The following is a 144,179-nucleotide window of genomic DNA, read 5'->3' as shown; positions in this document are numbered from 1 at the left end:
TTCATACCATGGGAGACAACCCAGCATGTATTTATCTCATAGCTGAAATACAATCATTTAGAAGAAAAAACTCTGATTAGAGAAGTAGTGGAGGCAGACACCATTCTATAAAATCTCTTTTATTTTGATGAAGACTTCAATGATTTAATTCATTTCATTCATCCTCCTGTTCAGGCTGTTGACTGAAATGCTGATTGTTTGAGCTAAAAACTCCCAGCAAGGCCAAAGATTTCAGACGAATAAGAAATATACAGACAAATTCCAAGTTGGATTGGCCTCTTCCAAGTCACATAATGTGTTTTTAAAAATTATTCTGTTTTATTTTCATTCCTTGAAAGCTAGAGGGCAACATTGTTTCAAAAGACACAGCAAAAGCACATCACTAACTGCAAGAAGTTTTGAGCTAATAAAAGTCTTTGTTCTGACACGTTCTTTAATTAAGTTGAGATACTTGCCTAAGACATCATTCTATGAGGTCCACTAAATAGGGCATTTTAAAACTGGTCTTCTCATGTCCAGCAACTCGTAGGGATTTATGATGCTTGTGGATTGGACAATGCATAGGAATATTCATGATGGAAGACATGTTCTCTGCCCAGTGATGAGGAGAAAGTTAATTTAGCAGACAGTGATAGTGCAGGTGTGGGACAACCAACCAACCAACCAAGACTGGAGACATCGAGGGATTAGAAGTGACCATAATTAGGTGAGAGCTGCTTTTCCTTTTATACAAATCATGTTTAACTGAAAATGCAGCAGCTTCAGAGTTCACTTAAGCCGGTATCATGCTGTTTACTGCCTGACCTGAATGTGTTTACTACAGTTCTGAATCTGTTCAATGTTCTTTGGACAAAATGATCTGATGCATAATAATGAATTAATCTGTCCTTTTGATGGATTAAGTAATGCTCTTCTTGTTTTACTCTAAAGAATAATATTTTTGATAGATGGTCATAAAAGACATTTTATGGAGCTATATGAAGTTTTTTGAGCTTCATGAAGTTGGCAAAATGTCCCATCTCCAAGTAACCAAGACATTCAAAAAGATTGAATAAAACTTTCAAGTAAAAACCAATCTCAGCATCTAGCAATAAATTCTACTGTTGTGCATTTGGCATCCAAACATACAGTAGCAGTTCAGTTGAATCACCACTCCATGGAAAGTGAGCTCATAAGCTGTATGGGTGGATCATCATGATCCACTTGGAAAGGAAATAAACACTTAAAAAAATCAATCCTCAGTTCTAACAGGAATAAAACCTGAGGTTGCAGAAATGATCGTTATGAAAGTGCTTTTCAAGTAAAGTGTTTGGAAATACTGACTTGAGGTCCAATTTTTGGATATCTGGTTCTAAATATTCAAATACAGAAAATACTCTGTTTTCAGCATAACAATTTATTGTAATGAAGTAAGTTCTTAGCAAAAAATATTATGACTGTGGTAACTTGTTTATAGTTGCTTATGGTGAATACATTTTAATTTTCGGTTAAAAATGGTTTTTGAGATGTTAGTGCAAATTGCTCCTGAAATATGCAAAACTGCAAATTACAATAACGTCTCTCTTACAGAGACAATTTAACTGAATAAATAAAAATGACAAGTTGTAATTTAATTTCAGATTGGTTTTATCTCAGTGTTTTTATTCTAGTTAGATATTTTATACACATTTTAGTGGATTTTGAAAGCATTAAAAGGCTTAATATATTTTTATTATTTGTTAATCAAGACCTGATAAAATATACAGTAATATTAACATTATTCAAGGCTTTAAATATATATTTATAAAGCAGTTCACTCAACCCATTTCTTTTATATAATCTCCCACATGCTTTAATTGTCCCTGTCGATTTTATTCTACAGGAATCTTGCAAGGACTATTCCCTTGTGATCACTCAGAGTTCTATTTGTCCATCATTGAATTAAGTTTAATGAGTATATTAATTTTCCTTCATACTTCTCATGCTGAAAAACAGATTGGTGTTTAATATTTTTACATGAATTACATTTTAAAGTAGGAGGGAGAAAAACCCCAAAACACAATAGCCATGGTTCCCATTGATAAGCACTCCAAGAGTGGCAATATAAGAACAAAACAGGAATGGAATTCGGCCCATATATAGGGGAGGGGAGGGGAAGGGAGAGGAGGGGAAGGGAAGGGAAGGGAAGGGAAGGGAAGGGAAGGGAAGGGAAGGGAAGGGAAGGGAAGGGAAGGGAAGGGAAGGGAAGGGAAGGGAAGGGAAGGGAAGGGAAGGGAAGGGAAGGGAAGGGAAGGGAAGGGAAGGGAAGGGAAGGGAAGGGAAGGGAAGGGAAGGGAAGGGAAGGGAAGGGAAGGGAAGGGAAGGGAAGGGAGGAGAGAATAAGAAAAAGGTGTGGTTTTTAGATCTTATGTCTGCACTTTGGTAAGGATTAGCTAATGTGTATTCAGTCCTCTGATTTCATCATAAAGGGGTCTAATTAAGAGTGTTTTAATTATACGATTTCCAGTTCAATTTCTGATTATGTTCAACGGGGATGACTTCAAGGAAAATCCTTTCACAGGTTTGTTCTAGTAAGTGAAGTTGAGATTTTTAAATTTAAGAAACAGAAGAGCACTATATAAAAGAATATTTCCTTGCTATCCCCAACCTGTTCCTGCTTTAAAAAGGTCACTTTCTTTCTGTAACATTGTATTTCTGAATTTAAATACTCAAAAATACTACACTTTTTGGAAAACATAAATCAAGGTACTCTTGTAGGCAACAGATAATTGCAAACTTGCTGTACTTCATTAAGCCAGTACTCTCATACTGTCACACAATTTAATAACTTTTTTCTATTCAGTTAGACTATTTTCAGGTTTGCTTTTTTTCCTCACTCCATTTCCAGCTTTTTCATCACCCTTAGTATAAAGACTTATCCTTTTACACCAAGCAATAATTATATAATTGCAACAATTTTAACTAGCTCTGTCACAACTTCTTAATATTTTTTTGTAAATTAGTGTGACTGTAACATGTGTCATCAAAACACGCAATACAGTCTCATAACCTAGAAATTACTGTGTAAGAATAATTGAAGAATTAGCTATTCTCCGTTCTTCTTCCAGGCCAGAAGTGTAATGATCCTACCTATTTCCTTCTTACATACAAGCATTGCATCCTGGAAAGATACCCTTATTGCATACCAATTTTGTGCTTTTTCAGCATGGCATACAACTAGGAAAAATATTTCCTTGTAAATGATTCATGTGATATGCAATTCAATATCCACAGAATAATTATATAGTAGCACTAAATTAATATAAGTATTAGGTATCATTGAGCCATTACTGAGTTTCAGATACTTGGTACCTGAAAATCCTTCCCTGAAAGATTGACAACATGTAGTGTGTTTCTGCAGTTCCTTAAACCTGGTAATTTCTTTCATTATGCAATTATTAACAACTGATGAAAGCAGTCCTGGAAAACAAAAATAATACAACTCACCAACCAAACAAAAAAACCGAAAAAAACACCCCAAACAAAAAAAAAAAAAAGAGAGGAGAAGGGATATTTTTTGGGGAATATTATTTTGAATGTTATTTGTTGCAGTGAATTACTACAGGTGTGATTTCCATTTCCAGATGAAAATACATGAAACCTGGGAAGTTTCCCCAGAGAGATCTGTGGCCAGACACAGTGTTAATGTAAACTGTAGAATCATTGATTCAGCAATATTCTTAGAGTGAAGCTGACAATTGATTTTTAACTATCTGTATGTGACTTACCATAAGCAACTGGCTCATTGTGATGAAGAGAAAAGGTAACATGGCATCTCAACTGTGCCATGAGCAGACAAGGCAGCTTGTGCAGCACCTGAGCCAGAACTGGGGAATCCATTTGTCTAAATACAGCTCTCAGCCCTCCTCACCTTCCCATGCCAGGAAAACCCTGGCAGCAAGATGCCTCCTTGCTTTGTTCTCTATGGTGTCAGTGAGGCAGCTGTGCCATGTGGCTCTCGAGACGGTGATTGCAGTCTCCATGTGGGCTCTGACTGCTGCTCTATGAAAGATTAACAGCTCCAAGATCTGTGTCTGATATATAAATTATTCACGGAGCGATGTCACATAGAGGTATGAGTAAGCTCATCTTACAGTGTTGACTTCAGTTCCTTCTTCTTTTACAAGGGGACTGCTGATGGTTACACAGTGAGAAACGGGGAAGGATTAGCACGTGATCATCTTTCCTCTCCATTAAGTTGATGCACTTTGGCTTCACTTTACAAAGCACGGCATGGTGGAACAGAGTGTCCTATGGAAAGAGTACAGCCTATGGTGCTGCTATGGTTAGATACACTCACATAAATTTCTGGAATTTGCTTACTGCCTTGGAATTTGCTAAAAAGGTGTTATAGATACAGCAGTGATAATTAAACAAAAAATTCTGCTTAACTCATTAAAAGACCCAAGTGAAAACTTTTAAACGGGTAAATTCAGAATTAAGCTAATATTTTATCTAGGGTGTATCATGAAAAAAGAACACAAAAGAACTCAAATTCATTAAAGAGAGAAAGCATCAATTTCTGTGTTTCTAATTTATTTAATTTTGTCATGAGTTAATGGTTTTTACATTTCTGTGTTTAATTCTTCCGTTTCCATTTTAAACACATGAATCATATGCTATGGAAGATTATAAACTTCAGCCTACATATGTCAGGACTATAAAGACTCAAAGCAATTTCTGGTGTTTCTTCTTTGTTTTTTTACATGGTTCTTATTTTGCCCAATTGTAGCAATACTTAAAAAAAAATTACTCTTCCAAGAATTTACTGCTTTTAAGCATGGTTTGTTCATAATGGGTGTGTGAAGTTTTTTCAGAATAGAAAAAAAATTGATGCATGTAGTGCAAATTCAGAATGTCTCAAAGCAAGTTTTGAAAGACAGCTCTTCATTTGTTGTGTCTCTTGAATCTTTACACACCTGTTAATAGAACTTCACAGTAGTTTTCTGCTCCTTTCTTCTCTCTTTTCCTGTTAAAAATCAATCATACAGATTTCCATAAGGAACAGAGCTCTTTCTAAATGCTAAAGAATATACTGATAGTGATTTCTCTTATACCCATAATTAGAGAAAAAAAAAATTGAAAAATTTAATCTTCAGTTATATAAGGGTTACAACTAAAGCATCCTTCCTGAATTCAGATCCATTAGATAAAAAACTATTAAGATTATTTTACTCTTAGGATAGGTCATCTCAGAAAACCTAAGTCTTGGGGATTTAATTAAAAAACCCAAGCTAACAACTTTTGCATCATTCACTTGTTTACAATCTCAACTGAAATGCAGGCATCATTACTTCAAAGCTATTTTTTGTGATCACAGCTAACCAAAAGACTTACCAAAGTGGGGCTTAAGCAGGACTTATGAAGGTAGGATTTTTTTGGTTTTACCTCTGCCTCCTGGAAAAGCAATGGAAGATTTTTTCCTCAGCTGGGAGTACATAGGATGAGCTTTTCTGTTTCAGGCTGAACATGTGCACGGATTGTATTTGATGCCAGTTTCTGTGCAAAGCCCCTCAATATTGGAGGTCGCACAAGTGTTTTCTAAAATGCCACTCCATGACTCAAAGCCCATATCCATAGTTGTATCCATAGTTGATGTTTATAAAAAGAAACAAAACCAAAAGAACCAAAATACCAAACCATGTGATTTTTGTGTATGTTCCCTTGCCAGGAAGCTGTTTCTGCTCTTTCATCTCCAGCACTTACAGTCATTTTGACATGGAAAAGTTAGCTCCGATTAAGCAAGATATTTCCAAACTACAGAATGTTTTCCTGTTAAACATAAAACTGGGTGAAATTCCCTGCTGTTCTGTGAAACCCAATATGATCATCAGTAATCCCTCAAGCTCCCTCTGCTCTTCTGGTGATAAAAACCAAGAGTGTTTTGGCTGCCTGCTGACTATTTTGCTGGTTTTTTTCCTGATTCAAGAAGTTTTATGCTCCCTGTTTTCAAAATTAATTGTTGCTTTCCTAGTTCTTGATGGGGAAAAGCCTCTTCTATGAATAGTCCCTGCAGTCTATCTGAAAAGCTTTCAATATTGTCAAACATTGCAAGAATTTTGTTTAATATAGGAATATTTAAAATCTTCCACAGAGGTCTCATATTCAGGAGATACATAAATACTTCTGAAAATGCATCTACAAATGATGCATCATAGGAGTGATGATTTTTTTTGTGTTGACATTATTTTTTTTATTTAGTACTAACAACTTGCTAAAAAGAACAAGCAGCACATTTGTGTGAATCATGTTCATTATGTGACAAAAAGTGAGAGATTTTTTGTCACAAGGTTCTTTCTGCAAACTAACAATGGTATGGTGGCCTCTGTAAAGGTTGGCAGTTTAATAGTTGTTTCTAACTGAAATAAGGATTTTACTTAGAGTTGTCATGATCATTGGTCATGATCATTTTGGACTAAAAATTGATTACCAATGCTGATGCATTACTCCTCAATACAAGAGGTATTGTATGGTACATTTCCATGGCTTACCACGGTCTTTTAATTAGATAGAAGATCTACTCATACAACAAGCTGCAGGCAAATATTTTCTGCTAGTTTCAGCACAAGAATTTCCATCAAGTGAGAGATCACTGAAGTGAAGCAAGAAAGGATTTGGAGAATCACTTTTTACAGAAAGGTACACAAGAGTCGTCTTAAATCGTCAGGCTCATGTACAAAGGTGCCTGGTTGTTTGTTTCCAACTCAGAGCAAATTTCATTTTCACAGAAAAGTAAATTATATTATTAATCATCTTTTTTAGGCAAATAATATTCATGATGAATAAATGTGTTCAGAGGAAACATGTGGTAACTAGTTTTAAAATTATTAGTCTGCTTTATTAACTGGCAAAAAATGAAAAAGGAATTATGAATGATTTTATAATTTCTAAGTAGCAAGCTATGTTCCAATTGTTTTCTCAAGCTTTTTAATTCTTTTTGGAACCTTGATCCTCATTCAGGCAATTGGAATACTTCCAGACATTGGTTGCAGAAACATAGATACCTAAAAAGATAAAATAATCTAGAGGACAGACAATAAAATTCAATTTTATCATTTGTTTCTTCCTCACATTCCACTTCTGTACTCTTTTAATCACTGCTTAGCTTTCTTAGCATCAGCACCAGTCCTTGTTTTGTCTAAAGAAGTAAAGTATTCTATCAATTTTTATTGTAAACTTTGTGTGGTTTGGTATTTACCCAAAAGCTATTTTTTAAACCACCTTAATGAAATAAAATATGAAGTATAATTTATGAATATAACTTCATGCAAAGTCAATGGTTAATCAAATTGGAATTTTATTTATCAATTTATCCTATAACATGAAAAAACCCCAAAACATACCATTCAGCAGAACAGTCTAAATATTTTCTTTTAATTGTTGTTTGTCTTTTGTATTTTACTGCTTTGTTATTTCTATGAACCTTATTCATAGATATGCTGTGTGTTGTTGGATAGGATCAGCAGTCTGCATTCTCTGATGAGCACCTTGCTGTTAAGTCTTGGCAGCACTATTTATTCCTGCATGAGCAGACATTTAATGGAACATGGAAGAGTTTCAGGAGGATGAGCCAGGTCATCTCAACCCCAGTACCCAGCCTGCTTGTAGAAGGCAAAAGGTTTTAAATCCTCTTAGGAAAAAGAATTGAACTGTGATTTCCAAATGCCTTCTAAATGCTTTGACTGTAAAAAAATTTGATTAAAAAGGAAATGTTTATATGTGTAACTGACAATGATTGGAATAAAAATCACTTGTGCCTCTGCCAAGTGCAGCAAATTCCAGCTCTGAACCATAAGTTTAAGAATACATCTCTGTATAACCATGCTGAAGAGGTACTCAGTTTAAACAACCACCTAGCCTGGTGTATTGGGATCAGCAATTCCGTGTTCTTTTTTGTTAATACTCTTTTGAGGTGACCAACTCTCCTAATACATAAAAAAACCTAAGGCTAATTTATGGATGTGAATATTTTATAGGGGTCAGGCACATATGAGGGATGTTGTTTTGGTAGTTCCACCTCTCCTCTCTCTTTGATTATTAACACTACCCTAATTTTAAGAAAATCTTTTTTCAGACTCCAGTCATCTTATGTTTTCCTCTTCTTGTCTGAGGGCATAACACTGGCCTACTAGATTATTATATGCTTCATATTTTTGTTTTTTTTCAGTGATTTAATGCAACAAGAAATATAATAATTTATCCCTGGCTATCAATAAAGCTCTTTTCATGAAAAAAATATCATTTGCAGTCTGGCATTTATACTCTGTTCAGATCAATAATGAGCACAAGGAGTAGAAGAGAAGGATTAACACATTGGGTTAAAAAGCCCTTTGGGAAAAAATCTAAACACTCTTTATATGGTCTCTAATTTTATATATTTATTGACTTCAAAAATACCATGTACTTACACAGTCGTAACAAGTAAATCCTATCAACACACCTGCAACACTGCTACAGAATAGTCCTATGTTCTTTCTACTAGATGGTCCTTTTTTTTTGCAACAGATACCAGGTTCCATTTTGACACTAGGGACATAACTGTTGCTAATAAAAGTGGAAAGGAGAATAGGGGAATCGCAGTCCATGACTATATAATAACAACGCCATGGTTAAATTAGTCTTGCTTCAATATTTAAAGAACCCTGAACAAGATTTTATCAGAAAAAACCCCAAACAAAAATATATCAGATCATTTTACCATTGGCTTGATTAAGTGATGTAGTTGTAGATATTCAATACTTCTACTTTTTAATTTGGTAATGGAAAATTCAGCAGCCTGTGGCATACATGAGATCAAACTTCATGGTCTCAATGATCATCTCTGAACAGCCTGGGAATCTATATGGATGAACAATTTTCTTGGGGTCTGATTTACTATAACATTTTTTTCTGAAAAACTATTCTTAAAACAGTGTATAAAATATGAACTTGTCTGATGCCAAATTTCTTGAAACCAGTCATTAAGATTTATTATTTCCATTATGAATAATGTCCATTATAAAAGAAGAAAAACATGACTGTAAGGCAAGCATATATTTTCTGTCATAGCACAGCAGTTTGTCTTCAATGACTGATGTTGTTTGCAGTTTGGGAAAGTAATAACACAGAAACAGCAAGCAAGATTTGTATTTTTAGCAGAAACTCATTGTTCATTGTTTACATTATTTTCATTCTTCGATAAAGTGAATGCTTATTATTGTCAATAGTGACAAACAAAAGCCATCTGACCTCTTCTTGTAGCTTAATAAAGCCACAAACATTGGTGAAATAGTCGTAATGTAAAAAGCATTTACAACAGGCCTCACCAAAATGTACACATCATGGTATATCTTATGAAAAAAGACTTCTGTAACAAGATGTAATTGTCTCCTTGAGTCCTGTGGGCAGTTTGGGCACCACAATATAGAAAAGACATTAAGCTGTTAGAGAGTGTCCAAAGTAGGGCCATGAAGATGATGAAGTGAGGAAGCCTTATGAGGAGGTCACTTGGTTCAGCCTGGAAGAGACTGATGAGAGACCTTTGTGAGGTCTTCAGCATCCTCACGAGGGGAAACAGAGAGGCAGGTACCGATCTCTTCACTCTCCTGATCAGTGACAACACTCAAGGAAAAGGTATAAAGATCAGGGGAGATTTAGGTTGGGTATCAGGAAAGCATTCTTCACCCAGAAGGTAGTTTGGTATGGAACAGGCTCCCTAGGAAAGCTGTCACAGCACTGAGCCTGACAAAGTTCAAGAAGTGTTTGGACAGTGCTCTCAGGCACAGAGTGTAACTCTTGGGGATGGTCCTGTGCAGGGTCAGGAGTTGGAATCAATGGTCCTGATGGATCCCTTCCAACTCAGGATATGCTGTGATTTTATAGTTCCTTTCTTAAAGAGTGTCTTGGGGATGGTTCGTATCCCATAAACATTTGGTTTTTGTTTTGTGTCCAGAAGTACCACTGCCCCCAACCCCAGCTCGGGAATATCACGATGGATGAAGGGCGGGCTGGGATCCTGCAGGGGGTGGGGGCCAGGGGCTTCTCTTCCTTCAGGTCAGGGTGATCAACACAGCTGCCACATGGCACGGTGGGTCTGACCTGAGGTCCTGTTGCCCTGTGCTTTTTGTCCTTTTCTTGTTTCCCCTCTTTTTCTTTTCCTCTGGCATTGTGATCAGGGCCTGCCGTCTTGCTTCTCTGCCACTTGGGAGCCCAGAGCCGATGTGTGCTGTGCCGAGACCCAGGAGCCAGGAGCCCTCTCTGCTGGGCTGTTCCCTCTGCGTGGCAGCCCAGCCTCGGGGCCAGCTGTCACTGGTGAGCTGTGCAAAGGAGTAATCCCCTGCCCAGCCCCCCTGTTTTCTGACACCGCTTTGGGGTTAGTGCTACACTTTAGCTCAGCACCGCACATCTGCCAGGACTCCCTGCTGCTTCTGCTTCTGCCACTGCTTTGGGGTTAGTGCTATACCTTGACTCACTGCCCCCGGGGGTCTGCTCGCCTCTGCTGTTCCAGCCTGATGCTCCGAGGCTACCGCTACAGCCCAGCTCACCACCCGGAGTGGCACTGAGACCAGCTGCTCCCCTCGAGTTTTGGAAAGGGAGCCTCCTCCTCTCTTTCCCTGTCGCCTGAGTTGCCATTGTCAGTGGAGAGGCGGCTGAGCCCGCGCCACAGCGCCCCCTGCAGGTGCGGGGGAATCATCGCAGCCGCCCTGCCTGGCCGGGAGCCACCAGCGCCCCTGCCGGCTGTGAGCGGAACTGCACCCAAGGGGAAAGGGCCCGCGGCCAAGAGAGGCTGCCACTTGCTTCTGGTTCTGCTTGCTGCTGCTGCTGCTGCTGCTGCTGTTGTTTGCTTGCCTTGTTTTATATATATATACTAGTAAGGTCTGACAGTTCAATATTAGCATTTATTTACCTTTTTCCCATGCTGTGAGGGCATTTTGTTTGACAATAAACGGTTGGGTTTTTTTCACTTTCATCCACTAGTATTCATTTCCTATTGGTGAAAAGGGATAGTTAGAACCCTTTTTAGAGGAAGCACTCATTCTGGAGTTTTTTCTCTCAAACTTGTCTCTAAACTGAAACAATGAGACACAGCTGGAAGGTGACTGTCAGACTCACCATTTCACCTGCTCCTTAAAGGCTATGAGGACACAATGCTGGTTTGACTCAGGAGTTAACAACCTCATGAGCTGGCAGCAGCTCAGCAGCTCACCTCCTCTGGAAAGTAGGCGTTATTTCTTCCTTCTTATCTGTTCTTGTTCTCCTGTTAATTCTTTGTATTGATAGGAACATCTTCCATTCTCTTCTCTCTCTTCCTCCTGCTCTGTTCAGAGAAGTGCAACTGCAGTCAGCAACTAAACAGACATTTCCCACCTGGTATAAATTTTCAAAACAAGTAATTAAAGTCCAGCCTCATTTTTCACCCCTCACCCTTGCATTGTTTGAGAAACTGAATTGCTAATGATTCTCGGAAACCCGAACTACTGCTGCCTGCAGTTAGCTAATAGCAGGCAATATTCTCAACCTATTTTGTGACCTTGGAGGTTTGTGATCATCTGTTTGAGAAGGGAATGAAATTCAATGTTTCCCCAGCACCAAAAAGTTATTATAAAGTGAGCAATTTTCTGTGAAGTATCCCTTTGGAGGAGTCTGTGGTGTGTTCTCGTGCTTATTTGCTCAGACCATCAAGGGAGCTGGGATCTTGCATTGTAGGTGATGCAGGAAAGTACAAAACTACAGGAAGTTCTCTGAGCAAGTCCCACACCAGGTTCCAGAATTCACAGTTATTTATTTCCAGTGGTCCTCTTCTCTTTGGTCTTGCTTTGTATATTATTGCAAAGCCAGAGAGTGTTGCAATCTCATCTTTTCAATTCCTTGGCAATCAACAGTGTTTGTCAGTGACCTGTACTGGTGCTGTCTGTGAGCAGTGGAAGGTAAGGTAAAAGATGAATGAAAGGACAGACAAGTACAATTCTTTGTGCCCTCTCAGCTTTCCTGCTCAGCCTAAATGCACAGCTACAGACCATGGTCTGTGCTCCCACATGGTTCCTGTGGTGGCCATCAGGAAAGACGTAGGCAAAGGTCTTCAAAATTAACACAAGTATTTCCTTCACAAATACAGCTTAGAAACCAAAGTAACTGAACACAATTTGTTCTATGCAAATCATTCTGCAGCTGAAAACACCATTATAATAAAAAACCCTAACACTAGGACTCTAGGACTGAAAACACGATATCTTGTTTCTACTCTTTCAAAGTAATATTATGTGCTATTACAATATATATGTTTAAGCTGATGAAACTTCTATCAACCCTACTATGATTCTCTACAGTGGTGGGGGTTTTTTTCCCATGGATTTCAACCATTTATCAGTGAAAAACTCTGTGTGAATATCTCTAAGTAAATGCCTAAAATAATTTCATCTAATAGGATCAAAGAATTACAGAAAATCACTTTGCACAGAATACAATAGTGTGTTGTTACAATATATTTCAAAACATAACTTGTATAATCTGTATATCTATAACAAAATGTAGATTTGTTTCTTCACCATAACACAGTTCTAGACAAACTTTCCAAAACAAAAATCAAAGAACACTTGAGAAGAAGAAGAAATAAATTTGTAATAACAGCCTAGTGTTCTGCACAGATAGTGAATGAAACTCTAGGAACATGAGTATTTTTCATCATAATTTTTCATAGTAAAGATGTCATTGTAATAAAAGTATATTTTAAATTAGTGACACTTGCAAATTGGTTTCAGATTTATGAGAAAGCTGTGCTGGTGGGAAATAATCCAAGGAAAAAAGCTCAGAAATGTTAATTAGAAAGTACAATTCTTGTTGTGTCTTGAGCTACCAGAAATATCTGCTAATTGCTACCAGTCATCTCCTTTCACTTCAAGCTGATCTAATTAATTTCAAAACACCCTTGAATCTCAGAGCCTGGATTTCTAGGTTTCATAAAATTTATTTGCTCTTGACGGCTTTAATAAAAACCTCACATATTGTCTGAATCAGGTAGATGTTTTAAAGTAGATCCCATTTTATGTAGATCCATGGCCCATTTTTCTTCCCATACCCTTCTTTCTTAATATAAAATACTTTTGATACACAACATACTTGATATAAACATTTGAGATAACTGTGTTTGCATTTAGGAAATTTTAACTCATGCATAACATATGCAGAGATAATTTTAAAAGATGGCATCTATTTATATACGTTTTTTGCTAATCACTCACCCCCCATGAAGGTGAATTATTACAGAAATTAACTTTATGCATGATATATTTTGCATTCTATGCATTCTGTGGCCCTTCTGAATGAAGTATTTCTAAATGAAGTATTTAAACTTTATTTATATTTTGTGTTTAAGAATTACCCTAGAACAGAATGCAGAACAGTTCCCTCTGCACATTTAACAAATTTAGAACAAGCATTTGGATACAGGGGTTTTGTTTAGAATTATGTCTACCATTAGAAAGTTCTATCTGTCAGTTGTTTGAGAAGCATATTTGGGTGGGGGGATAAGAATTCTTAAACATAACTGTACATTAAACTCAGATGAAAGTGATATTAGGTGAAAGTGTGAATCAGGTGTTTGGTTGGTTTGTTTATTACCTGCAGAAATTACAAGTGTGGTGAATATGTTCAGCTTTTTCCCAGTTTGCTTTCCTGTGCAAAGGCAGACTTTGGATCCCCATTTAAATATGGTTCAGACACTGCTAGCTTTAGACATCTGAATAGTCAAAGTGTGCAGTGAATAATCACAAAGTGTGCTTCCCTTCAAGTATCTGGCCAATGATCTCCCTTTTAGCCTGAAGCAATAATTGTCTGTGCATTTTAACAGTTCATTTGCTTTCACTACACTACTTGTTTCTTAGCACATTGGATTTTACACTGTTTTGATGAAAAACCCTTGTGATGGTTGAAATGAGCATTTGTATTAAATGTGGTGCAGTGGAAGAAATTCTGATACTGGCTGTGCACATTTTTACATGGATAAGCAGTCTCTATGGATGCCATCTCTAAAAGGATTTATTTATATCTCTTACAAAAATGATGGATGAAGGTGCCATAGCTACCATATAATAGTATTTTCCCAGGTATTGTTTTTTTCACATACAAATACAGCCATAAAACAAATACTCTCTGCGGGCTCTCAGCACCAAATTAGAGAGAGAGTTAAGTTTACATAGCACTCTAAGTGGTGACTAACTACAAGAATAATTTCCCAAATGGATAAAGAAAGGAAAAGAATTAAGCACACTAACTTCTAAGCAGTTCTTTGGCCCAAGGAATTACGTGAGGAAAATGTAGCGTTAATAAGAGTCCTACAAAGTTACGCAATCAGCTTCTGCTGCAAAATGTCAGTCTGTACAAGATTAGTATAAGGGATGAACTGAAATGTGTGCTGCAGCCTCAAGAGGCAGCATAGCTGGGGATTATAAACATGCTTCTATTCAGTTTAAATACAGTACAGTGAAATTAACTTTATTCCAAATGCTTTTTGCTATTGTATTTTTTTGGAATGTATTACTTTATTTCTCTCAGTGCAGTGGAGAACTTGTTTTTTATAGCAGAACAATTCTGGTCCAAAGGAAGTTGAACTGCTTTACAACATTGGAGCAGGGAAAAACAGACAAGACAGAATAAAGACTGAATATTGAATTTTCTTACTTTAACATGACATTCCCTTCTCGAGTTAAGTCTTTAAAAAAAAAAAAAAGTTGGGTGAGGTTTTTTTTACCCAGTGTCATTACAATGTTACCAGTAAATGTATCTTTGTAAACTCTTGTATATCTTCTTTCATTGAGTAAAATTGCCCGGCATAATATTTGATTTCCAAGAAGGAAAAAGAGGAGGTGAAAAAAGATGAGGGAAAATAATTGTCCCCTAGAAAATTTGTCTGAATATGCTATTTTCTTATTTGCTCCCTGAGATATTTTTAAGGATGGTAACACTCAATAGTAAAGAAGGACTTGACATAAAAGCTTTTGCTCTCCCTTTTTCAAAGGTGTTAAATTTAATAATATCTTTTATTGATGGCAAACACAAATACTGCACTACACCAAACTTATTTTTCTTCCTCTTTTAATTGAAAATATCTTGTACTCTGTTCTCAGATATCTTACATGTGCACTACAACCACACGCTGTTATGTAATATGTTCAAGTTGACAGCAATCTGAAAATGTACCAAAAACCATCAAGAAGTTATTTTCGTGTAGATGATAACAGGTTGCAATGTTTATAGGATGTGCTTATTGTCTTAAACTTGTGTTTAATGGTGTGAGAAACCACCACAAAGCATCACACATCAACAAAAGTATCAACACAAAGCAACACACAATTTTGAAAAGTGGAGTTTAGGTGAAGGATGCAGAGACTGGCTGGAGCTGAAAAGAGTGCTGTGCCAGATGCCTATCTGCTAAAACTTTAATTTACTATTTTATCCCACAAATTCATTAACTTATACTGCATAAGTTCAAAGTAATTATTAAAGTAAACAGCAGTATTACTGCTCATTAATTTTTCATTTTATTATTTCAGTAATTTTTGAGCTCTTAGAAAGGTATAACATATTCTTTTTCAAAAAAACTCGCATCACCTTCTTCTTGTTTCCAAGGCATTTTTTAGATGACTGCTAGATGACAGATGGTCACCATATGTCCCTTCATATCTACAACATATGTTTAAATGTTACCAGTGCCACCTTTGCCTTTCATGACAATTTGTAAAGAAGAGTTTAAAAACGGTAAGGGATGTATATGGAAAATTTAAAGTCCTTTGGCAGTGGAACCTGACCTTTTGGATTGTAGGGATATTAGCCATTCCAGATCTTTCAGAAATATTTAGGTCTTAGACTTTTTAAAAAACTATTTAAATCACTGTGAGTGTAATATAGTATGATTTGACTTCTGGTTTTCTTCAGCTGATAGCAAAACCCCATCTATATTATTTTTTTCTTACATAGTTAAGCTATTTCTCTGATGCGTCCCATAGTGTTGTTCTGTTCCAGTGTTGCATTAATTTTTCATATCCTTCATTTACATTCCTGGTTGAACTATTAATGTGGACTTAAGGATAGGTCTTTTACTCTCTAACTCCCTTAAGCAATCTTTTCTTATTTTCTGTTTTATTCCCTGATTGTGTCACCAAAACCCTGAGTTGATTTTAGACTGAAATGTATGCTCAGTCATTGAACACAGAGGTTTAAAAAATTAAGAATAATGAAGATCACAAAGGTAACTGGGATCACAAATCAAGAGAGTGATAAAAAGTTGGTCTAATCTCAAGTAAGGTAAGCACATACCTTAAGGTAAGCTTATCATGACTATCTACATTTTAAAAATGATAAAGCAAATAAAATCTTTGTGTTCATGGTAAGCATGATAGCCAAGGGGAAGGGAACTTTAACTGCTGATAATTTAGATCTGAATTGTTAAAGACATTTTTTTAAAAATCTCAATGCTTGGCTTTATACAAACTAAATTATATGCTACAAACTGTTAAGTAGTAAGGTACATGAAGTTATTAAATTATATTTCAGATATAAACTGATTAAATATGTTTCATTGTCATAATCCCTGTTTATTGAAATCTGTATGGAAAATAATTAGGCTCTTTTAATCAATGCTAGAAGACTTTACCTTAAGGCATTTCTTCCCACTCTAGTCTTCTGTCATGTGTGCTTTCTGACATGGCAAGAGTTCTTGCCAAAATAACAAATTTAATATTATCATTTATTCTCCAATAACAGTGCAATAAATGGCAAACATTGTGAACAGATAGCCTACACCCTAACAGAATGAAATTCATTTTACCCAAGGAACCAAGTGTTGTACCACAAATTCTGTGAGCAAAAGCATTCAACTGTGAAGTAGCAGAAAACACTTAAGATAAGTGAAGGGAAAAAAAAAAGCATTTTGTAATCAGTAACATTCCTTACCAAACCACTCCTCCTCCATTACCTTAGTCCTGACTCCTAAGGGAAACCAACAAATTACCTTCAGAAGTTGACTCTGGAGTCATAAATCTAAAAAAGATTAACAAATTACAAATCACAGACTCAGCAGACGAATTAGTTTTCTGACATACAATAAATTTCCTCATGCCTAACATCCAACTAAGCCGTCAATGTTCTAAAATCAATATTTAGCTTTTTCTTTCTATCCAAGAGGGTTAAAGACTTAATCATCTCCTTGTCTCCTAACAGTCTTTTCTATTCTTTTGGTTCGGATTGTTATTTTAGCTCAAATTGGTTAATCGACTTATGTAGTAAATTAATGCCAATGAAAAGTTCTGATATCTCCTGTTTCTGTGCTACATTTGTGTCAGCCTTTTTTGAAAGAAAAGTAAGAAGCAGTAGAAAAGGTAGTCAATAATTTAGATACTTCATTGACTTCAAATGGCAGTTGTACATAATTTTCATTTCAATTGCAATACAAAGGTATTTACTTGCTAGAACTCTGATAATTTAAATTTTATTAATGTCATATATCAGAAATTGCTTTTTTTAGTGCAAAAGATTTGGAACTAGATAACTACAATGAAGACATTGTAAAAGCTACAATTTTGTGCAAAACAGTTATACTGTCTTCTCATTTCTGTGTGAAAATTGATTACAAAATTGCTCCTTACAAACACATTTGAAATTATATTCAGGGTATTCCACTCAAATTAAATTTTCACTGGTCAAATATTCTTATTCATCATCATTTCTTTAGGGACTATTTTTATTCTTGGTTAAAATGCTTGTCATAAATTTCTGTAGGGGAAATTGCCATGTTAGCACCTTATACTATAAAATCTAGTATAATTACTATGGCAATGCTTTTACTAGTTTTGTAGTTTTTACTAGTTAAGTTGGAAAAGCTTAATTAGACATTCTAGCGTGATAGATAGATTAGTGTGAAAATTAATTTATGTTAATCCACCTTACATGGGAGAAGTATGAGTAAAAAAATATAAGTAGGAATTACCTATTTCAAAGTATAACATTGTTAAATACTCATCCTTAGGTGTGGGGTATGCCCAGCCCCTGCCCTGGAGGGATCTCTGCTGAGATAAGAGATTTCGTAATCGCCCAGCAGGACTCCCTGGAAAGGCAACCACTTCTGTGGTCACGGCGAGAAAAGACAGACCCACAATCCTTTAGGAGACTCTATGCAGATCCTTTGAAACCCACTGGCCTTCACCCATCCCCTGTATCCTTATAAAAGCTAAGTCCTCTGCCCCTGTGGGAGAGAGTTCTCCTCCCTGGCTTTCCCCTTCGCCGGAGTACGGACCCATAATAAAGCTGCCTTCCGTGCGGAACCAGCCACACGAGCCTCTCGTCTCTCTCTCTCGTCTGGCTTGGCCTGGAGGCTGCCCTGCAGAGCTGAGCTGGAATCACGAGCTGATAATCACTAAAGAGCTGACAGCTTCTGCATGGGCCCTCCTGCCAGCAGCTGAGGGAAGACACTGGACCTCGGGAAGGCGGTTCCTTTCGGGACCATCTCCCCGGACCGGTCACCTCTTCCTGGGTCACAGCCTCGGACCCCATCACCAACTGTAATACTTAGGGACCTATTTTATGAGTTGTGCAGGTATCTAACCATGTGACTGGTTTATTTGTAATGGATTATACATGTCAAGTCTTCCTTTACATAATTTTTTTTAAAATTTAATTTTGTATTTTTTCAGAAAAATACTTTTAGCTGTTCAACACCGCAGTCTGTCTCATAGCATTTTTTAAGGCTCTGCTTTCAAGAATACAGGAGGATTGTGCAGTTTTTGTTGTGTGCAAATCTAATATATCCTATGGTTTTTCAAATATGGAATCATCAGTTTTGCTAGAATTCCTGAAAACAGCTAAAATAAACTAAATTGTACTAACACCCTCCAAACCTGCAAAGTAAAGGCTTTACTTTAACAGACAATGTCACTAGGATTAAGATAAATTATTAATATAGCCATCTCAATGAAATAAATACACTTAGAAGCACCTGAACAGGTCTGGAGCTTATGTTCCCTTTTCTGAATGAAATATATTTGCAATTAATAAAAGGATGTGAAGCTTTTGAAAATTTCATCAGATTAATTATAGAATTTGCCCACTGATCTTAGATTTAGATCTATTTCAGTAGATTAACTGATACAGACATCCAGAATGTTGTATTAAAAAGGCTGCTATATAGATTTTTTAATTCTTAAAAGAACAAACCAACAAAGTTTTCCCAAGCAAATTAATTTGGATGGCACTTGCAGACTTTGGTATTTTTGAAAGCGATACAAGGTTGCCCAGGAAGTATGTGGAAACTTCAAACATTTTTTCAGCCACAGTAGGAAATCATAGGTTGAACTGGGATTTGAGAGACATGGATTTTTTTAAACTGATGTCATCACTGTATCATTGACTCTCAGTATCTGTGGAATGAGAAGCAAAAACTAGCAAATATAAGAAAAATGAGCAGACGAAAACTAACAAAGTACTAAACTAAATTTGCAAGGATGGTAAGATTTCCCTAATGACTGCATGGAGAAAAATGAAACATTTTACAAACTGTTTGAGAAGACATTATTCTCCTAAGGAAATGCGTATTACTATGTTGATGAATTGCTTGTCAATTCACAGGGACTCAAGAAGAACTAAAAAAAATTTTTTTTGTTAATTTGGCAAAAAAATAAAGCTTTTAATTACTATGGTTGAGAAGTAAACAGGCTTTTTGCCTTTTAAGAACTAAAAGAACAATTACATTAAAAAAAAAACCCTCTTATGAAAGGTGTGTACAGCTGTTGTGAAAGCCAAATGCATGTGTAATGGCAAGGGACTGTTTTAAGTGTTGGAAAACTTAAAGCGGATTAAACTAATTTTGTAAATGGCAGCCCTTTTCCAATTCTGTTTGTGTATGATTGCCTTTGGAAGGAAAGCCTCCAGGTTCACTTAGAAATGTAAAGACAATCTGATAGAAATGTGATAGGAAAAGCTTGCATTATCGTTTCATCTGCTGTTTTGAAGTCTACCCATAGATATATTTTTGGAGGTTTATGACTGCTTTGGTACACAATCTAACATGGGACTGCTGGTTGTAGTCTTCAGGTGGTAGCATGGAGTAAGTGAGCACATGGAGGGAACGACAAAATTTAGGTACAGAAGCAAAAAATTACCTAGCAAACTAAAAAACATAATTTAGTAGCATTTCTCTTCTTTGGTGTCACAATATGTAGCATTCTTCTAAGGGATGTGGATGAATAGAAGTTTTTCAGCTTAGCTTAGTTTCGCATATGAAAGGATTGTAACGATAACATAAATAATGCACTTTAACAACATAATTCTATCTTCAGCAATGAATAAAAAGCCTGGTATGGAGAAGAATGACAATTCTCTCTGTGAGTGTAGAATCCAGCATCACTTTTCTTGCTATGGTAACACAAGACAAATGCTTACACAGATGATTTGTTAAATTGACCGAGTCAGAAAGCAGTAAGCTTTGAAGAAAAATCATCTTGGAAAGTTTATTATGCCTGGTTTGAAATAATAAGCCAAATGAACCTTTGGATGGAGAAAGAGTGAGCACTATTTCTGGCTGCTACTCTGAAAGCACATATTTTTCCAGCAATTTGTCAGAAAAAGACAGGAAAGTGTTTGCAGGCATTAGCAACAGCTATATTATCTTGGCATTGTGGAGCTGGACATCAAATAAAATTGGCAGAGCTATGGAATTATGGTGGATAAAGTGACTCATCTGTACCAGAACTGTCTGAAGATGTGACCCTTGAAGATTTCTATGTCAAGCACATCTAGTTATTTCTAAAAACCTCTGCACTAGCTTATAAAACATACATTTTCAATTGTGTTAATAATAATAGAAAAGATAATAAAAATACACTCTTTGTTAAACACTGCTAAAATCTATGGAATATACCTTGACCAGCATCATTCAATTTAGCAAATCTTAAAGTTGAAAGTAAATGAAGGTAGGTGAACTGAAGAAAAGTTATTTAATCAGATGCATGAAAAGGTAAAGATCAGGAGAGTACTAGCTGGTAGGTTTTCTATTACTGTGAGAAGAGTCCAGACCTACACTACAGTATGAGGAATTTTCCTTAAAAATCAATCAATCAATCAATCAATCAAACAACAACACAACAAAAGAACCACAAAAAAGGACACACATCCCGCCCCCATGTTTTTTTCAGGAAAAGTGACTACAAGAATTCTGTTTGCCACAAGACACTTATTTTTTCCTGAAGACAAAATAAATACCTAGCTTTCCATTCCTTTAAATGAGCATATCTGAGATGCTATGGCATGTCATAGCAGTTTTGTACTACTTTCTTTAAGTTTGATAGCAAAACTTTGCCAGCCTGTACATTGTGGTATTTCTATTATAACTATATATATTTTCCTGTTCGTCCTGTTTTGTACATTTTGACTGATTATAAGTTGGCAGAGGTTTGGTTCTCATGTTACAGAATATATAGATGCTCTATGTGTGATTTACAGTATTTCCTGGTCTTTGTGTAAAGCAGCTATTTCTGCTTGTCTCCAAGGAGTTGCCACAAAATTTCTGGCTATGCAGGAATACCACACTTGTGATAGTGCAGTGACATTTCAGATTCTAATGCATCACACCTAGGTAAATGGCTACATTGATCAGGAGACTAACAGGATATCCCAAGACTAAGGTGCCAGCCTGGCAATTATTGTAACTAGCAGCAAAAATATATCAGTGATGTTAATTTAAAATGGAAATTATTTCCCAAATTACTTTAAGGGGATCTGATATCTTATTTATAAAATGGAAAAAATCCCTTATTTTTTCAATCTACATCTAGATATTCATAAAAGGGAGGAAAAAAGAAAGAAAACAAGGTTTTGTTTCCAAAGAATTTTGCATTATATTTAGAAAACTAGCTTATATATTGTTCAGTATGACATGAACTTTGCTTGATGAGACAATATAAGGGAGATATATCTGTAATATTTGTACTATAAGTTACTGCAAATAAGAGGTAGAAGTGCACTTCCTGCCATATTCCTAGTTCACAGAATTAAACTTAGTATATAGATTTATATTGATTTACACTGTTGTGTTATGTGTTCCTGAAAAAATAATTAATAGAATTTTTTTTTATTGTTTGCATTTTGAAGGAAGATAACTGAAAATAAGCTATGCAATTTTCATCAACTACACAAATCAGAGAAGTGTGTTTTTTGTTTAACTTTCATTTATCCAGATGCAAACATTCGACAGGGAAATTTGAAAAGTTCAAAAATTGTGATTAAAATTAAAATTCAAATTAGACTTTTTAATCAGCACTTAAAAATCTTCCAAATACTTGACTAATAATAAATGCAGTTTTATTCATTACTGTGTCAATTAAATGCTAATTTTTTATTATTATAATGGAAGTTTAAAAAAAATCCACATTGTTTCCAGTTATCAGAAACCCTGTAAAAGTATTTTTACTTCCATACGTTTTACTGTGTTTATACTTTTATCTTGTCATAATACACAAAACCTTCTGTTGTCTTCCATGCTGGGAGAAAATAGCATCCATTCCAAATGCTTGAACCGGGGGGAAGCTGAATTACTAGTGAGTTATTTTGACCAATTGTAAGCATTCAGACCAGCTACCCTGAGTTTCAGAAGTTCCCATGGTCCCTCTTCTGTTTTATGCAGAAGGTGCATGTACTGAACAGCTTTGAGGCTTAGGCTGCATTCCTGAATGCTTCCATTTAGATTGCAGTGTGAATTTAGATGCTTACATTATGGCGCTTGACTTTTCTGCAGTTGTAATCCTTACTCATCCCACCAAAATGTGAAGGATGAGGTGGGAACCTGTACTTTTCCTTTCAAAATGTGCAAGCTCAAGGCAAGATTCAGGTGAGCTCCTGCTTTTCTTTATCGATGTTCATGTTCCTGTTAGCTGTACACATAATTGTGTCAGTAGTGTTATTAAAACAGAAGTGAAAAATCTGAGCTCGTCATTGATGAAACAGACTTTTTCAAGTGGCAAGTATTTTCTGAATAATAATAATTTTGGAGTATTTTCTAAATGAATAAACTCAATTCAGTATTGCTGCAACAGTCTGTTTATTATATTTTCACAGGGGTAGAAGTTAAGAAAAGCTCAAAAAGCCCCAAATTTTGAATGTACTTAGCACATGCTATTTATTCTCTTAAAGTCGTTTTTCTTTTTAAAGCTAACTTTAGAGAGGAAGAATCAGCTTTTTAGTCTCTCACCTTATTTCTGTGAAAGTACTCCTTCCATCAGTCCCCTCAGAACTTAGAGGGAAGTGTAGAGGTGCTGGGAATAGGGAAACCCTGCCTGAAAAGCAGGCTGAATGAAGCATCTCAGGAAATAATTTCCTTTACAAAGAGGCACTTTAGGTTTACAAGTGTGTGTCTTGGTGGCTTTTTTTAGTTAGTTTTACAAGACTATCTTTACAAGCATGTTTTGTTACCTGGAGTGCAGTACATGAAGAGATGACTGCTGGTGTAGGAGATCCTTAATAAGCAAGGTGGTGTTTAACAACAGCAGACTGAAGCAATAGAAGTTTAGGATGGTGATAGAACTCAGACCCTTGAGAATACAAAATTTTCAAGGATGAAAACTAAAACTTTCTGGACCCAGGAACTATGGATGGAAGAACTTACTCTGGTTATTAAAGATAAGAAAAAGAAGGTAACTTTTATTCTATTTAATGTGTGAGTTATTTTTCTAAGCAATCTCATGAGGAGGAAGAAAGTGGAGGATGAGGAAAAATGGAGATAACAGTGCCAGGAATAAGGCCTGACATTAAAAAAGCTGATTATTTTTTAAAATTAGTATTGTCATTGTAGACAGCATGATTATAAAAAGAGCCAAAGTGCCATTTTTTCGGCGTTTGTTATTTGGTTGGTTGGTTTTTTTTAAATTGATCAACTTTTGCAAGCCACTCACAAATATTAAAACTGAGATATTACAAAATTCAAAATTTAAGAAAATTTGATTTTTCAGTTTTAGTTTTGACAAGGGAAAGAGTTTAGATTTCTCAAGAATTGTAACTGCTCTATTTTAATTGTCTGGATTTATATATGCTCATTCCAAGGCACAGACCAAGTGCAGTGAGTAGGGCAATTTCAGAATAATCTCCAAATAGGTTATCCATGAATTTTTAAAGCAAATATTAAATGCTTATTCCCTACTAAATACTTGACTACTATAAAAAAAAAAAAGAATTAATACAGATCTATCTTGCTAATATTTTTAATTCAACTCTGCTAAAATTGTTGTGTCTTGCTAATTTTTTTTGCTTAGATTCAGGTGTGCAGACGAACATATCCATTCATATCTCTGAAGAAATTCAGCAGAGTGTGATTGGCTTAGTAGTATTTTCAAATGTGTGAAATGTTTATAGTTCATATCTATAGTAGGAACTTTATAATTCATCATATCTTCAGAATTGGGTGCTATCAAATCCAAGATTTCCTTTTGGTGATACAACTTTGAGAGATTTGGTTTTCATGATTCTCAAAGTTAGGCTTTGAATGTCTTGATTTTCATCTCTCTACAGTGTTATCTTCAGAAAGCAGAATGCATTGGTCTAGACAGCAAAGATAGAATATCTAGCTAGATAGAAAAGTGGCAATGTGATGAAACAGAAATGTATCCACCCCAAACACTTGCTGAGGTACCAGAGAAGACACATCTTTGAGTGTCAGTGGTGACAACATCTTTATATGTCAAGATGCAGTCCAGCAAATTATGACAACTTCTCCACAAATAATGAGATTTATTGGACCTGTTAAAACCAATCAGGCATCTACCTTTGATCTCTGATTTGGGTTTGGAGCCTGAGAGCCTTCAAGCATATTCCTAGAGCAAGTAATTCAAAACAAAGTCAGCAATGTAAAAAGATGGCCAACTCTCAGTTCTTTTGAAAAACAAGAGTTTGCAGGATTGTTTTGGCCAGAGAGTCTTAAACAAGTAATTAGAAACCATAAACGAGCCTGATTTAAAGAATTTCAGTGCTCCAGAAAGCCAAGGCCATAGCATGAGAGCACAGGAGCAAAACCCAGCATCTTGCAGTGCTTTCCAGTGGAGAACCAGCAGAAGCAGGAGTGGCATATACTCAGAGAGAATGAGCTGCTGACTGTGGGATTTTGGAAGTGAACGTTGATTGGCACATCTTTTGGTACAAACTGATCATTAGAGCCTGTATCCAAGGTATTGATAGTATGAAGCAACTATTGCTAACTGCACCTTCATGATCACAGGGTGCTTTATTTAGATTCCAGCCTGGGATATGAAAACCAAGCTCTGCCTAGGGATGTCACTACCAGTGGCAGCCACACAACACAGGGTACACCTTCCTGAGAGCAGCATAGATGGCACTGTGGAACAAGAGAGAAAGTCCATCCACATGCTACATTACCTTTGCATCTGGGAGGCTCCAGAAAACCCAGCAAGGCACTAAAGAGGATCAGGTGCTGAAGATGGCCAGAACTCAGTGGCACAGGAGGTTACACCTATTGCACCATGAAGACTGCAAAATTAATGTATTAAATTAATTACTTAAATTTATTAATACTAAATAATTTATTTTATATCTACTTTGTTTAAAAATTACTTGAGTAGAAGGACTTAAGAACTGACACCATGAAATAACAATGTGCTTGAAATGTCCTGGCAAGAAGAGTCAACTGAGAGCATTACAAAGCAATGAATATTGTGCAATAAGTGAAAGGTGAGACAAGCAAGCTTTAGAGGCAGATCTGTGCAATCCCACTCTTAATCTGAAAGGCTTGAAACCTAAAGGCCATGCTCCAGAGAGGATGGGAACTTCCTAGTCAGGATGTTACTAGTTTAGTTCCGAGGGTTGGACTTCTGAGGAAGCTTAGTCAAGACTGAGGATCAGTAAACTACAGGTACATTTCGCCAAGTATTGTAGATCTGACATGCTGTGATTAGCAAATAGCTGCAGCAAAAAGCTACGGATTTCAAATGTTCAGAGCCAAGAGGATGTCTGAATTCAGGCTGTTTTTTCAAGTTATATACCACCCAGTAAGGAATAGATTTTTTGACTAAGACAGCCAGAAAATTAATGGTCAAAGCAGGAAATCACTGGACCAACAAACGTACTTTCAGCTGTGATCAATGTAAGTCATAGCGTATCCCAAATTCCTTTCCTGACTGTGCATTTAATTCTCTTGCTACTTTTACCAGAAACAGGGAGAAATGCAGGGGTTTGGCAGATAGCGCAAGTGATTTCTGAACATAATAGATAGTGGTGTGATTAGAAATAGAGCTGGATACAGGTGACTTCCCGAAGGACCTGTCAGTAATGGAGGGAGCAAATTTCTTGAGATAACATACTTGAGCACCAAATTTTAGTGCTCCCTGTTTTTTTGGGGAGTAGTATTAAAGAGTTCTGTGGAGAAAGCCATACTCAGATGTTGGGGTTTTAGTTTAGTCTTAGTTTTTTCCTGTTAAAGGAATTTTCTCCCATATGCATGTTGCTAGGGGACAAATAGCTGTACTTAAGAAAAACAAAAAGGGGAGTGGGGCGGGCCTGGCTACTCCTTTGTCTACACCTGGGTGTGGGGTGAGTTCGCTCTGAGCGTCCGGAGAGAGAAGCTGCAGAGAAAGGAGCTGCTGCTTCTTTCTTTTTGGCCGTTCTTTCTTCCTGCTGGAAACAATGCCGGGACCCCAAAAGCCGCTTTCCCTGCCCTGCTGGAGACCGAGCTGTGGCTGCCCTGCTCTGCTGCTGCTTCGAGCTTTCGCTACGCTGTAGCCCTGCTCGCCCTGCCTGCCTGGGCCTCCGTGGGTTTTTCCCATCGGGATACATCTCGTCTGCCACCCGGGATTTGCGTTCGTCCCTGCCGCTCCAGCCTGTCGTTCTAGCCTGCCGCTCTAGCCTGCCGTTCCAGCCTGCTGTTCCAGCCTGCTGTTCCTGAGAGTCCGGGATAGGCTGCCCAGGGGTTTGTGAAGCCTTTGTCCCATCCTTCCCCGGGATCCCAGGGCACCGGTGCCGCGTGTTTCCCGAGCTCGCTCTGGAGCGCCCCCTGCAGCCGCGGGGGAACCATCGCACCTGCCCTGCTCACCGGGAGCCGCCAGCGCCCCTGCCGGCTGCGAGCGGAACTGCACCCGAGGGGAAAGGACCCGACAGCCGAGAAGGCTGGGACTGGGTTTGTGATTGCTGTTACTGCCATAGTTGTTGTTGTTTTGTTTGACTGGTTATATATATATAGAGAGAGAGAGAGAGTAAAGAACTGCTATTCCTATTTCCCACATCTTTGCCTAAAGGCCCTTGATTTCAAAATATAATAACTTGGAGGGAAAAGGGGTTATATCTGCCACTTCAAGGGGGGCCTCTGCCTTCCTTAGCAGACACCTGTCTTTCAAAACCAAGACATTAGAAGTGAAGCAAGAAGGCCTTCTCTTATTCTTCCCTGTTTCTCCTTTGGCGCTGAGGGAGGGAAGGGATGACAGCAACACAATAACACTGCTGGAAGTTTCAGAATACATCACTTGTCCTGCTATCCAGTGCAGGTAAAAAAAAACTGTGCTAAATTTTCAAGTTATTTTTTTCCCTATTTTTTAGGCAGATAATGGAGAGCTAGATTATTAATAATTATGCCACCATGAGATGTAGATTTGAACCTTTAGGCTCCTTTTGCATTGCAACTGAAAGAAAGAGGGAGAAAAAAGCCCACAAAAACAAACTCTAAAGAACAATTCATAAATATTTAATGAATGAGCAAACATTTGCATCATATAAACATTTTCTTTCTCCTCATCAGTATTCAGGGGCTGTATTGCCATCTGGCAAAGGTTTCAGTTGACTAAGGCTGAAGCAATAAATTAATACAGTAAAAGATGCTACTAACAGTTTTAAACCAATTAAAATGCCAGAAGCAGACTATGTGTGTTAAAATGTCATGTCATGATCCTGCAGCAGAGAACCAAAGAGCTGTAATAATCCAAGTGTGAAAGAACAAAGACTGTAGGATTCAAGAGTATTGCTTGGTGTGAGCCTTATGGCATGCACAAATATTCTTGTAATTCAAAATGGTAAATATTCTGACCCATAGGAGAGTGGACAATAGTTTTGTGATAGAACAGAGTTTGTCTCAAATTTTTACTCTTTGCTTTGGATACAGTGAGAACAAAAGAAAAGAAATAAGGGTAAGTCAAGTGCGTGTCTTAGGTCTTCTATTACCATCCAAAAGCTTAATGGAAAAATGGTTGAGAAAACCCATCAAGTTACAATCTTTCACTGCCTGGAGACAGGGAACAGCAAAAGGGTGCATTGGGGGTCAAGCACCAAGCAGCAGCTGCTTCTGTGGCTCTGTCTTGCCAGGGCTTAGACTGCAGGATAAGAACTAGGCTCCACAGGATCCCCCATCCAGAGTTACCTACTCTAGCACAGGGCAGGTTCATTCTTCAAAGGAACTGAGCAGAGCTTGCTGCGGTCTTTTGAAGGGTCTGGTTTCCTCCAACTTTTTATGGAGACTGTAAAGGTGGATGCTGTGTTTAGGAGTTTGAGACTTTCCTTAGAGAAATGCCTTGTGGCCTGACTTCTTTCTTGGAGAAAAATGTCACTGGATTTGCAAGCTGAGTGAAAAAGCTCTTGTAGGGGTAATGCAAAGCAATGCCATAACCTCCTCTGAAACAAGCTAAAGAATTGCATTGAACTTTTGAGGGTTTTTTGCTTCTTTTTTCTTTAAATCAGGACAGGATACTTTAAAACAGTCTGGCAAAAGGATGTTATCAAAGATCTTTCTGAAGGTTTCCAAGGCAGGGAATACCTATGGGAACATTCAAGACGGGGAAGAAGCCCATTCCCAAACCTGTCAGTTTGGTATGTCACTTTTGTACAACACAGAAAGGAAAGAAAAGAGAATAAATGTTCCATATCCTTCAAAAATGACAGTATAAAAACAGTGGAAATATTTTTCAATAATTTCATCCACTTATTTGCTTTCTACAGATATGAAGGGAGCAATAGTGTGGCTGTGTTACTAGAAAATATACAACACTGTTAATGTCTTCTGCAAATATAGTGAAGGATGTCTTTGTAAATTATTTTCATTATCATATGAGAAACAAGTTGAAACAATGCAGTAAAACCTGCTAACAGCAAAATTATGCTAGGGTTTTTTCTGCTAAAACTTAATCACTAAGAATAGAGCTAGCTGAGTGACACATAAAACTGTACCAGGATGGAGCTGTATCTTTTAGAGATATGAATGCTATTAGATGATTGCTACTAAAATATTTGAAATTTCAAAGTGATATATTGTAATAGTTTTATGTATTTTGGAAGCACAAATGAGGCTTTTAATGTTGCCTGATCTCATTGCTGTGGGAAGGAAGTCTTGTCTTTTTTTCATGAATGGCAATGATTTAAAGATGTTAAAGGTAAACATTGTGCTTTTCCTGAAATATATATTGCTACTGACTTGTGCACTTGTATAAGTCAGACATCCTCAGCTTCCACTTCTGTTAAAAAAATCTTTCCAGTTTTGTGGTTTTTAAAACAATTACTCATAAAGATTTGCCTACATTCTACCAAGTTAATTTTTGTATGTCATATTAAAAATTAAATAAATAAAAAAAATTAAAATCATAAACAGCTCCAAATCTATTTACTGAATGAAAATGCCATCTTCATTTGGACTATAAGATCTGATATAATGTCTATCATAATTAATTCAAAATGCTCAGAGTACAGGAACTTTAGAGGGAATAGGCTATGAAGATTCCTCCAGTGACCCTTGATTATATAGAATTATATAACACAAATATATGTAGAGGAATTTTCTAGATGAAAGTAATGGTTATGATTTATTAATAACCAACTATTTTTCATGAAGATTACAAGGTAAGGTTGATTTCTTTTATATGTGATGCAAGACCTTTGAGAATTAACTTAAAACTCCCTATGAAAACCCTTCCCCATATTTTTGTTTTGCAGGGATCTCTTTAAAATAACATTGTAGACTATTATTTATCAGGGAGAGAAAAGCAAAGGAGTAATCAGGAACTGAGTTTTGTTTTCACCATCCTCATCTTCATAATCACTAAGGAACATCATCTTGCCCCTAGAGCAATCAGCATCAATCATCCATAAGTTCCAACAGCTGAAGATTTTAAGAGCTTTCAACAATATGATTGTAGTGCTGTGGTGACTGACATACCTCCACTCAACTCTCTGTTCTGGTAGTTCTGCAGCTCCTTTGATAGAGTAGGAAAACTGATTTTAAATGGTTTCCTTTTATAAGCACAAAACCCCCCAAATTTTGAATTATTTCTATTAAATTTTGATCAGTGATATGTGAGAAGGTAATTAACTATTAGAAGATATATATAGCCTTATATTTCAATAATTTCCAGAAAGAAGACTGTCTCTCAGATTTTCACTAATATTATGTTAACAACAAGCAATGGTAAATTACCAAAGATAAAAGTAATTTTCTTCTAAAACACCTTTGACATTGTCCACTATTTCCAACTTAGTTCCAAAGCTACCTTGAAAATCATGGAATGGGTTATTGTGTAGCAAATAAATAATTTAAGAAACCTTCAATCAGATGGGAGGTAACACACCTTCAAAAATATATGAAACATATGTTACCAAATATTCTCTTTTTAGACATGGGCAAATCTTGGTAATGAGAACTGCTGAGATCTTCAGACCCAGCCGGTATCTACTTATAGGAAAGGGTTAAATTGCCCCTGCTACCAGAGAGTGCACCACGCTCCAGATGCAGCAGCCTGGGAAAGGCAGATGGACCATCTCATCCCACCTTTCAAGAGAACATACTGTGCAGTCAACAGGGAAACCAGGTACAGCTTTCATCACAATCCATCCTTTTTCTTAGGCTTCATAAACTATCCCTGGCGATCACATCATTGGTCCTGAACCTTGTGAAATGATGATGAGATAGTTACAGGGGAGTGAAGCAGTTTCTGTGCATCCTTCAATGCCAGATGGTAGAAGGGGCCTGACTCCTGTGTTGCATTCCCTCTCCTTCCCAGAGTAGATGGCAGTGGAAACAGCCCTCTGCACTCACCACCTGGGCTCCTCAGACAATAGGCATTCCATAAAATGAACCTTTTGCTCTATTTACCCCTAGAAAATACCTAAAATTTACTGAATTTTATTTTTCATTTTGCTAAATACACTCAGTTTGAACCTTGACCTGGCTTGTGTAGCATCATCCTATCTTGAAGAAGGTGCCAGCATGGCCAGAAGTCAGTAACAGCCTGGACATCCAGGAGTTTTCTGTTTCTACAATACTGGTTTTTTTTAAAAAGGGCAAAGTATGTAACAGAACATGAGCAGTCTTTAAATTCAGACACCAGGGATCTTCTGGGGAATTGAATTAAAACAAACAATTTGAGAGTATATTCAGTGTTCTTGCAGAGCATTTTATAGCTGCAGTGAACCACTTAGCTGGCAGGTTTTAAGCACTTTTCTCTTATTTGAATAATGTAGTGTTGCTATTAATGTTTAAAATACAGGTACTTCTTGTATACCCTCCCAGCTGATGTACCTTAATGAACTAGTGCCAGCTGAATGGGATGAGTCATCGTCCTATTGACCCATGTTCAAAATAACACTCAAAATTTGTCTAATTTTGTCTAAAATTACACAGGGCAGGCAGAACCTCCAGGGAAGCTTCTGTTTAGAATAGAGATGGAGATGCTATTCCCAAACCAGATAGACAGGATGATTGAACAGATAATTTGCAGATATGATTGTTATTGCTACTGCTTGCCTTGAGCTTTAATATGTGCAGAAAAACCTTTTTGCTGGTTTCACAGCCTTTGCAAACTGCTGTGGTGGTAATTTCACTTCAGTGATTCCAAAACCAACTTCAATTACATGAGCAGCTTTAAATAAAAGAAGACCAGGAGGATTAGGAAATGTAAATGGATCTATTAAGTTATAGTCATCTTTATTTTTGCAGTCTGCACATAATTGTTATAACTGATAAAAAATCCCTCTTCTTGTTCTCAAAGTAAAACATTAGCAGTATGCAAATTGGCAGAAATATCAGTGCAGCAGTTCACACAGGTGTAGAGCGTAATTCAAAGCTTGCCTCATAATATTCTGCCCCAAACTTGCTTAGATAGCCAGAGAAATGTGTAGATTGAACTTCTGAGTTATTAGAGCTAAGATGCTGTCTTTATTTTCTCATTTTAGTTGCAAAATTATTATCCCAAATAAACCCTAATGGAGTTGTTATTGTCAGCACATTTTACATCCCAAGCATGATACTTCCAGAAAAAAGAGACAAGGATTTTCATATTTTTTATTTTACAATTGTAAGATAGAGAGTGTGTGAGGTTCATTTAACTGAGAGTTAAAATGGAAATGAAGATTGGGAACTTGAAGGCCTACCCTAAATTATTTAATTTTGTCCCCTTAAAATTTATTAGCTTGAGAATATATTTTTAATTGGTATTTCCTGCATTCTACAGAAACTAGGTATTTAGAACTAGAAAGGGATTGTCCCGGTTTGAGACAAATTAGGAGGAAACGTCCTCTGAGAGAAGGCAGGTTTCAGCAGCCCCTCCCCCACCCGGTTTGGAAAGAAGGTTTTCTTGGAGGAAAGTGAAAAAAACCCTATTTGTTTAACAAGCAGGGTGCACACAGGCACTAAAAAGAATAATGTTAAATAATAAAACCTCTCGCTGTGGAGAAGACCTGGGAAGATTCCAGAGTTCTTTCTGTGGGTGTGGCTCTCCCCTCCGGAGCTGGGGTTCTGCGTGGGCCCCTCCAGGCTACGATGTAGGGCCTCCCGGTGATGTCCTGGTGTTGCTGAACAGTCCAGAAGAGAAGAAGCAGCCAAAGTCCCAGGGAAAAAACTTTTTGCCTCAGCTAGCAAGGCTAGCTAAAAAGCAAAGAATTTTAGCTCTCTGTCTCTCTCCTGAGAAAAGGAACCGAAAACTGGGGAAAGGCAGGAAAATTCTTTCCTCCTCTCTGCCACGGTGAGTTATTTGTGTTTTTGAACACAGGCCACCAAAAGAATTCCACCGGCTTCCCCCCACTCTCTCTTAAAGGTACAGAACTCATGTCTGGCATAGAGCATGTGATAGGAGATACAGCACCATAAAGTCATTCCAAGACAGGGATAAAATTTGACAATATTTCTTTCAGTGAATTATCTTCTTCCTGAACCTCAGTGCCAAAAGCATTTAAAATCTCAGCCCACACCAAGACAAGAATTTTAGTATAAATATTACAAAACTGAAGATTTTCCAAATACTTGAATTTTATCTTAAATTTCCCTCCCTTAGTTGCCTTATGCAAATAGTCTGTTTTCTGTAAAGTGCAAATTAGTAACTCACTAAGCAGAAAAGCTCAAAATATATATGGATATATCAGACAGTTCTGGTGGAATTTACAATCCAGTTGTCTTATTCAACAGTATTATAACTTCTCTTACTACTTTCTATCCCTGTTTGTTTTGCCTATAAAATTTCATGCTGGTTAGAATATTTTGCGAAATATGTTTTACTGTATGAATCAATAATATTATTATAGGTTACAACTGCATTAGAAATGCCAACTGCTGCTTAATCAGTTGATCAAATAACTCTTTTGTACAGTATTACCAGATATGTTGACTTTCATAGCATGGTGTTCACTGTAAAAACACACAGAATTTGCAACAGCATTTAGAAAAATGTGACTCACACACCTGAAAGTGTATCTTACTGAAGTCATGTATCACTGCAATGTACAACTCTGATGGAAATATGCATTTAAAACTTGGTGAGTGTGAAGAGAAATGTTTTGAGATAAGTTGAGAAAGTAGGCTGTAGAACATCACACCACAGCATGGGGACATGAGCAGAATGTGCTATTGGGAGTTATCCTTCCTGTGAAAACGTGTATAGTTGCACAGGACAATGTTATTGCTTGTACTGACCAGGGATCCTCTGTTATAGCCCTTCATTAAAACCAGCTTCATTTCATGCCATGAGTCTTTCTTTCTGTGGTTTCTTCATGGTGTCTTCCTTTGTTCATATTCTCTTCACAAATATTTTGCCAGAAATACAAGTGCTAGCATTTTCCTAGTAATTTTCCAGCAACTTTTCATGTGAGATGAGTCTTAGCCAGCCAATGGCACTGTATGCCATGCTGGCTATGTCACATTGCAAGGCAGATGATCTGACTGCCTCTTGTTCACTGTCAGCTTGAGTCACTTGAGTAAACACATTGTCAGTGGCATGGGAAGCATGGAACAATGCCTCAACTGTATTTTGTTAGACAGACAATTCTTTCCTTAATGTTCTTATCCTCAATGCCAAAAAGTCACATAATCAGATGAAAGAAAACACATATTCTAGATCCTGAATACCTCTTCTTCTATTTTCTGCTTATCTTAGTCTTGGTCATTTGAAGTAAATTGAATGATATATGTTGATACCACAGTTTGACCTAACAGGGAAAGAAAGAGGTTGATGATAAACCTCCTGGCAATGCTCAAGAAAGTGGAACTGTTATTTAACAGTTTTGTTTGTAATTTTTTTGACAAAAACTGTGATTGAGATACACACTCCTGGCAAAATATCAGCCACAGGGACATCTTGGGTCATCATGACAAGTATTTATTATTTTGTTTTATAGCTATATAGGAGAATCTAGATTTTGTTCTCTTTTGTAGTCAAAGGGGAAACTACGCTGTCTTTAGGCCCTCTGCTCCTCCTCTGAGTGTTGCATGGGAAGAGATGTTGCATGTACGATTTTCTTCATGCAAGCTACAAAATGGTTTCTTCTATACAATTTTATGTTTCAAAAGTTTTATCAGGCTTGACATTTTTAGTATTTACTACAATATGAAATACATTTATTTAGAAATTTTCTTAAGGTATTTGAAGAAAGAGCATGTGTGTGCGATGACTTAAAGAGAAAGTCATCATCTTGGTTTTTTCTTGTGGCTTCACCACCCCCCACCACTCCCTACCCCCCACCCCTCTGTTTTGTCACATCTGAGGAGGTTTGTGGAAGGAAAGTGTAAAGCGATTTTCTCGGTTTCCTAGGCTGCAGGCTGATTAGACATGTTGAGGTGCACTTTGGCTCTGTGACAGTGCTTTACAAAACTGCTGGAGCTGGCAATTCCCTTAAGGGACATTTTTAGTACATAACTCTTAAATAAGAAAACATCTGCTGTTTTTTGTACTGCTGTTCTGCATTCTCTTATTCTATCTCTCAAAATTAAAGATGCAGGAGACAATTGAAAATAGTTTTATTTTCCCTCTAGAACAAAAGCGTAAATCTTTTAAAAAAACTGTTAAACTGTTGTTGAGGTTCATTACAGAGACAGATGGGTCAGAAAATCATCACAGAATTGAAAGTAGTACACATAATTGCTAGCTTTTTATTTCATTTTTTTTTTTTTATTTTCTTGCTTTTGTCAGGAATGTTCATAGAGCAAATTAATTAAGCTGTTTATTCTTCTGTGTGATAGAACAGCAATTCTAAGGTCTTGCCTGGACATCCGTTACAAGTAAACAAAACATAATTTCTTGTAAATTATTGTTTTTGATGATTTTCATAGGTCACTCATAAATTGTCATCTTTAGAGGTCCTCTCAAATTACCTCTCAAACTAACATTAATATGTTTAGAATAAAGTCTTGTTAAAATCAAAGAAGCAAATTATCCAAAGTCACTTGGGAGTAATGCATTTACATGCAGATAACAAATACTGATGGATAAACTTGCTAAAATATTCATAATCTAGGAAAATCAAGACTTGCCTTACTGTGTATCCAAAAGGACTGTACTAATGATTCAAAATATCTGCTTTGGTCCTGTGCTGGCTAGCATGATGTCCCAGGCACCGAGCAATCTTCTGCCTGCCCCGAGCAGGGACAGATGGAGTCCGATTGCGGCGCACAGGAGAACGGGCGAATTTCCAGCTAGGGTTTGCCTTGCACCCTGATGGCTAGTGCGTGCGAAGGACATAGGATAAAGCAGAGGGACTCTCGGTGGGAGAAGGAGTTTATTCCAGGGTAAAAAACCACAGAGGGAGACCAAGACACATGCCTGGCGGGACAGTTTTGTATCCCAACAAGCAGGCGTGGAAAACACACAGTAACCAATGATACATCAGCCAGGGGGTGGGGAGAAGAGATTACAACTAATGGGAGGAGGGGTAGGCGGGGAGGATTAGAAAGGACCAATTAACAGCCAAAGGAGAAATATGGGGAAGGGAAAACTGTGGCTAAAGGTAGGGCAGCGAGCATAGCTTTTGGTGTGCTCAAGGCTTTTGGGGCTGGCCCTAGGGTTGGTCATTGTTCACTGCAACAAATATCACATTTACTCCAGTCATTTAATTATTTACAAATGTAGTTCAGACAGAGCTAACTGGAAATTTTACTTGGTTTTGTGACCTCTTCTCTAACACTGCTTAATTTCCCAGGATGGTTTTGGTAAAATGATGGAAACAATAGACCTCTTCTGTAGTACACTTGGATCAACGAGCAATATCACAGGCTGTATCATGACTTACACCTTGACAGCTTCTTTGCTCCATGCTCACAGGGAATATGGAGCTGGCGTCCCTGGCAAGGCTGAGTTTGAGACACAAGGCTTGCTTTTCATTGATGGCAAGGTCCAACAACCCCAATTCCCTGAAAACACAGCACAAGTTGATAGGCAACCACAATAAATAAGAGCTATGGCAAAAGGCAAAACATCTTTGCAATATGCTAACCTTCCGATGTCCAAGTTCCACAGGAACCTGTTACTTTACAAAGGTTTTCAGGAACTTTATAAAATGCTTTTATTTCATGTTTTCACCTGGTGCAGTTAAGGAAATTACTGGCTGCTACAGGAGAGGAGAAGAGATTTGTCAAAAAGAGTATTGTAGAAACCCGAGAGAGAGATTTAAGGGATGAAAAATCTACAAATTTCAAATTGGTAGTAGCTGTGTTTTGTTCCACACAGATAAGAGGAACATTTTGAATATTTGATTGTTTGAAGTTATGAAATTGATAGTTTTGATCAAAAATTTAGTGTTGATTTCCTGTGCTGAGTTCTTTTTTGATACCATCAAGAATTACTAAGGAGAAACTCACTGTGAATTGTTTGACAGGATTTCTAGTACGCGGTTTTCAGAGCGCAAATTGCTTATACCCTTGTGTTTGTGAGGTTTCAGGGCTTCTACACTCTCCTCATAAAGAAGCTGCCGAAACAAAAATTACTTTTTTTCCAGTTAGATGCATTCAAAACCTTGCTATCAGTTTTTATTAAAAATGCGAAATGAATTTTCAGCAGAGCTTTGACACTTACGTTGTTAATGTGCCTTCAGGCATGTAATTAGTAGAAGACTTTAATCTTTTATATTCCATACTTTGATCAGAGAAAATAAGCTCAGAGAAGCTATAAAGTATTGACCAGCATCATAAAAGAAAGTTGTAAGCACCACTTGAAGATACTTTCATGAACTGGAATGCACATCATTAGTTCTGCTTATAATAAAGAAAATGTTCTCTTATTGTTATTATTGGTATATCACTCTATCCCATAGAGTGTTGTGGTTTTCTTCTCCCTTTTCCCATTTTTTTTAAACTTGTGATATTTTTCAATATTCACAGAAAAAAACCTTGGAATCTGCTTTCTGTAGCAGCCTGATAAATAAATAATTTCTTCTATTATTGATTACAAGCTAAAAAATTTAATTGATCATTAACGAAACAAGTCTGGGAGACTAACTAAGAGGATGAAGCTGTTTGCATTCATACTTTTGAACATGTAATGAAGATTAAAATCAGGGTGCCCTTAAAGTAAACTAGGAATTAGCAGAACAAAAACCAGGTTTGAAAAGTCAGCATTTTATAGTAGTTAGATTTAAAACTTTCATAAAATATTATACTGAAAGGTGTGAATTCTTTAATTCTACAATTTTTTATTCCTGCACAGATCAGACCAGTCACTAATAAAATCAGAATGAGAGAGGTGTTGGGTCCAGCCTCAAGAGAGAAGATAAGTTTAATCAGAAAGTCTTATGACCAGATTCTGTTATTTTCTTGTTCCATCTATTTCCATAATGAAAATGAAAATGTCTTTTTGTCCCTGAAAATTAGAAAATTAGTTTGATATATTTTTGACTTATGATTCAGATCATACTCTTGAAAAATCCCCAGAGAAGAAGTCTGTTGTGAAACTACATATGTTCACTGTGTAGTACGTGAAACACAGGGTCACGTAAGAAAAAAACATGACCCTAAAGTTAAACTTCATGCTAATTTTAGGAACATGGAAAACAAGACACTTATTTAATGCAGTCCATATAGCCCTCAGTTGTTTCACAGACTACAGAATGCATTAAGTATCCAAAGGAATATTTGTAAATAATAGAAATAATAGAAATAATCCTATATGATCTTCAAGGAATAATAATTTACATTTTTCAATTATTGCTCAAATATAAAAGCATTTTAAAGAGTTCTGTCATCTCTAAATTATGAAATGCACTACTCCAATCTCTCTTCATCAAAAACCTGAATCCAGAACTTGCATTTTATCTCAAAATGTTATCTCATCCCTTCCCAGAATAAACATCTGTCAGGAAACAAGATGAAATAATTTAGCACCGAGAAAAGAGGACCCTTTCAAATTCTTCCATCCTTACTGTCTATAGGGAAGATCACTGCTTCTACAGTTTGTAATGATATTATTGGCACTTCAGGCTTGGGAGGAAAAGGCAATTTGACAGACATTGCTTTGAGGTTATTTATTTCAAACTCTTTTTCAAAATAAGATAGTAAAATTTTCTCCTGTCAAATATCAAAATCATTTAGACTGACTATTTGTGAAGATGAGATGCACATATAATTCAAAGTACTAAATAAAATAGTACATTTGAGGTGATTTCAATTATTTTACCTCTCTCTAGTCAATTTCTCAATAATTTTCCCCTTTCCAAGGCTTGCTCTTTATTTCGTTAGATTTGTTCATAAACAAGTTATCTGTGAAAACACAAAAATTAATCACTTTTCCATCTTAGTTCTAAATTATTCTTTCATGGGTAACTTCAGTTGATTTATTCACCAAAAGGAAGCTCATTTTATATCAATATATATAGATCTGAATTATCAAAAGAAATGTGCTAGATCAAGAAATAATCTTTTTAAAAACAATTTTTCTAATTTCTTTCAAAAAGAGCCATTTAGTCTGGGGATTGTGATGGAAACATGTTACATTTATTGTTTTATGTTCCTTTTAATGATAAAAATCAGAAAATCCTAGTTTAATATGTGTCTTGGGAACAAGAGTGGGGTCCTCTAGTGACTAAGACAAAGGGAGTTAAAACACATAAAGACTATTCTATATAATATTTAGCTTGTCATTCTTTATTTTTTCTACATGAAAAATTCAAGACTATTCAAAACTGTTTCTACATGACTATTCAAGACTATTTTCATTAAAAATACAATAGTTTGCATACTACGTAGTACCTTCTGCATTTAATCAGTAAATTGAAAGAGATAGGAGCCTGTGAGGAAAAAAAAAAGACCATAAATTGGTATTATTGAAGACTGCACCATAATGAATATTTGCCAAGAGCTCATTTAAAATAGTTTTACCTTAGAATATCTAAAAAGCCTCTGAATAATATTTTGTATTTGAAATTTTTAGATTCCATTTGCACATAAGGTATTGAACCAATAAATTTGAAAATGCATTTATAGTGAAAAAATTACCTACTGTAAGTTGTATTTTGCAAAAAGTCTCTAAAATAACAAAAATAATTGTGTTACTTAAGATAATAAGTGATGCCTGCACTTATGTTATTGAAAAGTTTTAAAGCTTACAGATATTGAATAATATCCTAATGCATTAGATGTACAAGGAATACAAATTCAATTTTTTCCCAAATTCATTACAACAAGAGAAATAATTGTTTAAAAAATAAATAAATAAAGTGAAGGCTGAATCAATGCTATGAAAAAATTCTAGGTAGTTTTACCCTGAAAAAGAATTTCAGCTGCAAAGTAGCACTGCCAGATTCACCCCAACTCTGCAGCTAGAAGTCTATTTGTTGTGCCACAAGCTTCATTTGACCTGAGCAGTGGTAGGGAAAGTGAGACACTGTCTCAGCTCATGACTTGCTGATGGTTTTCTTCGTCTCTTCCCTCCCAGGCTCATGCTGTAGATGCCCAGTGGTGCTGAACATCACAGCTGAAAACACAACTTGCCTACCAGGAACAGAGGGAAGATGGATCATCTTCAGCCGCAGCAGGGAGGGTGTAGGGATGTAGTGATGGGCTGTGACTCCGTGGTTCATTTAGAGAACAGCTGGATGAGGTAACTTTCTAGTGAGAGAAGGCAGCAGCTCCTGGATTTCCCTCTCCCCAGTAAAGAGGAAGTGGCTGCACACCCAGGTGGGACAGGGACAGCACCTATGAGACTGACACTGGTCCTCCATGTGGACTTGCTACTTTGGAGACACTCCACATTAGATTAAACTTTCTACTAAAACAGTGAGAGGCCACATTTCCAAATCACAAGTTATCTTTTATTAAAAAAGTAGTATTCTTTGTGGCCAGTGCTGATGTGCCCATGAGCATCCTCATTAGGCACAGATTGTATTTCCAGCCTGAGACCAGTGGATGTGATGTATACCCTCAGCCTGGAAAGAACTGCATATATAAAATGCGACAGAAGTTTTGCCAGTACCTCATTACACATGGTTATCCTGCTGCTATACACAAACTACTTTAAAAACACCACAAAAGTATACAGACTCTTCTTTTATTTTTTTTTTTTTTTACATTTTCCTGCAGTTTCCTTATGGTTTTGATGAAGTCTTTGTGTTTTGAGAGTAGTATTCATGCAGTGTTTTAGAGTGATTGTGTAAGAAGCTAAGTACAATAAGGCTAACTGTGAGGATCAGAAGAAAGGCTGGAATGAATGTCTTGGGGTACTCAAGTCTCAGTTACGGGATTCACAACATTCTTGCCTGTGTCCAGTGGAGAAGAGATCTCAAGGGCATAGATGCCGTAATATTAAGGAACTGCCAACAGCATAGACTGACTTAGAGATGCGAATATTTGCTTAAACTTTTTCTGAGGGAGGAAACAGTGCTTAAAACTACACACAGCCTATTTCCATGCATTTGTGTCAAGAATGCAATTCTCCTGGGTTTGGAAATTAAATGCAACATCTGCTTATGTAAATTAGTTTATGCAGTTTTTAAAAAAAACCCACATTTTTAGAAAATCATAGTATAGACTTAATAGACAGCTGTTGAAGAAAGCATGAACATGGCAATATTATCTAAATTCAAGCTGCTTGGAAGCTGGAGGCTTTTTCCTAATTTTTTTTCTTTAATTCTCATAAAACTTACTGCTTGAATACGTGATACACAGACTGTTAAAATGTCACTTCAATTCTTTAGATGAAAGTTAACATATCCTCCATGCTGAAGCAATGTGAAACCAAATTTAACAAAAGTCAGGTGGCTGTTATTTGTACCCTAGCACGAGTGCTAGCAACTATGCAGTGATAGAAGATCAAAGCAAAACAAACAAAAACTTACAGTATTTCTATGCTTCCCCAAAACAAAACAACAGTAATTAATGTTGGATAAAACACTTTTGGCTGTAAGCTGAATATACTCACAGAATACATTATCCTCCCAAAGTAGCTGTTATTCATTAAATAAATTATTCAAGAATAGTCTTTTGCAGTATTTGACCATCTCTATCTGGTTGAATGCCAACTCATTGAACAAATTGTTCAAAAGATAACAGCTTGATTCATGTATAATGTACTTGAAAAGCTTCTTTTCTGGTTCTTACCATCTCTGCTGACACTAAGTAATATTCTGTGCTTTTATTAATAATTTGTCATATGGCTGGCAAAAATGAATATAGGCAGCAATAAAGGACAAGGATCTGACTTCTTCGGAGGTTAGTGGGAGTTTTGCCATTGACTTTAAGTGGGGTTCAGGGTTTCACCCAAAATGTTTAAGGGGCGACTTTGAAATGTGATGTGCATTGTTAGTGTATTTATGTTTCCATAATCTAAGGAACTGATTCTATTCTAATATTCTTCCGTGATGACAGTGTGCCATAATATTTGGGTATATACAGATCATTGATACAGCAATGGAATCATTATCCAATATGATCAGAACTGTTTGTGTTAGTTACCTCTCTTAAGAGTCATTCTTTAAGCTTATTTCAATCTGTAAATCACAGAAGGTATGGAAACTGCAGTATGAATACAATGGGGATTTTGACTTTTTTTTGGTTATAAATATATAAATAATAAAAAACCCTTGCAAATTTATACTGTCTGTCTGCTTTATGAGAAGACAGAGTCAGAGGTGATACACAATAAGCAAGTTTCCAGAAGCCTGTTCGCTGAGCAGCTCCTGCATGCTGAAGACAAAGTGACAATGATAAAAGACCCATGCTGTTGATTACATTAGACAAGACAGGACAAAATAGCACAAGATGTATTAATGTTGAAGTTAAATTTAAATCCAGGTATAAACGACTTCAGGCAGTGTGCATAAAGCAAGAAAGCTCAAAAATAAAGCACCATGCATTTTTCCAAGGCTGGAGGTTCATCTTTCCAGGCTGTGAATGTTTTAAGATGAAGTCTGAAACAACAGCATTGTAATTTGAGTTGGAAATCCATGGACTGCCTTACTGCTTGTGAGCACTGCATTGTATGTGGAACTAATTTTCAGTTATTTTTTTTCTTGTAACATTTCAGCCTTTTTCTCAAGTCATTACTTTCCAAAACACTGTCATCTTGTATGTGTGACCTTCAATTTCCATTGCCATGTTTAGGTAAGAGCAGCTTATTAAATATAATGTTGGCCTATTCTTACAATTTGTAGCATTCCAGTAACTGAGGCTTTTTTCATCCATTTTCTAAATGCAGTACAAAAATTATTTGATACCATTAGGCTTTGTAAATTTCCTTACAGAATCCCCACTTAAAATGCTTGGATGGGAAATACATAAGGACTTTTAAAGAAAGAATCTTTTGCTATTGGTTTCTGTGTTACTTTGAATTCATACAGCATGATAGTTTCACTGAGTGTTACAGCTGAAAGGAGATTTAAAGCCAGAGATGCTTTTGTACAAACAAGTCTTCCCAACTCCTGATCACAGCTCCAAGGGCCATCATTTGGCTTATCATGGAAGACGAAAGTAGGAAGAATATTCTCTGGGAGGGATGAAAGCCCCTGGGACCTTTTCCCCATCTTATTCAGTTAAGCCTTTAGACTGACAGCTGCCTTCTGAGTTCTGATTTGATTGTGCCTGCCTAGGGTGGCTGATATCTAGGGTGTGAGTGAGACCTTTCTTGTATCAATACAATGACTGAGTCTTGTGATGGCCTAATGATTTTATGGCAATAGAAAGATCATCCTATTGATTTATAGTGTAGTCTACCTATTCAGGTACCTGAAATATTCACACCTGTCTTTAAAAAAAAAAAAAAAGAGGTTTAAAATTAACTCAATGTTGACTTCATCTAGCAGGATTTTCCAAAGATTGCAAACATTTGCCCACCTGAACTAAGGAGGTGCTTGCTAATGAGATTAGAAATACTTTTTTTTGCAGATTAGAGGAGTGTATTCCCAGAAGAGTAGTGTAATGGAATAAGATGCTTACTCCAGAAGAGCTAAAAGTCTGTGACTATTAGAACATTACAGTACAGATGGTGGGTGAAGCAGGGTGCACCTGCACCAACAGCATGCAGGTGTAATATTCTTTTCCTTCCCTACCTTGTTCCATTTTTGCTGCTATGTCCTGCAATTTAGAGGGGCAAAGAATTCAACTAACAAGTTAAAAAACACAGCTAATGCTTTTCCCTCTAGGTCTTCTGAGTTGAAATAAGAGCTGGAAATATGATTTTTTTCTTTGGGAGGAGTAGGTGTCAGAGACTGAAATATTATAGTTTATGACTTAAACATTTTCTTGAATGACTTTTAAAACTGTATTACAAAAGCTGCAAAAAAGACTACTGAACCCTGAACGGGGCCTTGACTGAGGCCTTACACCGCTTGCTGATGAAGATAAGATAAAGTAACAACTCAGGGCTGGGGATATTCATGGAGCACAAGCTTAACGCCTCCAAGGTGGAGACCACAGCCCCAGGGCTACCAGCTGCCAGACCCTCCACCAAAAGGTGGGGAGAGGAGAGGCTTTGGGTATCTTGGAAAAGCCTCTGGTCAGAAGCTTATCAACAGCAAAAGGCGTGACATGGCCCATCACAGGGGCCCCCCTCAAAGGGGTCCCCAGACCCTGCACCAGAGCAGCAGAGATGATGCAACAGACGCTCAGTGTTGCAAGGGACAGTGTCAAGCTAGCCCCTACAAGAGGAGGCATGTGGGCATTCCCACCTGGCCCAAAGCGTATATTAATCCACGGGATTCTGTACTCTTTGGCATGTGGCGGCGTGGTGTGGCATGCGGTACGGTGGTGTGTGGCACGGTGGCATGTGGCAGCGTGGCCACAGCGGTGACGGGGGACCCTCACCACCAGAAGACCAGATGGAGGGGAGCAACGAGACGTCGTTGGGACCCTCGGATGGGTGATCTGCTTCCACCTAACCCCTGTCACCTCTCCCCCTCCCCCCACTCCCCACACACACTTCTTTTTTCCACTTCTTTCTCTCTTTCTTTTTCTTCCCTTCTCTTTGCCTCTTTCACTATTAAATAAAATACATCAATTTTTTTGGCATCAACATCTAACCTCGTTTGGTTTTAATCTTGTTCCTGGGAATATTTTGAACCTTCTAAGTTCTTTCTGGTTTATGCACAGAAACTTAGCTTGCTTTGCTTTTCTGAGTTTAAACCGGATTGTAACAGTAGGTAAAATATTTGGAGCTGTATTTCAAGTAGTAATTAAAAAATGTGAACTCAGCTCACAGCACTCTAAATGTATACATTTGAAGTCAGTAGGAGTGGAATATTTATATGGTATAGATTTAAGATTAGATTTTTGTACACAGTTTCCTAACTCCAGATCTTGGCATTTTGTTTTTCTTCCCATTGTTCTTCAAGTTCCATTACTGCATACAAATGGCAAGGCACAGCTGTACTTACCAGATTTGGTTTCTTATGCTATCTTGTTTAAGACAAAACTTAAGATAAGTGTTCCTTTGAGAATGTAAAGGCTTGAAAATTTCACATTTTTATCAGCACCTACCTCATACACTTATACTTAATTTGGCAGCTTTCACTAGAAAGAACAGCTACCAAGTGATTTTTGCATTCTGAATAGAGTACTAGCACAGAATAGTTGTATATCCTGCGTCTTGTAACTGAGGACTGTGAAGTCAAAATAAATAAGAGCAGTAAAAAATCTATAACTGGGTATTTGTCTAATAGCAGAAGTATACCTATTCCTTGACATTATGTCTACAAAAGAGAATTTGAATAAGTGTGGGTCATTTCTTCTATATAAGTAAGTAGAGCAAGAGTTCACATGTGGATAAATTGAAATCTAATCAAGATGGAATGCTGTAATATTACTTTTAAAGAGAGTTATCACAACATTCGTTATTGATATATTGGTGAAGATCTGTTTAAGGAAGTCATCAAAATATAATTTCATTTAGGTAGACTTTTTTTTAACAGAGAACTTATCCAATGGATAGTATTTGAGATGTGAGAATATTTAGATATTGGATTTATATTGGAGTATTTATTTCTTACTAGATTCACTTTTCAGTTTCTGATACTTGTGTTTTGGCAACATATCTGTTCTTCCTCCTTTTTCATTTCAAGCAACAGCAAAGGTATCTTATTGCTTACCAGGGTCTCAAAAGATGCTGCTATGCAAAGAAATGTGCTACCTCAGGAACATTAACATGATGTCAGTAGTGGAACCACAAGGAAGGAGAATGGGTTTCATGGTAATTTTCACTTTCTCTGGAATCTCAAAAGATATGTCTTTGTCCAGGTTGCAGTCAGAGACGGATTTTTATTTTGAAGCCTTGTGGGAGTCCCACAAAGAAATTATTTAGGAAATTTCTCTAGTGTGTTTTGGTGATGCGGTGTTTTATTGTGGTTTTGTATGTTCTTTGTACCCTAATGGTTCGTCCCTACCTTCCCCACTTCTACTCCCACTTGGCCTGTCCCAGATTCAAGCCGCTCCCCCAGTGCTCCCAAAAATGGTTATCCCCTCCCCTTGTTCTGGCACCTTCCCTGACAATCGCCCAAAGCCCTCCCGAAGTTCTGGACTGTTCTGTGCCTATCACCAAAGCCCTCCCTAATTACCCTTATATGGTCCCCATCAATCCCCTGAGACCCTGTCCCCTCGGACACCTCCCCTCTTGGAAATCCCCTAAACCTGGATGCCCCATTGGGGCATGTGACCACTCTCCCTCCACCCACCAAGACCATTGGACCAGATGTGAGTCCTTCCCTCCAGCGTCCCTCCCTCCTAATCTGCCTATTGGTCCCTAGTTAGGATACTCCCCCTGTTCAACCCCCCTTTATAAGGTGTAGCAACCCTGCAACTGTGGCTTTTTCACTGTGGATCCCCTTCAATAAACTTGGATTATCTCCCATGGCAAGCCTTCCTGCTACTTTTTATCTTTCCCGTCCTGGAGGGCTGCTGACTGCCATAGTGCCTGGAGCCTTCACTCCCCTGGGTAGAGCAGAGGCTTCGGGGGAGCAGTTTTTAAGCTCTGTGCCTCAAGCTGCTCCCCACTCCTGCCGCACAGCGCTGGAGCTAGCCTGGGCAGTGGACAGCAGCGGCCACTGCGACTGTGTGTGTTTGCTTGGCTTGTTTTTGCAGACAGTGTCATCTGCCTATCACCTGCTGTAATCAAGCCACATGTCAGAAGAATGGGATAGACATGAGAGCTCTGGAAATTTGTCTGTACTGTCTTCCAGAATTTAGATGTCCCAAATCTCAAAGGAAAGCATCAATCTTCATTACTTAAACCCTTCCAAATTCCCTCCCCTTCAGTATTGGTTCCAACACCAAGTACAAGGATACAACTGTTGTACAATGCCATTCCAACACAACATTTTGAAGCAGATTAACATTTAAATGGTAAAAAGAAGCCTAAAGCTCACCTGGAGATTATATTTACATTCATAATTAATGTGTTACCAAAACACAAGACAGAAAAATAATATATAACAACAAAATGCTTATGTGCATTTACATTTCTATCCAGAAATATGAATCAAAAACAGAAATATAAGAAAGGACTCATAATTTCTTCATTATTTTCTTATTATTAATTTTTCAGGAATGAGCATATCCTTCAGCAGATGTCACGTTGTTATCCTTGGAAACTTAACACAGTGAAAGTGATCCTGCCTATGCATTGGGGCAGATACTACAACCTGGGTACTAAAACTGCTGCAGTAACTTGCAGTGATGTGTTTATGCAGCCATGCTTCATGGCTCAGAATTCCTAGATAATATGTCAGAAAAATCATTAAATATATAAAAATATTCTACAAGCTATGAGATGCTGGTAAGTCTCTCTGTGGATTACTTCTTGTATTCTCTGCTCTCCCTACCAAGAGCTCTCAACATGTGACAGTAGATCCTTTATGATATTTGGAAGACTGAGTGACTTAGATGTTTTTAAGTTTAACTAACTTTTAATGTGCTAAGACGTTTTCTAACTCATACAACAGTCAAAGAGTGATAGGCATTTAGGGCATGGAAGCAGTAAGACATGCTCATGTTTGAAAACTGTACAGTCAGAACAATTTACTTAAACAGAAGGTTAAAGTTGCCTTTCTGTTCTTTTGCATTGTTTCCCCCTAAATTTCCTACTTTTTTTTGGTTTTGTATTTGCTGATTTATTATGTGTAGAGGATGATTACATTTAGATTGGAGTTTTAGGGTTTTGCTGTATATACAAAATGTCATGGGCTAGCAAGCATAGTCCTGGAAGGTATTTTCCTGCAAAGAGGTGCTTACAGCTTCCTCTATGACCTGACAGAACCTATCAACTGGCTAGTTTGAAGATTGACAATTTTTTAAGCCACTTAAAATTTTGACCGCCTCTGTGGTCCACATTTAAGAATGGGCAAACCCCGGGAAGCTGTCTCTCTTGCTTCTAGCCAGGGGACAGGTAACTGGGCTCGGCCCATACAGGGCCGAGCCAGGCCCTGGCCAGGACACAGCCATCCTGGAGCCGATGGGCCCTGTTCCACATGCGGCCCCCTCCAGCCCTACTACATGCAGACAGTGCAGCCCGGCTTCCCCCTCTCCAGTGCGGCCAAAGATTCAGCTGAAGCTGCCCTGCTGCCCGGCAAAGATCATGTGACCAACAGTGATAAGCGAAATTCCAGCTGCACGGCCCGGGTGAGATTAACCCTTTTAGTGCTGTAAGTTTCCTCCAGAACAGATGGAGCCTGCAGACATTAAGTAAAGAAAGAAGAGCTGAAAACCTGTGGGAGGAGAAAGAGGAGATGCTTAAAGCTGAAATTCTGTTGTAAAGCTATGGTGGTGATAGACTATGATATATCAGAGTACCTGTTGTAATTTCATGAAAGCATGGGGGGTGAAGCGTTCAACTTGTACTTGTGAGCAAAAGCACCTGTGCTGGAATGAGCAAATGCTGAAGCAGCTGTAATTTGATGAGAAACTTGAACAGGGAGAGATGGAAGTGATGAGGACTCTTGCTCCAATCGGAAGGAGAAGACCTCTGTTCCTAGAGATACTCCCAGAGATAGTCCTAGAGATGAAGATGATGAGGACCCTTTTCTCCCAGGAAAGGAGGAAGGCCTCTATCTTAGAGATTAAAATGCTCCCAGAGATGGGTGAAGAGAACCTTTGTTTCTGAACAGCTCAACCTTAAAATGGTACCCCAGTAGCTCAAGACTGGACCCTCAAAAGCAGTTGTGGGAAAAGCTGTAAATTGGGGGAAGGGACTGTCACATGCGAGCAGAGAACCAACCCGGGCGGCTGTCTTGCTGTGACACTGAAGCCATGAGAGAATCTCTTGTCGAGATGTCTCCATAGCATGAGCAAGAGACACTCCTCTCCCTAAGTGAACTGAACAAGGTTATTATGGAAGTGGTAAACAGACTGAACATCTCAAGGGTTGTCTGGGGGGGAGGAGAAGAGTTCTGAAGGTGTGGTATGATTTAATTTTTTTTCCTTCTTTTAGGTCTGTTAATAAACTTCTTTATATCCTTTCAAGTTTTGTGCCTGCTTTGCTTTCCTCGTAATTCTTATCTCACAGAGGGTAAATAGTAATGAGTATTTTGGACCAAACCACTACACTAAATTGGTGTTTCCACCCAGTTTTCAAACTGAACCCTCTACACAAAATAAGGTAGTAAAGGTAGTTCTAGCACCACCCAAAGATTCTCAAGTTTTTCTCGGTTGATTGAATCCGACATCTATCCTATCCTACTCTCTCCTATTCCAACTTCCATCTGTTATTTCCTGCTAGCACTTTATTGAAACTTTTCTATCTCTTGATTCGTATTGATTAATTCAGCTGGGTTTTTTTGTTGGTTTAGGATTTTTATTCTGAAGCATAAAAAGTTCTCTATCTAAACTTCCACTCCATATTTTCTTTTACATGAAAATTAACCAGCATAGTAATTTTAGAATTTTGTCTTCATTCCCTAAAGATTCAAAATCTTATTTCCTGCAGGTGCATGGTTTGTAAACTTCATAAGGAGAGACAGGTTAGGAGAATATAGGGCGAAAAGAAGAATATAGTACTTAATGAAGGCTTTCAATATATATAAAGCAAAAAAAGGTTATGGTTTTCCTTTAAAAAATCATATGTCCCCTCTGATTATGTTTTTTTAAATTAATTGTTTTAAATAATTATAAAGTTTTTTTAAATTAATATCAGTGATGTGTTTTCAACCTTTAATCATATTTCCAGTGGAAATATAGAAGTTAGAGGAAAGTGTTCAGGCCTTTTTATATATGGAAAACATCATTAAGGAAAATACTCTCAACACAATTAATGTTTGGATTTTTTTTTCTTGGTAGGGATGGGTCCATCTATTATGTTAATTTGTACATAATTGTGTCAATACTGAAGTTTACTAAAGGTGTGTCAGTTTTCACATCAGAGAGAGGTTTTTAGAAACGTGTCCAGGATGTTAATTTTCAAGATGTACTGAAGGATCATCCCATTGACATCATCAGAAGAGAAGAAGAAGCATTAAACTAAGAATTTGGGTAGTTTAGGTAAAATAAACAAAATCATAAATAAAGTAGCTTTTCATTATGGTTGATACGGTAATTTAAAAAGATAACTAAGCACCTTTGCCTGCTGGTCATGATTGTTAACAAACATCAAACTTTGTGCATTTTATATCACCTTATCTTTAAGCAATTAATTTGGCCATGATGAAAATAATCAAGAGTTCCAAGCAACACAACAAGATCATGGCATACTGGCAAAGAATCTAGGAACAATTAGTTTTAAAATTATTAGTGTCTGCATCAGCCTCAGTAGAAACCAGTTCTTCTCCTTACTCACTTAGAAATCTGGGTGTACGTCAGGGACTGAAATGGTTCATGCCTCAAACATTGTTACGAAGGAGTTTTGCGTACTATAGGAAAAACTGTATAAAGAAGCTACAACCACAGAAGCCCACTCCTTCTTGAAGATGCCTGAATTTTGGACTGTGAGTTAAGCCACCTAGATAAGATAACAGGCAACACTATTGTTCAATCATCCCAGGTCTAGAGAGAAACAAACAAGGCTGAGGGAAAGAAATGCATCTACAAGAAAGCCAAATACAGTAGAGAATCATCCCTGGCTGGGTTTGGAGTGCAGGAGACCACAGCCCACAGAGGCCCGGTTTACACAGATACCCCTGTCCCCCCCCCGCAACCGAGGGTGGGAGGAGGAGGTTTCGGGTGTGGGCATAACCTCTGGTCAGAGGCAGTGAACACCCATCCTCCCTTACACAAACCAGCCCAGCTGTGAAACCCCCCACAGGCCACATCCACAGGACATTCCCATGAGGGGCAGCTGAGCAGTTGTCGTAATTCATCAAAGACCCCCCAAAGTGCCCCCCAGACTCATTCCTGAGGCCTTGCACCACAGCACTGCACATGACGCAAAGTGATGCAACAGATCCAGAGTCTGCTGCAAGAGACTGTGTTAAACTGCTTCCACTACACCCCCCCAGGGAGGTACATGGGCCTTCCCACATGGCCTGAATGTATATTAATCCATTCTATGTTTTTCGGGGGACCCTCACCACCCAGAAGACCAGCTGGAGAAGATCATCAGGATGCTGGTGGGATCCACGGAGTGGTGATATTTTCTTCTGTCTCTGTCACTCTCTTTCTGTCCCCCCCATCTGTTTTCTGTTTATTTCTCTTCCTTTTCTCTCTCTCTCTCATATTTACTATCAAATAAAACTCATACTATTGACATTGGCTTATGGTCCTGTTTGAACCTTAATTCAGGCAGAGGCATTTCTAATAACTTTAAAAACTGCAGCGTAACAGTGAGTAGTTAGTAGAGTTGTAGAGGTGAGTGAAGGGAGAAAGAATATAAGGCAATACTGAGTCAATACTATTGGTCACGAATGTGAAGTGATCTTAGATATCTGCTGCAATGGCTGTTAAATGAATCTGAAGTTCTCTGCAAATCTCCTGCTGCTCTGCCTATTTGTGCACACCAGAAATCCCTATTCAAGTGCACATGGTGTCTGAAGAGCGAGATAAGGTCAGGCTGCACAATTGCTCAAATTCTACTGAAACCTGATCTGCTTGGGAGAAGGTGATATCAAAGTGCATAAAGAGTGGAGCTGATAATATCCCTTCTGAAAATGAGGCTGACTAGATTAATTTCTTAATGAGATGGATGCAACTGAAAATTCCAGATTTGCCTCAGAGCTCTATGTAGGAAACTTGAGTTTATGTTCAAGACCATTGTTGGGGGTAATTATAAAAGTATGAAATTTGAAATTATTTTAACATTTTGGCCTATTCTACATCCCTATTTTTTTAATTCCACTAACAGAATTAAAAGTAAAAAGAATTATGAGAAACCAAAGCAAACTTTCAGAACAACTTCCTCTTCTAGTACCTCCCTCTTTCCACCTGCCCGCGCAAGGGAAACAAACATGGGGTTTTGGTCAGTATTTCATTTCTTAAGAGTCTTTTTTTAAGGAAAAGACTTTCTTCCGCTGTGCTGTGGGATTCTTCCCATGGAAGACAGCTCTCTGCGAACTTCTCTAACGTGGTTTCAAACTTCATGAACAACAGTCCACTTGAATCTGCTGCAGTGAAAAATCCCTCCCACGAATTCTGCAGTCTTCCCACACTGCCATCATGGGTCCTAATAGTCATGGGGTTTTAGTCTTTTAAATATGAGCTATTCCAGCCTGAAAGCAAAGGCTCTCTTCTTCAATCTCTAAAAGCCTTTCACAGCATCTTTGGGCTCTGGCATTGAGCACTTTTTTTCCATGGGCTGTGTGTGGATTTCTGCATCCCCCCATGTACCTCATCTTATGAATTATAGGGAAGACAAGTTGCTGTATTACGGTCCTCACCACGGCCTGCAAGGAGAATTTCAGCTCTGGCTCTGGGAGCGCCTCCTCTCTTTCCTTTCCCCCACTAACTGTGGTGCTGCCATGTTGGCCTCCTCACATGACATCACTTTTCTCTTTTCTCTGAGAAGAAAGTTGGTATCTGTAAGTTTTCAGCTGAGAAGTTCATCTTGTTTGGGCTCTGCATTGGGGAAAGCCTCGCCCTGTCTTTCGTTGCCGGCTGCATGGTGTTTTTCTCAGTTCGGTGCAAGCCATGCCAGCTGGCCAGTCATGGGCTGCACTGGCTGCAAAGATTCACGCTGTATGGTTTGGGCTACGCAGCTGCCCAGGGCTGCCTGTGGCTCCAGGGCAGCTTCTCCCGGCCGGCCCGGCCCTGTCACTGTGCCGGGGGGGGGTCCTGGCGGCCCACTCCAGGAGGAGGCTCAGGGGCCCCCCTCCACCACCCCTTGGCGTGGAAGCACGAAAAGGAACTTCTCATGTTTCCTCCTTTAAATATGTACATCACGTAGGCATTACCAGCTTATTTAACTGGTCTAACCACCTTTCTATCAACTATGGGCTCTGTGCCCGTCACAGAAGTTTTCCAAACTGCTAAAACCACCACACCTTCCATGCTGCAAGGGATTCCACTAAAGAATAATTAAAAAAAAAAAAAAAAAAAAAAAAAAAAAAAAATTTCTTTACTTCTAGTTCTAGTTCTGCTGCCTTAAGGAGGCAAACTCATATCACCCTCAAAAACCCTTCAAATAATAAATTCAAACAAAATCTAGAGATCTATCATGTTCCCTAGAATGATCATTAAAGCATCTGAAATCAGCTAAGTGTTCCAATTAGAAATGAGGAATAGATACATTCATAATTTAAATCTGTCCAGACATAAGGTGAATGCCTATTTCATGAAAGTCATTGTAACTTTGTTGGACTTTATTCTTTTAGTTTGGGTTGTTTATCTCATTACCTTCTATATTGCACTTAGAATCTCTCCTGTTTCCTTTGTCAGGTGAGGAGATCTGTGGTAACAACATGAAAAGCAATGGATGTAAGTCTATTATTATTATTTCCTGTGTTATTGGATGCTTTATGTGTACTGTAAAAATAAAAGAAGGTGGCAAATTAAAGCAGAGTTCATAACAGTGCCCATAAGAATTGCATTTTTGTGGCTTGGCGCATCATCATCAGTAAGACTGAGATAAGTTTTCTCAGTATAAATAAAGTAAATATTCTCTAAATAAACTGCTCTCTACATCTCAGCTACCAGTGATGCTCCTGGGTGTGTTCTCTCTATAGTTTGCTCAGTTTTGCCACCATGCAGAGAAAGTATTTTCCCTGAAGCACAATTACAATCTTCTCTACATGATTCTGTGTAAATAGCATCAATGAACGACAGATAAAATTGTCACTTTATTTTTGCATTTTTTACAAATATTTTGTACTTTAGAACAGTCCTCTTTTCAAAATCTCAATTTGCTGCATAAGCTTTTGTTATGAAAACCACATAAAACACTGCAAATTCACAAAAATTGCCTGTTTCTTTGTAAACTATACAAGAGATATCCTAGAAAAACTTTCAGTTCATTTCAGGTAGAAATGGAACTGTTTTCTCTTGAAATGTAGCCAGAATTAATTGAATTTTCACAGGCAGGAAGTTAAGTTTGTACAAAATTCCTTGTGAGATTGTAGTTCATAGATACTGCTGGAGAAATTTGGTACTGTAGACCAATTTTCATACGAATTTTTGACTAAGGGAAAGGTACCTTCTTTGGAAAGACACAGTGAAAAGTGAGAAGTTACAGCACCTTACCTTTTTCACAGCCATAATGACTACATCATTCATTTGCCCTGAAGAGCTTCTGATCTAAAGAGATGAGATGAACAAAAGAATGATAAGTGAACTGCAGAGGTTCATGCAGCAGGTCAGCACCAGAGCTGTAAAGAGAATTCAAAGTGCCCATTAGCCCACCTAGCTTTGGAAAAGCTTGTGTGCAAGGCATAAATGGACAAACGATGATGAGAGATGATTCTTGTGAAGTATATTTTAAGGTGTCACTGTATTTTTTGTATATAATAAATGTAAACCATTAGGCTTCAGCATACTAGAAAAAAAGAAGCTGAAAGATGAACAGAACTTGTCACAACTCATTAAGGAAGCTATAAATTTTTCCTTCCTGAGAATTAAAGCCTATCCAGATCTAGGCAGAGAAAAGAAAATAAAATAAAGTAAATGGCATTTAAATTCTTAAAAAATACTTGTAGCTACTGATGAAGCTGTACCCATACATAACTCACCTTTCAGCAGCAAAAATCATTGCATCTCTGTAGTACTGCTCTGTTATCTGCTCCTTAAGAATCTTAGGAAGTTTCTGCGGGTCAGTGATTATATCCTGTCTGCCATAAGTTTGTTTCAAGTCTGCTCAGGTTTCGTAATCAAATGTTTCTTAAGTTACTTCGTATGAGGACATTCTCTGAAATAATTATCCCCTGAGAACAATTAAGGAATTGGTTTCTACACAAAAAAAAAAAAAAAAAGGTCATACCTTTTTTAAAGTTAGTGAAAGTAAAAGCGATGTCTTCTGATTATTTCTTGAAAAAAATATCCCACAATAACTAAGTTGTCTCTGCACTTATATAGATAATAGGAGTGTAGGTACACTGAATTTATGGTATCTACTCATGCTCTTTCCTGTCTGAGACAATGTAAAACTGTATCTTACTTGAGTCTGAGGATACCATCAAACAAAATGTCTGCTGCATCTGAGCAGACAATGTGGTGATACAAACTTTTAGTGCCCATAGCTGGTGTCTCCATTCTTCAGGGGCAATTAGTGACTCTTAGTTTAGTCATCCCAGCCTCCATCAATGTCAGCCTCTGGAGTCCGGCTATTACTAATTCTTGTTGCTCAGTGGAAAATTGGTGCAAGTCCTTTAGCAGTAAGGAAGAGAGAAATCAAAACAGACATCCGTCTTTGCCTCTGGAAACCTCTGCCCTTCTTACCTTTTTTTTTACCAACAGGAGAACTTCTCAGGAAAACAGGAAAAAATCTCAACATATCGTAGGTTTTGCATCCAGGTTGCAGAAAAGTCCCTTAAGAGTGTCTAAAGATTGTGATTTCTAAAGCTTGCTGTCAAGTTGTCTCTGTCTAAGTTTGGATGTTCAGCTGACTAGGAGTTTCCACAGTTGGATATTAAATTAGAAGAAATTTTAAAACTTATTTCTTAATCTTGTATCTTAATACAATTAAAACTCTGCTGTTTCAAAGATAGTCATTTAAAACTGTGCTGTTTCAAAGATAGTCATGCATATGAGTACTGGTAATTTCAGGTTTTGTACACAACAAACAGTTTTTTTGGTACACAGCTCTAAAACAGTTCACCTTGTGTTTTTGAACTAAAGCAATCTACCAGTCTGGAGTATCTGGCACTGGTCATCATCTGGAGATGCTTTTATGACACTCCCTTAGGATTTTCTGTGAACCAAAATCTTTTATTCATGTGTGCTCATCTTACATGTTGGTGAATACTGTGACTTTCTTGGAAACCGGTTTAATACCCAAACAAGTTCATCTGAATTGAGAAGGGGAACATTGTGTTTTATAGTGGGACAGTGTGACAAAGCTCAGCAGTGCAGTGGCATGGAAAACAGTCTGCCACATGATAAGCTCTCCAAAGGTCCTAGAGGCTGAGTGATACAGCCCAGACCAGCCAAATGCTCGCCATTTCCAATATATTTTAAAAGAGAACCAAAGCAAGTGGCTGTTCCTTCCATCTTCCTGCTCTGCTCTATACATGTGCAAACTGATTTGCTTTGAGTATTACACAAAAACTCAATCAGGCCATATTAATTCCATCCAGTTCTGCATAAATTATTTTCAGATTACAATTTCTTTCAGAATTTCTTCTTTCACTGTATCTTCACATGTATGGACTATATCTGTTCTTCCACTTGTCTAAATTTTGGATACAAGAATATACCTGGACTTTTATGTACTCTGCACATGTATACCAGTCTCACAATGGACTGGGAAAAACGGATTGAAAAGTCAAACACGCAGGCTGGAGATGGTAATACTCTGTCCTGGACCTTTATTTGAATGACTGCAAGAACAGGAACTAAGTGGTTGTTATTATGCAAATATTATTCATTCTTAGCATAACCTTTGCCTCCTCATGAATTAATGAAACCCCATAAAACACATTTTAAAATGAATGCTAATTCAATCTTTGTGTGAATTGGATTATGGGGTATATCATATTTCAAAAATAGTATGTAGTTATCAAAAAAAGATTAATTGAAAACAGAGGCTCTGTAAACCCAATATTGAATACTGAATCAAGCAGAATATCCAAAACATGAGTGGGTTTCGTGGCACGTAACACTACTATCTCTAAAAATGCATACCTAAAGTTATGGAAAATAACTCTCCAAGGTTGCACAATGACAGCTTTTCATGTCCTCTCTCCATTAAAAATTTTTTGAAAAGAACATGAAACTTTTGCAAAAGCAGCTTTCTTGCTCCAGAAGAAGCCTCCTTACCCTAATGATCAGCTGCAAGTAGCAATCTGGTCAGCAAGAGAACAAAACTACCAACAAGGTAAACAGGCCTTTTTTTTCCCCCTTTCCCCTTCCACTCCATCCCTCTCCTCTTTTTCAATACATTTGTTTTTAAATAACAAAGCCAGACTCAGCCTACCAGTGACCTCTTATCAAGATAAATTCCCTAAGTCATGGTGAATGTTTTCAGACTAAACTGTTGACCTTACGATAAAAAATGTCAGTTGTCATCAACAATCAAAATTTCTGTACAAAGAGACAAGAGATGTCTGCATCTTGACACACGTTGTACATAACACATTTCTTCATTGTTTGAAAATGTTGGGCACATCCCCTTCACAGCTCCAGAGTCCTGCATTGAGCCAAACCCAAACAGGTGAATGAATGTTGGGGGTTAGGATTTGTTCTTTTTTTCTCCTTTTTCTTTGGGAATTTTTCTCCCATTTGTTGTCTCGGAGACTGGAACAGTGAATACTTAAGAGAGACAAAGGATGTGGCCAAGATGGGGGGAGGGGGTGCAGCTGGCTGCAGTCTCTTAGCTGAGGGACCTTCTCTTGGGAAGTGCAGAGATACTGCGAGATTTCAGCTGGGGGCTGAGGGGCTGGGCTTGGCCCTCGCTCTCTCTTCAGACTAGAGGTGAGATGGTTTCCTTCTGGTGGTAGGATCAACTCGGCAGGCACATGGCGTGGGCGTCTGACTGGACGTAATGTTGCCTTGTGGTTTTTGCCTGTTTTTTTTTTCCTTTCCTTCCGCACTGTGACTGGGGCATGCCAGCTTGCTTCTCTGCTCCTTTGCTTGCTTGGGAGCCCAGAGCCAGTGCGTGCTGAGCCGGGAGCTGGCAGCACACTGTCCCCCACCCAGCCACTCCCCTCTGCACAGTGGCCTGACCCTGGGACCAGCCATCGCTGGTGAGCTATCCAGAGGAGTGATCCCCCACCCAACCCTGCTGTTTTCTGTGGCAGCTTCAGGGCTTTTTACTACACTTTAACCCAACATGCCATCCCCATCTGGATACCCTGCGGCTCCTGGCACAGCTCCAGAGTTTTTGCTACACTTTGTTTGCCACCTTGGATGTGCTCACCTCTGCTGTTCCGGTCTGCTGCTCTGAGGTGCCTACCTCAGCCCATTTCACCATCCAGAGGGGCACCGAGACAGGCTGCCCCCAATGAGTTCACAAAGGAAAACTCTTTTCCATTTCTTTCTGCCCGCTGTGTCTGCCATTAACACAAGAGAGGCAGCTGAGCTCTCCCCACAGCGCCCCCTGCAGGTGCGGGGGAATCATCGCAGCCGCCCTCCCCAGCTTGGAGCCACCAGCGCCCCTGCCGGCTGTGAGCGGAACTGCACCCAAGGGGAAAGGGCCCGTGGCCGAGAGAGGCTGGCACTGGCTTCTGGTTCTGCTTGCTGCTGCTGCTGCTGTTTGTTTGCCTTGTTATACATGTACAAACTAGTAAAGAGCTGTTATTCCTTTTCCCATATCTTTGCTTGAAAGCCCCTAATTTCATAGTTATTATAATTACGAGGGAAGGGGGGGGGGTGTCATATTTTCCATCCCAAGGGAGGTTCCTGCCTTCCTTGGCAGGCATCTGTCTTTCAAACCAAGAAAATAAGCTACTGTTTTTGCACTTCAGCAGAGATTATCTGGACAAAGGAAAAATTTTTTATATAACATGCATTTCTTATTCTTAATGTATTAAATAAAATACAAATTTCCAGAGAAAATATAATAAACTTATTTTTCCTTATTAAGGAAATAGATTTCATAGAATCATGGAACCATTTCATTTGGATACTTACAGAAATTGACTTTAGAAAGATAATTTTGGCAACAAATAGGGACACCTTAAATCAAAAGTTTGACATAGAAAACACAAGTGTTTCTGAATTGGATCACATTTGATCTACCTGGATACATGCCTCCCTTTCCTGTCAGAACTATATCATTACACTTTGCCGTTTGCTTTCCAATTTTGGTCTGAATACAACAAAGTTACTGGGAGTCAAGCATAGAATAGAAGAAATATCATTAGTGCAGCTTATGTTTTGATATTGTCAGTACTTCTGGACACAGCCTTCTAAACTACTACAAAAATGTTGATTCAGTTAGAAGGCCTAGCTGATACATCTTAAGAATCTTGGGCATGGGTCCACGAAACAGTTTTAAAAATTCACAGTGTTGTCCCTGGGGTCCCACAGCAGAACTGATTTCCTTGTGTTATGCCCAGGGAGTTGGACACATCAGGGTGTGATGCACAACAATTACAGCATTCACATGAAGCAGTTGTTGGCTAAAAAGATATTTTATCATTCTTGGTGTGGAAAGCAAAACACAATGCAGCTCCTAGATAAGTGCCTTAACTGCAAGGCTACCAAGTCCTTAACCACCCTAGGTTATGAACCATCTGCTAAAATAATTTATTCCCTCTTCTCTCACTCAGTCTCTGAATACTCTGATCATTTTCATGAAGGAGAAGTATTATCTTCCATATAGATGTGAGAAACGGAGAAAATAAATATTCTGTTGTCTTAGGTTACAATGTAAGATGTAACCAAAAGTACGCATTCTGTCACCATCTTCATAAGCTGTTAAAAACAGGTGGGGCACTGTTCTTTATCTCTTCCATGACTCATCCTTGGTAACTCCCTCTGGCGACTATATTTTCTGTTAATGAGCTATCAAGCCTCACTGCATGACCCATAAAATTACATCATCCCATTATGAAACGCTCTACCCAGGGGGGGTACCCAGACATTCCTACCTGGATATAATCTGAGGTTTGGAACACCACAGGCAGCCCTTACCTACTGGATTCCCAGAGGAAAAGAGCTACATAACCACCACTGGACCTTCAGAGGAAGACCAGACCCTTCTACAGGATCACCGCTTCAACAGAACCACATCTATCACTTCAGGAGGACTGCAGTCACCATTTAATCGGACTGCTACCACCACCCTGACCAACAGGGTGTCAGGTTGTATCCTGACCCTGTCAGTTTAAGCCAGTGTTTTCTGCTTTTATTTTAATTTTCCTACTAAATTGTAGTTCTGACTTGGAGTGTCCCACTGGTTTGTTTTCATACTAGTATATCTAAGACTCCCTGTAAAATTTTGGTCTGTGAGGGAGCCATGCCTTCGATAACTTTTACTAGTCCAGAGCTTTCATCCTAATGCTGACTTTGTAACATCAGTTGCTCATACATGGAAGAGTAACTTTCTGGCTGCATCTTCAAGTTCCCTTAGTGGAACTGCTGCACATTTGATGCAGTCAACCAATTGACTTTCAGAGTTCATTACCTGTACTCAGCTAAAGAAGACAGTCAAAATCCTCAACTTCATATTTATTATTTTTATTATTTTATTCTGAAAATGTCTTACATGTGCTTGTTGCTTTTACTCGGTTTTTCTGGGGGCGTTAAATTTTCTGATCTTCCCCTTTAGCAGCAAACACTGGTGTCCTGGGTTGCAGTGTATTCTATTACCATCCCCATCAGCTGTTGAAATCAGGTGGGGCAGTGTTTCCTTGCTTCCTCCCCCCAGACTATCTTTCTGTTAATTGCCCATCATTGTCCTGCCTCCTGACTCAGAGATAACTCCCTCCGGACTATCTTCTGTTAATGAGCCTAATCAACACTTGGCCTCATGACTCATCACCCCACTGTGAGATGCTCCACCCAGAGGGAGGAACCAAGCATCCCATCGTGGATATAATCTGAGGCTGAACACCAGAGACACTGGCTTCCCACTGGATTTCCAGAGGACAGGAGCTACACAGCCACCACTGGACTTCCTGAGGAAGAGCAGACTGTTTTACTACAGGATCACTGCTTCAGAGGCCTGCAGCCACCATTCTACCAGACTGCTACCACCACCCTGCCTAACAGGGTGTCAGGTTGTACCTTGACTCTGTCAGTTTGACAGTGTTTTCTTTTACCTTTTTTTTCCCCTTTTCTTTAATTTCCATTAAATTGTTATTCTGACTTGGTGCCTCCCACTGGTTTGTTTTCAAACTAGTACAACTGAGAACTACTTTGTGCCAAGAAGTAGGGTTGAAATTGTATTTTTACCATTTTACCATTAAAAAAATCACAGTTCTGATCTAAAGCTCTGAATTTCTCTAAACAATTATAAATCATCATCTTAGTTCTGGAAAAATATTATTTCTCCAAGAAATTCTGAAATTTAGAGAAATTAGAAATTGATATAATTGATATTAGATATTGATATGTCTTTAAATTCCCTTATAAAAATATTTTCCTCGCTCAATGCTGAGCATAAATGCTATTCAAATAGCATATCTGGAAATAATGAGAAAATGAATACCTTGCAAAATAAAGAGTATCTCAAATAAAAAAAAGTAGTCTGTTAAGGAGTATAAACAGCTTTATGGGAGATAGACAAATGGATGATGTGGTGAAGTACAAAGTACAAAGAAGAAATATCGTACTAGATTGTGTTGCTACTCTTTTTTAATACAGCAACAAGTGATGGGGAGAAATATGAGAAGAACAAGATACACAGAGGAGGAGGTGATACAGGAGATCATTTGAAGCAGAGATCAAAAAGTATCAAACTGGGTAGATCAGAGGAAACGATTTGGGAGTAAATGAGTATGCCACGATTGTCATATATTTGAAAATACTTGAAGTGCTGATTGAAAACTTTATACACCTTCCCATAATGCTGAAGCAAATGGCAATAGCTCTTGCTTCACAATATGAATCTGCAAATCGTATAGAGCTAATTAGAACAAATTGCAGTATATTCTAAAATACCGTAGTTGAACTAGTTAAGGATTCTTGCTTAGAATATTGAATGATGGTGGTGGGAAAAGTTCAACATAGAAACCCTCTTTTTAAAAGCTGTTAATATTTATTTATTTATTTATCCAGATCTTCTGCAAATGGCACTGTTAAGAACAGTCCTGTGACTCCTTTCTCACATCCATCTTTTCCTATTTTGCATCCATTTTCACGAAAAGTTAGTTTATACTCCCAATAAATTGATGTATTATGCAATTAAATGACCTATTTTTTTTTTTTTTCAGTTTTTACATAAATAATGGTGGCTTTTAAAATATCAATACTTCATGGCCTCTTTGTACAATTCTTAGGCAAAATTAAAACTGATATAAATGAGAATTTTGCAAGTAAAAATGCATAATGGTGCCTAAAGATGAATCAAGTTGTCCAGGAGTGGACCAGCCTGTGCTATTGGGGGCGATACTGGCAAAAGGCCTGGTTGTTGATTAGACTCTTCATCTGTAGAAATAAATGAATTATTAAGCAAAGATAAAAGTGGTGCATCATGAAGTTTTTGTACAGCTCAGAAATTTATCCAGTCAGGTCCTCTTCAATGGCGAACAATAGGAAAATATTTTTCTCTCTTAGTTGTGTGCCCCCCAAGCATGTCAGATACATTGTTTTGTGCTTTTCAGTAACTTACCCTTGACTTGGGTAGGGGCTCACAAGAACAAAAAGATTAGCTGGAGGCTGATTTAAATAAGACTATAAATAAGACTCATTTTAAGGGCCAAGTATAAAGAACATGGTTGCCTAATGTATATAAATATGACATATTATTGACTTTTTTAAAGGTTGTTGGGCGTATATCTTCAGCTAGAGAAAAGATTATTTTATCTGCATTTCTCCCTGGGAATTGAGATACATCTCTGTCATCCATGTCTGGTTCTACTAAACTGAGTATCAGAACTGGACAACCTAATCTGAGTACACCCCAAAAAGTCTTTATCCCTTCAAACGGTCACTAATGGGGTTAATGATCCACCTTCTAACTGACTCGACTACAAAGGGAGTAAGCACATGCCTTCATTTGTAGAATGTGAGGAACTTTAAATAAATTTTATTGTTTTCTTTTTTTTTCCTGAATGAATATAAGTTTCCTCTGGATAACAATTAAAACTTTTAATTTAATTGTCAACATTCATTTAAATTAATGCACTTGGGAAAAAATTGCAGAATTGTATTGTCTCTCTTTTTTTAAAAGTTACTTATAAATAGCTTAGAGCTGAATCAAATTTTAAGTTCATTAGTTTCATTTAAGTTATTTATGTCAATAAATTTCCACTCAAAACCAGGTTCTTCACCCATTTCTAAGATTATTCATATTAATGCTAATGAAGATACTTAGGAATGCTGAAGAGTTGATGTAGCCATCCTTCTGCCACCCCTTTCCCCTTTTTCTGAAAATATAAAGCTTTTACTGGACATCTGCTTGAATTATCTGACAGAAAAGATTCTTGTAGTTTTAATGGAATTATTTTTTTCATTACCTCTTGTTTGTATCTTGTGCTCTCATATTGAAATTATCTGTAGCCATACAAGTCATGCTTAGTAGATGGAATGTAGACAGAAAGGCTTTGCTGAACAGTTATTGATCCAACAGTAACAGCTTTGGCTGCATGCTGTCTCAGGCATTCTCCTTTAGGTTGTAATTACCATCTTATTTAAATTATTATTTGATATTTGAGCACGTGTGTTTGTTTATCATAACAATGTAAGAATATAAGCAACTGCAATGAAAGCAAATGCCTTGTGCAAGATAATAGTCCCCCTAGTCTTCCTTATTTTAGGCATTTTGGCAAATTACCTAAATAATATTTTATTGCCATGGATACAAGGAAGCTGAATAGATTTCAGTTGGTGCTATATGAGTCTTCCTGTCTAACATTTCTAATTGCATGGATCTCCAATGTACAAGAATTAAAAACTAATGTCATAATATAATCTGTAAGTATCATTTCTGTTCTCATTTTTATCATATAACCATGACATCTAAGATTCAAATTTGCTTAGTAATAAAAAAGGTAAAAAGCTAAAAAATTTGAGTTAAATTGAGTAAAGCAACATCTCGGACTGCAGAACATCATATGGATAGAGAAAAATGGTGGAAGGTTGTCAGGGGCTGAAAGAGTTCATGCCTTAAACATTGTTACGAAGTTTTGCCCGTTATAGCAAAAATTGTATAAGGAAACTACAATCACACAAGCTTAACTCACAGAACTTTGGACTGTGAATTAAGCTGCCTAAATAAGATAAAGGGGGATACTATTGTTCAGTCATTTTAAGTTTAGGGAGAAACAAACAAGGCTGAAGGAATGGAATGTATCACAAAAGAGCCAAATGCAGCAGAAATTCTTCCCTGGCTGGGTTTGGGGTGGGGTAGACGACAGCCCACAGAGGCCAGGTTTACACAGACTCCCCCTGAAACAAGGAGGGGGGCAGAGGTTTTGAACGTAAGCTCTGGTCAGAGGCAGTGAACACCCATCTTCCCTTACACAAACCTGTCCAGCTATGAAATCCCCAGCCCCACAGGCCACATCCATGGGACATTCATGTGGGAGGTAGCTGAGGGGGTTCCCTAATCCATCGAAGACCCCCACATCACTTCCCAGAGGCCTTGCACCACAGCACTGCACGTGATGCAAAATGAGGCAACAGATCCAGTCTGCTGCAAGAGACTGGGCCCTGCTTGGGGGAGGCGCCAGGGCATTCTCTCTTGGCCTGAGCATATATTAATCCATTCTGTGCATCTCTGGGGACCTTCATTACCAAGAAGACCAGCTAGAGATGACCGTCAGGATGTCGGTGGGATCCACGGAGTGGTAATATTTTCTTTATTCTGTCTCTGTTACTCTCTTTCTGTCCCCCCATCTGTCTTCTGTTTATTTCTCTTTCTTTTCTCTCTCTCTCTCTCTCATATTTACTATCAAATAAAACCCATACTATTGACATTGGCATATGGTCTCGTTTACACCTTAATTTGAGCAGAAGCATTTCTAATAACTTTAAAACTGGATCATGACAAAGGTGAAGATTCTACAGAGAAAAATTATATAGCTAAAAAAAGCCAGTAGCTCTCTGATTAGGACACAAGGTTAGAGGACCAGCTGGGAATCCTGTCACCCTTCTGCCTATGATCTTGGTATAAAAAAAGGCCCAAATAGACAAACTTATTTTGTTGTACTTATGATAAATGAAAACAAATACTGAAAATTATAATCATGTGGAAGACTTGTTCCCTTTCCAGGCCTAGGTAGTTCCATGAAATTGTATAAAATTTTTATAAAGTCCTCTTATACTTATTTCGTTAACTACAAACAAATTGTTCTTTTTAAGAAATTGAGTCTTAAATACTCATTTAACTACCTTAAAATATTCATTATGTCAAAATTGATATAATATCCTATCCCTTATTGCATCCATATAAGTCAAATAAGACTATATATAGTCTTATAGTCTATAGTTGCATGGCATGTGACTGAAGTGACAGAATGAAAATTATATAAACTCATAGTTTGTTAGTGAAACATAACCTTTTTGATTCCACAGCATAAACCTTCCTGGTTTGGGGATGGGACAGTAGGTGGGTATATTGTCAAAGATATCTGCTTCATTTTCATTTGGACTTTTTACAAAATAGTAAACTAACTAAATTTTAGAATTTCTGTATTTTTATAGAACACTACCTTGTTGTTGCCACAGAACTCCAATGGGAGAGGAAAATGCCAAAGGAGGGTTGTAATTCTGAGGAAGTTTTGTGGCATATTTGTGGCAAACCTTTGTGTTCTGCTATGTTTCTCAAGACAGGTAAGGCTGCAGATTTCTGGGCTTTATTCCTACTGGAAGAGGAGGAAAGCTTAAGATGTTTTCAGTTATCATTTTGAAATAGAGTTACCTTGTCTGTACAGCTTCTCTTTCCCAAAGTAAATGGCAAATCCTTTATGACTGTTTAATTCACCAAGTCCAAAGGTATTTCCAGCTTTGTGTATCACAAAGAACACAACGGCACCACTCTACAAACTGTGACAGGTGTGGAATATGTGCAACAGCAAAAGAAAGTGACAGAAAATTCTTCAGTTTGTTATGAAGCAGAAGCGATAACAGATTTTTGTGTGGTTTTTTTGTTTGTTTTTTAATATGTAATTTAAACAGTATCACTATTGTCATTGTCATTTCAACATTATACATGCTACTGTACTCGAAAATAGAAATTTGCCAGATGTTATGACTAATTAGGCAGACATGGGGATTGATAATATCTTGAGGGTTTTTTAAGAGACAGTTGCATTCCTTTCTCTCCCAGTTTCCTCCATTCATTTTCTTAACCTTATTCTTCCACGAGGCAAACAGCGTGAAATGTTGTATTTACAAATCAATCTTACTGATGCCACGATCACTTAGTAGACACATAGATGTGAGAATAACTTTACTTAGTATTTTAATTGAAGTATAATAAAATTCCAAGTGATTATTTTGTATAGAAACAATAAACAAGGTAAAAAAATATATCTATTGTCAGTCTGATGGGTTCAATATAAGGACAGAAGTTCTGTCCAAGCAATCTCAAGAAAGACAAATATAAGACAGATTTTTGCATTTCCTAATAAAAGTACACTCAGGCTCTTGCATTAGAATTACTTGATTATATATTTCTAATCTGTGTTTTCTTCTACTGAGAAAACAGTAAGCTGACAATAAAATTTGAGATAAAATATGTTTTCACGATGTGGACTGATGTCCATTAAGTAATGAATCAAGACATTGAACTGCAACATTTCAACTGTCATTTAATGCCCTAAAGGGAAAGTGGGAGGTATTGGATAAATACTGTATTGTATTCAGCTCTTTCCTCGCTCTGCAAGGTAACCATCTTCACTGATAAAATGGGGATAGACACAGTCATCTCATTTCTGTAGTTCATATATATGGAGGGAGTTACTGTATATAATAATGTTGTTTCACTATGGTTTGGCTAATGTATGGAAAAAAATGGTAAATTTGTTTTCATAATGATTCTTGATTACCTCACTTCAACCTAATGAGAAGGATGTAAAAGGGCCTCATCTAACACGTTGTACAGACTGCTGGCTGCTTCAAAAGCTCTTTTATATTTGAATACCCTCCGGTTGAACACAACCTGGACTCTAAATTTCATTTGAGTGGATTTGTCTGTTCCATTGTTGAGGTGTCCATAAAATGGTGATCTCATCAACAGCTTTATAAAATAAGCTATATCTCTGCTTAGCGTGCTCTGAAACACAAGCCATTAGTCATTTGTTCCACAGTCCTAAGCCAGGGGCAGCTTTGTTACATGTTAGATGCTTTTATCCTTTCTACCTTCTGCTTTTCTCACCTTCGTCCTAACCATAAATATTTATATTTGCTCTTCCCAGTGGGATCTGATGTGGTGGGTTAATATGAATGACTCTGAGCTGACATCACAAAATAGTTTTTTAAAATCTCAGACCTTTTATGGGCCCTATTTGCATTTGGAATGCAAGTTTTGAGTCCAGAGATAACATTTGTCAGCTTTGCAGTTTAGAGTTGGTAATTCAAATTCCAGAGAACACCTCCAATGTGACCTTCTCACCTTCCCTGCTCTCTCCTTTTCCTTCCCCTCTGCCCCCCTCTCAGTGATTTGAAGTAGCATTTGCTGAACAACTTTCTGGTTTTCCAGCTGATGGTAGCAGCACTGCCAGCTCTGCACAGCCAGTCCCAGCTCTGGCTGTAAATACTTTCTGAGCAAGTCAGTAATTAATGTTGCACTGATGACTAGTGGCATCTGTATGAGTTTATTATCATCTGTACTGAAACGCAATGTACAATGAAAACATGGGGGACTCTAAAGAAAAGCTAATAAATTTACATGAATTAACATTAAATTTAATTTGCCACATGCCAACCAAACTGTGCAGCAGATCTAAATCCTTTAAAAGATATAGATTTCTGTGTTGCAGCTGCTTCCCAGCCCTGGCTGCTACACTTACTTCAAGACTTTGCTCAATTTCTTAATTAAAACCACTTTCCACATGTGCTGACTGATATATGTGGATTATAGTTTTCTCAATTAGAGAAAAAATATATTTACTTTTATTTTTTAAGACTATTGAAACCATTAATTTACCCATGCTTATAATATAATGCACAGAATGCATATGATCTATTACCATTTTCTCTCTTACCAAAATATGAAAGGGTAGTGGAAAACTAATATTAATGAAATTATACTTTTCTTTGTAGTATTTAGGCTAAAAATATGACAGCATTGAAACTTGACAGTAGCATGGAAACAAACAGGACACTACCACCTACCTACCTGTTCTAGTAAAGAACTGTAAGTTGACTCCTTTCTTAATGGATTATGTGGTGGCTTCTGGCATCCCCCAAAATACCAAGCATTGGAATGAATAGTGTTAGTATTTATATCACTGTTTTAACAACCACGGTGTCAAAGAGTTCAAATTCACAATAAGTATAAAATATAAAGAAATAGAAAGAAGATACAGAAAGACAGCAGGAAACAAAACTTTTTATCACAGAAGTTTGTGAAGAAAAAAAAAAAAAGCATACCTTTGCCCAGTTTTACAGAGAAGTTAATGTAAAATCAAAGTCCAAATACAGGTTTCATTATAGTCCATGCTTCCACTAAAGTCTTGCGTGTACTGGATGTCTGTTAAGATCCGATTATTAGGGTTCTTTAGAAATTCCTCTGCCTGAATTAGGCTGCAAACGAGACCATCTGCCAGTCAATAGTATGGGTTTTATTTGATGGCAAATATGAGAAAGAAAGAAGTAGAAAAATAGGTGGGGGGGGACAGAAAGAGAGAGACAGGGACAGGATAAGGAAAATACCACCACTCCATGGATCCCGATGATATTCGTTAATCCTCTCCAGCTGGTCTTCTTGGTGGTGAAGGTCCCCCCAAAAAGCATAGAATCCAATGGCGTCGAGCAAGAAGGCAATATCCAGGCATGTCCCCCTGGGGGAGGCGGGCAGTCTCTCACAGCAGACTCGGGATCTGCTGCACCGGGGGTGCAAAGCCTCCGGGGAGCACTTCGGGGGGTTATGACTCCCCCTCAGCTCTCTCACGGGAAAGTCCGCGGATGTGCCCTGTGGGGTTGGGCGTTCCACAGCCGGGCCGGTTTGTGTAATAGAGGATGGGTGTTCACTGCTCTGACCGGAGGTTACACTACACACCTGAAACCTCCTCCTCCCCCCTCGGTTGGGGTGGTCTGTGTAAACCTGGCTTCTGTGAGCTGTGCTCTCCCCCCACCCCAAACTCAGCTGGGGATGATTCTCAGCGCAGCTTTGGCCTTTTGTGGATGCATACCTTTCCCTCAGCGTCAGATGATTGAACAATAGGTTTTCCTTTATCTAATCAGCAGTTTAACTTTCAGTCCAAAGTCCCAGTCTTCAGGGAAGCTTCTTCGGTTGTAGCTTCTTTATAATGAGCAAAACTTTATATCAATGTTTGAGGCATGAACTATTTTCAGTCTCTCACAATGTCACAGAAAAGAAAAAATACATTTTCCTAGGAACTTGCAGGTCTTTTGACAAAAATTTTTTTCAGAAAGCTGAATGAAATAAAATTTCCCAAACCAAAATATACAAAATTACATTAAATTAATTATCTGAAAGATATTTGGCTTGATTAACTGAATCTATTGAAAAGCTGAAAACTGAAAAACTCTTACAGCTGCAGAAAATTCTGTTGATTTTAAACTTTAGCTTAAAATCTTGGCAATTGCTGCAGTCCATCCATGGGGCAGCCAGATCTGGCTCCAAGGAAGCCATATGCTTATTGTAGCTGAGGTGTCTGTTCCTTGGCACCTACTGGTTTCTCTGAAGGTACACCTTCTGAGGGCATCTGGGTCCCTACATCTCGGATGTCCTGTGTACCAGAACATCAGTTTGATTTTACAATGTGTACTTTAGACGAGAGACCATATTTAAGCAATTTTTCAGTGCCTATATTGGTTGCTACTCCTACTGTAGTTGCTTTAGTAGGTAAGAAAAAAAAAAACCAAAACAATAAAACAAAGCATCTTTGATAATATTTTCAAATATAAACTAGCAATTTAACATAAAAGTATACTGCTAGTATATAATTCTGTAACCAGCATAGTTTCCCGTGGAAAAGTTTAATTGCAAAGTTGCTAATTTCATAGCAACAAACTCCTGGAAGAAAGGTGGCTAGTCCAGGTATGTTAAAATTAATGCATATGAAAACATATTATTTCTGTTAATTCCTCTATCTTTTACAGCTTGTCAAGGTTTATGAGTAACAAGGAAATGGCAGAATGATGAGTACTTATATATCACAAAAGGAAGAAAGAGGTTTGAAGAAAGTGAGAGCTACATAATATTTTCCTCAGCCACATGCGTGTCATCACAGATTGCATCAGAAAGGTCCTGTCAAGCCAGCAGTGGTTAATGAGTACATTAAAATTAGATTTTCAGTTGTAGAAATATGATCAAAAGAGTAGAAAATGCAATTAGTCACCCACTTTTGTTTCTAAGGATCCTTTATTTTACATAAGGATTTTCTAGTTTACTTATACTCTGTCGTTCCTTTTCTCCTTCTTTTTGTCCTTTTTTAAAAAACTGAGGATGAAAGAGAAGACTGGTTGAAAATAGGACTAGATTAATACATTAAACAAAGTATATTTAATGTGACTATGAGAAAAGAGCTCCTCTAGTAAAAAGAAAGCTTCAATACTGAGAAACCAGAGCATCTGTGAAATAGTATATTTTTTCTGAATTAAATACAAGCTGCATATTACATTTTTAATTGTAAGAAGAAATTAAAATGTGTTGTCAACTTTAAACAGGTATCTTTGCCAGAAAAATTCTCTTCTACCGTGTATTAGAAGATACCAAGATTTCACAGAAAAAGAAAATGTTCTGAAAATAATTGCTACCCTTTATTTTCATGTGTCTAAATGTACTTTAGTTCGCATATACAGCTAATTTATCAAACAGCTTGGCAGAAAAACTGTTTTCACGTTCCCTTTTGGTTATGTTCGAAAAGAAGCAGTCCAGAGCGGGAGGAAGCACTGCTTGCTTTCCAGACAGCTGTTGGCTTTCTTTTTCTCCGGAGGGAGACGGAGAGTTGATCTTTTGTTTTTTGGGACTTCATTTTTTTTCCCTTCTTCTTTTTTGAACTGTTTCAACATCAGAACACATCGGAATTTTTTCCACCGAGGTGGAGGCCCTGGAGGAGAGGGCCCCACCCCGTCCCAGCTCCGAGGAGGAGGAGAGAGGCTACCTATGGAAGGACTCTGAAATTTTTCCAGGTTTTCTCTCTACAGCAAGAGGTTTCATTATTTAGCATTGTTATCCTCTTCTGGTGTGTTTGTTAGATAAATAGTTTTTATCTCTATCACTTTCCTTTGAGGAAAAAAATTCTTTTTTTTCCCCCAAACCTGGTGGGGGAGGGCTGGTTGTAACCTGCCTTCTCTCAGATGATATATTTCCAAATTTGCCCAAACTGGCACAAGTGTCAAGAATAGCATAGAGCCAAAACCAAACCTGTCATCCATTTCCTCACCTTCTGTTCCTCTTTCCTCCCCGACATATGCCTAACAAGTAGGTAAAGAGGATCTGGTTTCAAAGATGAATATTATCTTGGTGCTTCTCAAAACTGAGACTCTCATGTCACTTTTACCAGTGAAAATGCCTAAAGGTGTGCCTTTAAGAGAATTCAGATGTAGGTGAATGTCTAAATTCTTATTGAAGTCTTATTACCAGTATTTAAATTGGGTTTTTTTGGAGGTGGGTGTTTGGATGTAGTTCCAAAGTGGCTGAATATACTCATCAAAGAAGGAAACGTGGCTTTTTATGAAAACAGTTGATTACATGACTGTGTAGAATGAAGCTAAACTGGGTTTAATAACTGCAAACTATGAACTTCAGCCACAACAGAATTGCCAATCACAGCTTGCATTACTAGTGCACAGCTAGGCAAAACTATAAAAGTTCAGGGGAAAAAGCTGCTTTCTCCAAGTACTTTAAGTAGTATTTTTAAAGATGTTTAGTTACTCTTTAAGTGATAGTATAACAGTACTATTTTCAACAGTGTTAAGAAAATAAGATTTCTTTTCTCCGTCTCTCTATCATTATTTAATATTTTGCTGTCACAGTTCTAAGATTTTAGGTTTTATTACATTTCTATGAATTTTGATTAAAGGGGAGTTTTGGGAAGTGCAACTTTAACAAAGTGATATTCAAATTAAAAAACAAAAAAAGACAAGAAGAAGAAACAGCTGTAAATTTAAATGTTCTATGGATTTTTTTAGCACCAGAACGTCATAGTATTTGTCTTCCATCTTAATTTTCTATGGAGAATAGAACTGGATCATCTTTTTTCATCACAGTACATTTTAATTCCAGTATATCTTAAATCACTTTCCAAACATAAAATAATTTACTATTACACTATATTGCTTCCAGAGAAAAATGTCATCTGTTTTTCAGAAATCAAAGGCTCAAATGTATCCAGCTGTTGCTGAATTAACTAATGAAATTTTCTCTCATTTTCTGATGGTTACTGCATAAACTATCTGGCTAAAAGAGAACTGGTACCACAATTACTAGATGAGAGATTTGGATAGGAGTTACATAATCTCAGGTAGGAGGATAGAGAAATCAAAGAGAGAGTACCGGTGTAGGTTTGTTAAAGAGCACTGAGTCAAGCAAGAGGAATACCTGAGCTATCTTTTAAAAACTTCTGAAATGCATTAAGCACAATTGTGTTTTAATGAAAGCTCCGTTTTGGATAACGGATAATGCATGGAGGCATCAGCAAAAATTAACTAGTGTTTCTAAAGGCAGTACAAAACTTTCTAACATCAAAGGTTTTGATTTGGGCATAGTATGGCACATAAAAAGAGTGTAAACTTAGCATAGTCTGGAGAATAAAAATCAGCAACTGACAACAGTACTGTAGAAAAAAGGGTTTCTATCCATAATGTTACATTCCATCTATATCTATATATCTATATTTATATCATCTATATATCATCATCTCTCTCTATATATATCTATATACACTTATGTCTTTATCTGTTAACTTGATGTGCAGATTCTACATGAATTTATAAGCACAGTTGAAGAGAGAAAGACAGAAAATTGTGAGTAGAAAGAAGGAGTTATTTAGCAGAAGACATGCAAGCAAAAGTGGACCAAATGCCCATATTATTAAGTTGGTCATATTGCTCTCGCCCAAGAAAAAGTAATGGTAAACATTCAGATAAAATACTGGTTACAAACAATAAAATGAAATTGTATAATTAGTTTCAGAAATATATTTCATTAAATAGAAAATGGGTCACAATAAGATGAATTTACTGCATTTTTTTGAATTTCTAAATCTGGCTGAAGTAACTTGGGGGAACTATAAAATTGCCACTTAAACAGATAAAAGGAGGATGATTAAAAAAACCAACAAAATATAAGTGAAACACTTTTTAAAAAGATTGAATTTTACTACTGAGAGATGGAGGAAATATTTTAACAAAAAGGATAAGTAATAGTAAGTAAGTAGGGCGAGAGCTGCAGCAGCAAGCTGCACTAGAATTTGTTAAACTCAACATTTTCATAATTGATGGGGAAATTAATATTAAATTACATGTTAATTGCATTGCAATAACATCTTTTATGACACCAAACTGGTGAAATGGTAAGATTTGGAATTCACAGTCTTACTTACCTGTGTTATTTGCCAGCCCTGACAAAGCCAATAGGTGAGTGAAGGCAGTGCAGCTCTGACTGTGTGCCTTATCCTAGGCTCTGGGAGTGATACCTTGCAGAAAGGGTTGGAGCTATCCTAAGGTGTTTCATCAGTGTGGTAGTGAATGGATATGGCTTTTCTTCAGTATCTTTCCTCTTCACTAATTTCATTAGTTGTAATTACATGCTGTTAGTCGCATTACTAACAATGTTAATGAGTCAAATACCCTGGACTTACTCCTGCCAGATAAATTTTTAACGGCTGTTAAAAAGTTGGAGTAGGTTTCAGGAAATATCTATGCATTATTCAGTGAGTAGTAGACATGTCTTAATGTGAGAGCTTTAGAGAACTCAGTCTGAAAAGATTTAGAGGCGATTTGATTATTCTGCACAAGTGCTTTCTAGGAAAGAAGATAGTGGATTCTGAAGGACACATAAATCTAATGTAATAAGAGCTAGAAACCAAAACCAAAAATGTTTGCTTTTCCTGCCATATAGCTGTGCAGATATTCCCCCCAAACCCAATTGTTTTCAGGTGGAGGGTATTCATGACCTACCAACCATGTTAAGGAATAACTGCTACGTAATAATCAGTGCAACCTATGTTAACTTTGAATGAACTGTCGGAGATTCTAGAGATGTAGTCTACTCAGGAAAGGTGCCCCTTGTCTTGGCACAGATATGGTCAGCTGCTGTGGTTATCTTTTGGAAGCTAGGCAGAAACTATAAGATATTTTAAGTTAATAAAGAAGCCATTTGAAAAACAGTCTTAAAATTGCAGATGTCTACTTTTTGCTAACTAGAATTCTATTCTGTTCTGTGGAAAAGCATTGAACCATTTTACCTTTTTTCCCATCTATCAGTTAAAATGTAAATGGTATTTGCTTTTCTCTAAAGAATATTTGTATTTAGTTATCATTTTTAATATCATAAAAAATAAAATCATAAAGTTATTGCAATCTTTTAAAAGAATCCTTTTTTAAGGAACATCTTTTCTAGTTTCCTACATCTTCAGTTTTTTATTTGGTTCTTCCTTTGCACTGGTATATATCACAATGAATTCCACTCAGTTTTTGGAGTTACATACACGTATGAATAAAAAAACATTTTCCATTTATTTGACAAACTTGGTAATTTTATAACACTGATTTAGAGAACTGTTGAAAAGAATTCTCACTATATCTCACATTCTGGCAAAGTTTATATTAAAGTGAATTGTTATTCTTTTATTGGCTGGAATTTCTTTCAGTTCAGCTTGGGAAAACTGACTATGTTAAACCTATAAATACTACTGGAACTTAGTGGCAGTTGTTTCTTTAGTGGTTTTCCAAGATTAAGAAATTGTCTCACTGTAATAAAGCCTATTGAAATGCTCACCATGCTGAAAATGAAAAAAAAAGTATATTTAAATAAGAAAGAATGAATTTAGAAAAGTATTTTTTGAACAAGTTTTATACAAGAATTTGATGACTAGTATGCATTGTAATATGTACCTTTAAGTTATGATCTTTGATTTTGATTGCTTGTATTTTTACTAAGATCTTCATGAATTTTACGAGCAATTTGATAAATTGCAACTAGAAAACCTTAATAGAACAGTTAAAAACCAGAACAAGAGTATTTTTCGTATTATTCTTGTAAATGGAGTCATGCAGAAATGTCACAATGGTTTGCTTAAATGCATTGCCAAGTTAAAACCTGGTGTAACATGAAACCATGAAAGCTTTATAAACTTTATGTACTTTTTCTTAGACTCAAATAATAGTTTTTCCACATGAACTTTATGGGACTTCAGTGTGGGAAGCCAAGTCTAAGGCTGCAATCCTTTTAATTTCCAGGTTCATCATATTTTTAAATGTAGCTCCAAAAAGAGGAATGTTTCATAGATTGAAAAGTTTACCTGAAAAAAAAATGACCTGGGAAAGATGTGAGTGATTGAGACAAAATGTTAATGTTTCTTGGTGCACTTTTTAATGCACATGACACCAGTGTTCACAGCAAAGAGGAAGGGTAAGGCTCTGTTTAGGGAACAAAATAGCTTTTAATGTAATTTAAATCAGTGATTTGGCCTCGCCTGGGAATTCTATTAGCTTTGACCTTACCTCAGACATTCAATTTTTCTCACAACCCTCAAACTAGAGCTTGTAAAAAGTCTACTAGAACCAGCTTTATGCCCAAGTAGTACACAGAGAGCATGCCTTTACTTTCATCCTCTCTGTACAGAAGGCATTTCTTCAGCCAGGAGATGGGAGTTTCACTGCTGAAAATCACAAAGGAAGAGCAAATTAAGAAGCAAGTTTATACAATGCATTAATTGTTAAATTTAAAGTTTAGCAATTAAGATATTAACCACTTTTTTCTTCTTCTAAATGAGGAAAAATTTATTATAAACTCTTTTTAATTATTCAACATTAAACCACAGGGTGGAGTTTTGTTTATTATTTTACTATGCTTATTATCTTTTCTGTCATATTTCAACTTTTTAGGTTGAAAACAACTTTTTAAGTTGATATGTATCCAATATGGAAAACAAAGCTTTTATAAAAGGGAATCAGTACAACATAAGGAAAGAGCATACCAAATCACACAAATGTAAATCAGCAATTATAAGTCATAAAAATAATTGTGTTAAAAATACTTATAAAGAAAAATTATCAACCCTAAACCCCCAGATTTTGATTTAGTTATAAATTATTACCTATATATAGCAGAGCAAAAAAAAATAGTATTTCCAGATGAGTTTTCTTTTTTTGATACAGGGTTGTTGGATTGATTTCTTTTTTGAGGGGAGGAGGATGTGAAGAGAAAAGAAGGGAGAAATAAATGTTTGTACATATCTAGTTAATTGATTTAAAAATATATATATATTTATTTTAAATGTTTTTTAATATTTATGAACACTTTATTTGTTTAATTTAAAGCTACCCAATGCATATTAAAGTAGCCCCAAGAGTAAAGGAAAAATCTAATAGCGGTATTCCAGTATCTGGTGAACAAAAATAACCAGTTGCTTCTCTGTTCAGAGAAGAAAAAAAATTGTTCAAGCAATTAATCTGGTACTCTGATTCTGATATAGAGGATCATTTTTTTAACCTGATTCATTTTATTTAGCCCAGGGAGGAACCTGTGTCTGATAATTTAAGTGTGTGTCCTCATGAGACGGTCACAGCGTGTGAGAACTTCTTTATTGGCCTCTTTTCTTTTCCTCACCTTTTTCCTAAAAACTCTCCTCTTTTGCTAGCACTCACAAAGTTAGAAAATCCCTTCTGAGGCATTTCACTGAAAAATACTCAGTGGGATTTGAAAAAAGAAAAACAGGAAGGTGGTCATGAGGAGAACAGTTAAAGAAGAGAGATTTAAGAGACAAGTCTATTTGCATTAAAGGACAAATACCTGTTTTTAATTGATAATTATTATTTGTCAATATGTGAGATGAAACTCAAGCTACTTAGAGAGCATTCAGTCACGGACCTGACATTTAAACAAAGGGTCTTTTATCCTTTTAACTTGGGAATATTCCATCTTTTTCCTCACTTCCTTTACTGCTCATGGTTAACCTTTACCTCAGTAAAATACAAATCAGGGCATCCCTTAGTCTCCTCTTTTCCAGAAGCAGTTGATTCCTTGGCTGTCGCTTTACAGCCATTATGCATAGACACATACCCACCCCCCAGCAGTTTGTGTGTTACACTTTTATGATTCAGCAACCCTGAGAAAATACAAGTCATTAAAATTTTGCTAAAACAACTTTCCTACCCAGTGACTGGTCGGTGGTTTTGTTATTAAAAATGATTAAAAAATAATAGTAATTTTGAATCCGTAGAAGGTTGCACTTAAAACACAATAAAGGATCACCTCATTACTAAGTCTAATAATATTAGATTCAACTTAGCATGAATATTATCCAAAAGCTGCTGTAGTAGAATTTTGTAGGTAGGATCTAGATTATTGTTAATACCAAACTGCTGACATTGCCTTATATAATATACTGTTACTAAGTACCTAATAATTTTACAGGCTTTTATTACAGTCAGCAGGACTTCATTCAGTAGGACATTAGGAACACGTAGGAAACCAGAACATTTGTGGCAAACCTTACACAGCACTGCAGGAGTTCTGCTTTGCTCTTCCTGTGATGAGTCACCTTTGGGTAGAAAAGAAAACCCCATAAAATCCTTTATTACTTATACCTATTAGAGAGTATATTTACTGTGCTGTGGTTCAGAACTTGTTAGTTTTGAACAAGTATGGGTTCTAAGAAAGCCATATTTTGCTGTTCTCTCTCTGCCCACTTCTTCCCTCTCCTCCATTTTTGCTTCATTCTCTATGTCAATCATTAACACAAATTTTTCTCTTTGAAGGTTTATATCACTGTTGAATCCTTACAAATGAACTATTAATGTGCAAGCACCAGGATCCTCCATTCCCACACAGTAGGCACTTTGTCCCTGAAGCTTATCGTTTTACCACTCTGATTCAGACCGTTGGCAACCTCATGGCTTGGAAAAGTGATTTTTTCCCATTTGAAGATACTGTATACACTATGTGGCCCATCTATCAATGACTTTCTGGTTATTAATCGTTCATAAATGTTCATGAATTTGTGTCACTCTGATGAACCTCTTAACTCGCATACAAGCTATTAATTATTCATTTGTAAGTAATTATGCTGATGATTTTTGCATCCTCTATAGCAACTCATTATGTAAACTAACCATATTAACAGTCCCTGTACTGATTTAGACCTGAGATACAGCTCTTCCTGACAGCAGCTAAAGACTGTAAGATTAAATTACTTTTTTTAACAAAATACAAATTATTGACAGGTACTAGTTCTTGCCTTTGTAATTGACAAAATGGAAATCTTTGCTTAGAAATATGACCAGAAATTTCGTACTTTATTTAATTTCTTTAAAAAACCCATAATCATTGTCTTAATTATAAAAGGGAAAGGTGAAATATTAATTTTTTTTTTTAAATGGATTTGTGTCTTGAAGGAAAATATTTAGATGTTTGGAGAGCAGGCAAATTTGGCTGGGGTATTGTGGGGGTATTTGGGATGGGTATCCCTGATGAAATTTGTCTTGAAGACCCCAAGGGGATATTTGGAAGAGTTAGGTGGGGAATGCCTTTCTGAATTGCAGCACAGTGTTTTTCTAACCCCTTTTTGATATTCAGTTTTGAGAAGGTCAACACAAAATGAGCTTGAGACTATAACAATATCCAGAGAGGTTAATCAAACAGGGTATTTAGATCCCTATGAAATAAATGAGCATCTAAAAAAATTCTGCATCTTTGGGGGAGAACAAGAACTTGTTTTTCTTGGAGGTAAAGGGTCATATGATAGAAGAAAAATGGTCTACGATCATTGTTTAATTGGAAGTGTTGATTGCAAGATAAGTTTCAGAAGAGGTACAGAGAAAAAGACAATATCCAAGGATGAGGTAGCAAAACCATGCTAAGTAAATTAATGATTTACCGAGATGATAAAGTGCTTGAGAAGCCAAAATTCATTGAGTTGTAAAAAGCATACAAAATATTTCAATCCCTATTGAAATCAAAGAGTTTTTTTCTTGGTTTGTTTTATTTTCAGGGAATTGAAGAGGAGGCTAGAGAGAGGCTTACTTTATTCTTACTTAAATTCGGCCACTCTTGATTTACATTTATCTTCCTGGATTTCTGTTCATACCGTACTTTTGGGAACTGACATGGAAGGATAAATGAAAAAACAACCAAAACCCAAACAAACTTTGAAAAAAACTCCTGCTTTTCTTAGGTCTGAATATCCTGTGAGTCCCAGCTCCTTTGCATCTAGGCACTTCACAGCACTGGAGTCAGGGACGTCTGCTTGGTAGGGCTCTCAGGGACTCCAGAACAGCTTTCTAAGGACATTTCATAAAATAGGGAAAGCAATCAACCACAACCTGTTCACATCTCCTTTTTATTGTGAAAAATTGTGTCAGACAGATGTCCTTTTGCTTAATAAATGTAGAAAATAAATGTAAAAACCATTTCTTTGTCAATTGTATTATTTTCGTGGATCCTGGATAGCAGGGCTTTTTGCCACTTCTTGTGTGTTCTTTACTGAAGGGCTGGTGTGCTGCTACACTGGCAAATCTCCACTGTTCTGCACTGAGATAATCCTCTTTTAACTTGCAATTAGAATCTTGAATTAGGTCTTGTGGGTAGTTTGGAGTGTGTTTAGATCTTTCAATTGATGTACAGAGGAGTTCAGTTTAAATTATGTAACAGGTCCACATTCTGCCTATTATCTCCATTTTCTCACTTTGGAAAAGAGTCATATTAACTTGGGAATATATTATTTTATGATAGATTTTCTTTTGAATATACTCCTTACCCGTAGGAGTAATGCAAATTTGTAATAACAATGGTAGCATTGTCAATAATTTCTAGCTTAGTAATAAAGAGTTGCTGGACTATATGAATAAATACATGTTCACAGCAACTACCAAGCTGGTGTAATACCTCCTATACTTACTTTACTAAGGAAGTGGGAAGCTATTTTTGAAATTGTTATATTTTTTTGTCAATGAGGATCACGAATACCATTTAAGCATTTAAATATCACTTAGGTACTTTCCCAAAAGCAATCAATAGTGCAGATTCATCAGAGACTTATTACCAGCCAACACAGCACACCTATCAAAGTGCTCTTCCTTTCAACTGAGGTGCACCTCTCTTATTAGTGACATGCATTAACCATCTTCATTTGGGATTTTATATCACTCGAGTAACTGCAGGATGATAGTTAGTTTATATAATGAGCAACAGTGCAAGAAGAAAAATATTCAGCATAATTAATAAGAAATGAATAATTAATATCTTCCATAGACTTAAAAGTTCATCCAGCTGTCATGTACTATAAATGCATGAGGATTTTGGAAATTTAACAGCCAAAGGGATATGAGTTGAATGCTAAGGGATGATAGTTGAATGCTATTTTTATATTTTTTGATCAAAATCTTGCTGTCTACATCAGACTTCAAGCTCTAGTGAACTGCGGGGGCTTTGCCTATGACTAGTAAAATATTATTTATTAGGAACTGTAGTGATATGACAAGGAATAATAGGTTCAAACAGAAACAGGGGAAATTTAGGTTAGATATATGGAAGAAAGTCTTTACTGCAAGGGTGGTGAGGCATTGACACAAGTTGCCCAAAGAAGTGGTAGATGCCCCATCCCTGGCAATGTTCAAGGCCAGATTGGATGGGGCTTTGTGCAAACTGATCTAGTGGAAGATGTCCCTGCCATGAGATCATTCTATGATCCAGATTTGAATAACATCCTTTATGATAATCAGATATGCAAAGATAAAAGTAAATAAGGTATAACTTCTCTAAGAGTATAAAGATACTAGTTCTTTATATTTTCACTAACTCAAATTCACATATATTTGGAATCAAGTGGATCATTTCCTGTGAAAAAACACTGAGAACTATCCTGTTTCTATTCATGTCTGAGGAGCCCTCTTGACTGATAGAAGTAGAGAGTTTCCAGGGAAAGCTAATATCTACACATTAATGAAAACATGTATATGGAATAGAGATGATAAAATTGTCTCGGGTGAACAAAAAGCCAACAGTCACCTGTTATATATTTCAGCAAATCCTTAGAGAAGATAGATCTTATATGTAAGTCTACTTCAGGACAGGTTTCAGTTTGAGCTCACATATTTCTTGACTCAGAAAACATCTTACCATGGGGCACAAATCAGAGGACAGGCTTCATTAGTTTCAGTTCTACAGTTTCATTGAACTACTTGTTTGCTTTTTGCTTGCTTTTAATCTCAAATCCTTGGTGGTTTAATTCTACATAGTCTAATTTATTTGCCTATAATGGTAGTTTTGTTTTCAATTTATGAATGCTTTACCTTATTTTAATTGACATTTCTGGGCTTTTAAATTATTTCTGCATGGAACTCATTCTCAAAGGGTTTAATTTGGATCTGTGTAAAATTTGATGAATGTAAAGAGGAATGTGAAAGAATAAAAACAAAGAGCTGGATACAAATCTCACAACTCCGAAACGGCTCCCCAAAGGGAACCTTTCAAGCAGATCAGTGTCTTTCTGTGTTGAAATCAATGGAACTACACTGGTTTACACCTCCTAGGATCTGGATACACACCATTAATACCTGATTCAAAGCCCACAGAAATAATTTGCTTTTAGTATTGTAACTTTATGGCTGGAATAATCTGTTGGTATTTATGAGCCTCCTTCTTAATGAGTTCTGACATGTTTGTTAGGGAGCCTGTGATTGTACCTTGCCCAGGGTAAATCTCTGAGGAACAGTTTCTTCCCTGGGATGCTCTTGGAGTAGTGCACACCTTCATGATTGCTAGATATAAACAGGCAACCCAGCTATTGCTGTTGAGGAGATGCTGACTGCTTGGGGAGAGGGAGGTGGATATTCTATGAATCTGTTTACTGTTTGTTTTTTTTGTTTTCTGAAACACATCTCAGACGGTTTTTGTCTTCTAATACTAGTAACTGAAGTTGTTAATTTTGAAGCCCCGGTGAGAATAGTAGAGAAGCCCAATGCTTGAAAGTGTTGGGTAAAATATACCTCCCACTCATTTATTAGTAACAATATGTCTATCAGGTAATTTAGTCTTCTAATTACTTACGTACTTAGGAAATTTTTTGGGTTTTGCCCTCAGGAACAGGTGGAGTTACATGCCTTGAATATATGCATAAGAAAGTTACCCTGAATCTTGGCTGAAAAAGGTTTCAGAACAGCAGAATTGCAGCATAAAAATGGGTGAGGGATGACTTAGTGCCTGCTTGGTAGTGACTTCGTTGGTTTTTATTGTCTTAAAATATGAACATTTCACAATTTTTCTTATTCCTTTTCTGCAAAACTTGCTTGAGGACCTCATGAGACCAGTAAGAATTTTTTTATGACACTTCTGCATGTTCTATTTTTGAGTAGATTTCATCTGTACTATTTAGGCACTGTAGTTCCCGTCCCAGTACAGTTAGGTCTGGGCAACAGTAAATAGTAAGCAGCATGCCAGATAGAGAGAGCTGGAGGAAATACAGATGGCTTTTCATCCAGCTTGGGGTTTTTCTTTAATTTCAAAATTATCTGCTAATATGTTTCATTCACTAGACGGTTTATCACTGAGATGCCTTATTCACTTGAGATTGCTCAGATGAATACCTATCAAATATTTTCAGTGAGTTTTTTTGTAAAGTAGCAGATACTTGATTAAATTATTGCTGACACTTTTGGACGTTTACCAGACATGGAAAAAATAATGCACATTACTGTATCTAATATACAAGATGAAGTGTTTTCATCTCAGTTTATCAAGATGTAATGGCTGTCTGTTGCTCCAATGAAAAAAGAAAATATGAAATTGAAATAACCTGATAGATCTCAAAAAGCACATCTCACAGGTTGATGACGGAAAGGTTTATTTCATCATTATACTTTGATTATTTATCCCTTATTTAATGCCATTCCTTGTTTAAATTTGCAGCTATCAATGCTATCAGTATGCACTTAGATTGGTAAACACAGCTGAAAAATCAAAAATAGAACAATTAAAATCTTTTTCTTGTTTCACTTGGGCAAAATACTTGCAGTTACTGCAGTGCTAATCACCTTGAAGTCTCTCACAGTTATGATGAAATTCTCATTCTTCCTATAAATTCAAAATGACTAAATATGTTGGATACTGCCACTCTTAAGACTAACTAAGAGTTATAAAAATTAGAAAAAAAGTAACTCTTAAATACAGAGGAAATGTAAATATTGTGGTTCTCAACCTGTCCTTGTGCTTCAGACTTCTTGCTTGATGCCATTAGTGTTCTTTCAGGCCCTTTTCTAGACTCCTGTGCATGCATCCCATTTCTCTTTGCCTCAAGGTGCATAACACCTACATCATAAACCATGAGAGTTTTTGAGTGATTTTATGTAAAGCTTTTAAATAGCATGTTTATAAAATTTTAAAAGAGATTTGTCTCCTAATGCAGAGCTGAAAATAGGCATGCCATAACTTCTGACTTTTCTTAGCTCTGTCTATGCCTGCATATAATAATTCTCATTAAAGGAGAAATTAATTTCATTTATACAATAGAGTTTATGCTTTTAGAAGAAATAAAAATTCCAAAAGCCCAGACGCAGAGCATTTGCCTTAAATTTAATTGCTGAGACAATTAACTTCAGTAGTACTTGGTTCCCACTTAAATCCAAATTGGAAGTGTTTGGTTACAGGCAACTTGAAACCAGTGACTTTGTGACAGCTAGAAGTTGGTTTTCCTAGTTGTTAGGGAGTTGAGAAGCCCTGCAGAAGCAGTGCCAAAGTTTGTGGTGAACTGGTTTGTTGGAGGCTGGTATGTCCCAATTTTGTGGCAAGATGCCATGCTGGCTATGAACTTGGAAAAGCAAAGTGCACAATGGCATGGAAGCTGTTAGGCAGGTAGGTAAATCTTCCCAAAACATAAAATTACTTTCTCAGAGACAAATTTTTTGAGTAAATTTTTATTACCACAATTGACAACTATTGAGATAAAACCCACAACAACTTTTCTAAGTCAGGCTTAGGTGTGCAATGCCTAGGAGGGAATTTGAGGATCATTTATGCATTTATTGTGCATTCCTTTGGTCACACAGTATGTGGTATTGGTAAGAAGTTGCATTTGTGGGGATATAGCATGCTAGTACCAATTGTCAATAGAAAGTAAGATATCTTCTACGTATAGTTTTCTAATATATCTGCTACTTAGTACCTGCAAAACCCTACCTTACTCTGAGGTTGGGAGGAGCCACAGCATTGTACATTGATGCTCAAATACTGAGAAGATAAGAACTATATCAAAGTTGTAAACCTTAATGGACTGGATATCTTTTGGGATATCCTTTGGGATAGGCAGAGGGTTTCTCTGGGGTTTTCTGTATGTGTTCCCAGTATGTTGGTTCTAAACCTCTGGTTTAGCTAACTTCTTTTTTATCAAGGAATAAGTAAACTGTTGAAATGAATACTGAGTGATCTTCAATGTGAGCACTAAATCAAGTGAAATATTCAATTTATATTTACCTCTCTTTTTATCATGGTCAATCTGCTGATTCACAGATTGAATCAGAGAGAGAGGACTTCGGAACCCTCCTTGCTTAGCTCTTTTTTATGTCTCTGACATTATTTGATAATAAAGGCATCCACTAATGTGAATACATCAGTAGTGTTCATTGCTGCAACACTCCTTCTCCTACAGGGAGTAGAGAATGAAATCAGCCATCTAATTCCAAAGGCTCACACATTGCTGAGTCACAAACCAGGAGCAGCGACTTCTTAAAATATGCTTTTTTAGAATTCAATGTGACTACTTTATGATCCCAAAAATGTCAGCACAAAGTATCTTAGCATTGGTGGTGTTTACTTGAAAATACACCTTAATACTACATGTATTTACTGCCTGTGCCTTTTAAATAAAATTAGAGCTTTTAGAAAGAAACCAGTGCCTTTTGAGATTTGGGCAATAGATGCAGTATTTACTTTATATGTTTAATGTCTCCCTCCCTTCCCTCTATCTCAAAGCAGTCAGTCATTGGATAGCTAAGTTATATTAAGAAAGCTACGAAAGATTACTTCTATTTTTGTGGAAAATTACCTTATTACAACATTTCAGATATTTATAAAACTACCACATTAAAAAAAAAGATTCTTTACAGTGAACAGGAACAGTGAAAAAGATATATGCCTTGTAAAGCTCACTATAGATATGAAAATAAACACCCAGAATAAAGGTATGGCTTACTAGAGGAATATAAATGATACAGATAATATTTTGCAGAGATCAACAAAATCCCAAATCTGATAAATTTTGTATTAGAAGAAAGATTAAGGCAACAAAGGGCAAGAATACACTGAAAAATCATTTCTTACATTTAAACTAGTTGAAGAGTTTAATGAACTTTTTAGTGACTGACTTTCAAGTCTCCCAAGTTGGATAAAGGGCATATATAAAAAGTTCTTTTCTTTTTAATGATCTTAGCATTCTCCATCTATTTTATACCTCAAAAAATAAAAGAAAAATTTTCCTGTATGTTTTTTTCTAACATTGCCAGAGGTCACCTGAACATAGCCCCTCAATGGAGTAATTTCCCATAGGCATGTATCTCGTTTCATCAGAGCTGTAGTAAAGTCATGTCTTCCAACAGGACATGTTTTTGATCATACATCTGATTTACATTGCTCAGGTTTAGAAAGGCACTCTGAAATGGAAGTTTCTTTTCCTTTAAATTAAACGGAGGATTTTTTCCCTGTCGAAATTTTCCACCCACAAAAGGTCTGAAAATAAATATCTTCCCAGATTTTCCCTAATTTTACTTCTGCTGTGAACAAGGGTGCCATAACAAAGCCAAGCTCTTGAGAGCAGTACGTCAAGCAAAGGAAGAATTATGTATTTGTTTCTGCATAAAACATGTGCATTACTCCAGACATCTAATGTAACAGTCCTCTTCAAATCAGCATGATTTCAGTCTCTGTAGATGTTTCCTTAAAAGCAATTAAAAAAAAAGGGGGGGAAACCTGTCAGGTTTTTGCATGCTAGCTCAAAGAGAGCCCGGAGGTGTAGCCGCAACCCGAGTGCACTATGGCAGCACGCGCACACACACGCGCACACACACACACACACACGCACACACACACACGCGCACACACACACACACACACGCGCACCACACACGCGCACACACACACACACACACACACATACATACACACGCGCACACACACACACACACACGCACACACACACACGCGCACACACACACACACACACACATACATACACACGCGCACACACACACATACACACGCGCACACACACGCACACACACACACGCGCACACACACGCACACACACACACGCGCACACACATACATACACACGCGCACACACACGCGCACACACACGCGCACACACACACACACATACACGCACACACGCGCACACACACATACACACGCACACATACATACACACACACACACACACGCACACACACACACACGCACACATACACACGCACACATGCACACACACACATACACACGCACACACACATCCACACGCACACACGCGCACACACACACATACGCACACACACACACATACATACACACGCACACACACACACATACGCACACACGCACACATGCACACACACACATACATACACACGCACACACACACACATACGCACACACGCACACATGCACACACACACATACATACACACGCACACACACATATACATACACACGCGCACACGCGCACACACACACATACATACATACACACGCACGCACACACACATACATACACACGCACACACGCGCGCACAAAAGCAGCGCAGGCAGATGGGGCTGCGCTCCTCACCCGAGGGAGCCGTCCCTGAACAGGGTGTGAAGGCACACAGGCACAGGCGAACAAGGGAGAGAGAGGGGAACTCTCCGTGTAAGTTCCACGCAGAAGGTTTACTGAGATGAGACACTGGCGGGAGAGGACAGAGAGCCGAGGATCTGATAAGGGTCCAGGGATTTTACAGTGGCGATAGGAAAGGCGGGGATAAAGGATACAGCAAATGGGATACTTGACAGAAGGCAGGGTTGAGCGCAAGGGAACCAATGGAAATAACACAAAGGAGGAATTTAGGGAAGGAACCAATGGGGCATCGAGGAACAAAGAACTTTCTAGAACTGATACAGATTAAACTTGGGAAATGAATATACACAACTTCATACGTAAAGCAAGCGGGAAAAATATTAACCAGTCAGGGGAAAACATGCAAACAGCAGAACAAGGGACTCATGGGTTCTTGCCATGACTGTAAGTTGCATGCTAAACTTGGGTTGCTGACCACCACAGCTGGCTGTCTGAGTCCTCCTCAGGCGACAGAGTGACTAGAGCCACCTGCACTGCTACAGAAACCCTGTAGTTCTGATTAATAGCCTGGGTTTGTTAGAAATATCAGGCTGTTCTTCTCTGCTTAATTCTGATTAGAGGGAACCCTGCCGTGAAAAATGTGTCTCTCCTGGACAGAGGCTAGAATGAGGTAGGGGGAAGAGTGGAGACATTTGCAATTTTAGGTTTGTGGGGAAGGAGAAATCATTCATATAGATGAAAAGACAGCCTAACACTGAAAGTTTCAAAATAATCTTGGGATATAAAGGCCCACAGAATTTGATGTGGGCTTTATTTCATTAGGATTTTCCTTCCAGGGAAGTATTAATTTTTTTAGATTAACCTAAATACAGGATAAACACTGAATACACTAGAGGATGAAATCAAGGTTAATTAAAACATCTAAGTCTTTGATTACAAAAGTGATAATTGCAGTAGAATTAAGAACAACATAACTCTATTGAATAGTTCCTTATTAGGTATGCTCAACCTTTTTTATCAGATCCTCAAAGAGTTTTTAATACCCGCATTGTCTCTTTATTCTTATACCCTTTGTGCCCTAGAAAGACAGAAAGAAAAGAAGGAAATGAAAACCGAAAGGGAGGAAGAAGGGAGAAAAAAAGTCTTGTTACATCTATGCAAAATATCTGTCTTTCTGTAGGTAGCCTGCTTCCATCCTGATACAGTTTCTTACTTTATGAGACACACTAATATTTGTTGTTTAAAAGAATTTGGTATAACAACTGTAGGAAGAAAAGCAAAGTCAACACATACTGATATATTGATATTAGAATGTAGCATTTTGTTTCAAAGGCTGAAATAGGGAGGAGAAAAAAATATTTTACTAGGACTAGGAGGAAAAGCTTCTATTATAGCTAATAGTTTGTGCTGTCAGCTGCAACTGTGACTTTCCAGGAAAAGGGCTGTAACTGAGAAAGCCACATTTCTTTTTATCTTCCACTGTTTTATTCTCTTTCCCCCTTTATGCGTAGTCCATCTTATAAGAAGACTGGACTACACTGTAGCAACAGGAGTAAAAATACTGCCTGAAATATATTCCTTTCTTTTCTTAGCATGGACACTTAAGATTCTGGAGGATAATAGCTGAAAGGAAGAAGGAACAGGAATGGAGGTGTACTTAAGGCAGTTTCGAGGAGGTTCCCTGGTTTCATATTGTCAAATACATTTTTTCATCATGAATAATGTGCTCGCTGTTGGGGGGCTGCCTTGGTGACTTGGTTTTCTGAGGCAGGTATGGTTGTCAGGGCTGAACATGCCCTTTGCCCAGACCATCCAGCTCTCAGGGAAGGGATGCTGCCCACTGTTCAGCGTTCTCCGTGAGGGGCCTCAGTGTCCAACTATTCAATGGCTGCAGGTGAAGGACCTGTGCAAGTAAGCAATAGTACCACTAATGCCATGGATCTCTTTCCATGATCATGGCTTTAAATGACAGGCTTAGCTGCCCTCACACAGTCAGCTTTGCCAGCATGCTTATTTCACGTAACATCTTGATGATTAACAGCACTGTGTTGAGTCAAAGCAACACATATTAAGCAGGCTGGGATCAATAGTGTGAAACAGGGAGAATTCATTGTACTGTGTCTTGAAGTGGCCCTCCAGAGGTCTGCCAAGGACAGGCTCTTCCCAGTTTATATGAGGACACAGGCACTGCTTTATGGTTGGTGTGCGGGAGGATGGGGTAGCCACAGATGGAGGCTTCCAACCCTGTGGAGGGGAAGGAGAGCTCATAGGGCCTGGGGTGGCTCCTGCCAATGTGTTCATACATATGTGCCTGAAGGAGACGGGGTCTATGGGGTGCCAGCTGAGAAAGGTCAAAAGCATCACCTACATGTTTCCATTTCACTGTGCCTTTGTGGAGAGACCTGTAGGACAGGCAGATTTTGCTGCTCCAGGTGTTACTGCTGGAAGATGGACACAGCCCTGAGGCCTAGTCAGTGACTTCTGCTGCTGTTTCCCACCCTGTCTCTCAGCCCAGAAGCTGTGGCCTAAGCCACCTCCTTCATGGGGCTGCCTGGATCCAGGGGCTGGCACACTGTGGGTGTCCTACAGAGCTGCCACAGCACCTCAGGGAACCCCACAGTTTTGATGCAGGGAGCTCAGGACTGAGATCACAGACTTACAGAATAGAACTGACAACAGCTACAGAACTCCTTCCTGCCTGAAGATGTGGCTAAAGAGAAGGCTGTTCTGCAGTTGGGTGAAACCCTGAGAGTGAGATGAGTGGGGACAAAATATCTTTTGTTACCAGGGTTTTTCTTGCAATACTTTTGCAGTGCCTTCAAGGTGTGCCATTACCCTGCATGCAGCAGGGCACGTCAAAAGGTTGGAGCCCTGAGTAGCCCTCACCTTGGAGAAAAATGCCTGGTTCATGGTGGTAGTGTGCACATGTGTATAGACACCATCATTTAAATCCTCAGCGTATCATCTACACAGGAAAAATTACACAGAGTTTAGAAAACACTCAAGAGATTGGGCAAAATACCTAGGCTGTGATCAGAAACTGCAGTGAACTTGGGCCCTTTCATATGTGGAGACAGAAGAAACAAGGAGGAAAAGAAATACTGTGTTTCTCACTTGCTTTTAGGCAGATGCTCAAAATGCTACAGCTTAAGAAGTGTTACATTTAGCTGTCTTCATTGTAATTAGCTGTTATTCTTTATTTGCTAAATAGCTGAAAATGCATTTTCGCAAAAGGGGCTGGGAGCATTTTTCAGCTGTTTCTTTTGCTGTACCGTATTCTTACTCAATTAATTTTAGTCTTTCTGTATGTTACAGCTAATAGTACTAGAATAACAGTGCTTTCTCTGATATCTTTACTATTCTAAAATTCAAAATTATTAGAAATGAAAAGGACATTTTCCATTAAATTCTTCATTATCTTTTGTAGAAACAAGTGAATTAATTTTGAAATTCATGGCTCTTATTACACAAATGAATACTTTATGTTGTTAGTAGGCAAATAGTTCTTTCTGTTTTCCTATTAATTCCAATAAATCTGTCTTTGAACATACAAGTAGCTTTTAAACTTATTTAAAATATTAACTTGACTTAAAATTTTGAATTTCATCATTTTAGGGAAGATTTCTTAGGTGTTTATGAAATTAACTTATAAAATGGTGTTACGGATACAGACTTTTCAGATCATGGTTTTATATGGTGAGCTTCCAGAAAATCAGCCCCCTTTCTGCTCTTCTGGTGAATAGAGCATGAAAATATGCCTTATTCTCTAACTCTGCCAAGTTTGAAAATTGCTCTTGAGGTAACAGACATCCTGAGTTTCCCTTAGATGGACAGGTGTGTATGTATACACTTTTGACACAGCTTTGAATTGAAATGATAACTACACTCAAGATTGTTTAACCAGATAATACTAGAAAAAAGGAAATATTAATAATTTGTTTGTTTATTTTACTTATGTTTTGCACACTTTTGAATTTTGGTTATACAAAAATAGAGGGATATGGATGATATTTTAATTTTCCCTTTCCCAGCTAAATTAGCTACTGCAAATTAATTATATGCTAAAGGAGCTACCAAGTTGATATATTTTGCTGTTGTGGCACTAAAAAAATGAAAGGCATTTAGCTCTTGGTACTTTTTTTACTTGTTGTAAAAGATAAAGCAATCTGAATATATAAATTTATTGCCTAACTTGCCACTTTTTAATTTAGTCAAAATAGGTTTGAGGTTTTCATATTCATATTTTTCCCTCAAGTATGGTTAAGAAATCTATTTTCCCTGAAGTATAATTAAGCTCAGTGCACTGAAGTCAGTACTGTTCCTTCCCTTGTAACAGATTCACATACTTGAGCTTTGTCTCTAACTTCAAGGGAATTTTTAGGAGAAACATATTTTCTAGTATTCTTTTTTTTTTTTTTTTTTTTTTTTTGAGTGAGTTTTCTAATTCTAAAATTCTGAATAATGGGTTTTCACTATATATGAATATGTCCAAATTTTCTCTCACAGGTAAAATCTCACAACATTCTTTCAAGCTTTCTGCTAAATTCTAGCAACACAAGTTGACTGTGATCTTTTTCATTCTAATTTGATTTTGATTGGATACCCCTGCTTGTCTTGATATAAGGTATTAAAAGTCTTCACTTATCCTTATGACAAAGTATACGACCTTTCACTTTTCTTGCATTATTATTCGTCCTTCTTTGATATCACTGGCGTGTTATTTTCAGTGCTCTGACATTCCTGGCATTCTGCCATGTTCTTCATGCTTTTGACCCAGAAATGTTAGAAAGGGAAGCACATTTTCAAAGAAGTTTGTTCCTACAGGAAAGGCAAACACATTGTTTTAAAGAAGCTACTTTTTTTCTGCCCTTTGTGCTCTTGTTTTCCTTTGTTATTCTTTTTGCTTTGAGCAATTAATCTTGATGTATGTCATCACCTGCATTTGAAAGTAGCTATGGGCTGACAGGCTGTGAGGTAAACTCACATCAAAAGTCATCTGGATATTGTGGCATAGAACCTGAGTTAAGTCAGATATTGTGTTCTATTGTAGTGCTCCAAACAACAAAGTTAATTGAAATTAGTAAGATATAAAAATAATTTCACATCCAATTCTTAGTATACAAGTCCCTGATTTTATGATATATGATAGACATATGTGAAAAAATCTGCAAGGTATTTCTATAGTCTGTGTCTTTTTTTTTTTTCTTCTGCCAGTGGAAAAGCTTGGACTCTTTAAATAAGCCCAATTTGAACTGATTATTAACTGTGTACTCCAGAGAGGCTTGTTAACACATATAGGTTAAATTGTTGTTGACATTTTTGATGCCTGGTTCCTGGAAAAGATCCTAAAACCCAACAGTCCAGTTTTTCTTAATTTGTGCATGAAGACATGTAGTTGTGAAAGGAAGGAAATGCCATGAACTGGCAAAGGTTTGCACAGAATTTCTCAAAAGAGACATGTCTGCATTTCTACCATATTTGGAGGTTTAGACATATTAGTTAGGCCTGAATCTATGTCCAGTCTATGCCTAAGTATTCATGTCAGTAATAACCTTTGTCAGATGTGATAACTCATACACTGTAAAATTCCTGCTTAGGAGAAGAAGAAGATGATGTGCACTACTTGACTGTTTATAAATCTAGAGGCTAGAACACTTGCCCAGCCTGTGGGTGGTTCACATTAAACTGCCTCTAGATAAAAATCTTCAATTTAATACCCCTTTTTTTTCCTTGCTGTGCGTCCTGCGCTACCTTTTCCATACTCTTTTTCCAACAGCAGGAGTTTTACATCCTTTGTTATACAATGAGCCAGGTTGGACATAAAAGCTGTACACTAGTTCTAACCTCTGATCTGGCTGTTAATAAATTCCCTGGCAAGGTATAGTACAAGACTTTAAATACTCACTGACGAAGATAGCATGTGCTCTATTTTCTGAATGAGTCAGTTTACTTCTGAGATAATTGAATGAGACAAAGTGACAGCATCTCTTTTTGTGCCCATTTAGAAGACAAAAGGCAATGACAATAACCTCAGGGATTCAGGTAAAGTTCTGCAAAACATCTGGCTCTCGACGGGACTAAGCTGTTTAAAGCTGCATAAGTGCACCTCAACCAGAGTTGTGGTGGACTTCTGAGGACTGAGGATCTGCAGGTGCAGAAGGAATCACAGATTTATAAAGGCTGACATACTGGTTCACATCTCCTCCACAATTTCTATGTAGTTCATCCTAAAAATGTGTGAACGCTCCTCTTCAAACCAGCTAATGCTGGCTGTGTTGGAGTGCAAGACTTCTCAATACAACACAGTCTTTATCATCACATTTTCTCAAGACTTGAATGACTAAATGAATGCTCAGAGCAACATGTACTGTACAGAAAACTCCAGTATCAAATACACAACTTTAGCATGGCCCCATAAGAGGGATTTTTAATGAATATTCAGTGAACAATTTGTAGTTCTTGAAAGAGATCTAAGAAAGTCTGACTTGTGACTCTACCTGCTCATGTGAGAGGAAGGAAACCAGAAATATATGGCACATTTTATGATTAGCTGATTGATTCACCCAAATGTATTCATTTAAACTAGTAGTCTAATATAGACCAGTAGAACAGAATTCAGACTCTGTCATAAATTGTATGAAACCTTGTTCCTTTTTGCATCTGTTGTTACTTGTTAGCCTGGTGACAATTAGGATATTGTTACTGAATTCCACTTTGTTTAGAGATACCTTTTTTGCAAGCTCAAAAAATCTCATATAGTTTTCAAACTGAATTATTTTTTGTAAGATTGGAAAAAAAATTAATTTATTTTTTTATTTAACAGTAAGAGTATCAGGATGATAAACCTAGGAGATTTATACAGGTTTTTTATTAAACTGTTTTCCAATCCTCCCTTTGATTGATAGTTTAAAAATCATTTGTCTCAACTTCCTTGCATTTGCAGATAACATGCACGGAGAAGTCATACAGGAGGATTGTGACATACAGTGTTACCAACTCTTCTGACAGTAATTTATTGTCCCAACAGTTACGCGATTTGATTACTGTTTTACCGTAAGTATATCACTCAAGATGCTTTAGCAATAAGGAGTCTACTGGAAACAGTGTCTCTAAAGTACTATTAAACACTCAATTTCTTCCCCAGACTAAAAGGATAATTAAAGACTGTACTGAAATCTTGTAAAAAATAATTATTATTCCTGGCCAATTGAAGTAGATTTTGAATGTCTTACAGTGAGCAGACTGGAAAATATCTGTAGGTATGATCCACCTTTTGGAAGCTGAGTTGTTGTTTCATATTCCATCAGTTAATTAAAACAAGAATATGACTTGACTACAGACTTTGACTTACAGATTTCAGAAACTGGAAAAAAATTTTCAGTCAGTGTCGCCTGATGAACAAACTGGGGTTTCCTGCTTTTTCTTTACTTTCATTAAATGTTTCAAGTGGAAAATCCTATCTTGAGTTAATTTCAAACTTCTCTTCAGATTTTCCATCTTTTCTGTAGAAGATGCACTAGTTTAAGTTCCTGTCTTAACTCACACACAGAGAAAATTAACTATTTGTTTTTTAAGCAAGTACCAATTACATATGCATGATACTGGCTTTTCAAAACTATTACAGTAAAAACAGAATATATTTGATCCAGTTTTTTACCTACATGATACCTCTGTATTAATTCTTACAATTTTTTTTTTAATGAAAAGTGCTGGTGCACAGAGTAATGAATATCAAGAAAATGATGTTTTTATGTTAACTTGCAAAAGATCTTATTGTTGACTCTATACAAGGGGTTTCTTCCATAAGGGTTATGAATCTGAGTAAAAGCTGGTCTAACAGACCATGAAAGTTTGGGCTTTTCTAACCAGGTGGCCATGGCATTCACGTTTAAACAGGAAATTGGGACTACTTGTCTATGTTTAAATCCGTTACTTAACAAACACACTGTCATTTCATCCTTAAATCCTTAGCAATGCTTTTCTTTCAAAAATATGTTCTGGGGATAGTGTAAAAGGCTAAAACATAATAAAATGCTTGAAAGATTCTAATTTATCACCTTATAACTGACAGCATATGACATTTTCTCCAAAATTATGAAAATGCTATTGTAAAACAGGAGATGACAATCCTAATATTGTTTTCAGGTAATGACTGATAAATAAATTTTACCTGAAGATCTTTTTACTTCTTCAGCTCTTTCAGATATTTTAAATAACTGCGTAGTAAAGATATTTTAAATTTAGATTTTGAGATTGCTTAAATGTCGCATGCATATTATTTCTTTAGTTAATAGAAACAGATTTTTAACACTTTCTTTATGGCTAAATCAGTGATAATAATAACATTAGTTTAGTAAACTGAGCTGACTGTGCTGAAACCTAGAAAACAACTGAATTGATTAAAACTAAACCTGCCATGAAAATCTTTTATTTTGAAGCATTCTTCTTTCACATAGTAACCCAGAATTTTTCTAGATGGCATTTTTATAGCATGAAAAAATAAGCTTTGATGAGCAAACTGGTTGGATTACTGAGAATGAGCTGACCCAGTCGCTGAAGATTTCAGACACAGCAAATCATGTAACAGTATATAAAGCAACCAACACACACACACACACACACACACACATAAATATTATTAACCCATATGAATAAAATGGTTTATAAGGCAGTGAGCTTGATAGGTGAGGGAGAGAGATTACTCTCCAGAACACAGATTACCTTGGATAAAAATACATTGGATTTTTTTTTCTTATGGATCAACTATGATTTCTATCACATGCTTCTGCAGCTCCTACATTTATGACTTGTCATTAGTGATAGCATTGTTGATGACATTGTTTCTTTTTATACAGGGGGTGTGTGATTATTACACTGACGTTGTTGTATTTTATAGCAATTTTTCATGTTGTCTTGAAAATAGCTGCTTTTGAAGTCAACACTGTGCAGCTTCAGAATTCATCATTGTAAATCCATTACACTTCCTTTTTTCCAGTCAGTTTGATCTCTCTGGGAAAGTATGTCATGCATCTTTAGAAACAACATGTTCTGCTCTGTGGAGATGTGTGCTAGTACAAAAAAAAAAAAAAATCAACAAAACAGAAACAAAAGAAAACAAAAATCCAATATGGATTCCCTATGGAAAAATATTTTCCCATTGGTGAGCTTTCTCCATAGTTATGCAAATTAAATTTGGCAAGATTTTTGTGACAGCAACAATGCATGTTGACAGTCATGTCAAGACTAGAGTTTTAGGTAATTATACTGTAGATTTTACTATATGGTGTCAGGTCTTGGATCTGAGACACAAAGTCACTCACAGTGAAATACTTGCTTATAAATATTGATGTTCCCAACATGACTTGTCAGATTGGTGATGAGTACAAGCCCTTTCTTATAATCCAGCAAATTATTGAACAACATAAGTTCACTGTTGTTTATCTTGCCAGCTTTGTTGTGAACAATTGCTGTATACCAGATGTCAGCTGCCAAAGCAGCACATTGAAGTCATCTGTGATGAGCAGTTTGCCTGCCATAGGATCTATGCCAGTGTTGCAGTGAAGGCTGTTGAACTCTTTATTTCCCTTACCGAATTTGAGGCTTTTTTTTCAAGTTCCAGTGACAGCAATGTTGAACTTGCCACGTGATGGTATTAGCACTGGCCTGAAATTCCTGCCTGGTCATGTTTGGTTTTGGTTGTTATTTTTTTTTACTGGACCACACAACTTTGTAACTGCAAATTGTGCAAGGTTATTGGCATTGCCTGGGCATGGTCTTGTGTCTGGGTTCCAGAGATTATTAGTCCAGCTGTGCCTTCCTAGATCCTCTCAGTACTGGTATGGTTCTACAGTCTTCACAATACCCTTTCCTCCACCGACAGGCGGGTTTTGTTTTATCCTTCACTCATATTGTTATGGGAATGTTAGTATTGATCATTTACGCTATCACCAACTTGCTTCAGTTCTCAATAGGATCAGGTACAGTTTTTGTATAACTTTCTCATATCTGGTTTTCTTTTACTCCCAAGGTAAACTGGTTGTGCTTGATTCATGCCTTCTTTTAAGATGTACCTGAAAGGTTATTTCTGAATTCAAATTTTTGTTAGTAAATATGGGGAGCAGTTCTGAAGATTTTCATGTAACCTTATCTATTCTTCTATCCAGAACTGAGGCTGGAACTCTTTTGAAGGACAACTTGTGTTGTTCAGGAACTGATACACTTAATATGATTAGAGATTTTAGGAATATATAAAGGTTAATAAAAGATGGAGTAATACAATTGTAAGGAACTGGAGTCATTGAGTTGGACAGTGGATAGTGAGATCTATCTCAATAAAGGGGTGATCAAAATGTGCTGAGTACTTCTCCGGAGCTGTTCTTTCAGCAAGCACTATGATGAGCATTTTAGTTGTCACCCAGGTCATATGAAATATTCCTCATTAGCACACAGACTGCTGAGAAAAGCTCCTGAATGAATCACCTGAGTTTTACTGCTGCAAATCTCCATTGTTTTACTTGTCTGTGTCACTGATGATTACTTGGACAAAGAGTAAGAGGCTTCCGCCTCCTGCCTCAACTAGAAACAGAAGGAAAACTTAGCAGTAACTGAGAGGTGTATATGGCTTTGTAAGCCCTACCAGCTTTTGGAGAGATGTTGTACAATATATTTGAAGGTTCCCTTATAAACCAGGTCCTTTTTCTAAAATAGTTACTGAGGGCTCTGTGAGGACTAAAACTGAGGATTATATGACTACAGAAAACTTAAAGCACTACTTTCCAAATTTGGTCATCCAAATGTCATAATTAGGCTGTTGTTGTTTGTTTGAAGGGTTTTTTGCAATAGTTGTTATACTGTTTCAGTAAGCACTGCATGCTTAACCATTATATTTTCTGTGCATCTAATTTTCATATTACAAGCAAGTTCCTCATTCAGTATGAAGCACTGTGGTAACCAGCTTCTTGTTTGACAAGGATATATAAATTGAACAGTGTTAGAGGGAGAAGGAAGACTCACTGAATCTTGAACTAAGAGACCAGGAATTTCTAGCAGGTCATTTAGTAAGGCTCTCAAGTTTAATATTTCTTAGTACTTCTGAAACAGAGCAGCTATATTAAAAATTTATTGTGCTCTCGTTGCTATAGCAAATTTTCTTATTTTGAAATGACATGGAACTTATTAGCTTTACCAATTATGTGTTAGTATGTTAAACATATATGTGTATACACATTTATAAATAAAATAGTTCAACAACAAAAAGATAATGACATTTAAATGACATTGCACAATGTGCAGTACATACAACTGATCCACTTTCTGTTCAGTGTGAAGGGATAATAACTGAACAGAATAAATTTTTTAGAAGTAAGACAAAAAAGTATAATATTAAACATAATTTTAAACTTTCCTGGCATCCTAAACTGCGAAAAGAAAATAAGATGCCATGTCACAAAACTTGTATCTGCTGGAAAAATTAAATATTTGTTCTTACATCTATGGGGAATTAGAGTTAAAATCAATGGTGAAAATGCATATATACACTTGGAAAAGGATCAGTATCTGTACATTTCACATAAGATACATGGAAACCCTGGACCAGAGAGAAACTGTCTATTTTAACTGTCAGACTTAAATTATAGAGATAACTTTTTCTGAAAGCAATATGAGAGCTAGAAGAGATAATATAAAATCCCAGTGAATCCTCTGTAGCCCACATTTGAGTCCTTCTACTCAAGCAAGAAGAAAGTCTTAATGCCAGTGACAACTTCCTTCCAAAGAACTGACAGAGACAATTTTCCTATTTAAAAAAAAAAAAAAAAATCAAAGAAAAAGAAAAGTGCATTTCTTTTGCATGAATTATGAACTGAGACTGAGGACGCAGTCTAAGAAATACAGCTGGAATTAAACATAAGTTTCTGGGCTTTTTTGGATTTAGAAGGATGTGCTGTGAAGGATGTGCTGATGATAAGGTATTAATGATCTAATAAACAAGCAATCACCTCTTTTTTCTAACTTGAAGTTTCAGCTGCCGCAGGGTAAACAAAGTGTTCCCTGGAGCATGTTAAGAACATTTTAGACGTTGCTCTTCATACAGCCACAGATGCTTGTCCAACAGTATCCATCAGAATCCAATTTAATATGGAGGGGTGAAGGGCTGAAATGGAGCCTTTTAAAGTGATTGAAGCCAGTATACTCTGATGTTGACAGTATCAGCTGACACAGAAAACATCAGTTTCCACTTGGAGCTCAAATCTTACCAATTACTTCATTATAGCTGTGTTGTATCTGATTCACCTGAAAGGAGGGAGGAGTTACCTTTTTCTTGTATACATTTGTGGCTGTAGAATCCTGAGTTGGAAGAGCGCTAGAAGAATCATTGAGTCCTACTCCCATTTCCAGTGTTGTCCAAATACTCCAGGACTGGGGCCATGACCATCTGGGGAGCTTTTCCAGTGCTTAACCATCCTCCCAGTGAAGAACTTGTTCCTGTTATCCAATCCAATGGGATAGCAAAGCAGATGGGAGGCTCAGAGATCCAATTATGTAATATATATTTATCTAAATTACTATCTGATGTCTGGAACAGAAAATACAAGCATTGCACAAATTATTCAGAAAACAAATAGATAAAGGTAAAGTGCACTGCTAAGACAGCTTACAATCATACCCAAAACTTGGCCCTCGGCCTTGGTACAGTTGACAGTCTTCAACAGAACATGGTTTCTGTGGTGAGAATGCTGGAGAAAGGAAGCAAGAACAAAGGGAAATCAGCTCAATCCCTCTTACAGAAGGCAATCTCCTCAGCAAGACTTAAACCAGCTCTAGGATACCAGAACTCACAAACACAGGCCAGAAAGATATGGGAGAATAAAAAGGTTAATGATAAGGTAAGATGTTAGCTTTTAGAATGGAAATAAAGAGAGAGGAGGGAAAACTTAATTTTTCTCAAAGGACTTCTTCATAGAGTGAGGCATTCTAAGGGAATCCATTGTCATTATTGAAGAAAACCCTGAATAAAAAACCTAAAAGTCAGAGAGAGCCCTTTTAACCCCAATATGGTTAGTCTCACATATTTTATTTTCATTTCACACTCAAATGTTGTGTAGTAGTATAAGGCTGTTCTTTTTTTGCTTTTTTCATTTGTTTTGTTTTAAATCAAATAGTATCCTGGAGAAAAATTCACTGTCCATCATTGAATGGAAATAGAGCAAATAGCTTGGAATATTTTTTTTATCTTTGGTCCTGTCTCCAAATTCTTAGTTGCTGACTTGTGCTTCCAACAAATTTATGAAATTTTTATGCGTCATTATTTCATCATTTATTTCATCATTATTTTATATTTCTATCAGTGATCTTAATGTAATGACAAAAATATTATTTCATATAAAATAATAAAAAATATTGTATGGCTTAAGTTACGTCTATCTGGTTACACTAAGATTCCGTTCCGATCCTGGACTTTCCCTTTGGCCATGTTTTATTTCTGTTTCTTTGATTTTGCAATGACCTAACTTGCTCATCTGGTAGGGAAAATCTTATAAGTTGGTATCATAAGTCATCCTATTGCAAATCTAAATTTGCAAATCTTGCGTACGTGGGTAATGATATGTTCTCCAAAAAGAGCACAGCTTTTCTTCTAATGGAGCAACACTCTCTAAGGATATTCTTGACAGGGTGGCCATGAGAAACACTGCAAGGTCTCTGCAAGGTTAATAAGTGCAGGTAAAGTGATGAAGGCAGACTCCTCCAGGAGGCTCTGAGGACATATTAATCTCTTCTGCTTTGTGTGTAGCAGTAGCAAGTGCAGTTTCTAGAATGCGTTTTTTGCCATGGTTGTCCATCACTGGACCTGCACAAAGCTTTGTGCTGATTTAGGAGCAGGGGGAGGGAGGAAGGTTGGTATCTGCACACAGGAATGCTTAAAGGCTTTGGCACATATATATTATAAACACATAATCTGAAGTCTATGAACCAGAAATAGTAGCAAGTTTGAATGTGTTGCAGAAATACTGTGTAGTCTTGAGCCACTTGGTGGCATAATTTATCGAAATGTAAATACAAGCAGAGTTGCAGTAGTAGCTCAGGAGCTCTGATCTGGATATATGAATGTGTTAGGCAAATGGCTGCGTTATTTTGTACCTGATAGATTGTTTAAACAGTGGAATGTGCAGCTCCATGATCAGCTCATTTTCACTACTTTCTCTGACACTTTTAGGTAACGTAAAAGAGAAACAGTTTCCATTTACTGCAGCAGATTCAATAAGACAAAGTGGAATCTTTCTTACTGATTTATTTAACAAAATTTCAAATTAATATTTCCATTCAAGTATTTAGAGTTGAATTTGAATCTCAGTTGAAATTCTCTTCAATTGCAGCAACCAAATGCACAATATACATACTCTGACAAGACCATTTAGTGACAAATAAAGAACAGATTCCTAACCTCCAGTTTGCCAAATATTTGGCTATCTCATATTTCTCACTAGTGGCTCCAGAATATTAGGAATATTTGCCTCAGCAATAGAGGTATAACCTGCTGAAATATCACAAATCTATTATAGTGTCTTTTCTGCTACCATAAGGCAAAATATGTGCAATAGTAAAAGTCTGTGAGGCAACATTTCCCGGTCTATGGAGTCAAAGTTTGTACAAAACCTCTCTCTCAATACTTTTCAAGTAAAATTTCTTAATAGTAGCATTTAATTTTAATTTTCAGAAGTTTAATTCCAACCATAGCATTCTGAACATATGCATTTTAGAAGTACTAAATGAATATCCTAAAACTAATTTTGAATAAGCCCTGATAGTGCTTAATTCAATAGAAGGTATAATCCCCTTAAAAATCCAGGTGCAATTAATCACTGCTCTGATAGAGTAGTCAATGTGTTATGATCTTTAGATGTTTTATAGTAAGGTACGATCATCTCTACATTTTATGGAGATGTATCATCCTCATTTACAAAGAATATAATGCAGTACTTTTTCACCTGATTCAACTAAACCAGCAGAGTGATCTTGAAATTTAGGTTAATTGACTTATAAATGATCTCATACTGACAAATGGTTTCTGTGGAATTGAGAGACTTGGTGTAGTGTCAGCATGTTTTTGTGAATAAAAGGAGTTTCTCTAAATGAAGACAAACTAGTCTTTGCACAAGCATATTACAACCACTGTTTTTTTAGTTCCTTTCTAATTAAAGCTATGTGAATTTTTTTTACTTATAACTAAGTTAAAAGGATTCATAGCAGTCTTTTGTAAAAACCCATCACAATAGGAAAGAAGAAAGACATTATTAACCAGTGTCTGCCTTGTTATAACAGCGATGTATAGGACTATTCTCTTCACCTATAATACCAGTTGGTACTGACAAATTCTTGTCTAAATTTTAAATGGTTATGACATTTCATATTCCCTGTAATCCTTCAGTTTGTGTAGAAATCTACTTTTGCTCTATGCACAATTTCCTTTGTCCAAGGAAAAATGTGACCAAATTCACTTGTTAATCAGAAGATCGTAAAGAACTTTCTATATTAGGGTGTTAATACGAGACCTTGTATGTGTGTCCCAGTTTGAGACAAATTCAGAGGAATGTCGGAAATGAACATCCTCTGATAGTAAACAGGTTACAGTCATCCCTCCCCCACCAGGCTCAGGAAGAAAGTGAAAAAGGAAAAAATGCTATTTATTTCACAAGTAAAGTGCACGCAGGCACGGGAGAAAAAAAGAATAATGCTAAATACTAAAACCTCTCGCTGTGGAGAGAACCTGGGTAGATTTCAGAGTCCTTTGTGGGTGTGGCTCTCTCCTCTCTGGAGCTGGGGTTTGGCATGGGCCCCTACAGGCCAGTGTGTAGGGTCTCCCAGATGATGTCCTGGTGTTGGTACAGTCCAGAAGAGAAGAAGAAGAAAACAAAGTCCCAGGGCTCCATACTTTAGCTAACGAACAAAAAACTAGCTAAAAAACAAAAGGAATGTAACTCTCTTCCCTGCTGCAGAGGCAGAGCAGCCGGGCAGGAGAAGCCATCGAGCTTATCTGTGTTTTGAACACAGTGCTGAAGGAATTCCACTGGCTCTCCCCGCTCTCTCGTAAAGGTACAGAAAGGCACAGGGTTCATGTCTGGCATGGGGCAGACAGTAGGGATTACAGTATCATACAGTCCCCCCAGGACAATGTATAACTTCATATACAAGTAATAGAAATTATTTGCTACAAGGGATTATAATTTATTCAAGACAATTTTCCAGTCTGCTCTGAAACGGAATTTAGTACATCTGTGGAATTCCATGCTCATGGAATTTTGTTGGTTTCAATCAATTAAATCACCTTGGAGATAGAAAGGTATTAGGTTTATTTTTGCATTTATGAATATGTTCTTCCAGAATCCTTGTGCTGCTTACTCTTTGTTCAAATCCTAGCTGACATTTAAAGCAACCAGTCACTACCTCCTGCACAAAAGGAGATTGTACTATCATTGCACTGATCATATCCTTCTACTTTTGCAAGATAAACCGGAAGTTCTTGCTGTCCTTGGGAGTGTTTCCAAACATGTCTGTAGGAAAGATACAATAATATGTTATGGCTTAACTTCTCACAGAGGCCACCCTTGTATCACCCCTGCTACAAACACCTTGTCACCTACAAACTGTGCTAACATCTTAAAAAAATTCCTAGAAAGAAAGTATACATATATAAGGTATCTTCTAAAACTCTTCCCTAAAGCTGTAAAAGAATCTGGGTAAGTTTCTCCAGCTTTCCAGATGAGTACTATAACCATTAACCTGAGGGAAAATGAATATTCTGCTTTCAGGTATATTTTTAAATTGCTGCACTTCCAACATGGAATTATTCTTTCAAAGCCTATTTTTGGTAGAAGTTTCATTGCTATGAATCCTGAATTCAATATGGTAGCAAAGTGCCTAGTTTTGGCTAGAACTTAGGACAAATTCCTGTGAGTGGTATTTCCACCAGATAGAAATATCTCTCCAGACTACAGTTGGTTCCTGGATAGCTCCGGCCATGAAGAAACTTAGGTGATACAGAAAATCAGACTGAAACTGTGTGTTCCCATTTACTTTTCAGTCTGTAGCTCACTGAAGGAAATCTAAAGTTTTTTCATTAATTCAATGGCATTGCTTGCACAAAAAGTTTTGATTTCTGGTCTATTTCTTGGTCTCTTCTAAGGCCAAAAATGTAATATTCTGAAAGGGCTGAGCCACTTGTTTTATTTTAAGAAACTGTACTAGAAACTGAAAAGTGCTTACTTTTTTCTTTTCTTCAACATGGGCATATTGAGAATGCCCTACTTAGGCAGACCACTCATCCATCTAGCACAATATTCTGTGTCCAGAAGAAAAACAGGGATTCTCTTGCCCTCATGCTCTGCCAGCATTGACAACTGTTGTGTTAGGGATATTTGAGGGACTGTCACACTAATCCTTTTTGTATGTCTGTTGTCCAATAATCTAATTCATATGTTAACCTGCTGAGAGTGTCCGTGTGCATGTGTCTTTGTGTCTACACATTCTACCACCTGCTGTGGTGAAGAAATACCTTCTTTTATCTCTGTTCATCTGATCCCCTGCTACTTTTATCAAGGACACACTAGATCTTATATGCAAGCACCGGCTGTGTATAAAATGCCTCTTGTCATCATGATTTTATAAATATTAGCATTTTGTCTCCAAACAAAGGAGCACCAACCATATTAGTCTTGTACAGCAGCTGCCCCATGCCTTTGATCTCCTTCTCTAATGCCAGTAGACTCTTCCAGAAATGGAACACCAGAGACACATACAGTGTTCATATGTGGGTTTGGTCTTTTATGTGGCAACAGAATTAAAATTTTTGTGGTTTTCTCAATATCTACCATGTTGATGTACAAGACGCCATTGGCTGCTTTGCCAAATGCTGAACATTCAGCTGATGATTTCCAAGGACTCTAAAAAGTGATTCAGAAAATCACTTCTGATTTTCTTCTGAAATGTAACAGCTAGTTCAGTTGTTTGGAATTTATTCTGCTTACATAAGATCTCATTTAATTTTTCTCATAAACAATTAATTGGCAATTTTGGGCTTCTGGTAAAGAGAGTTATGGAAAAATATTTCAGTTGGTATTCTTTCTTTATTCGTTTTAAAAGAACCATAAAAGAAAATGGTGACAGAGTTATAGTGCTGGTACAACTTGTAGTAACAGTGTGGATACTTTCCCATGAATTAATTTTCACAAGTAGAGGATAATACAATAGTAATTGTGCCTTACAGAACTAGATTTTGTTGTTTATCTGTGAAAATTAAATGAAGACTGGTCAAACATTCCAATCAGCTGAAAAAAAAAAAGGTTGGAAATGGTGAAAGAGAGACAGATAACATTCTGAATGTCAAATAAAAGACATCTTCCAAGTGAAAAAAAGAATAGAAAGGCTGACTGTTGCACTCTGCTCCTTTTGAGGTCCTGTTTTGATTCCCATGTGATCTCTTTGGGGATTATGTTTTGAGTTCCTCCTGCTGAAGGTGATATGGATTATCAGCCTTTCCTTCTGTTATGACTCAGTGTTAAAGTCCACTGCCCAAATTAAGGTCCAAACAAGAGCAAATACCAATTCCACCATACCAACTTTATTTTATAACATTAAGTGTACACGAAAGGCAGAGGGTGGGAAGCAGACAGAGAAAGAGTGAGATACTGTGAGCAGAAGATGGATCCAGCTGGTCTTCAGTGCCCTGGGCTTTTTTAGGGTGGTAGACAGTATAACCATATTTGCTTAAGAGCTACTCAGAGGCCTGAGAAGACATAGAAGAAGACTTGTTTTATTTCAAGGCAGGAAAAGGCATGATTCTTCACAATTCAGAATTTAGCAACAGAACACATTCTCCTTTTTTTTTCGCTATAGTGGAAAACATTAAAAAAAATGTGTTTCCAGAAAGAACTTTTTATTCAGTTTCCTAAAACTGAATATGATGTTTCAGTAAGCGTCAAAAGTGTCAGTACCCTCTACCATTAAATTCAGAACAGCAGATATCATCTAAGACTAAGGCACCGTGATAAGTGTTAGATCTTTGTGTATATTGATTGTATTAAAATTGATTATGTGGTACCTTTAAAATTTGTTCTGGATATTTCTGTAATATTTTGACTTTACTGACATAGTTTTCTCTGTTTTTTCCATGTTTCTTGTATTTTTCATTTATGACTAAAATATGCAGAAGGCTGTTAAGCCCCATAGACTGTTTAGCAGAATTAAAATTGAGTTACTCTAGATCAGGTTCTCTACAGATTGATTCAGCTTCTTTGATGTACCAGGCATAGTGCCAAATTCTGCCAGCAGATTTTCTCCTCATTTGAGGTTCTATCAGCTCGCTGTATTGTGCCCTTTTCCATGTGCCTCTTCTAAATACTCTTTCATTATGTGATCATGGAACATTATGTTACCTAGCATACATTAATACATTAGTATCAAGGAATCATCCTCTTCTTTGACCGCGAATGTCTACAGACATGGTTTGTTTCTGTATGTACATAGTCCTTTGAATGATAAAACAACCCTAGAGTGAACATACATATTTCAGATAGCAATATAGTTAATATTTTCTTGTCTGAATCATCTTCAGTAATGCACTAGTCTTGCACCAGTTTCTAAATATGCTTGGCTTAATCTCTGTTTTCTCATGTCTACTTTGCTCAACTTTTCATTTTTGACTTGATGAGGTTTTGAAACCTGTTATTAACCTTTCCTCAAAGGTTATTTATTCTCTTCCTTCCAGATCATCTAGCATGTGAGGAGCAGAGAGAGTCAGAGGCTTGGATTCTTGCAGAGATTCTTGTTCTTCGCATTAGAGTCAGTACAGGGCTGCTCTCTCTGTGACCTTGCTTCCTTTATTACAGTCTGTTCTGCTTCTCAGCAAGGTAGAAAGATACTGTTGCAATGAGACATTAAATTGGCTCTGCTTTTATAGCTTGTCATCCATATATGCAAAGCTTTGTGAACTGCAATTTCCAAATTTTCTTGTCTCTAACAATCTGCTTTTCTGCATCTGTGCTTGCTCAATAGTTATGAATTAAGGCATGCTGCCCTAAAGGGATTTGGTCAAAGTTATGATGTTGCTTTAATATTTCCCCTGCATACAGTTCTTTCTCAGTCTTACCATTATTTCATTGTAATACACCCCAAGGCCACTTCGGGTTGCTTTGAAGAGCTTTGAAAGACAACAGTATAAACATTAGCAATTCATGTGAACAAAACATTCTAATAGCTATGCTGGAAATCTTGAAATATTTACTGGAAAACAGTGAAGATGAAACATGTCCTTACAGATTCAGCACCAAATAAAAATCACTAGGCTGGTACAGAGATCCTCTGAAAGAACCTAAAACATATTGTTTGTTTTCTGTGCTGGTCATACTATAGCAGCAATTAGGGAACAATGAAAAGAAAGCAGAAAGCAAACCTGAAATGAAATCTTTTAAACATTTTATTCTGAATGAGTAAAAATTAAGAAGCCTTGAAAATCATATAAGCAAGAAGGCACACAAGAGAAAAAAATATATTCATTTAGCCATCCTTATGCAAACACATCATAATTCAAAATATAAGTGACTGGGGAAATATCAAGGCTTTACTTTCTTTTTATGTGAGAGTTTCTCACAACTTAAAGTAATATTGCAGTCAGATGATCTCCATATTTTTAAGTAATTGCTGACTGTCCTGTACAAAGTTTGTATCTTTCTTTTCCCCCCACCTTCCCTACATAAGCAGAATATGGAAAGACTTATTATGCTTTGGTATGCCTAATGTTTTCTGCAGCACATACTGCAGGGGTGAAAAAAAGACACAAAAACAGAACGCAAAACCAAACCAGTCATCTTTGATAGGACTTGCAGTGTCAAGATTAGATTAATTAGCAAGATTAGATTTGTGAAGCAAATTCATTTTCTCTCCCGTGCGTGCTGGGGTGGAGGCGGGGAAGAGGATGGGGAGCGGGAAGTAGAAAAGATGGTAGAATGGCAGGGTAAAGAAGTTAACATTTTTTTTTGTTTAACCCTTGCTAGTTTTCAGTGGGTGTAAAAAATAGTTAAATTCCGTAATTAAATTATAATTCCAATCTTAAACAATAAAAAGAAATCCTGTAATAATCTATGTGCAGTGCCTGACAGCTGGGCCGTCTGATCCTTGCAGTCTGCTTACAAATTGGTATTAGTGGCACTAATAAAGCTGTTAAGTGAATGAGTAGTATATCACCATGAATCAATACCTTATCAGAGCTATCCAAAAACCCTAGGATCAAGTAGTATACACAGATGGCAGAGTATAAATCAGGCTACTGGATTTCCAATGGACTGTTTTGTAGTGCATTCATTACCATTGGAGATGAAAATCTATTCTTACTGTCTCACACAGGGTTTTTTTACAAGGGTAACCAAGAAAAATAAAGAACTATCAAGTTAAGTGTTGTGTAAGTTAGTTACACGGTCAGGGCTTCTGACATTCTTCCTACGGTACATAAACATTTAACTGAAATAATGACTGGGCCATTAGTAATTATCTCTGAGAAGTTTAACAGGGCAAAAGGGGGGTCCCAGAAGAGTGAAGATGGGAAAAGATAAATCACTAATTTAGAAAGGAAGAGAGACCACAGGGAATTACAGGCCTGTAAAGCTGCATTTTGCTAACAAGAAATGTTCCAAACTAATCTGAGAAACATTCAGTTTGTAAACACCTTGAGGGGAATAAATTCAAGTTGATAAGAAAAAGCCATGTCTCTTAGTCATGATAGAACTGGCTCAATGAATGGCAGAAGCAGAAGACCCAATAGTTCTAAATTAATAAGTACAGCTGAATTCTTCAAATATTCAGGAGATTGTTCCAAACTCAGTGGCCAATTGCCCCCAGAGGCAGGAAAGAAGAATGATCAAGCTAATTTGATCATCACATATTTGCGTTCAGGTTGATAGTAGGATAGATGTTTCCACATACAAAAATGGATTTCTCACTTGATTAGAAATTTTCAATAATTGATAAGACAGAAATCTTTCAGAAGTAATAGTAGTAGTCAGTCCTGCAATATAATTCAGAAGTAGATTATATGACTCATGCTTTCACACCCTTGTATCTCTGCCTTGAAAGGGAATATATTTTGCATTCTCAGGCCTCACAAATTTGCAATGAAGTCAAGGAGCTCTACTTCCCACCTCAGTTTTTGAAGTGGTGGATCAGAAACAAAAGGTATTATTTCATTGCTAAGTACCTCTTACAGCAAAAAATTACTTGCAAGAATAATGAAAGAAACCCCCTTTCATATGTTCTGTGTTTATATTCCAACATAAGATTTTTAAGGGTAATCAATTTGTTCTGGAATTCAAACAACAGTAAACAGAATCTTGTTATTTGGTGAAAAAACTAGAAAGCTGAGAGAGCTGAGAGTTGAATATATGAAGCTCATAGTTCTGTTTACTACACCTTCACTTTGGAGAACATTTGCAACAGTGATATCAGCTGTTGTTTCTGTAACATTTCCGCCCACTTCCCCAAATATTTAATGTATTGAATGACCCATCTCTCAAAGAGTTATAATGGGACAATCTAGAATGGAAAGAAAAATCATTTGCAGAGCTTCCTGCCAATGAAGGGAACAGCAGATGTTAACTCATCATTCATCTGCTTTGCGCCAGCTGAAAAAAAATACCACAAGGTGGTTGGATTCAGTGATCTTAAAGGTCTTTTACAACCTGAATTATTCTATGATTCTTTTTTCCACCTTTAATTCATGATAAAGGAGGATAATGTAAAGGCACAGAGAATACAGAGTAATTGCAGAAGGGAAGAGCAAAGTGACAAAGGGACATAAAAAGTTCCTAAAAGAGAGGTGAAGGCAACACAATAAATAATAGAGTTTCAGTCATTAAAAAATTGATGTGGGTCTCAAATGAGCAAAGAGCATATTATATTTTGGGGATCTGCCTTTGCAGCCTTTTGTAGATATGTGCTGTTTGCACATCATAATAGCAGCATTAGCATCGTATCAGCAGCATAAACATCATCGTGCCCATGTGCAGTTTGGCCTAAAGCATTTTGTAGGATTTTCTGGTCATGAAAGTGACCTCAAAGTGACAGCACAATGTTCTTGAGATTTCTCTCTCTATGAAAAGATAGGGTGTTCATATTGCTCATCTGATCATGTCATATTGATCTCATCTGTTTGTGAAATACATGGTTTATATAAAGGAAGGATAAGCTTGTATGGTAGGGTTTAAAATCAATGATCAAGTTAATAATTGAAACAAAAGGTTACAAGTAAAACCAATACCACTAACATCATGTTTGTTAGTTATAGAACTGGACTTTGGTCACTCAATCTGCTTCCCAAGTACAAAAAAAAAAAAAATCTAGGATATTTGGGCTATTTCAGCAGAAATGCTGAAGAAATGTGTTCTTCAAGGCAATGCTCACAACCTAAAGAAAGCCTGGAAAGCCTGTCTGCCTAGATATGAATAGTCTGTAATGGTCTGGGCTTCCTGTAGCTCTAGAGGAACCACTTGGGTTTCTTTTTTTGTTTTCTTCCCTTCAGTTTTGTCTTAAGCTTTCAGAATCTATAATTTCATTTTCATATACAGAAACCCTGCTACAATTTCCTCAGTTCTAGATACCTTTTTCAGGCTCTTTTTTTGCCTTTTGAAACATCTGATATAGTTTAATTGCTAAGATTTCTATCATCCTTGGTTTCGAAAGTTGTGGTTGTAAAAATAACGTCATGGTTCTCAAAGGGACAGTTCTGGTGTTATTACCCCTCTCCCACCCATACAAGTGCTCATGTATCAGATACACATTTGAGAGACCCCTGATGGTTGCTGCTCTTCCAGTCTTCCTGGAATATCCATTTCACACTCCGTGGACTTAAGTGTCTGCTGCTATTTTATTAATTTCGTATTAGGCACATCTATTCCATTACTTCAAAAACTACGGTGAGTTACCAGCTGTCAGTGGAGAGTGGCAGTGATGTGTCTATCAGCAGGTTGTCTTGCTTGGACCTGGATGTGGAAGCAACTAATTTCTTATAGACCCACCACATGTTCATCCCCAAGCTCTTGAATTGTGTTTGTTATGATTGAATTTTTATTAAGTAGACATCATTACAATTAAAATAACTATTCAAGTCATTCTTCAGAAAAACTGTGTTAGCAGAATCAACCCCATAACTAATTGGCCACTGGAGATCATTAGAGTTGTATGAAATCATTGTTTGTAAAATAATACTTTCTTTGTATGTTGAAAAGCAGACACAGCAGATTTAGGTAAGTGCAAATTTTGCCTGCTCTATGACAATACAATAAATAAACGAAAAGTTCTTGAATTGTAAGTTAGAACTTTACAAATGCATAAAAAAGGAAAATAGTAAAGCATAAAAAAACAGATGCAGAAAGAGGAAATGAAAATTAAATTATATTGATTCCAGCTGGCTGTTAGAGCAGCTGCTAGTAAGTGTGAAAAAGTTTCTTTTAATAAATTCAAATACATTTTTAATAAACAGAAAAATAAGAGTATTTAGTAAAATATCATCTAAACATACAACACTAAGATGAATAAATACAGTTCTAATATTTCAAATGGATTTTATCATTTGTTTTTAGTATTTTGATGCTTACATTTCTGATTTTAAGTTTCTGAGAACTTTTTTGTTTCGCAATCTATCATGCCACTATTATTTTTATTGGATTTTGTTTGTTTCATTAATAAAGGTCAAATTCTAAGGCAGCATTTCAATTTAAAATGTACCAACAGTAGAATCTATGATAGAAATGATTGATTTGCCACAACTTATGGAAATTTCTACTATCTTGGTATTACAGTCAAGAATATCTTACTTTTGTAGGCATCTGCTAGTCATGTACCTTAGTACACAAGGCTTGTCATCTTTTTAAAGTAAAAAGTAGCTACTCTAAAGAATATATTGCATTGCATGAGAGAAAACTAACATAATTTAGCAATTATACAGCTTTTAATTTTAAAAATAGTGGTTTAGAGTACCTCTCAACTGTGGAAATACCAAAAAAAATCATGGCAATCTCATGGCTTTTAAAGTGTTCTTAAAGTTGTAAATGGTCATAAAACCCTGAGAATGGGAAATGTCCAAAACAGCAGGCATGATTTTGTCCCTCAGTATTTCACAGCATTTTGTTCTCTGACATTTTCTTGTATGTTAACCAAGCTGCAGCAGGGAGATAATGTGCACATGTATGTGGTCCTAGAAACACTTTGAAAAGCAGCTGCTAAGCATCTGCTGGCCTGTCCTTGCACCAAGGACTTAGCAGAGGAGATGAAGATTGCACAGGTGATAGCTGTATATAAAGCACTTAAATAATCTAAAAGCCAAAACTGAGATCTTGAAAACCTCCACCTGCTTCAATGAACCTTTCTTAGGCAACATATGACTAACTTTAGAACTCACTGCCCTTTTTTTTCATTTTGGTCTTACTGTGTCTAGTCTAGACTCCTCAGCCTACAGGTCAGTCCTGAGCCCAGCAAGGAGGTTGAAGCCCTCAAAACCTGGAGGCATGCTCAGATCACTGCATGTGTTTAGATACAGTATCAGACTCTTTGAAGAAGGGGTAGGAGTATTTTGATGCTTTCTTTTATGCAGTAACTAAAGCCCTGTAATTCAGACAAGAGCACTTCCCATGTGAAGAAACTTCTATATTCTAGGAAGCTGCAAAACTTGTGTGAGTTTCTTGCTCATTTAGCAGCTATCTGCCAAACCACTGCATTCAACAGCTAGAATATGTCCTCAGTTAAAAGAGACGGTTGGGAGGGTTCTTCTCTTTCATAAACAGATTAACTCTCTTTTTCCTGTTTAATTTTTAGCATAATGACGGTAAGATTTGTTCTGCTATTGATAAATGAGCGAGATAATGTAGGTGGATTTTTCTACTAGAATAGGATTTTCTAAAGGTCTGCGTAAAGTAGTTATAAAGTTGAAAGGTACTTTGATCTTTTTGTCTTTCCTTTTTTGAAAGAATAGCAGTTAAAATTGTTTTGTGTCTAAGGGAGCATTAATTCTTCCAGAGTAATATAAAAATATAAAATATTTATACATATAATGAAAACAATATAAAAATTATTATATGTTGGTTGACAATTTTTATGAAGTTGGAAAGGGCTACAGTGTCCTTAGTTGTGGTATCTTGATGAGGCAGAAGAACTGTCGCTCCTTAATCAGTAAGACTGTAGTGCCTTCTTTCCAGCAGCATTTCATAAATTTTGATGAATATGTTTTCATCATCGCTGGCTGGTGATGGCTTCTGTTTTTTTCTATATGATAGGAACAGAAATAGAGTTTGAGTATAGCAAAGATAGGAGCAGAATTTCTTGGATTCCCAAAATAAGTTTTCATTCCCATCAGAAGCACTGAATGACAAAAGAATATAGAAGTAAAAATATGCTTCCTCCATGGATCTTTAGGATCTCAAATATCTTTAGCATGTTTTATACAGCAAAAATTATTTTAAACCACAGTTGATTTTCTTTCCCATGCCTATTTTAATGTAGTAATATTTTTGAAGCCTATTTTTGCTGTACTTCAAAGACAGTGTCAACATTATCTGGAAGTAAAGAAATTTGAGAATTCAGAACTTTTGCATGTTACCCTGTCTCTACCAGTGACTCATTGGGTACTTGAGTGAACAACTGACTTCTTTATGTGCCAAATCAAGAAGTAAATGAGTTTATAGGAATAGATTGATCCCTTAGACTCAATCTTTTTCTATTTCTTTTTTCCAAAATTTGAGGGAAAAATTTCTTCAGTGCTGATGGAATTAATCAAGTCTATAATTTGTCAAGGACAGTAGGTTTATGGCAGTAAGAAAAGTGGTTCTCAAAACTTCTGCCTTCACCTGAAAGTAAAACTTTGATGAGAAATCCAGTCTCCCAATGCCTTTTAATCTCACTGTAGACAGAAACTTGCCATGACTTTTGAGACACCACCTGTTTTTGTAACTGGATTGCTGAAACATCTTTAGAAACACTGTAAAATTAAGAAAGACTCACAGAAGAACTATGTTAAATGTTGCAAAAGATAATACATTCAGTTTTAAGTCAAAAGATGGAAACCCATGCAAAACATAAAAGCTAAAATGTACAGTGAAGAACGGCACATTTGTAGATCTTATGCAGCAATGTATGAAACGGTTTTTAACATATTTAGATAATGTGATGAAATGTGGGAAATAAAATTATTTCAACTTTTTCATTTTTTATATATGACATTGAAAAACCACAACAAGAGTATGTGAAATTAAGAAAGAATATATTTATAACCACTTGTTAGTCAAAGGCCAACATTTATCACAACAATAAACAGATTTTGTATTTTGGGTATCCAGTATAAAATACTTTAAAACAGTCTGATTTCTTTGTTTTGAAGAGTTCATGATTAGACTTTTAAGAAATCTCTCTTTGAAAGACTGAAGTATTCAGGTTTGGAAGGAAAAAAATTAGAATCTGAGAATTTTAGCTGAGTATTCCCAGGAATTTGGCTATTAGGAGGAAGAGAATAATTAATGATTCAGTCAAGAATGGCAAGACTAACATTGACAGACTCTATTGTATCTTTCACAAATTATCAACAATTTATTTTTCTTTAAAAAAAAAAAGCCAATTTTTTTTTCTTATTGATGTTACAAAATATTTTAGATCCGTTTGTGTGTTTATGTTTTAATTTAATTGCACTAGAAATGCCATTCACTTTTGTGGGCTGTCCTACATAAAAAAATTTACTGGTGTGTCCATAAAGGTTTTCCAGTGAAAATTTTGTTGCACTTGGTTACATCTCATGGTTGTTTTTTTTGTTACTGTACCTGAATAAGTGAGAGTTTTAAAGTATCAAGACAGTTCAGGTGAAAGTCAGATGACCAAACTACAAGTTCGAGACTGTTCTTCATGGCACTGTGGTAACATCACAAAAGAGTTTCTGTTCGTGAAGTCAGAAAATTCAATATTCTTGGAGGGCTCCCAGAGTGACTGGAAAATCACAAATGAAGGCATGCTTTGTGCTTTGTTCTCCAATCATGATCATCCACTTGTGAATTCCTAGTTCTCTTCTTGCTGCTAATAGTGTAAAGCTATGCTGAAGGTCAACAGGCAGTGACAAGAAAACTTTAGAATTGATTTTGGTAAATGTTACTGTTGCAGGATATTCCTTATATTCCTCTCAAAAACTGATGTGGGACCAGTTACAGTGATAAAAATCTATCTCAAGTATATTGTATTATTATCTTGCGTTCTCTGTAGACTTTGCTGAGAAGAGCTTATTCTTTGCCCTTGCTTCAAATTGCAGTTCTCAGTCAAGCAGAGATTTCTTTGTTGAATATTGTTCATGTGATGCTTCTCATAGTGTGTGTTTACTTTTTTTTTATGTCAGAATTCTGATTCTCTTTGAGCTTATGCTTTATAATTTTCATATGACCTTCAAAGAGGACAGAGCTGAGGCAGCATCTACAGCAATGTTGTTGAAATCTTGCTGAATAAAGATTGTTGTCAAACAATTTTCCTTTGCAAAATCTGATAATAAAACTTAGACTTACAGTACATTAATCACCAGAAACATTTATATTCAGTGTGTCTTCTGTGTGTATATTGTTATAAATATGTTAAAATATAGCTGATGGCTAAAAATGCTGAAAGTACTGTTTTAATTTTTTTTCTCTCCCAAATAGAGTAACTTTTTATATGTATAAAGTCTTATGAAAAGTAGAGGGGGTTTGGATACTAGAAAGACGACATCTTTTACAGTATATTTTATCTTATCACAGATTGTAAAAAACATGGATAGTTCCCAATTCCAGATAACTTGAATTCCATGTTTTACTGTATGTATTATATGAAAAGTTATTTGTGATAAGGCACGGGATTCTTAATCTTAAAGGAGTAGGGGTTTTGTTGCAAGATAGTAAAATGTGATATAAATTCATACTTCTTTTATATGTTGCAGGTTTTTTCTTTAAAGTAGAAGTGCTTAAAGGAGATAATATCCGTTGTCTTCTTTATATTATTTCAGACACAGAATATTTGGATATATAGGTATCTAATGTAAATTTGGCATGATAGTTGCATGCCAATCATAACAAGATCTTTTCTTTTATGGTATGAATGTATAAAGATCAATTATTAAAAACGAAAACTCATTTTATTATCCACATATGCTGTTGTTATCCACTAGCTGCTGTTGAAAAAGAGTTTGCAGTTGAACTATTTCTTTTCTGTATATAATGAATGAATTTCAATAGTGGGTAATTGGAGTAGAAAAAAAGAATAACAAAATTTATTCAACTGGTGTTTTAGCAGGATTTTAGGCTGACAGAAGAAAAAGTGATACTGGTTGAGACACTCATTATAGATTTTGACTGTATTATAAATATATTCTACATCTCTGTTTTTTTAATTGGTTTAGTTGTAAAGAAATGCTTATCTCCTTTGAATAATGTGTCAAGTGATATTGTTATTGGCATGGAAAAATGGATTTTAGTTTAAAAATGGATATCTTATATTCTAAATTAAACTTGCTTCAAAAGTATTCCCTCTTAAGCAAATGGAATTACTGAGAAAATAAACAAGTCATGACAACAGATATTTGTATGTATCCTGAACTTTTCTTCATGACTAGATAACTGGTAAGGAAGAATTTAAGACAGAAGAAGGATGAATTGCAATTTTAGAATTACTTGAAATGGATTGAAATACCCATCAGTAAGAACAGCAAACTCATTTAAAATTAAGAAATGTTGAATGAATGCAATTGGCTGTACATTTTCCACATCGGTTTGTTCCTGTTTGGACTTCATTGAATATTGTTGAAGAACTGATTGGTTTCCCTGTCAAACCAACTGAAAGTTTGTTACTGATTTACATGAGTATTGGATTGTGTTTGATTTTGTGTTTTTATTTCCATGTCTTTCGGAAGACAGATTAAAAACCCCCAGTCTGTCCTTAGCCTTTCCAATTCACAGGTATGGTCTGGATTTTAGAGCGTGGTTCAGAAGTATTTCTATTCAAGTCAGTAGCCACTGGATCCTGTTGTTTGCTGTCATGATCTGTTTGACTTTTTTTGTTTGGTTTTTTTGCCAGCTGAGAAAAAACAGAATTTTAAAAGAAAAAGATACTTCATACAATCTATTTTTTTCAGTCAGCTTCACTGAATAATATTTCCTTCTGCTCTTTTCTTTTGATTACCTTTAATAATAGAATGTTAAATAATCATTCATTAAGTTATATTAGTCTTAGAAATATTCATCAAACCACACAAACCAAAAAAGAGTCCAAATATTTTCAATGCCTATTTGTTGCAGTGGTTGAGTCCACGGCAGGAATGACCAAGGAGCCGCAGAGCCCCAAAACAGTGGAGGTCTGCTGGTGGACAGGCTCAGAGGTCTAAGACCACCCCCTTTTACCCCTTTTAACTCCATGTTCTAGAGAGTTCTCCTTTCCTTGATACCCCACTGGCTCCTGGCTCCCTTGTTCCACCCCTCGCCTTCCTCAGTGGTCAGAGTCCTGTCACCCCACATCCTCTCCACCCCCTGGCCCCCAGATGATTGGTCTCTGATGTTCTGCCTGCCCCCAGTGCTGCTCCGGATAAAACCCTGGACTCCTCAGCGTTCTGTGTTCTTTGTCCCTGGATCCCTTCGAGCGGGGACCCCAATAAACCCCTTGGAGCTCCATACAAAGGACCCCTCCCACCTCTTTGTCCCCGGCAATGCTGCAGGAGCTATCTGACTCTGTGTGTGTGTGAGTGGCTGCGAGTATCCACCAACTCCGGTGTGTCAGAGTGTGTCCGAGTGCGTTTGCATGGCACCCCCAGGAGCTGCTCCGACAGGGACACACTGGGATGGACGCAACGCTCTTTCCACCCCCCCCCCCCCCCCCACTTGCGCAACGTGTCACCTATTGGCAATTATGGTAAATATTCGGATATTAGAGAAAAAAAGTTACTATGATCTTTTTTTTCTTTTACTGACCACATAAGCTTCCAGATTTTGAAACGAAAGATATACATCATTGTTTCACTGTTTATAAAATTACTCTCTGGATGATTTGTATAGCATTGAACACAACTTTTATGTGGTCCAAACTAATAGAAATATATCTTGAAGCAAAGAGTATTTTCATAGCACATTACATAATAGACTAGGTGTGAAATTAGTTTTATGGTGAATGGAGACCCTGAAGGTTGTTAGCCTTTTATTATGTACGGCTTCTTTTCTATAGCTACATTAATTTTTTTCAGAGATAATAAAGAACGCTTCAATTAATTAATTAATCTTATAGTATATAGACAGATTCCCAAATATCTCCTAATCTATTTTCATGCTATTATATTCATAACCAGATATAAATTTGCATCATCTACCTTGTTAAAAATATTAGTATGTCAAGAAAAATATGAAAATATGGTTTTGGTGAAGTTTCACATTTGTGTCAGTTCTATGGTTAGAGTCTGGTATATCATTTTAGATGTACTGAAAAATTAGGCATCAGAAAGAATTTTTAAGTCTTTTTCTCTTGTTACAGAGTTTTTCTGACGCTGTTAGGGGACCTCACCAATGTTGCAAAGCTTTTGAATGTATCTCCCCAAAATTCTCAGTCCCAAGAGAAATGCTTTTGCTGTGTATGTCGTTCTGTAAAGTTGAGTTTGTTGTAGACACACATAAGAAGCTTTCTATGTACAGTTTTAAGTGTTTAATCTGGGTATTCGTGTATAAGGTAGTTTCAGAGAAAACTATTTAATCTGAATATTCTGATTATATTACATAAAAACCTGGAAAAGCTCAAAACAAGCAGAACATTCCTCTCACACATCAAATTTGCTAATAAATGAGATTTCTTTTTTTTCAGGAAAGTGTCTATTTGCTAGGAGAGAAAATTTTCCTGTAAATACACTAATTATGTTCTAAGTTTTTTAGTTGTAGCAGTATAGGCCTGTAACAAATCCAATAGTTCAGTAACTGGAAATGAATCTGTTGTGTAGGAGACAAAAGGGTTGTCTTTTTCTTCTCTACATGATTCACATCCTGGCATTAAATCATAGCTTATCCTGACATCTGTCACTTCTTTGTGCACCTCTCCCACTTCTGATGTTACTCCAGAAGAACTGCTGCCTGGCCACGAGTTAAACTCTGTAAAGGAATGGATTAAAATATATTTGTGTGTATGTGCTGTGTGACCACAGCATCTGCTGTGCTGAGAGCAGGACACCCGGAGAGTGAGGTGGGCTGGCAAGGTAGTGATGCTGCAGTTGGCATAGGAGATGAAATCCAGGCTTGCCAAGCTTGTCTTTTCAGTCTCATTACTTTTAAGCATCTCACCACTCTGTGATTGCACATGAAGTGGTTTGATACTGTTGTAATGGGAACACTTAAAACCTCAAATTCAACAGTAGATAATAATTTCTCATTGATTTCTAGTACATTTTAGCCCCTTGACCTAGATTTATATCCAGTTTCCAAGAGATGTCAATGCAAGTTGCTTCTGAAGAGTACGCAGAGAGTATGCACTCAGCATTTTAGAATTTTTCAGTATGGATTGATAGATAAGCATTAACTTTTCCTTAGCAGTTGCAAAATAGGTCACAGATAATAACTGTAAACCATAACCATTTCTACTTAGGCCATGTAATTTCCTACTAAGGTGCTGGCTGATTGGTTTCATGACATGTCTAGTCTTTCTTTAATTGAAATATTTATTGTTAATTTGGGAGCATTTCTTGCTAAAAGTTGCTTCATATTTCTTATTCTTTCTGTAATTTCCCAATACTGACATAAATCTGATTACATGAAGGTCTTGCAGAAAGTCCTCTGGGGAAGACTGAAACAGTCAAAAGCAGCACACTTCTCTACCTAGAGAAAAATTGCAAAAGGCAGGACTGTCCGGAAAGCAAGAGTAGTTTAAACTTGTACTCAGTCAGTGCATACCTTTTGACAGTCTTTGCCTCAAGGGCTACTGTTGAGGCTCCAGTGAAAATTAAATCTGACCCTGACCAGTGGAACTCGTAAGAAAGAAGAGACAGATTTGTCTTTTCTGTCTTGAGAGTGATTTGGAGTTGAATCGCATTTGCTCTTCTATCTACAAATTACATGAAATGCACCCCACGGTTGTAAACGTCAGTCAGAGACCTAATGTTACAACTTACAGCTTAAACATCTTCATAAAGGACCTTTGCTTATTATAACAAAACTGTACCAAAACTGCAGAGAAAACCACCAAAATGCTGAATGAGGCCCTGGACTGCTTGCTGATGAAGATAAGAGTACATTCACAAAGGGATCAAGCTTAGCACCTTTGGGGAAGAGACCACGGGGCTGTCAGCTGTCAGGCTCCAACAGACCCTCACACCAAAGGGTGGGGGGGGAAGAGAGGTTTTGGGTGTGTGGTAAAAAGCCTCTGGTATGAGGCAGTGAATGCCCATCCTGCGCTGTGAGAGGAGCTCAGCTGTGGGGCCCCTTCACCCTGGGAAAAACCTCATCCATGTGAAGGACAGAGTGGTCTCATGGCCCATCAAAGGCTCTCCCCAAAGGGGTCCCCAGACCCTGCACCCAAGCACTGCACATGCTGCAACAGATCCCACCCAGTGTTGCAAGGGACTGTGTCAAACTTGCCCCTCCCCCAGGGGAGGCACCTGGGCGCTCGCCACCTGGCCCACACAGATATTAATCCATGGCATTCTATACTTTTCGGTTGTGGGACTGCGGGAGACCCTCACCACCAAAGAAGACAGATGGAGGGGAGTGTCGTTGGGACCCCTGGAATGGTGATACGTTTCTACCTAAAACCTGTCACTCCCTTTCTCCACCACCTCCACAAACACTTCTTTTCTTTCTCTCTTTCTCTCTCTCTTTTCTCTTTGCCTCTTTTACTATTAAATAAAATATACCAAGTTTTTTTGGCACCGACATCTAACCTCATTTGGTTTTAATCATGTTTTTTGGTATATTTCAAACCTTTCTGGGTTCAATCCATTTTATTCACAGAGGCTTAGTTTCCTTTGCTCTTCTGTTTAAACTGGTTTGTCTCAATGTCTCAAGTCAAATACCTAAATATTATCTGAATTAAATTTCCCTTTTACAAAGGGACTTTCATGAAGACTAAGGCAGCCCAGTAAACTTTAAGATGCAGGTAAGTGTGATATTCCATATTAGTCTTTCATATGTTTTTTTACAAGAGATGTTTTATCATTCTACAGGAGGTAGGAGCTAGAAGTGGAACAAAATAAAACACAAGAAAAACCTAACTTTTTTAGGATTTTTAAAGAATTTTTTATTACTTTTCTCTCTGCAGGAGTGTTTGTAAGCTGCATAGATGTTAAACAAACTCAAAAAAACCCCAACAAATCCCAGGACTATGTACCTACTTCTAAAATAAGTAAATACAAGTTATCTTCATAGAAAAAAGTGGAAAAGATCTGTTTTGACTAGTGCATTTGAAGTAACCATTGAATATAATATATAAGGAGATATGTTGACATTGTTAAAAAGGTCTGATGACATGGGGAGAAGATGTAGGGGAAATTATTTTCATCCACAGTATGCTGTAGGAACTGAAGATGCCTTTTGAAGGCTTAAAATCTCTAGTCAAAAACTTAAGAGAAAAAAAAAGATAAAATAAACGTTGCATTACAAGCTTTAATCAGAGAAGAAATAAAACAAAAAGTCTGCAGGGACATGAAAGTTATTTATGAAATATCTTTCAGGAGAAAACTTGTTTGTACAGATAAGAGTAATTAATTTAGTAAGTAGCCCAGGAGATTTGGTAAGTGTTTAACAAAACATCTTGTAACATTGATCCCTCTGAGCAACTGCACAACTGTGGTGGAGTTTTGCAGGTTGTGTTCCAGGGATGCTGCAAGCTAGGAAGAAAAATCAATGTGGTCGCTTTAAAGGAAATGGAGATCCCTTCTGTGTTCTCTGATGGTTCAGAATGGAGCTGCGAGTGCATCCTAACTAAATCAGCATTGCTTGCATAGAAGAGAACAACTCTGGAGGGGATGTGCAAGCTTTTCTAACTATAATTCTGATGACAAGGACGTGCCATTTCTCTGGTGCAGCTTTCTATTTATTGACACCTATTTTCTACAGTCTTATTGTTTCAGGACATAACATTGTTCTTCCTGTTTCCATCTCCACAAGAGTATTTGGAGACTCATGCAGTGTAGTCTCTTTTAGCAGCTGAAGAAGCTAATTGCTAATAAGGAAACCTGAGAACCTGTTTCTAAAAAGAAAATCTGATTCTCTGGTTTTATATTATGACACTGTTACATAAACATTTTAAGGGTAAGACTGATGTCTTTGTTGCTTGAAAAGTGATTGAAAAAAAAGACCTATGAAGAATAAAGTCTTAATGAGTTCACTTAAGGAAGAGATAATAAATTGTATTTTAAATAACAGGAAGGCAGCTAAACCAAACACGTGATTACAGAATTTGAAGTGTTGTAGCGCAAAACCAAAGAAGTAAAAATCAGGGGAAAGAGCATTCATAATTATCAGGAGAAAATTAAACCAGAAATATTTATACATAGTTCAATTCTCTAAAAAAATTTAGGAGAAATGAATCTTCTTAGATAATTTATAGTTTCTTATTTTAAAATTCTTGTATGCTTAGAAAAGATAGAAGAAAGAATTCTTGCCTTTCTTTGGCACTGTTGGAATTTCCTTTGCATAGAAGTCCTTATCCATGTAGATGTGACTGTGTTATGCAACAATTTCTTGATACATACAATTTCATGCTGAGGATTAAAGTCCTGTATTTTGTTATTTTGGTACAAACTTTGCATGTACAGAAAGATGTTGTTTGCAAAAATATGTAGCTTAGACTATACCAATTTCATCCCAAGTAAGTCTCCTCTAAGTTCTCTTACCATTAATGTATTGCACAAGCAGTACTCTAGCCCCAGCTAGACTAAGTGCTTAAATAGTATAAATTGTGATGCATCAATATAAAATAAATGATGGCAGTTATGGGTTGATAAAACTGAAGGAAATTATATTTCTACAGTTACTACAAAGTTCTTCACCCTCTGCTTATTTTTAAACTATTTCTTCTCAAACTGATCTCAAATTACAGCCCCCAGATGATTCATGTATGTGCTAAGACTGTTGGCCATATCTTTGTGATCAGTGGCACATTTTCCACTTCAGTGTCAGCTCCATCAGCCTGTGTAGAGGAAAGACTTCCTCTCTCTCCACGCAAAGGTGAAGTAAGTATGCACCAGTTAACACCTTACTTCAGAAAGACTGGAACTACAAAAAGTAGCAATAGTACATGCAGAGAGTAGCAGTAATAAAAAAGGGTAATGAATGTATTCATAATAAGTTTTATTTAGTAATTTTTGGTATGAATATTACTTATATATTGGATTATATAAAATTGTCTTTGATTTTAGATGGAAACTTCCTAGAGCAGCAACAGGAGGCATTTGATGAGGTTCTGTTTCTGTTCCTGAGTTTGCCGCTGGCTACTGCATTATTTTAAAATGTAAGATGTGGATTTATCAACTTCCACTATAAAGAAAAAAACATATTTTATACGTTTTCATAAAATACGTTATTCTCTGAAGTACTTTTTGAGTTAGAGATCCACATGCTGTGTTCATTTCTTTGAACTCAGCCATTGCAGTGAGCTTAAAACTAGATTATAAATCATTAACTTTCACATCAAGCAGCTGATGCTTAGGATTTCTGAGTATTGGGAAGATTCTTACTTGCCTAAGGATGTCATCATTTAAGAAAACTCTTAGAAGGCAGAGACCCATACCATGGGGAGGAGATTCATAAAAACTTAACTCACAGGTCCAGGCATCACTGCAGAATTCAGATTTTAACCATTTACTGAAAAAGATATAGATGTTTCCAGCTGTTGACCTAAGTGATAGAAGTTTTCAGTGCATGATTCACTGCACTTTAACTTACTTTTTATGATGTCCTTTTTACAGCAAATACTGTTCTTTGGCCTGAAAAAGGCCAGGGATAGGGGAGGAAAAAGAGCACCAGATCTTCTAATTATGCTTTTGATAATTAGACTGATGACTTAATTTTCCCTAGGAGAATGTTCATTGCATTTAACTTTGAATATGTGTTATTCAATTAAAATGTACTGCACTTCTTAGGGGAAGAACATTTAATAAATGCAAAATCTAATAATATTTGTGTTTCTGTGTGTTATGAATCAGCACGTCCTCAGGAAGAATGCTATCTCTAACAGAACTGGTAAAGCTAATGAGAAATGGAATAGCTGTAATTAATACTTTGTAATTAATTCTGTCCAACTCCTTTTCATACTGAGATTACAAATTTGAATGAAAATTTCGGGCACATTTTTTTCTTTGTTTGCATAGTAAACAGAAAAACACACCTTACAAAGAACTTTGTAGGACTCCCTGAAAACCAGCCCAAAAGAATGTGAGGCTGATAGAAAACCCTGGCAATTTAATGTAGGCACAGTGTACTGAGCTGTGGAGTTCTACAGCTCAGCCTTTTCAGATGTTCACTGTGATCATCCCATAAATTAAGGGTTGATTGATCTGAAAAATGTGGGGCTACGTACCCTGTTAGTAAGTGAATATTGTGCTTGTGCCCTCTCTACTTGACAAACTAGAAAGCCTAGTTCAGTAATTTAAGCGAAGTATCACTCTCAGTGTTGCTTTTGCTGGTTTAACCAGGCAGTAACTTGTCACTTTTGTTGGACTCTATACAGGCTCCTATTGAGAAGAAACACAAGTTTGCTTTCTGGGCTTTTTTCTTCCTTTGGTGTCATTTGGGTGCAAAAAGGTTATTCAGATCAAAACTCTGTTTTGTACATGAAGCTGTTGGAATCTAAACTAGTAACTTCTAATAATGTCTAAGAACACATACTGTGAGATCGTTGAAGCCAGTCATGGGAGACTAAAGTTTTCAATAAAAATGCAGCACAGAATCCTCAATAGCACATCAAGAATAAGGGGTAGCAGAGGGAACTACATGCTATAGTAGAGGAAATAATAATGATTAAGGTGACTGTTCTGCTAATAAATAATAAATCAACAAGAGAGTCGACTGATAATAATACTATCAAGGAGCAGAAAAGAGTCTCTCTGCAAAATAAGGATTTTACTCAATGTGAACAATTTAGCACAGCTCTGAAGATTTTGCTCTAGTTGATCAAAGAGAATTTTATGATCAAAGGTGCTTTTTAGAGATGTAAAGGAACAGTGAGAAAATAACCTTTACTGAGTGAGCATAAACTCAATATGTAATTCATGACCTCTAACAGCATAAAATCCTATATCGTGGACAAAAAAATATCAGTCTGTACCTACCTTAGGACATACTAAAGGGAAAAAAAGCTCTTTTTTTTCTTTTGTAAGAAGAAAAGGAATGGGCCAGCCTTGGGAGAGATGTATGAGACAATATTTTTAATGTGACTAACAAAATGTGCAGGAAGGAAGAAAAGAGTTGGTTTGGACTTTGTTTTGTTTTGTTTTGGTTTTGTTTTGTTTTGTTCTTCCACATTTGAGGATCCTTCACAATTGGAAAGAGGATGAGTCTGTATAAGATGATCTGGTAGGAGCTCAGCTTTCCATTATCACAGGTTAATAAGAACAAACAGAACAAACAGTGCTGTTGGGACTGTAGAGAAATCACCAAATAAATAAGAATTACCTGGCTTCTCACTCATGACGGTTCAAAGCTTGGCTGAGGATTCTTAGCTCAGCACTCTGTAAGGAAGTGCACTCTTCAACACCTGTGATACAAGAAAGCTCAAAATGACTGAAATAATCTCAAACAGTATGGTTTAGGATTTAATTTACATTTATTCTTAAACAAGTTACTATTGAACAAGCAAAATAAATCTCAGATACTCTACTGATAAAATGCACCTACAAAGAAGTCATGGACCAGCAACATGAGAATATGTCCATTGTGGTTACATCATCTAGTGCTGATAGCCACGTACAGGTTATATTTATTTGTGTCATCCAGATATGATTCTGTACAGACAAGACTAGATTTAAACCTGTTGTACATATTAAAAGAAGCTGTGTTCGCCCATAAATTGGTGCTCCTAATAATGCATTGCTGAATCCCCAGTTCCTGTCTGGCCTTTGTTGCTTTTACTGTAGGGTTATTCACACCCTGCTATTGTCAGAGGGGTTCAACCCTGCTGTTTTTTGTTCCTGTACACACTCTGCTTCTGGAAAGAACTCCTCACACCCGGGCTTTTGGCAGGTGGCAGGTGTTTGACTATGCAAAGAGAGACACACTTACTCCTCCTGCAGCCCTTATTCTGCTCCAATAGTAGAACTAAATTAACAAACAGAAAACCATCCCCTTCCTCCTGTTGAAGCCACTTATTTGGCATTCATCACATGGCCAATATTACTCCATCATTGTTTTCTCAGGTGTCTTCATATAATTTATTTTTATTAATGAGGTTTTGATGACACAGCTCCAAGTCACAGCTAGTATGAATAACAAAAATTATTTTCTCAGCATAGATACAGGCAGAACCTCTAGCTATTTACATCCTTGTACAGATTTAGCTAACTTACACTTCAAAATTTACTCTGTGAAATGCCACCTTACTGTGAGGAATGTTTCTTTGTTAATTTTCCACAAATGAATTTTGATGAGAGTTGATCCTGTTAAAAAAATTCAAAGTAAGGACTTACAAATTTTGAGTGGCTGCTGAAAAAAAAGTATATAAAATATAATATTTGATTTTCAAGGATATTGTAATAATTAGTTGAATATAATGTTTAAGACCATAGGCTGTCTCGAGAGAAGGATTTTAGGAATTTCAGTGTTTTAATGATTTAATATCTTACCAGCTAAAAGGTCAACATCACAAATTATCTAACAAATAAACAATGTACATTCTGATCTCTGAAAGGTCATTAGGTTTCAAACATCTAATTGCAAAGGGGATTTTGGATCCTGGAAAGAAAAGCATTCTTACACTCATTAGCAGTGTGTGGAAACACGTAGCACCCATCTCCTGGACAAGTGATCCGAGGGAAGAGAACAGGTGAAAGACTGGAGTCATTAGCAATGCCTGGCTGAGAAGTTTAACACCTCAGATCTCACCTGTTTGCATGTAGATAAAAAGTGTATATATTAAAAACCTGAAATGAGAATTCAGTATTTTTCTTTATGAAAAGGTGTTCTCTTTTCTCTCGGTCTTTGTTTTGTTATCTGTGGTATAAAAGTCTTCAGTAGGCCATAAAAAAGCAACAGTTTGCTAATGAAATAGACAGTAGTTATTCTGTGTTAAAAATAATGTTACTTCAAAGCAGTTATTCTGAAATGTCTTAAAATCAACTTTATATTATAAAGGAATAGGAAAATAAAAATTAAGTACAATAACTTGCAGTTAAAGTAAAATTGCATGAAGATATAAACAGAATCATTTTCCATGTTTGCTCCTCAGTCTATTTTCTCATTTCATATACTGGATAAAATAAGTGAATAAATAATCCTGGAAGAAGGAACCATAACGCAGAACTTTCTGGCTCTGCATTAGGGTTCTAATCACCCTCCTGCAGAGTCATGCCCATTGTTCTACTCGCTCTCTTTCCAACCCAGTCATTTTTTCATTCTTTGTTCCATTTTAGCACAACTTCAGTGAGAGGGTGAAGACTGCTTCTATATTTCTGTGGAGACCTTCTTCCCTTCTCTGTAAAATGCCATGAGCCTGGTAAGTAGAGCTCATGACTCAATGCTGAGAGGAAAGACCGAGACCTTCAATCTTCCTGGACTTTTAACCATTGAAATATCATTGTCTAACCGTTAAGACCCTGTACAAATCCCCCTGCACTGTGGGATTCATTCCAAAACAAAGCAGCTAGAGTTCCATTTTGTGAGGAACCTTTTCCAGTTTGTGTGTCCAGAGCATTCTGGATGCAGCCTACTGTACCAGGAAAGAGAATCTCTTTTCCAGATCTCAGTCTGAAGAACCTAGGCCTTTTACATGTTCTTCAGGCCATTTTAGTTCAACAGTGAGATTTTAAAACATTGAATAGCTACTAACTAGGGGTCATTCAAGTTACATGACTAGCTTTTTAAGCTTTGATTCCTTCTGTGTCCTTCTAGGCCTGGGCTATCCTAATCAGAAACAATCTACAACTTATATGTGATGCTGAATGCAAATCCTGCTCTGGATCCTAGTTGTATCTCTTTTTTCTTAAAGCACAGACAAACAACAGGCTCAGTACCAAGTCATCAATTCACTTTCAAGAGAGGCTGTTATATTTGAATGAAGAGCAAAGGAGAAACTCTTCACACTGCCAGTCAAAGTCTCACCTGAAAGCACCTGGTCCCAAATGAATCTGGCACCTGCCTATGTGAAAAGTCTTTCCCTGTTGTCCTCTTTGACTCTCAGTGGAGTAGTATGGAAAAGTCCTCAAACAGGTCTTAGGTGAGACGAGGCAAATGTCAGATTCTGCTTGGAGACATTGCTCTTAATTGTCACTTCTCAGCCCAGGCCAATACTTCATTATATAAGTACCTCAAATTTGTTCCAATTCCAAGTGAAATAAGTTAGCTTAAGCTCAAGCTCCAAAACAAGTAGGAAAAACATTTGACAGCTGGCATGAATCACAGTGATGGTGAGGCAACTTAAGAGTTTTGTTTCCTGCAAACTTCATCACAGACCTTAAAGACCTGAACTATAATCTGCTTGACTCCACTAAGTGAATGTCTAATCTCTGGCAACTTTACTAAGAAAGGAAAATATGAGCAGTTTGAAGACTGACACGGAGCAACCATGCACATCAGGAGTGTGCACTAAGGACCTCCATTGCAAAATGCATTTGTTCAATGTCCTTCTATCTTATACATGTTAACAGGATGTCAATCCAAGATCTCTGTTGATTGTCAATTTTTATTTAATATTTTGATTTTGTAATCTCCAGAACACTGTGTGTAAATTCCTGGTTTTCATCAAGTGCTAGAATAAGTTAGTAAGTTTGTAAGGCTTACCAAGGTACCCTATGGAGCAAGATTTTTTTCCACTTTTGCTATTTACATTGTAGTTTTTAGGAGGACATGAAAGACCTGACTTCACTACTGTCGTGGTTCTGGCCAGGACAGGGTTAATTCTCCTCTGCAACCCACCACAGTGGTGGTGAGGGAGAAGTGGGCCAAGCAAGAGGTACATGGTCTGGGGTGTTTCAGTGGGAACACTAAATTGGGGAATACCATTCCTAAAATACAACAACTACTGAATTTGAATCTACTGAAAAAAGGAACTGGAACTGTTCTTGAAAAAGCATGGTAAGTGCACATGAAAATGCAGTAGTTAGAAGATTGAAGGAAAAAAGTGCCTGTGAATTGATCAGTCATAAAGATCTCTAATGGGAGCTGGAAGAGAAAAGGTCAGCTAAGAAATCTAATAAAAAAGGAACTTGTGATTTTGTGCTCTCTCCTATTTCCATGGTTTTTGTTCCCTCCCACTCAGTTTCATCTTAAAGGTGTAAATGATGCAAGTTTGTAGTAGATCTGGATTTGCTTATATTTATACTGAAATTTATCTCATTGTATCAACTCCTTGCATTCTCAATGTAAATGTGTTTACAAAACCACCTATCCACCTGAATATTTGTATATAGCCAAAACCTCTGAAGATTTACAGTCTGAGATTCATTAACTTTGTTCTTTAGTAGTCTTTATTTAGAAGAATAAAATATGAAGAATTTACAAGAATATGACTGTAAATGGAAAGTGATGGCTTTAATTAAACTTAAGGATGAGAAAGAAGGCTGAAGGTTTTAAACAAATTTGAACTTATTACTGAAATGCCTGCTTGAATATATTACTGAAATGTCTATTCAAACCATCAGTTTTTTCTCAGAGATATTTTCATACCGTATTTGGTAAAAAAGACTTGGAATAGCAACAGTAATATAGAAGCTGTATAGGAAAAAACAATATAAAAAGAACCAAAACCCGTTGGCCAATATGGTAGCTCAGAAGAGAAAGCCTGCCTGCTTAAAATTAAAAATATGCAACTGTGACAGTGTTGGGAAGAACACATTTTCATTCAGCTCAAGGCTCAATATTAGCATGCAAAGAAGCTGAGGACGCCTTTTCAAAGCGTAAGTATTTATGAAGTAGATGGAAATGACTCCAGATCAGTTGGTTAGAGCAGGGTGTTAATAATGTCAAGGTCACAGGTTCAATCCCTCTATGGGCCATATACTGAAGGTTTGGACTCTACCATCCTTGTGGGTGCTTTCCAACTCAGATCCTGCAAATGCTTCAGCTCAGTAAAATTACAGGGGAAGTGAAATTACTCAAGGAAATATTAGAGGACTGAGCCTACAAAGTGCGTAGGCAAAGGACAGATAGGAATCCAGGGGCTGCGGAAATTTACCTCCCCCCTGCCCCAAAATGACTATAATTTTCTTTTGCTTGTGGCAAGACAGAAATCGACCACTGGCTTAAGCATCAGCAGAGGCTGGTTATTGACCAGTTAATTAATCTATAGCTTTGAACTGAGCACCACTTCTGTGTTGATACTACTGATTTTAATAGCACAGATAAGGTTGATGATTTATTTGTAAGATTTCTTTTATAAAATTGTGACTTTTCATGCCTAGGTGAGGGAATTCAGATGAGATAAAAGCTGTTACTTGGTCAGACACAAATGTTCTTACTGGTGTGTTTTCCCCTCCCTTTTTTCTTCCTTTAAGGAAGAGCAGGATTTTAAGTAATTCATTGGAAATTAAGACATTGGTTTTCAAAAATGTAGAAGCATTGACTTTTTATCTGAAGATGCTGGTTCACTTGCCTGTGAAATCACTTTCTATAGGAGCCTGCATCATAGACATAGGAGGAATTTCTCGGGTTATCACAAATTTATATGTTAGCCTTTGTAGATTCACACCATCAGTTAAAAATGTTTAATTCTAATTCCCATAATCTTCTAAAATCTCCTTGTGTATGGATACTTTGTGGATAAAAGGGGGTACAAGTATTCAAAATACCATGTTTTTCTGACCTCAAAACATTTCATTGAGATTATTCCTATATAATGGAGATGGAAAACACCTGAGGTAGACACGTTAGCTCTGGCATAATGTATTCTGGCACACCTTCACAGAGATTCAGGCTTTAGTTCTTGCTGTGATGCTATGCTGTCTCCAGGTGCATATGCTGTATGTCTCATGTGCTGATGCTATAGTCTGAGGGGGAAGAGATAATGTCTTTGTGCCAACCTCATTGTTCAATCTAGCAAAGCTCTTCCAGCAGTGTTACCACATTATGATGGACCTTTCAAAACTTTCTCAGCTGAGGGAAATGCAATTTTTGTAAATAATAAAATAAACTCGAACTTTATGAAAAAATCTCACAGAACTGACCTTTAAATGTTCTAAACACCAGTAGTTCTATGGCATTACAATTTATTTAACCTTTGAGAGAGTGTTCATTTAAGTCACTCCAGCTTTATTGCTTTTTAACTGTAAGAAAAGGAATTATGTCACAAAAGGTGGTTTTGTTCTCATTGGATAACAAACTTCACTGCATTTTATATTTTTAGTCATTCGTTTACAGGACAAGTCATTTGGTATGCATAGCTCAAAGTCTCTCTGATTTTTATTTAAAATACTATTTTCAAGACTACATAAAAAATATTTGCTATGCGTTTTTCCTCCTTCATAGCATTGCCCTCTAAGATTTCTAATCTAATGATGCAGGGCTTAATGAGACCAAGTGACTCTGCTATCATCTCAGGGCTTATTTTATCTCTTTAATATAAGATTAACCATAAATTTCAATCGTAACGGTGTTGCATATCAGAATATTAAAGTAATAAATACTAATAGTCATAAGAGTAGAAGACCTTTCAGTCAATTTGCTGCATCCTTTTTCTTCTTGAAAAGGGTCTGTTCTAATCTCCATTTCAAGAGCAGTGTTTAAAAGGTCTTATTTCATGCACAGAATTGAAATACTCTTTTGTTGTGTCTAAGACAGGTTCCTCCTGAAAAGCCAAGTGGTGTTTATTTGCTGGAAAGAGAGCTTTTGGCCTGAAAAAAAATTGGGAAAGGGGGGACAATGGTGCTCTTTTGCTTTTTTCTTCTGAACAGTAATATCTGGACTTTTGAGCGTACCATTCCTCTGAATATTTAGAAAAAATACAGTGCTTTTCCACTTATTGTTCAGGCTTTAAAATGGAGAAAAAAAACAAGACCATTTTCATGAATGCAAGAACCAATTCAGGATGCCATTATAGGTGCTGTGTTTGTGCACAGGAGTCCTACATCTGCTTTGGAGTCCTCCACAAGAGGGATTTAAAGCATTGTTGGGAGCATCTATCTGTAGATCTACATCTTCAGCAAGATTTTGAAACTGAGACATACTATCACCTTTCATAGTAGAGGTCATTGAGAGCCACATAAATTTGGGTCAGAAGTGCTTAATAGTATAAGTTAGATCTATCATTAAAGATGAGAAATCTCAAGGTAAATGTTGAAGTGCTCTTTTGTCATTCACATGAGTGGTTGGCCCTGAAAGCCATGACATATAGAGCTGCTAACTGATCCTGTCCCTCAGCTGTTTTTTCATCCTGTGTGAATGACCTATTGTTTGACAAGATCCACTGAAATCACCAGAGACTTTCAAGCCAGTTAGGTCAACTTCAGCATTTCTGTAAATCCATCTTCTCATGAGCAGAAAGATATACACGTCCAAAACTATATTTGTCTTTTTTGAGTAGCTAAACAGCCACATAATTTATTTTCAAATATAGAAGTCTCTATGAATACCTTGCCACTTTAAATTCTATCAAATATTATACACTTTCCATAAGTGTACTGCCTAAGTTGAATGCTTTTAATGAAAATATTAATGCATATTTAATGAACAGGGTTTATAGCACACTTTTAGATTTTAACTTCATCCAGTATATCTGAAATGACTCTGAAACTTTTGACTTTTATCAATGTTACACGTTCCAACCATCAGTTATGTACCATAATCACCAGAATATAGTGCTCACCAGACAGAATTATATTAGATGAGAAGCATAATACAACTTTAATTGGTTAATAATACACCTGCATGATTAACTTTTGAGTATGTATAAGTCATATTTCTGAAAAAATAATATGTTCTACTAGGTACTTTCCATCTATCAAACTATATGATTTTTTTTAATTCAATTTTTTTTAACTTCTGTTTTTATAATTTAAAAAAAAAAAGACCCAGTAAATAATCTCAGATCCCTACCTACAGTGTAATTCTGATATGGCAAGTGAATTTATAATCACAAAAACAGTTAAAAATATGTTTTCTTGCTTTGTTAGAATTTATGACAATATGGTAACAAGTATTACCATTGCTATTCCTTTCAGCTAAGTTTTTCATAAAATCCAAGCATAAATTTTGTACTTGGATGGATTCTTACAGCTATTTCACAACATGATACAGCAATCCTTTATATTCTATGTTATGTAAAGAACATAGATGACGATAAGGTGGAAGTCTGTCTATCTATACTATGAAGACTTGCTGTATACTATGAAATATGAAAGCCTGTGCAGGGAGGAGGACTCTGCTCTTTCCCTGAAAATAACAACAAAAAAAGTGCTTAACAAACTTCTACGCTTAACAAACTTCTACATGTACCAGTTGAAACGTGGAGAATGACACATCAGTACAGAAACCTTTATAAATGTGGATTGTAGTATTCCTTAGAGAAGTGAGAACAGAGAGATATGATAGCTTTGCCTCAGCTGTGACGTAAGAAGGGTTCAAAGATAACTCTGTGGAATTGGTTTGAAAGTGACTCCTGCCCTATCCAAATTCAATCAGGTAGGCCGTTTTGGACAACAGGATGAGATAGACAGACAGCTGCAGTGCTTCTTCTTTACTTTTCCTCTGAGCATCTCCTCAGTGTGGATACCCAGACATAGCTAAATTTCAGTGCATGCTTCCTCCTGTACATTTTCCACTTATAGGCTGGAGGGTATGGTGGGCTCCTCTTTCACACAATCTATTCTAATCTCAATGGGACTCTTTCACAAAGAAATTTTTGTTATTTCTTCCTGGTTTTCCTGATATCTACAAGTAAAGGTTAATTCTCTCCAGTGTCGGGCTGTATCTGTCTCTGCAAGGCCAACGTTTTGTTTAGGAAATGTAGATTGGATATGTAAAAAACATACAAAGAAGATATATATTTCCTTTAGTTGACTTCTCAGTTTTTTCATTGCCTTTTTTAACTCATGGAATCATGGAGCACCCTAAAATTGTCCATGCTTCCTCTGTTCCAATACATTGGTACAATATCTTTCATTGTAAATTGTGCTTTCAAGGCCTAGTTAATATAAAGCATCTGAGATGTTTAGGGAGAGGAGATATTTGCTCTAATGCAGCAGTATGACTAAGAAAAAAGAGCTTCAAAGAGACTTTCTAATGTTTTAGAATTTCCAAGTTAAGAAGAAGCTGTTAAATATTTGGGGGAGGGAATAACTTATTTTCTGCAAATGAGTCTATCAGTTAATAGAAGCAATGTAACACAATTAAAATTAGGTGGCTAATATAGGCAGAGGTTTCCATCTGGCATCTTATTAATAGAAGAAAAACAAGAACAATAAACAATTTCTCTAGACTGATGGTTTCTTCCCTTCATTGAATCTCAATACTAAATGTAATTAGGATCTCTGAGCCCCAATGACTAATAGAAATTTCTCTCTTCAGCTTCCCTTTGTGCAGACTAATGAAGTAAGTAAAATATCTTTGTTGTCTACTGGAGAAGTATTCTAGACTTTAGCTTCATGTCAGGCATAAATCAAGCCTCACAGTACTTTATATCCTCAGACTATCCCAAGGAAAGAGAAATTAATCAAGAATAACGCCATTAGTGAATGCCTGGAGGGCAGCCATCTTATTCTTTTAAACCAATGAATAAACTGCAAGTATACAATCAGAGTTTTAATTGATTAATGTTTGCACAGAAAAGGAAAACAAAGACAGTTATAATGTTCTTTTTAACAATTGAAAAATATTCTGACTCCAAGTTTTTATTGCTGAAATCTATCACGTTTTGTATCCTGCTGTTTCTCACAAATATTTTGTTCCTAATTTCATGTGTTTGTTTATATACTCATCACATGCTTTATAAAAATTAATAAAAAAGAAAGAAAAAAAAAAAAGAGAGACAAATCCTTATGCCAAAGATTCATTTTAAAATATTTCAGGACATAAAAATACATTGTAGGATTTATGTTTGGGTATTTTGGGATGCTTTTTTTCAGTATTCCATGAGAAATACTTGTATAATCTGTAACTAAAATTACTCTAAGGACCTGATGAACAAGTTATGATGATTCATGTACTTGCACTTGCTTGCACTTTCTGTTTCAGTATCAAGATTGTTGGATGCCAAGCTCTGATTTGGGGATACTTTGGACCATAAACTCTTTCCTGAGATTCTGACTTCCATCAGCCTAGATATATATTTCTACTCAGATACACCTGTGTTTCTGAGAGTTTTTCCTCACTCTATTATTAAAAAATAAAGTACATAATAATGTAACATGAAAAGCTGCCGCAGCTTTGTGTTCAACTTGGCACTGGGAAGTTTTCTAATGCAATAATCTCTATTTTAATTAATTTATTTAAATATCCAGAAAATAGCTATAAATTACCTCGTGTCAAGACTCATGTTTCCTGTAACGATTTTTGAAAGAAATGTAAGATTACAGTCACATGAAATTATTGCGGTATTGTAAACCTACCTTCTACAAGATACTTCCCTATTATTTGATCCACATTACTTGACTTAAGGCATGTTATTATTTACTCTTCCAAGAGAACTCAGATCTATTAATAGTCCAGACTTATAAAACACTGAGAAAAACCCTGGGGTTTTTCTATTTTTTTGATTAAGTGAATCACATTCTTTTAAGGGACTTATTTTCAAACATTCTTTGGTAAAAACGGTTATAACAATGTGATCTAAGAGAATGAAAAATTCCATGTTGCACGATCCAGATCTAGTTTTAAGTCATTTTAAAGCATGATAACTGGTCAAAATTGAAACCATCTACATTTATCAGGAAAACTCTAAAAACAAAAAGCACAAATAAAATGAATGGAGACAGACAGTAAGTAAAATAAAATTATCCATCAGCTAACAAAAATTGTTACCTTAGTGTTGTAATGCTAGATTTAGTTTAGCAGCTGCAGCTTTCTTGAAAGCTCAGCAGAGCTGTTTAGGGCAATGCAACCCAGTCGCTATCCGGTAGTCCATTTCTGACTCCGCTGCGGTTTTGCTCCAGCCAGCTATCAGCCTTACAACACAGGGATGGTGAAGGAGGCGAGAAGGGTCTCTCATGAGGATTTGAGAGGACTTTAATGACATCTTGTCCCCTCAATCCCCAGAGACACCTCGTGATCCTGGCGCAGGAGGGTTTTGTCAGGGGTGCAGGGATGCTCCCAAGTCAACTCAGTACTCTCTATTTTAGCTTTTCTCTGGAAGTATTTATTCCACTTTTATGTGTGCCATGGTTTTCAAGGAGTTTGTTTGATCATAAACTAGTTTATCAAAAAGTGTTGCATTGGGACTGTGAGGACCATATATGGTCTAATATAGGGGGCACCTGAGGTGATCACAGTTTCCTGCTCCAGAGAAAGTGTAATCTATAATCTCCAGATGTAATTACAGCAAAATTTGTAGGTGTTATGATGCAATCAGATTAGATATTCACACATTAGACGTTATGAACTGGCTTCATTAAAAGAATTTTTTTAAAATGAATAGTGGAGAAGAACGATCGTGCCTTCACACAGCACATCCTAACTTCTGGCTGTTCTACAGTGTGTATCTGTCTTTTTAAGGGAAAGAAATTGATCTCTTTCAAATACCTATGGAGTATTGGCACTGTATTTTTCTCCCCAGCTGCTTGCAATAGAACATATAAATTAATCTTGCTCTGAATGTTTAGGCTTATCATTGATACCCACTGAAAGAGGGACACTTTACATTCCCTAGATTTATAAATTGGGATTTGGAGCCGTTCAGGCTTATTTGTTCCTGGAGAGATTAATCTTGCTAGCCTTGATCTCTATGCTTCGTCAAATACGGGTCATGTACTTTAGTGCTGCCTCTTACTCTTTCTACCAATTATATCCATATGTGCTTTTCCTCCCATATTTCACTATAAATACATTAAAATAGCAAATTTCACTATAAATACTTGGAAAAAACAGGCAAGGAGAGTTACTTAGTGTTGGAGAGAAACTAGATATTTAGTATAGGCATATTATTTTAAAATCATCTTTCATTACATGGTCCCTCACTCTTTTCCCTCAATTCCCTACATAGCCTGGGCAGATAATATGAATGACATTTAAAAGGCTTTTCCATGCTTCTCTTAGAAATTACTTACGTACATGTAAATAACATCTGAATAAACATGATTCTTCTTAGTAGTTTATTTTCTGTATTTTTTAACTGTCTTTTTTAGTGTAGTTTCAACTTAAAACAGGAATTTTGCTTGCTACATGAATTCAGTTGATACATTCATTTTATTTCTATGGTACTTAAAACTATTTCTAGTTTAAAATTCAAAATGGTCTCAGGAAAGAGGATTGTTTCTAAAACCAGATCGATATACTGCTTTTGGAAGTAATCAAAATGAGCCCTTTAATAGATCTTCTGTCTTTAAAATAAAATACAAATATTCTTTGTTATGTATTTGCTGAATAAAAATTTAAATCTAAATATTCTCAAAGGTGCTTACTTTGGAAGTTTTTAAATATGTGTGGCAGTGGTAGGATCAAAATGAGTAACAGTCTAAATATTGCATAATTATTTCTTTCTCCTTCTGAGATTAATGTACTTTCAGAAACACATCACTCAAGTTCTTTCCCTGACCTTTAGGACATCCAGCAGTCAAGATTCAAGAATGAATGGGATTCTAATGGATACTCATTCCCATTAAATGGCATGTAGATACAGTATTTCTTTAATATATTCTTACCCTGCTCATAATTTTTCTGTTCAGCCCTATTGTTTCACTGGGAAAACTGAAAAGCTGTAATGTGCAAAATTCTTGGTGATTAAGTAATTTGGAGGAGGAAATTCAAAGACATCAGAAGATCAAAGTGATAATAGTCAAAACAAATGAAGCCTGCATTTGTTGCCCAACTTCTGCTTAGAGAAAACTAATTTTATTGTTTTTGTGAATGCAATGCTCTTTGGCAATAAGGAGTTACAGTATCTTGTTAAAGGGGGAGGGTTATAATATTTTGAGGGTTATTCCATTCATTTAGGACCATTACAAAATCATTAGTTTTGTAATACTAGAAAAATCATGTGACTTTTTGTTACCCTTAATATTACTGAAAAGTCCATTTATACTTTTCAGGCAAGAATGTGCCATGAAAGCCTTTAATTAAATTCATTAAAAATTGCACTGCGTTGATTATTCACTCTTACTTACCTGAGACATGATTATACAAAATAGGATAATCTGTTCCCTGGCTGTAACTTAGATAATAAAGTACCTAACAGGAGTTGCCATGGTAATCAAAGTTTAAAAAGTGCTTTTTCAGTCAGGAGTTCAGAAATTAAAGGACTTGTAATGTTGTTACTTTTCTGGAGCAGAGGTCTGCTTCCAATGGTTTTAGAAGCTTGTCAGAAAAAGTAATGTGATTCTTAAAAACTTCACTTTTACCGTGTTCTTTACAGAAATACTTCTAAATTGTATGCTAATTACCCCTTTCCTAAACTTCTGTGTTCCAGTTATCTTGAGTTTTGCTTGACAGAGAGGAACTAAAAGACAGAGGTCTAAGACAATTGATTATGAAGGTACCTAAAATTAGGGCACTTGCAGTTGTTACTCTCTTGCATTGAATTGTGAACAGTGAATTTAAGAATCTAAAATTCTGTTTGGACTGACACTGTTCAGCAAGTTCATTAAGTGTGAGGAAAAAGATGATGATTATAAATTACAGAGATGCTACAGTGCTTTGTGGACAAGTGAGCTGTGGCAGAGTCCATTCTGTATTTTTGTTATTGTCCTAGGTTACAGTGTAAGATGTAACCAGTAGTATGTATTCTATTATCATCTTCACAAGCTGTTAAAACAGGTGGGGCAGTATTCGTTATCTCCTACCATGACTCATCCTTGATAACTCCCTCCGGGAACTATCTCTGTTTAATGGGCAATCAAGCACCCACCACATGACTCACAGAATTACATCTATGTAATTGTGAGATGCTCTGCCCAGGAGGAGGAGCCAAGCATTCCCACCTGGATATAATCCGGGGTTCAGAATAACACAAGCAGTCCTTACCTACTGGATTCCCAGAGGACAGGAGCTACCACTGGACCTTCAGGTGAAGACCAGACCTTTCTGTAGGATCACTGCTTCAACAGGATCACTTCATCTGGAGTGCTACCACCACCCTGACTGTCAGGTTGTATCCTGACTCTGGCAGTGTTCTTGTACTATTGCATTTATTTTAATTTTCCTATTAAATTATAAATCTGACTTGTGATCTCCCAGTGGTTTGTTTTCAAATTAGTACACTTATGAATATAGGACAGGAATAATTTCTGAAAGTAAACAAAACCAAACAGAAACAGTCATAGAGCAAAGAAAGAACAAATCAGCCAGATGTAACAGTTTTAGATGTTATGCCACTGTATCAAACTTTTCTGAGTCTCAGGGTCTGTAGAAAGTTATAACACTGAAGGTATGTTGTACACTATTTCTAAAGGTAAAGAATGAATTTTCAACATTCTAAACATTTAAGGAATACCTACAGAATCATATAAACCCCATAATCGTATTCCACAAGAGTAGACAAACATTTACAATACTTGCTCAAATGACTGGTATTATTGAATAATGCATATAATAATATTTCAGATCCTTTTGTGCAAATGTTTCTGTGAAATATAAGAGGCTATTTCCAATAATCACTTTTACATTGGGAAAGTAATATTTTTATGTGAATGAATGATCGATGTTAATTATTTTTTAATCTTTCTCTTAAAATAATAGCTCCGCTTTGTGCTCTGCTTCAAAAATATTTTAATTTATATATCCATTCTCATAGAACAGACAGCAATAATAAGGAATGAATAGGAAAGAGAACAATTCATCAGGAACTCACTGAAATTTGTTTGTCTACATGATTTAAGCAAATACTAAAATCCAAAATGTGTTCACATCTCGTCTTGGACAGAAAGTTGGATCAAATTCATCAGACTGTATTTGTAAGTAATACTCCATCAAACTCTAATTAAAATTCGCTAAAGTAGTGATCACAGGGCAGCATTACATCGTAATTAAATAGAAAGTAATCTAAAATGTTAAAAAGTAAAAATGTTAAACATCTCCCATTTTGCTTTAACAATGAAATTAATCATATTTTAAATCAAAGTTTTCAATTTGTAGGATTTATTTCAGTGAAGAAGTGAGAAATAACTCCTTTATAATTACTGTAAAAGAGATATTAGGAGGGAAGGACTCAATATTCCAGGCCAGATTGCAGTGAAATAGCAAGAACAGCATTTAAACACCCTGTCCACCATATAGCATAATAATGGTTCAGAGCACAAATACTCCACTTGCAATGGATCACATTGAGGTCTCCAGGTTTTGATCCCTTTAAAGCGTTTGCTTTTTAAGATGCACAGAAATATTTAAAATCTGATTCTCTTTTTCTTTAGCTTAATGTACAGGTATGTTTCTACTGGTAAATGAGGCATCCCTTGAAGAGCTCTTGGGGTACAGAGGCCACCTGACATGACAATCTCTCATGGCAGTTATGTGAAGTCTCTTAGCCACCAAAGTGGGGTGACTGCATCCAAACTGGCTCTTAAGTGTGCCTGGAACATTTTGGCTAAAATAACATCTGTGAATTCATTGGAAAACCACTAATTGCCAAGGGCCATAGGAATCCTGGAAAAACTCTTACATTCCAGTCAGTTAGGAGTGTTGCTGGACACAATTTAATTCAGTAAAATAGGCAAATTGCAAGTTTTTATCGGAACTTTTTCTGTTCTAACTTTTTCCAGGATTTCTAATCTAGGAATTCAAAGTGGTGAGAAATGTCTAATAAGTCTCACAAAACATACAAACTTAAAGCTCAGTTGTAAATAAATATATACACTATATAAAATGTATTCCGTTTGTTTTTCCCTCTTCAAAGGCTTACAATAATGCATTCTTTTACAAGAAAATATTTGTAAGTTAATTTTGTTATTCATCTTCATACTGTAAAAGTATATCAAATTAGTAATTTCTTTAAATCAATATTTTTCTTTTGGGGGTAACTCAGTTTTGTATCCTGTTAACTGTGAATAAACTAGCTTCTTTTTTTTTTTTTTTTTTGTAAAATTTAACACTGAGAATACAGTAGAAGAGTCTCTATGGCAATCTCTATAACCTAGAAAAGGAGTTCAAGCCACTACTTAATTCAAAGAACTTTTACTATCCTTTACTTATTCTTAAACCAGCTAAGAAATATTTGACTTACACTTTTATCTGGCATTAGTTTTTAAGTGTTGACCTGACATTCTTAGTACATATTTAAAAGTGCAATGCTTTTAAAATGTCAAAAAACTTTAAGTGTTGTCCAAAAAATTAAGACCTTGTGATAGAATATGAGGAAAATTTAAAAGAAGCTAAAAGCTCACAGCATTTAGAGCCATGTTAATCATTAATAAAATGAATGAAAATATACTTAAAAATAAAACATATTGAAAAAAGAACTTATGGTACAGCATATATTTATGTGCAGTTAAATAAAGTATGTATGGTATAGTTCTTGGATAGGTGTTCAGTGTAAGGTTGTGCATTTGAAGCCAGACCTGCTTCTCACCAGGTGGAAAAGGAGAAAAAAATATTCCTTTGTTGTCTTTTATTGTTTGTTTTTCTATTTATTTCAGGCCAGATCCTTAAGTCCCTAGCTAGTCTTTACTGCTACAAAATTCACATTATCAGGAGTATTTCTCTTGATTAAAGAATGAGTCAAGTAAATTTCCTCCACTATTCTAATTAGTAAATGTGTCATTTGCTGCAAGGATATCCCAGTAGACAGGTTTCTGATTAGACTCATATGTAGCACACATAAGGAAAATACATACTGTGCTAACGAAAATATGGGATTTAAACATTGTAACTGTGACTTTGGAGATCTAAGCATTTAAGACTTTAAAAAGCCTTCAAGTTAATTTGACTTGAAATTTGAAGAAAATAACGAAAGGTCTGTTATATGTGTAAACACCTATAACCTATAGATGCAGGACAATCTTTTTCCACAATATTGACAAGAATTTAAGCAGACAGTTCAGAGAGAAGTAGCAGCATGGGTGGGTAATCAAAACTCATTAAACTGGTGAGATGAGGGATGTGAGTGAGGAAGGCTTGAGCATTAATGCCAGGCACACTGAAATACCATGGGTTTTGAGCTGAAAAATATATGTTTGAGAGGATACTTACATCAGTTTTTGTAATGAAGTCTTCCAGCATCCTTGCCTACTTTGAGCATATTGTTTTAGGCATGATAATTTTTAGAGATACTTCCAGATGCTAAGCAGTTCCTGTAACTTTCATAGTATCTTCTACTCTTACTAAGATAATAAGGCTAAAGCCCCTTCATGTGATTAAGCCAATAAAAAATATTGCATCTTTTGCCTAGCACAAAGCGTTTTCAAAAGGAGAAACTGATTGTGGCACTAGACTTGTAGCAGTCTACGGGACCATGGCCAGTCCGAAGGAATGCAGTCCCATACCTATGTTTGCACACTAAGCAAGAAATAGGTAGGAAGTGCTCTGGTAGTTTCCAGAGTCACAGTATCTCTAGGCATCACAAAAACTCTCTTGAAAATACAGAACTTTAGAGATGTCTTGAGGCACATAGATGAGGATTTTTTTCCTCTCTCAAAATTACTGCAGCTGAACGTCTGACTTTAAGCTTCCTGCCCCGTTGAGCTGACAATTCTGAATTTGTGATGGCCACTCCTGCAGTGCTGTGAACCTCCTGAGTTACCCTGCTGGGACAGTAAATCTGCTGGAAAGCATAAATTGGGCACTAGGACTTAGATTGATGTTTTAAGGGGTTTTGAAGAGGTAAAAGAGAAATAGAGGTGTTGCAGAAGATAAGGACCTGGAGGATACCTGAATTGATTTCAAGTGTTAGCAATTGGCAACCACTTTGTATCAATTATCAAGCTGTTGCCAGGGCTTAGATTTCAGCTGGGATAAATGAGATGGCATCTTTTTCAGCCAGGTATTTTGATTTAAATCCAGGAAAGCCTTTTATTTTTTAGTAGAAGTGTATTTGTAGGTATAATTTTTCATAACATATGGTAATAAACTGGTAATATTAGCAAAAACAAGAACAGAAGCAGGAGTAAAAATAGTAAATGAGGAAAGTTTCCCTATATTTATTTTCAGACGCTCACTCTCCCACCCAAATGTTTCTAAGTCACGTCTAATATTTCAAGTCAGAACAATAACACTTATCAAATCTAGAATGGTTTGCTTTACTTCTGCGTCCTTGCATTACCTCTGCTTACAGAATTTATAACCCAGTCACATCCAAATATCTGTTTTACAATCTGTCTAAAATACAAAACTTTCTGATGCACCTGTTCTTCCATCTATTATGCATTATAAATTTTCTCTCTTACTCTATCATTTATTTTACTTTGGAAGCTTACCCACTGCTCAAGAGTTGTTTCTACAAAGTTAGAGCAATGAAAGAAATATTGAATAAAGGCTGTAATACAATTGTAAACATTTTAAATTAGTATTTCATCCAAAATCAAATCTACAGTTCTTATTGTATTTGGTTGCTGCACAGATTGCAAGACTCATGTTCTTTCCGAGCATAACATCAATAAGCTATTTTCTCCACCAGCTGCTCGTGTTTGGTTTGTTGTGACTATTAACCATAGAAATATCTCAGTATTGGATCTCACTGAGGAAAAGACTCAAAGCATCTTGATTTCTAGCAGTTGTTGCTGGATATTTCCTGGTTAAAGTCATTCATAGTAATATCAAGTTCTTTGCCAGTCTCTAATATCTATAATTCAAACATGTCCTGCAAACATTTTTATCTATGTTTGTAAATGTATGCATATACATCTGTGGGTAAATGTACATGTATATATATATATATACACGTGTATATATGTATTTTTATATGTGTATTCCATTCAGTACTTGAAAAGTAAA

This window comes from Corvus cornix, chromosome 4, assembly GCF_000738735.6.
Source record: "Corvus cornix cornix isolate S_Up_H32 chromosome 4, ASM73873v5, whole genome shotgun sequence".
In the NCBI taxonomy this organism is placed as follows: domain Eukaryota; kingdom Metazoa; phylum Chordata; class Aves; order Passeriformes; family Corvidae; genus Corvus; species Corvus cornix.
The sequence above is the reverse complement of the archived record's forward strand: the minus strand, read 5'-3'. Positions refer to the sequence as shown.